General features: G+C 45.6%; 1 protein-coding gene across 1 annotated transcript; it reads right to left on the bottom strand.

The window, feature by feature from the left end:
• Positions 1-38,655: 38,655 nt before the first annotated feature.
• Positions 38,656-142,926, bottom strand: PATL1 (PAT1 homolog 1, processing body mRNA decay factor). Its single transcript, XM_082268306.1, has 19 exons — positions 142,800-142,926; positions 127,909-127,999; positions 122,762-122,955; positions 111,265-111,336; positions 100,659-100,859; positions 95,802-95,861; positions 90,117-90,200; positions 87,185-87,375; positions 86,991-87,098; positions 80,873-81,053; positions 72,383-72,506; positions 71,335-71,432; positions 71,192-71,251; positions 65,569-65,717; positions 61,904-62,063; positions 61,674-61,814; positions 48,206-48,294; positions 46,588-46,737; positions 38,656-39,056 (listed from the first exon to the last, which is right to left on the bottom strand). Exons 1-19 carry the CDS (start codon positions 142,812-142,814, stop codon positions 39,038-39,040), a joined length of 2,187 nt encoding a protein of 728 aa, XP_082124432.1. The 5' UTR covers positions 142,815-142,926; the 3' UTR covers positions 38,656-39,037.
• Between the last annotated feature and the right edge of the window lie 1,253 nt (positions 142,927-144,179).

Here is a 144,179-nt window from a genome sequence, read left to right as displayed (position 1 = left end):
GCACTGATTACTGCATTAATGTCACTGGTAACCCCAAAAGTGTCAAAAATGTCAGTCAAGGGTCCAATCTGTCCGCCGCAATGTCACAGTCCCGTATAAAAAAATCGCAGATTGCCGCCATTACTCGTTAAAAAAAACCACACCAAAAATGACAAAAATCTTTCCCTTTGTTAGTAAACGCAATAACTTTTGCGCAAACCAATCAAAATACGCTTTTTGCGATTTTTTTTACCAAACATATGTAGCATAAAACAAATTGGCCGAAAATGTTAAAAAATTTTGATTTTTAAATTTTTTTTGGGGAATTTCATATAAAAAAATGTGAAAAATATTATTTTTGCAAAATTAACGCTCTTTTTTTGTTTATAGCGCATGATCGAAAAAATCACACAGGTGATCAAATACCACCAAAAGAAAGCTCTGTTTGTGGGAAAAAAAGGACGTCAAATTCGTTTTGGTACAGCGTCGCACGACCGCGCAATTGTCCGTTAAATTCACGCCGAAAAAAATCGAAAAAAAAACCCTGGTCAGGAAGGGGGTAAAATCTTCCGGGACTTAAGTGGTTAATGGAGATGAACAAACCCCCCCCCCCCCCCGAGTAAATACTATGGAGGAGTGAACATAGCCATCAAAGGGACACCGAGTAAGGTATTTGTAGGATTTCTAAGGGGGGGCACACACCAGGACAACATGGAGTTGCATATGTGTGGCAGCTGCTTGTTAAGGCCCATGTACCCTGCTGTTGCATATATGGTGGTAAACTGATTAAACAGATATTGACTGGAAACCTTTGAACTTGGAGAAAACCATGTCCACTAGCCAATTCATAGCAGGGAGAGAATTATGTAGGCTAAAGAAACAGTACCAAGCAAACTGTGCTATAGTGCCTAAATGGACAGAAGGAGCTGTGGCTCGGCTTAAGTGCTTGCTGTGGGGGCACTCGGTGAAGGGAAGGACCAGGAGAGCCAAAGAGGGACCTGAGAGGAGGAGGATCTGGGCTGCTCTGTGCAAAACCACTGCACAGAGCAGGTAAGTATAACATGTTTGTTATTTTTAACTAAAAAAAAAAAAAAAAAAAGGAGACTTTAGTATCACTATAAAGTTGTGCTTGAAAACTTCCCTTTGCTAGAATTTGTGCTCTGAAGTCTGACTAGGAAGCAGGTAGCTTCTGCTAACACCTATAAGTTGTCCCTGACTACAGGTCTTGCTCTGATCAAAGTCTGAATGGTGAAGTAACTCCACTCACAGGCCCCAGAACAATATATTTTATTACCATAGGTCAGGAAATATTAACATAGTCCTCCCTTAAAGCAAAAGACGCTAAAGATTTTTTTTTGCAAACTTGTTTTAAACAAAACATTTGGGGTAGGAGACAGGAATTTGCTACAAGTTTGATAATATTCTGCACAATACATAGGGCACCCAAAGGGAATTGTCAGTAAATGAACCTAGTAAATTGGTCAAATTATCTTATGTAAGTCATACTGACTTAAAAATAGAATGAATATGGAAGAATAACTTTCCTGGTTCAAGCTTGAAGATCCTATAAGATTTTCCATTTTGTACAAAATTCCAAATAATATAAAAAAAAAAGACCAATATACCCTCCCCAAAGAAATAAATGCTTTATTTTAATAAAGTTTTTACTGAAAAATGTAATACCATTTAAAAAAAAAAAAAATAGGCAAAAAATACATCAAAATCCAAATCTGCAATGTCTAAAGTAGCAATTTGTACCAAGGAACCATATATTAAACTTTCTATACAGTTTAGTAGTATATGCTTTAGTCAGATTTGGCATTTTTAAGGCAAACTACCCCAAGCAAAACCATTTTTTTTTTTAAAGCAAACAAAGGGTCTTTGGGATAACAAACGTTCTTTATAAAAAAAAAAAAATTATATGGAACTTCTAAGCAAACAAAAAAAGAACTACTTACACTCTGCCTCTTCTTCTTCGTGTTTTCTGGAATTTGAAACCTTGTATCTTCTTCTTAAGAATTCATAATAATAACTGAAGGTCCCAGGTAAATCCTGTCTGTTATCAGCTAAGTTTGTGAAAAGGTCAAGCGAACAATCTTTGAACTGATTTGACCACATTCTAGTTCTCACAATCTATTCAAAAAACTTGTATAATGTTTTTCTACACTTTTGAAAGGTATTTTATTTTAGCTTTGTGATATTTCTCTTTGTAGGTCACTGTTAATTTTTTATTTTTATTCTATTATGATTTCCTTTATATGATATTTTTGTTCATTTTATGCAGTATTTATTTAGCACCAACAGTTTGCGCAGCGCTTCCAACATGAGTGCAGGCAATACAGTTACATTACAATTCAATAGAGGAGGAATCAGAGGGCTGTGCTTGTTGGAGCTTACAATCTAGAAGAGAGGGTCAAGTGAAAGAAAAGACAATAACTGTGGGGGATAAGCTGATGAACAAAATTTTAGGTGTGGGTTAGACTATAGGGTAAAAGTGCAAGAAAGGTTGAAACGGCGCTACCTTTGTGTAATCAAGTGTTATTTAAAGTGCAATCATATGGGAACAGATCATAAATAAAGGGGTGACACCCATAAAATACCGTAAAATTATAAAATACAATGTATTGTGTAAAATCCGATGGAACCGATTGAATCTCCTGGTGTACGGTAGACTCAACCAGAAAGTGCTGAAGTGCAATAAATTAAACCAACTTACATAGACTAGTGAATTTATTTCAGTGATAAATAATACAGTGCAAAAGGTTAAATAAGTAGTGCAGTTGATAATAAATATAGTATAGTCAATTTTGTGGACACAACATGCCAATAAAAGAAAAGAAAATCCTAGTGGTAAAGTTGTAAAAAAACTGGGAAAGTAATTCCCTCAAAATAAGGTAGAAGCTGCAATCACCTGTGCAGCCACTAGGTGTCGCGCTGTATATACAACCTGTAGCGTGCAATGATCAGGCTGATGTATATTTCCGAGGTCCCCCTCCACGGTCCAACAAGGCACAAGTTGGCGTTTTTACATGGAAAAGAGAGAGGGGAGCCCCATGAAGAAATATGTGAAAGGACTGCTATAAAGCAAGTAGCATACACTCACAGTGAAAGCTGCCTCGGATCAGTAGCGAACGCTGTGAAGCTTCCGCGTTCCACGGCTGTGAAGTCCGAAACCGGAAGTGACGCTATGACGCAATGGACCCGCCCTACGCGTTTCGTCAGAGGACATCTGCTGGAGTGGGTTAGACTAGGCTTCTCTGAAGAGGAGGGTTTTCCAGGGATCATCTAAAAGCTATTAGAGTCGGAGATAATTGGACAGATTGGGGTAGGGAGTTCCATTGGATGGGAGAGGCTCTGGAAAAATCCCGGAGACAAACATGGGAGGAGGTAACGAGGGAGCTAGAGAGCAGGAGGTCTTGAGAGGAACCAAGAGAACGATTAGGTTGGTATTTTGAGACTAAGCTAGTGATGTAGCTGGGGGCTAAGTTGTGGATGGCTTTGTAAGTTGTTAGTATTTCAAATTTTTTTGATTGGGTGAGCAGAAGCCAGTGTAGGGATTGACAGAGAGGAGTAGCAGACACTGAGCGATTGGTTAAGTGGATGAGTCTGGCAGCAGCATTCATGATGGACTGAAGAGGGGATAGCCCATGTAGAGGTAAGCCAATGAGAAGGGAGTTGCAGTAGTCGAGGTGTGAGATGACCAGGGAGTGAATTAAGAGCTTTGTTGTGTCATTGGTTAGAAGGGGGATTTGGAGATGTTGCGGAGGTTGAGGCGGCAAGATTTAGACAGTGATTGGACGTTGGGGCTTAAAGGAGAGTTCAGAGTCCAGGACTACACCCAGGACCCTGGCAATGCGGGGATGGGCTGATAGTTGTGCCAATAATTTTGATAGAGAGATCAGGGGAAAAAGCATGTGGTGGAGGAAATATTATAAGTTTGGTTTTGGATAGATTGAGTTTGAGGAAGTGGTGTGACATCCAGACTAATATATCTGCTAGTAAATTAGTGATATGTGAGGAGACTAATGGAGTGAGGTGAGGGGTAGAGAAATAGATTTGGGTGTCGTCAGCATAGAGATGGTATTGGAAGCCATGGAAGGCTATCAGCTGAACCAGAGAGGAGGTAGATTGAAAATAGGAGTTGTCCAAGAGCAGAACCTTGGGGCTCCCAACAGAAAGGAAGAGGAGAGGAGAAAGTAGAATTGTAAGTAACGCTCAAGGTGCGGTTGGATAAGTAGGAAGAGAACCAGCGAAGAGTAGTCACAGAGACCAAAGGCGTGGAGTTTTTTGAGGAGGAGGGGGCTGGTCAACCGTATCAAAGGCAGCAGAAAGGTCCAGAAAGGTCTTTGTATTTTTTCTATAAGTGTAATTTGCCTTTTTTTTAAGGAATTTTTTTTTCCCCTGTCTTTTAAACATATTTCCAACAGAGTATGACTGAACAATTGTAGCATACTCTTGAATAACTCAACACAGTCGAAGATGAAGACTTGAATAAGACCCCAGCAGTCTGGCCATTTCTTGCCTTGTTAATTCATTGTGAATGTGCAGATATATTTCTGAACTAGTTATCAGAACACAAGGATATACTGAAAGTAATTTTAACAACAGGACATTAATTTTTATAATTATTTTTGAATATCGTAAACCTATTCTTAAGTAGTGGGTGCCAACTTGTAAAAGAAGCTAAATACCATCTCCAATCTCAATAAAGTCAAGCTCTTTGGTGTTACTTCATTTAATTGGCCAGAATAAATTGTCAGAATGTTTATACTGCCCTGATAAACATTGTCTATTTATGCAAATAAGCAAAGATCCGTAAGTAAGGAGATTCTCAACTTATTTCCATAAATCAACAAAAATTTGAGATCGTTTTAGTGGCACTAACCTGAAGATAAGAGGAATACAATTTTGTGCAAAAATATATATATTTATTAAATCAGTGCAGAATAATGTCAAAAGATAACTGGCAACAAACACAAAATGTGGAACAAAATTCAATAATATGTATCACACAGGTAATGTGAGTGAGAAATGAAATCAAAGGATATTATTACAGAATATCAAGGCAATCAAAACCCATAACTTCTGGAATGTGATTAAAAGCTTTCCATGAGCTCACAAAAGATGGAAACAAAATCTAACAGATTTGACACATGACTTCTCTCAGCCAACAGATATCCACAACTCAATGTTTAAAGAAAATGCATGGACAAAAATTGTTACACCATGCACCAAGACTTACTAGAAGTCCAAACAGTTTTTGGTAAAATAAACTTCTATTACATTAATCTATTTTTAAGAATACATCATAACTGCCCCATTTACTATGGCTAAAATTTGCCTAAAATTCCCAAGATAAAAATTAGACCAATCATACTGCAGTAAGAATGATCCAAATTCAAATCTTGATGCTATAAGAACGACAATGGTTCAGTCAAATGTATTTGGCAAATGAGTTGCCTGTAGGAAAAATAAAAATATATATTTTACCTCAGCTTCAAATGTCTCCCATCAGCCTCAGAACCTCATCAGAGCATCTTACTCCCTTCACGGTCTGTTCCATTCTCCCCCATCCCTTACTAAGACTAAACATATATCCTATGGGAATGTGGGCATGGATTTTGTTTTCCATATGAAAAATACCTAAAAAAAGGGGCTTATTCACTAAATGGCTATAACTCTGAAAAATCAATAAGGAGCACTGTTGGCCTGTATAAAAGTTTGGGAGATTGAACTTAATTCAATTATTTTCTCAAAGATAACCTTCTGACCTAAGCCTAGGAAAGAAACCTAAATCTCATGGGGGGATACCTTCATGCCACTATCCCGTCAAGAATAGTGTTTGGCTTGTAGGATCAACTATAACTACTTATATAAACATTCCTTTATAAGTGAAGTCATTTAAGTGGAATAGTACTTAGCTCTTTACACACAAGAACAAATCAATAGTATACAATACATTCCTAGAACTTATTTAATTCAGTAGGCCTATGTATATGCCTCACATAATACAATGACATAATAATATTGTTGCTAATACAATTTCTACAAATAATAATAATGTTTCCTCAAGCATATTTTTAATGAACCCTAAAAAAATATACTGATGTTTTTTTATGGTTAAAAACAGACAGACAAGAATGACATCACCCTCATTAGAACCTGGCTTGGCACCATCATGACTGGATCTTATCTTAGTGGGATGTCAGGGCCTCTTAATTTATGGCTAGAAAAAGTATTTGCTGAGACTTTAAAATTGTCTGCAAGAAATCTTACATTTACCTCATGACAAAATGGCTGCTAGGCTGCCCAATATAACAATATGTATAAAATAATATGTATGGGCCTTATATGATTCCTTTTTAGCCTCCAATAGTTCTGACAAAATATTTTATTCTGGCCATTAAAAGAATTAAGGCTCAAGCACTAAATGTGCTTAGCGTTTAGGTGCATTTAGCAGCTTTAGTAATGCCAAGCATTTTTTTTTTTTGCCCAAACTCTGCTGCTCCTGGACACACTGGCAGTGAGTTTTTTCCTGCCTCTAAATGCTGCTAAAAGCCTACGTAGTCATGGACACTTAGGCTTACATGCAGGGGAGTTTAGAGGCTGGGAAAAAAACACCAGACGCACCTAAGAGCAGCTTTAAAAATGTCCATGGTGATTCAGGTCAAGGGACAGGTCAAGAGACAGTAGGCAGATAACTGATACAGTATATTGCCTTTTGTTTAACCACTTGCCGACCAGTCACGTTGACTGTACTGCGGCAAAGTGTCTCGTTCCCGTCCAGCGACGTAGACCTACGTAGACCCTTGTGGGCAGCACGCGCGTGCCGCCGGAGGCTCGCTCCCGCTGTATTCAGTCACAGCGGGAGTCGGGCCAGGGGAGGAGCAGCGGTGATCACCGCCGCTCTTCCCCGATCGTCGGGGAATCGAGTCTGGAGATCCGCCCGCTTGTGTAAACAAAGCGGGCGGATCTCCTAAGTGACAGACAGGGTCAGATTGCAGGGTTGAGCATAGCTGAACCTGCGATCTGTCCCTGTGTCACTCAGTCACCTCCCCCCCACACACGTTAGTAAGCACCAGGCATACATTAACCCCTCCCTCTCCAATAAAATTAACCCCTTCCCTGCCAGTGTCATTTTTACAGTAACAGTGCATATGTATAGCACTGATTACTGTAGTAATGTCACTGGTACCCCCAAAAGTGTCAAAAATGTCAGTCAAGGGTCCCATCTGTCCGCCGCAATGTCGCAGTCCCGCAAAAAAAATCGCAGATCGCGGCCATTACTCGTTAAAAAAAAAACACCAAAAATGACAGAACTCTTTCCCTTAGTTAGTAAACGCAATAACTTTTGCGCAAACCAATCAAAATATGCTTATTGTGATTTTTTTTTACCAAACATAGGTAGCAGAAAACAAATTGGCCAAAAATGATAAAAAATTTTGATTTATACATTTTTTACAAAAATGTGAAAAATATTGTTATTTTTTCCAAATTTACGCTATTTTTTTGTTTATAGCGCAAAAAGTAAAAATCGCACAGGTGATCAAATACCACCAAAAGAAAGCTCTGTTTGTGGGAAAAAAAGGACATAAATTTAGTTTGGGTACGGCGTTGCATGACCGCACAATTGTCAGGTAATGTCGCACAGTGCCGAATCGCAAAAAGTGGCCTGGATGTAAGACAGCAAAATCCTCCGGTGGTAAAGTGGTTAATCAGAAACTGACTTTATCAGGTGTATACCAAGGGGTATGTTCTAATTCTGCTTTTGCAACATCTGTAGGTATGTGGAAGAGTAACATTTACTGCCATTGTTTAATGATTTGAGGCAGGTGAGTTTTGACTGATCATACATCACTATGATTCTATATCATCATGGACCGTCATGAGTACTGATCTAACCCCTTTGCTACCAGAGGTATCCTTTATTTTTGTGCAATAGGACTATACTACTTTCCCTGCACGTGGGTGTACCTTTCGTGTGGAGCCAACCCATTAATGCCTGGAACCAGTCATGTGAAAAATTTAACATTAGGGCAGTGCTGTCCCATGTCACTTACACACTGTAACATGATGTATGTTGCATTAGGAGGGACATGCTGAGTCCGCACTCTCTCCACCAGTGCAGCGTACCTCTGATATCTCACTCCCAGTAACAGAATGGGGTTCTGCTGTGAACCTAGCGAGGACCTCATGCATGCAGTCATTATTCCTTCCTTCACTTCCCGTACCTCATGACCAGACCATGGATTTCTGTAACACGGGTTCGGTTTTACAGTTGCTACTTGAAACTGACTGATAGGGAGGGAGCCAGAACATCAACCCTCTTGCTGTCACCTTTTCCAGGTACCACACTTAACGACTGGTTGCTTGTGTCTTGACCTAGTGCAGGGGTCCGCAACCTATGGCCTGGCATTGCTAAATATCCGGCCCATCAGTGATGACTTAACGTGCACCCAGCAGACATTTTCGTATCATAGGGCTGGATGAGGGCGGGAACTGCTGAAGTTAACTATTCACAATAAACAGCAGATGATTGGTTGCCGGGCAAGCCTAGCAACCAATCACCAGCCTGTTAATGTGAAAAGTTAACTTCAGGACTCCCCCCCCCCCCCATCAAGCCCTGTGATACCGGCAGATCTCACCCTGCTGTACACCTACCTACCTACACAGTGTGTGTTTGTGTGTGGGGGGTAGGGTGCAGGGGGGCAGAGGACACTGCTTTTGGGCACAGGAAACTGCTATTGGGAAGGGGGGCAGTGGACACTATGGGAGTGACCCTTTTGTGACCCCATCACCCCTGGGGACAGTGACCCCCCTTCTCACCTGGGGACAGGGACCCCATCATCCCTGGGAACAGGGACTGCTCCTCCCCTGGTTACAGGGACCCCTTCTCCCCTGGGAACAGTGAACCCATCTCCCCTGGAGACGGGGGACCCCCATCTCCCCTAAGGGCAGGGACCCCATTTTCCCTAGGGACAGGAACCCTATCACCCTGTCAGGTGTCAGGATGGGGAGGAGGCAGTAAAATCCGAATCCACAGCCACATGCTTCTCAGGGTGACTTTGTATTAGTGAAATACCCTAAAGTGATGTAAACCTGTACTGTTATTATTACTATGTTAGGATTAATATTATCTTCATTTATTAGCAGGTGAATGCGGACCTCCATGCATTCACATACATAGAATTCAGCCCTTAAGTGGAAAAAGGTTGCTGATCTAGTGCTTGATTACCCACAGCATCTAAACTTCTCCTCTTGTTTACTTGCCGAGCAGATTTTTTATGGCAGCTGAGCTTCACACTTCACATGTGCTTTACAGACCCTGGTTCTTTTGATACACCAGAACCAACATGCACCCCTTTAAAAAATGTCAGACTAGGCTCTTAACAGTTGATGCAACTTTACGTAAAATGTATTTTACCATACAAAAGGAGTCCATATCCTAGCCCTAACCACAACTGATTGGCTGCCCAGGCATACCTCTAAAAGCTAGAAGTCCATCTTTGCTTTTCCCACGCTTGCATGTTCTCCAGAATCCCAGTGCCTCCAAAGGACTGCAAGACGCAGCAGTCTCCCCTTCACAGGATGTATGGCTCTGAGTGGGCAAGATTAAGCAACAACGGCCCTTAACCCAGCCTTCTCCCACATTTATGCTACTGGTGAGTAGTCTGGCTCCAAAAAGCCCAGGAACTGAGCTCACACACTTATCTCTTTCCTTCCTCAGCCTAGGCCAGCCACTAACTGGCTAATGTACATGCAGGCAACCTTCCTACACGAACACGTGCTTAAAGTTGCCTTTTGTACCTGAAATCATGCTTAAAACCTCAAAATATATGAAAGCAAAGGACTCATAAAATTAAATAATATTAATTACACTTTTTTATGTCACACAATATTAGCACAATTGTTTTATCAAACTCATATTTTCAGTAAGAAATACCTTCAAATAATTTTGGTGTACACAAACACAATAAAATCTCCATATTTTCTGTAAATATAAGTAAAGTACATAGATACTAAATATAGCAAGACTTTAACTACCTCCCACCCGGCCATAGTACATATACGGCCGGGCGGGAGTCTCGTCCTTCTGAATGGACGTTCCGGAACGTCCTTCAGAAGGAGAGAGATCGCGCCGCCGCGGGCACGCGCAGCGGCGCGATCTCGATGTGCCTGTGTCCCTCGGACACAGAGCGACATCATTCGGCAGGAGGGCCCTGTGATTGGCCCTCCTGATCACATGACGGCTGTGTCCAATCACAGCCGTCATGTAATATAAATAGAGCCGTTGTAACGGCTTCGATCTCTTCTCCTCCTGACAGATCCTGTCAGTGAGGAGAAGATCAGAGGATCGGTGCTGCTGCGGGGGTGATCAGTGAGTATTTCTAATTACTCACTGATCACAGGGGGGGTCTGTGCTGGTAATCAGAACATTGATTACCAGTGCAGCCCTGGGGGGGGAGGGGTGCCACTAAGCCACCAGGGATGCCCACCCATGACCACCAGGGATGCCCACTATGGCCACCAGGGATGGCAAGCAGGGCTCAGAGAGCCCCCCAGTGCCCTCCCTATCAGTGTTGCCCACCAATGGCATCTATCAGTGCTGCCCACCAGTGCCATTATTGCCATCTATCAGTGCCGCCCACCAGTGCCCATTATTGCCCATCAGTGCTGCCTATCAGTGCCCATCAGTGCCCCCCATCAGTGCCGATCAGTGCCACCCATCAGTGCCGATCATTGCCGCCCAACAGTGCCACTATCAGTGCCCATCAGTGCCGCCAATCAGTGCCCATCAGTGCTGCCTATCACTGCCCATCAGCGCTGCCTATCAGTGCCCACCAATGCTGCATATCAGTGCTATCTATCAGTGCCACATATCAGTGCCCATCAGTGCTGCATATCAGTGCTACCTATCAGTGCCCATCAGTGCCACCCCATCAGTGCCACCCCATCAGTGCCACCCCATCAGTGTCTCCTCATCAGTGCCTGTCAGTGCGGCATCATCAGTGCTCATCAGTGCAGGAAAAAACATATCTATTTACAAAATTTTATAACCTAAACAAAAAAACTTTTTTTTTTTTTCAAACTTTTCAGTCTTTTTTTATTTGTGCACCAAAAAAGAAAAAACCTGACGGTGATCAAATACCACCAAAAAAAAGCTCTATTTGTGGGGAAAAAATGACACAAATTTGGTTTAGGTACAGTGTTGCATGACTGCGCAATTGTCATTCAAATTGCAACAGCGCTAAAAGCTGAAAATTGGTCTGGGAAGGAAGGGGGTTTAAGTGCCCTGTATTGAGGTGGTTAAATAAACTAAATACACTGCTCAAAAAAGGCACACTTTGAAAACACATCTCAATGGGGAAAAATCTCATGCTGGATATCTATACTGATATGGACTGGGCAATGTGTTAGGAACAAAAAAATGCCACATCGTTTAACGGAAATAAAACCGATCAACCTACAGAGGGCTGAATTCAAAAACATCCCAAAAATCAAAATTAAAAAATGATGCAGCAGGCTAGTCCATTTTGCTGAAATTTCATTGCAGCAACTCAAAATGGTACTCAGTAGTTTGTATGCCCCCCCCCCCCCCCCCCACCCACGTGCTTAGATGCTTGTCTGACAATGTCGGGGCATGCTCCTAATGAGATGATAGATGGTGTCCAGGGGTATTTCCTCCCAGATCTGGACCAGGGCATCACTGAGCTCCTGAACAGACTGAGGTGCAACCTGGTGGTGTCGCATGGACAGAAACATAATGTCCCAGAGGTGTTCTATTCAAAATGAGGTCAGGCGAGTGTAGGGGCAATTCAATGGTATCAATTCCTTCATCCTCCAGGTACTGGCAGAATACTCTCGCCACATGAGGCCAGGCACTGTCGTCCACCAGGAGGAACCCAGGACCCACTGCACCAGCGTAGAGTCTGACAATTGGTCCAAGGATTTCCTCCCGATACCTTATTGTAATCAGGGTGCCATTGTCTAGCCCGTAGAGGTCTGTGCCTCGGCCCATGGATATGCTTCCCCAGACCATCACTGACCCACCCCCAAACTAGTCATGCTGAACAATGTTGCAGGCAGCATAACATTCTCCACGGCTTCTCCAGACCCTTTCACGCCTGTCACATGTGCTCAGGGTGAACCTGCTCTTATCTGTGAAAAGCACAGGGTGCCAGTGGCGGACCTGCCAATTCTGGTGTTCAATGGCAAATGCCAATCAAGCTCCACAGTCCTGGGAAGTGAGCACAGGGCCCACTAGATGATGTCAGGCCCTCAGGCCACCCTCATGAAGTCTGTTTATAATTGTTTGATCAGAGACATTCACACCAGCGGCCTGCTAAAGCTCAATTTGTAGGGCTCTGGCAGTGCTCATCCTGTTCCTCCTTGCACAAAGGAGCAGATACCGGTCCTGCTGATGGGTTAAGGACCTTCTACGGCCCTGTCCAGCTCTCCCACAGTAACTGCCTGTCTCCTGGAATCTCCTCCATGCTTTTGAGACTGTGCTGGGAGACACAGCAAACCTTCTGGCAATGGCACATATTGATGTGCCATCCTGGAGGAGTTGGATTGCCTGTGCAACCTCTATAGGGTCCAGGTATCGCCTCATGCTACCAGTAGTGACACTGACCCTAGCCAAATGCAAAATTAGATAAAAAATGTCAGAAAAGAGGAGTAGAGGAAAAAAATGTCAGTGGCCTCGAATTGTAAAACCCTTCTGGTTTTGAAGGCCATCTCATTGTTGCCCATCTAGTGCACCTGTTGTTCATTTCATTACCACCAAAGCAGCTGAAACTGATTAATAACCCCCTCTGCTACGTATCTGACCAGATTAATATCCCAAGAGTTTAATTGACTTGATGCTATATTCTGATTAAAAAGTGTTCCTTTTATTTTTTTTTGAGCAGTGTATGACTCTATACTCCTCTCATCAACAACAATAATGTTTGTTACTGGTTGCAGTTTATAAAGTGGCCACAAGATGGCAGTGCTTTGACGTTTAATAGACACAGAAACTAATACAGCCATGCTAAGAATGCTGGAATGTGTATGCTGCAGGCAGGACCCTTTCATTCAGATCACCTGGGGGAAAACTACAAATCCCTTATGAGTAACAGGCGTGGGAGCACATAAAAAGGAAAGCCTGGAAACGAAAGAGGGGGAGAGGGGAAGACTTGAAAGGAGAGAGGACGTGTGGGAGAGTGGAGGCTGATCTACAGTAGGAGACCACAGGACAGGGCACATTGGCCTGGAGAGCGAGGAAGAGGATTGCCAGAATGCTGATCTCACTAAAGAGCAAATTTACCTTTGCCTGTGTAAACGAAAAATCCCTCGGTACTACTATTTCCTTTACAATAAAGTCTCCTCTTATCCAGTGGTGTGAGGGGTGGCTGATTCTCCATCATGACTTCCTTGTATCCTTGGAATGCTGCCACTCCTCCATAGAGAAATACACAGAGACATACTGACACCTTCTAGGAACCTGACACACACAATGATACAGTCACCATCCAGACACGTCCCTTCTCTGTTTCTAGATATAGTCCTAGAATTCCTACCACCACTCTCCTCCCCTGTCAGCGACTCTTTGTGGTGATTTTTGTAATTTTTCCTTTTATTTTTCACTTCTATCAGGGAGGGAGGCGGTGGAAATCTTTAGATGTGAACACAAATAGTAAAATCAAATGACATTCCCAGAATCCTCCTCACCACTCCATTTAGGTCTGAATTCTATTATAGCCCCAGTTCTGGCTGAGGTATAATTTTCCCATACAGGGCACCTCTACTCCGTAGGTTAAGTTTGTCATAGGCATTCCCATGTCATTACATACAAATCAGGACTAATAGTTCTGCTTAGCACATAAGAATGTCAAGGGTCCGCCCACATCCTGAGCGCATCAGAAAAAAAAATCATTAATTTAAAAGGGAACATTTAACGTAGTAGAAAATGGATAAGCAGGGTGCTGAGGTCAGTATCAAATAAACACTTTATCGAAATAAGCAGCACTGTGCTGCTTATTTTAATAAAGTATTTATTTGATACATAGTTACATAGTTAGTCAGGTTGAAAAAAGACACAAGTCCATCGGGTTCAACCAAAAAAAACAAAAAACAGTATTGAAAACCCAACCATACAATCCCATATACACAATCCTATACCGTTGTTGATCCAGAGGAAGGCGAAAATAAACCCCAGCAAAGCATGATCCAATTTGCTAAAGCAGGGGAAAAAAATTCCTTCCTGATCCCCCAAGAGGCAATCGGATATTCCCTGGATCAACTTTACCTAAAAAAATGTTAGTACCCATTTATATTATGTACACCTAGGAAAGAATCCAGACCTTTTTTAAAGCAATCTAGTGAGCTGGCCAGAACCACCTCTGGCGGGAGTCTATTCCACATTTTCACAGCTCTTACGGTGAAGAAACCTTTCCATATTTGGAGACGAAATCTGTTTTGCTCTAGACGTAAAGAGTGTCCCCTTGTCCTCTGTGTTAACCTTAAAGTGAACAACTCAACACCAAGTTCACTATATGGTCCCCTTATGTATTTATACATGTTGATAATATCCCCCCTTAATCTCCTCTTCTCAAGAGAGAATAAATTCAGTTCCTCCATGCCCCTTATCAGTTTGGTTGCCCTTCTCTGCACTTTCTCCAGTTCCCCGATATCCTTTTTAAGAACTGGTGCCCAAATCTGAACTGCATATTCCAGATGAGGTCTTACTAATGATTTGTACAGGGGAAAAATTATATCTCTCTCTCTGGAGTCCATGCCTCTCCTAATACAAGAAAGGACTTTGCTTGCTTTGGAAACAGCAGCTTGGCATTGCATGCTATTATTAAGCTTATGATCTACCAGAACACCCAGATCCTTCTCCACTATGGATTCCCCCATTTCTATTCCACCTAGTATGTATGATGCATGCAAATTCTTAGCCCCCAAGTGCATAACTTTACATTTATCAACATTAAACCTCATTTGCCACATTGTTGCCCAATGAAACAGTGCATTGAGGCCAGCTTGTAAGTTGGAGACATCCTGTAAATAAGTTATTCCACTGAATAGCTTGGTGTCATCTGCAAAGACTGAAATGGTACTTTTAATCCCAGACCCTATATCATTTATAAAGATATTAAAAAGTAAGGGTCTCAACACTAAACCTTGGGGTACACCACTGATAACCTTAGACCATTCAGAGTAAGAATCATTAACCACTACTCTCTGAATTCTATCTTTTAGCCAATTTTCTATCCAATTACAAACCAGTGGCGGATCCAGGGGGGGGGGGTCAATTGCCCCCCCCAAAAAAAAATACCCAACTTCCTTTTTCCCCGAGTCCAGACTCCCCAGGAGCAGGCCAGCAAGCCAGCAGCGGCGACGGAGCTGAAAGCTTCTCTTGTAGTCCCGCCGCCGCGCCGCTGGCTTGTACAGAACAGAAGCCGCTGCCTGCCCGCCCGCCCGCAGTGAGTCAGTGAGTGCACTGGTTGCTATGCCAATCACCGATTGGCATCTAGCAACCAGTGACGTCACCTCACCGGTCCTAAGGAGTGGAGGAGGAGAGCGATGTCCCAGCATCCACAGCGGAGGCTGAGTCTCCTTCCTCGCGCGCCTAGAGCCTGGCTCCATCCACCTCCTCCCTCCAGGCTCCAGCTTCTCTCCAAGTGGAATCCATGCTGAATTGATGTTACTTCAGCAGTTTCTGCCCTTAGCAATTAAAAAACAAAATCACTTTTCTTAATTGGGCCAGTATTGTGTGATGACTCCAACTAAGGCTAAGCCAGGCAGCCAGCAGCACCGACCCAGGGGCCAGGAGAAAAATTCTGAGGCTGAGCAGTCACTCAGTGACAGTGACTGTGACACAGAGAGTGAAAGTGACAAGTACAAAAGTAAGTAAAATTTAATGTATGTATTAAAGAAAAAAAAAAAAGTGCCCTGCCCTTACCTTTGCCATTAATGTTAAAGCGGAGTTCCACCCATTTATTATGAGATGCACTGACTGACTAAATCCCCTTTAAATATGCTTTTACCAATGCAAACTATTTTTTTTTTTTGTAAGGAAATACTGTTTTTATTCTTTATTCATCCGCACTTCTGGGTCCTGCTGCCTATAGGTGATTTTGTCACTCAGCGATTCGCAAGGGCTCCTGGGATAGCGGCGTCATGTATCCCAGCAGCCCTTGCTAATCGCTGAGTGACAAAATCTTGCGTTATTTCCAGACCGGCACCAGCTGTTCTCAGGGATGTATTGCATTCAGTTCGCACTCCGCCCCGCCTCCTCTCAGTGAGCTCTACGGGATGTAATGCTTTCAGTCCGCGCTCACTGAGAGGAGGCGGGACGGAGTGCGGACTGAATGCAATACATCCCTGAGAACAGCTGGTGCCGGTCTGCAAATAACGCAAGATTTTGTCACTCAGCGATTAGCAAGGGCTGCTGGGATACATGACGCCGCTATCCCAGGAGCCCTTGCGAATCGCTGAGTGATGTAATCGCTTATAGGCAGCAGGACCCAGAAGTGCGGATGAATAAAGAATAAAAAAAGGTATTTCCTTACAAAAATTAAAAATGCTTTTACCAATGCAAACTATTTTAAGGGGATTACGTACATCTCAACTTATTAAAATGGGTGGAACTCCGCGTTAACCACTTAAGGAACAGGCCTATTTCTGTCACTTTACAAGTTAAAATCATTTTTTTTGCTAGAAAATTACTTAGAACCCCCAAAACTTTTTTTTTTTTTTTGCAGAGACTAAGGCCCCTTTCACATGGGCGATCCGATCCTTCTTTCAGTTTTTCAGGTGGACCGGATCGGATGCTCCATGCATCCCTATAGGGCAGCAGATGTCAGCAGAGACATCTCCACTGACATCTGCTGCTATTCGATTCGATACTGTCCGTGAAATCCTAACGGATGGAAACTCTATTTTCCATCCGTCTGGCGGATCAGATGAGAATGGACAGGGGGTCCGTTCTCATCTGATCTCCCCATAGAGGACAGCGGGGATCTGACAGCTCCGTCTCCACACACACAGAGTGGAGACGGAGCTGTCATCCGCCTGCTCAGCGGGGATCGGCGGATCGATCCCCCTGCTGAGCAGAACGGACCTCTTTTGACGGTGCGCCATGTAAAAGGACCCTCACACTAAAGAATAAAATGGAGATTGTTGCAATTTTCTGGCAGTGCCCCTCCCGAGACTAGACTCTGGATCCGCCCCTGTTACAAACCGATCTTTCCAAGCCAGTAGACTTTACCTTACACATTAGCCGTGTGTGGGGAACTGTGTCAAACGCTTTTGCAAAATCCAAGTATACCATGTCCACAGCCACCCCGCTGCCCAAGGTTTTACTTACCTCCTCATAAAAAGATATCAGGTTTGTTTAACAAATTCTGTCTTTCATGAATCCATGCTGTCTGTTGCTTAAAATATTTTTTTCCAGCAAGAACTCATCTATGTGGTCTTTTATTAAACTCTCCAATATCTTCCCGACTATAGAAGTTAAACTAACAGGTCTATAGTTACTTGGCAAAGACTTTGATCCCTTTTTAAATATAGGCACCACATTGGCCCTACGCCAATCCAGTGGTACTATTTCAGTCCTTAACGAGTCTCTAAAAATGAGAAACAAAGGCTTAGAAATTACAGCGCTCAATTATTTTAGGATGTGTGGGTGGATGCCATCTGGTCCAGGCGCTTTATCCACCCTTATTCTGTCTAAATATTTCTGGACCATATCACTTTTGAGCCATTGTGGACCATACAGACCTCAGCGCCCTGCTTTTCCTTTTCTTCTACATTGGAGGTGATCCAACTTAGATCTTCTGCGGGAGCTGCAGAGGTTCCAGTCCTGGTCCCTTCTCCTGTTCATTCATCCAGTTGCCTCATCCATTCCTCTACCCTGTTGATGGTCTACAGATGAAAGTTCCAATGGACCAAGGGACTTTGCACTTCACCTATGAGCGCCGTATGTACTGTGTACTTGTACACTTTTTGGATTTATTTATTTTTTTAACCACTTCCAGCCCAAGCTAATTCTGGCATTCCTCTCCTACATGTTAAAATCATAATTATTTTGCTAAAAATTACTCAGAACCCCCAATTTATATATTTTTTTCAGAGATCCTAGGGAATAAAATGGCGGTAAATTTTCAAACGCGATTTGTATTGAAAAAAAAAAGAAGAAATTTTCATGAATAGAAAAACAATAAATAAATAAGAACACAATATTTACCCCAATTCTTCTGTTTAATGTGAAAGATGATGTTACGCTTAGTAAATAAATACCTAACACGTCACACTGTAAAATCCTGGAATAGTGACAAACTTTAAGTACTTAAAAATCTCCATAGGCGACGCTTTAACCTCCCTGGCGGTATGATTGTTCCCGATTTTAGGTGCTGAAAGCGGTACCATTATTTTGCATGTAATTCTTAAGGAAGAGCAGCCCAAACCAACTATTTACATATGATTTTTTTTTACTATGCGTTCTTCTTTATAACATCTCGGGTATGATAAAGTTTGAAACACAAAATCATAAATTATAATATAATAAATAACTATAAATAAGTAAAAGTATATATATATATATATACATACATATATATATGTGTATGTGTATATATATATATATATATATATATATATGTGTGTGTGTGTGTGTGTGTGTGTGTGTGTGTGTGTGTGTGTGTATATATATATATATATATATATATATATATATATAGATATAGATATATATATATAGATATACGTGTATCTATCTATCTATATATATATACATAAGTACAATAAAACTTTTAAATGTATTATATTTTGTAATGTAATCCAATAGGATTACAATATATCAGTGTGTTTGTGTGTTTTACTTTTCAAATTTGCCGCCGGTTCCACCCCCCTGCGAGCGACACTTTGCAGGAGACGGAAGCCGGGGCTCACAGCATCGGGCGGAAGATACGGCCGCCGTATGCTGCAGTGACACATCGCGGGATCCCAGGGACAAGGTAAGTAACCGTGTAACAGGATCCAGCGATGCTCCCTGCCCTGGCGGTACCCCGAGTGTGGCTCGGGGGTTACCGCTAATGGCACTAAAATTGGCACAAAAATTTTACCCCAAGCCACACTCGGGAATACAGCTAAGGAGGTTAAATGATTCACCCTCCTAGGTAGGTGCTAGGAAAACGCATCTATTTGCTCTTTCTGCTTATCAGGGGAGCCTGATCGGTTAGGTTGCCTGTTGCATGTCTCCAGGTGTGATTCACTGGGTCTGAGGGAGTGTCCCCACTGTATCCAATGAGGGAGCTTGTTGGACAGTGGGGGAAACCCAGCCAGTGACACATTGGCTTTTGTGGGAGTCCCAGTGGGAGGGCATTCTTGCAATGCATCCTGGGATTGCTCATAAAAGCCGGGGGGACATGTGACAGGGCATCTTTGGCGGGAAGCAGAGTCCCAGGAGGAGGTGGACGGCTGTCTCTCCTCGTGCAGAGTGTGAGGAAGGTGGTCTTAGGCGGTCGGCCTAGTGAACCAGGTGTGGAGCTGAGCTGCAGAGGATCCGGTGTAACTGACGGTGGAGCTGCTGGCAGAGTCTCTTGAGAAAAACAGTGCCCGTGAGTACTGAGGCCCAGTGGGGGACCACTCCAGTGAAGTCAGGGGATCAAGGAGCTAGCTCACACGGAGAGTGTTAAAGCAAAGGAGGTGCCATTTAGAAAGCCCTGAAGAATAGGAACAAAGGGGGTGCTAGGAAGGGCCCTGAAGAGTGTTCTGTAGTACAGTACAGCTTATCTAAAGTGGTTCATTAATTACTACTTCATCGCTAGTGACAAGGTGAAGCAGCGGCCTTGCCGCACTCAATTGTATCTAAACGTCCCAGCAAATTGTGCATATTTTATATAAGTTGGAGTATCCCACTCATTCCCTTCTCCTATCCAAGTTCTCAATAAAACCACAAAAACCAAAACTCCTAGACTGTTTCTTGACTGAGCCAGGCAATTTGAAGTCGCTGAACTATTGGACTGTTGCTATGGGTAACCCGTCACCAGCAGCTCCCAAGGGAGTAGTGCTACATAAAAATGCTTACTGGTTACCAGTTCAGAGTTATAGAGGAGGTCTTGTGCTAGAATTATTGCTCTCACTCTAACGTTTGCGGTGATCTATGTATGCTTTTCTTCTGCGTGCAAGCACGAGGGGATTTTTTTTTTTAATTGCTTATTTATTCTTGCACTGTCCCTTTTACTTTTTCATTTTTTGATCACTTTTATTCCTATTACAAGGAAAGTAAACATCCCTTGCATTAGGAAAAGGACAGGACAGGTTCTCTTTACAGAGAGATCTGGGGTCTATAAGTCCTCAGATTTCTCCTCTATGCTGGAAATCCTGAGAATAAAGAAAAAAAAAATCGATCTCTGGCTTTCCAGCTAAAAAAAATGGCAGTGTTGACATCTGCCTGCACCTACTCCCTCTTCTGTAGGGCAGCACAACCCTTTGGTAAAGAATATGGATCTGTGTCTGTCAATGAACAGAAGAGAAATTTATTTATACCCCTTGAAATTTTCCACAATTTGTCATGTTACAATTCAAAAAGGTAAATGTATTTTATTGGGATTTTATGTGATAGACCAACAAAAACATAATTGTGAAGTGAAAGGGGAAAGATAAATGGTTTTCAAAATGTTTTACAAATACAGTTTATCACAAAAGTAAGTACACTCCTAACATTTTTGTAAATATTTTATTATATCTTTTCATGTGACAACACTGAAGATATGACACTTTGCTACAATGTAAAGTAGTGAGTGTACAGCTTGTATAACAGTGTACATTTGCTGTCCCCTCAAAATAACTCAACACACGGCCATTAATGTCTAAACTGCTGGCAACAAAGGTGAGTACACCCCTAAGTCAAAATGTCCAAATTGGGCCAAAGTGTCAATATTTTGTGCGGCGGCCATTATTTTCCAGCACTGTCTTAACTCTCTTGGGCATGGAGTTCACCAGAGCTTCACACTGAAGTCCTCTTCCACTCCGAACTTCACAATATCATGGAGCTGGTGGATGTTAGAGACCTTGCGCTCCTCCACCTGCCTTTTTAAGATGCACCACAGATGCTCAATAGGGTTTAGGTCTGGAGAGATGCTTGGCCAGTCTATCACCTTTACTCTCAGCTTCTTTAGCAAGGCAGTGGTCATCTTGGAGGTTTGTTTGGTGTCATCATGTTGGAATACTGCCCTGCGGCCCAGTCTTTGAAGGGAGACTATCATGCTCTGCTTCACTATGTCACAGTACATGTTGGCATTCCTGGTTCCCTCAATGAACTGTAGCTCCCCAGTGGCGGCAGCATTCATAAAGCCCCAGACCATGACACCCCCATCACCATGCTTGACTGTAGGCAAGACACACTTCTCACCTGTACACCTCACCTGGTTGCTGCCACACATGCTTGACACCATCTGAACCAAATAATTTTATCTTGTTGTCATCAGAACACAGGAGATGGTTCCAGTAATCCATGTCCTTAGTCTGCTTGTCTTCAGCAAACTGTTTGCAGGCTTTCTTGTGCATCATCTTTAGAAGAGACTTCCTTCTAGGACGACAGCCATGCAGACTAATTTGATGCAGTGTGCAGCGTATGGTCTGAGCACTGACAGGCTGACCCCCCCACCCCTTCAACCTCTGCAGCAATGCTGGCAGCACTCATACATCTATTTCCCAATGACAACCTCCGGATGGGACACTGAGTATGTGCACTCAACTTTTTTGGTCGACCACGGCGAGGTCTGTTCTGAGTGGAACCTGTCCTGTTAAACCTCTGTATGGTTATGGCCACCGTGCTGCAGTTCAGTTTCAGGGTCTTGGCCATCTTCTTATAGCCTAGGCCATCTTCATGTAGAGCAACAATTCTTTTTTTTTTTTTTAGATCCTCAGAGAGTTCTTTGCCATGAGGTGCAATGTTGCACATCCAGCAACCAGTATGAGTTAGAGCGATAACACCAAATTTAACACACCTGCTCCCCATTCACACCTGAGACCTTGTAAAACTAATGTGTCACATGACACCGGAGAGGGAAAATTGCTAATTGGGCCCAATTTGAACATTTTGACTTAGGGGTGTACTCACTTTTGTTGCCAGTGGTTTAGACATTAATTGCTGTGTGTCGAGTTATTTTGAGGGGACAGCAAATGTACACTGTTATACAAGCTGTACAATCACTACTTTACATTGTAGCAAAGTGTGGCGTGTAGTTGTATTCAGCCTCCCTAAGTCAATACTTTGTAGAACTACCCTTTTCTACAATTACAGCTGCAAGTCTTTTTGGGGATGTTTTCTACCAACTTTGCACCTCTAGAGAGTGAAATTTTTGCCCATTCTTATTTGCAAAATAGCTCAAGCTCTGTTAGTTTGGATGGAGAGTATCGGTGAACAGTAATTTTCAAGTCTTGCCACAGATTCTCAATTGGATTTAGGTCTGGACTTTGACTGGGCTATTCCAACACAGGAATATGCTTTGATCTAAAATAATTCCATTGTAGCTATGGCTGTATGTTTAGGGTTGATGTTCTGCTGAAAGGCGAACCTATGCCACAGTCTCCAGTCTTTTGCAGACTCTAACATGTTTTCTTCAAACAGTTCCCTGTATTTGGCTCTATCCATCTTCCCATCAACTCTGACCAGGCCAGCTTTCCAGTCCCTGCCAAAGAAAAGCATCCCCACAACATTATGTTGCCACCACCATGTTTCAGGGTGGTAATGATATGTTCAGGGTGATGTGCAGTGTTAGTTTTCTGCCAAACAAAGTTTTGCTTATAGGTCAAAAAGTTTGATTTTGGTCTCCTCTGACCAGAGCACCTTCTTCTTTAGACACAGCGGGAGGAGGGCCGCAGCAATTGCCACCGACCTCCCGGGATCGTCAGATAAACTGACAGAAGACTGGCCTGCTTATGTAAACAAAGCAGGCGAGTCTTCTGTCACGCAGGCAGGGAGAGATCATAAGTTTCAAATTGGCCTAAACTGATAAAAAAAAAAAAAAAATGTAATTGGAATGTTTTATAGCAGAAAATAAAAAATATGGTGTTTTTTTTTCATAACTGTCGCTCTTTTTTTGTTTATAGGGCAAAATCTAAAAACCGTAGAGGTGATCAAATACCAACAAAAGAAAGCTCTATTTGTGGGAAAAAAAATGACATCGATTTTATTTGGGTACAGCACCGCACAACCGCACAGTGCCGAATCGGAAAAAATGGTCTGGTCATTAAGGGGGTAAAACCTTCCGGAGCTGAAGTGGTTACACAACTGGAGCACACCTGAAAAACAATACACCCTCAAAGAGGACCAGGTCCTCTAAACAGGAGCTTGCAAAACCTTGCAGCGACAAGAAGCATTCACAGATGCCAACACATCCACATTGTATAAATGTGCACCAATGGCCAGGTGGCCGCCTTGCAAACCTGCGTCACTGACGCAGGACAAAGGAAAGCCCAGGAGGCACTGGGCACCCTAATAGAGTGCGCCTTGACAGGGAAAGGAGGAACCTGACCCTTGATGGAATAGGCCTGAACCACCGTCTGTCTGATCTATCTGGAAATGGTCAGAGTAATGCCTCGTACACACGTACCGATCGTCGGCCGACCGATCGGCCGTCTTTTGTCCAGGGCTGTCGTGTCTGTTGAAAACTGCAAAAGACTGCACACGAATTTAGTCAGCCAACAAGAGCCGACTGCAGAAGTGATGTCATGTGATGGTTAACTTTCCTTGTCTTTTTTCTTTTCTAAGCATGCCCAGTCTTGCGAATCTGTTGTCTGTCGACCGAATTCTGTACTGACTGGCGAACAATCAGCCGTTCTGGTGACGGCCAACAAAAATTTTAAAGCATGCACATCAGATTCTATTCGGCCGAAAGTGCACTGTCGGCTGTCGGAAGCATCATACTAACAAGCCGACAATCGGCCGATCGTTCGGCGGCCGAATATTTACGGCCGACAATCGGTACGTGTGTATGGGGCTTAAGCAGACAACCCTTTTCGAAGATCGTCCGTGAGCACAATAAGAGTCTGACTTCCGAAAAGACTCCGTAGCTGCCAGGTATACCCTAATTGACCAGACCACAACCAAGGCATACAAGGCAATTTCCTTTGGATGTTTAGGCCTGGGTCACAGGGAAGACAACACAATGTCTTCAGGGAAATGAAAGTCAGCGACCACATTAGGAAGGAATGACGAACGGGCGAAGCACCACTTTCTCTTTGAATCACCATAATGCAAACGACAGGATAACGCCGCCAGTTCTGACACCCTGCAGTGTCGCGGGCCAACCTAGAGCGTAGCTGCAGTCTGCATGCGCTCTCTGGCTGGGCTGGGGGGGACCTCTGGATTTAGATTGCCCAGCCCGGCAGTTGATTGTAGATCTCCAAAGAGAAAAAAAAAAAAAAGATGTAAGGAAGGAGAAAAAATTGCTAGGACCAGACATCCCAGTCGGGAGCCTGGGTCCTTAATCTTGGCTAAAAAAATAAAACGGATTACCTAGAGTAGAGTGGGGGGTGTTATATACCAGGCCAAGGACAGCCCATGGGCGTAGCCAGGTGTTTTTTGTTCTACCTAGTCCTAGGAGGAGGCAATATAACCCAGTAATTATGATTTTTGGAGCGCTGTGTTCGTCGTTGAACGAAAGAGAAAGTTAATTTTAGTAATTCAAAAAGTGAAACTCATATTTAATATAGGATTCATTACACACACAGTGATATATTTCAAACAAATATTTTTTTCTTTTCATTTTCTTATAGCTAGTGAAAACCCAAAATTTAGTATCGCCGAAAATTAGATTACATAGGACCCCCCCAAAAATAAAAAAACATTTTTAATACAGAAATGTGGGCTTACTGAATTGTATGTCTATGTACAATATAGTATGCACTTAATACTTGGTCGGGGCTCCTTTTGCACGAATTACTGCATTAATGCGGCGTGGCATGGAGGCAATCAGGCTGTGGCACTTCTGAGGTGTTCTGGAAGCCCAGGTTTCTTTGATAGCTGCCTTCAAAATGATTGTAAAGTCTCATTTATAGAAAAAAAAAAAGTTATACTTACCTCCTCTGTGCAGTTGGTTTTGCACAATGCAGCTCGGATTCTCCTTCTTGGGTCCCTCTTCGGTGCTCCTGGCCCCTCCCTCCTGTCAAGTGCCCCCGCAGGAAGCAGCTTGCCAAGCTACAGCTCTGTGTGGCCATTGAGACACGGAGTTACTGTTTGGCCCCGCCCCCTCTCTCCTGATTGGCTCACTGACTTTGACAGCCACCGGTGCCAATGGCGCCGCGGCTGTGTCTTAGCGAATCAGGAGGGAGAGTCTCGAACAGCCGAGGGACTTGTGGGCATCACTGGAGAGAGATGGGGCTCAGGTAAGTAATAGGGGGTGCTGGGGAGGGCGCTGCACACCGACTTTTTATCTTAACTTCTTCATGCCTGCTGCCTGCGCTATAGGCAACAGATGGCTACAGTGCTGACCTAAAGTGCCGGGAAGGCGTCCATTTACATCCTCCTGTGCATGAACTGCTTACGGGGCGCACACGGCCCCCTCTGTGATCAGCGAGTCCATGGGACTCGCCTAATCACAGATCAGAGTAAGGGGCCGGTCCCGACTCCTTACCACATGATCAGCTGTCAGTCAATGACAGCTGATCACGTGATGAAAACAGCAGCCGGCAATCGCTTTTTTTTTTTTTCTGCTCATGATTATAGCGATCAGCGTAAGGGTAAGGAGAAAAAAAGCTGATCGCTGGCTGCAGAGAGACATCGGTCCCAAAAAAGGAACAGCAACTGTGGAACCCACCAGTGCCACCTATCAGTGCCCTTCAGTGCTACCCAACAGGGCCCATCAGTGCCGCCTATTAGGGCCCATAAATGAAGGAGAAAAAAGACCTGTTTGCAAAATTTTATAACAAACTATAAAAAATTATTTTTTTTGTTTTTTTTTCAAAATTTTCGGCCTTTTTTTTTTGTTTGTTCAGGAAAAAGTAAAACCCCAGTAGTGAATAAATACCACTAAAAAAAAAACTCTATTTGTTTGAAAAAAATGATAAAAATTTCATTTGGGTACAGTGTTGCCTGACTGCGCAATTGTCTTTTAAAGTGCGACATAGGCCTGGGCAGGAGGGGGGGTTTAAGTGCCCAGTACGCAAGTGGTTAACGCATAGAATACATTAAGATTAACCACTTCCCGCCCGCCCTATAGGCAAATGACGGCGGGAATGTGGTTGAGTTATCCTGACCGGACGTCATATGACGGCGGCAGGATAACTCCGCTCTGGGCGCCCCCCGGGGGCGCGCAGAGCGGCGATGGGTGATGCGAGGTGTCAGTCTGACACCCTGCATCTCCGATCTCGGTAAAGAGCCTCTGACGGAGGCTCTTTACCATGTGATCAGCCGTGTCCAATCACGGCTGGTCACATAGTAAATAGGAACAGCCGTTGATCGGCTTTCCTTAGTTCGTGCCTGACAGGCACGAGTAAAGGAGCGCCGATCGGCGGCTCCCCTGACAGGGGGGGGGGGTCGGCACTGGTAATCAGATCATTGATTACCAGTGCAGACCCTCGGGGGGGGGGGGATGCCACTAGATCCACCAGGGATGCCCACTATGACCCCAGGGATGCCCACTATGACCCCAGGGATGCCCACTATGGCCACCAGGGATGGCAATCAGGGCTCAGGGAGCCCCCCATTGCCCACCCCATCAGTGCTGCCCACCAGTGCCCTCCCTATCAGTGCTGCCCACAAGTGCCCATCATTGCCATCCTTAAGTGTCGCCCACCAGTGCCCATTATTGCCCACCAGTGCCGCCTATCAGTGCCCATTAGTGCCCATCAGTGCCGCCCGTCAGTGCAGATCAGTGCCGCCCATCAGTGCCCACCAGTGCCGCCTATCAGTGCCCATTAGTGCCCGTCAGTGCCACCTATCAGTGCCCGTCAGTGCCACCTATCAGTGCCCATCAATGCCGCCTATCAGTGCCCAGCAGTGCCGCCTATCAGTGCCCACCAATGCTGCATATCAGTGCTACCTATCAGTGCCACATATCAGTGCCTATCAGTGCCGCATATCAGTGCCGCCTATCAGTGCCACCCCATCAGTGCCACCCCATCAGTGCCACCCCATCAGTGCCTCCTCATCAGTGCCTGTCAGTGCAGTCTCATCAGTGCTCATCAGTGCAGGAAAAAAATTATTTATTTACAAAATTGTATAACATAAACAACATTTTTTTTTTTTTTTTTTAACTTTTCGGTCTTTTTTTATTTGTTTAGCAAAAAGTAAAAATCGCACAGATGATCAAATACCACCGAAAGAAAGCTCTATTTGTGGGGGGAAAATGACATAAATTTGGTGTAGGTACAGTGTTGCATGACCGCGCAATTGTCATTCAAAATGCAACAGCGCTAAAAGGGGAAAATTGGCCTGGGCGGGAAGGGAGGGAAGTGCCCTGTATTAAAGTGGTTAAAAAAAACCTTCTGACTTTACAACTCCTTTCAGCTCGTCTGCATTGTTGGGTCTGGTGTCTCACATCTTCCTCTTGACGATACCCCACAGATTCTCTATGGGGTTTAGGTCAGGCTAGTTAGCTGGCCAAACAAACACAGTAATACCATGATCATTAAACCAGGTATTGGTACTTTCTGCAGTGTGGGCAGGTGCCAAGTCCTGATGGAAAATAAAATTGGCATCTCCATAAAGCTGACCAGCACAGGGAAGCATAAAAGGAAAAGAGGAAAGATCCCTGGTGCCGCACATCCATGGAGTTCTACGGTGGTATGAGAGAGACAACCTCAGCCTGGACTCCCACCAGGCCACGCACTAACGCATTTCACTTCACCCCCGGAGCTTAGGGCATGTTAAGGGTGTGGACTGACAGGAGCCCAGGCTGAGGTTGTCTCTCCATACCACCATAGGACTCCATGGATGTGCAGCACCAGGGATCTTTCCTCTCTTCCTTCCTGTGACTACAGGAGCTGGGACAAGCTCCATCCCTTACTTGCACTCCTGCAGTGGATGCATTATCACCCACACTACTCCCCATAGTGATGGAGCCTGAGCAGCACACTAAACAAACTGTGGATCACAGAGGGAAGCATGAAGTGCTTTCGAATTTCCTGGGCTGCACTGACTTTGGACTTAATAAAATGCAGTGGACCTACACCAGCAGATGACATGGCTCCCCAAATCATCACTGACTGTGGAAATTCCACACTGGACCTCATGCAACTTATACTGGTATTTTGGTCACAACATATTGGTATCGACCGATATTCTGCACATTCAATCACACATCCAATGCAGCGTAACCAGTGCCCCTATCAATGCAGAGTGACCAGTGCATGGGGATTATAGTGCCGCCTGATTACACAGAGCAAGGTTCTTCTGCTTACCCGGCGCGGTCATACAAAGTCCCGCCTCCTGGACCGGCTCCTATGATAGATGTCACTAGTGTGCTGTCTATCATAGGCAGGAGCTGGTCCAGGAGGCGGGACTTCATATGACAGTGCCCACACGGGGTAAGCAGAAGAACCCTGCTCTGTGTAATCAGGCGGCTCTCTAATCCACACCCCCCCCTCCCCTGAGGAGGCAGCCCTACTTTAAGAATATATCGGCCAAGTTTGTGTCAGATACCGATACTTTCAAAAAAGTGAATATTGGACAAACCGATAATCAGTCAACCCTACTCTGGGACCTTTATTTCCAAATGAAATGCAAAATTTACTTTCATCCGAAAAGAGGACTTTGGACCACTGAGTAACAGTCCAGTCCTTTTTCTCCTTATCCCAGGTAAGCCGCTTCTGACGTTGTCTATGGTTCTAGAGGGGCTTGACACAAGGAATATGTCTGTGTTTGGTGGCTCTTGAAGCACTGACACCAGCTGTAGTCCACTCCATAAGAATCTCCCTCAAATTCTTGAATGGCTTTTGCCTCACAATCCTCTCAAAGCTGCGGTTATCCCTGTTGCTTGTGCACCTTTTTCTACCACACTTTTTCCTTTCACTCAACTTTGCATTAATATGCTTGGATACAGCACTGTGAACAGCCGGCTTCTTTAGAAATGACCTTTTGTGACTTACTCTCCTTGTGGAAGATGTCAATGACTGTCTTCTGGACAACTGTCATGTCAGCAATCTTCCCCATGATTGTGTAACCTACTGAACCAGAGACCATTTAACCACTTCCCGCAAACCAGCTTACCTGTATGTCGGCTTGCCGAAGTAGCTGTACCGGGATGATGCATGCAGCTTTTTAGAGCCTGCGGTGGGCTTTCAGGAGATAGCAGCCGCTTAACCGTTATCCCAGCGGGGGGGGGGGTGTTCCCCTCCCGCAGCTCTGCTTGGGTCTCCTGTCCCACCGGGAGACCAGAGCAACCAGCCAGCACATCCACCGGCTGGTTGGAGTCCCAGTCTCTGATGTAGTGCAAATGTGGTTTTAGATCTCGGTGGAACCCTTTAGTCGTTTTTTGCCACCGTCCCATAGTAAAAATGGTTTGGTTTGTGGGTGCCTCATACCCAAATGTGGGGACTTTATGGGCAAGAGTAAAAAGGAGAGTAGAGTATAAAAAGAAAATATATTAACTAATTACAATATACAAGGTATGAGTTGGGGGAAACCCAATAAACAAGAAAATTGGTGAATGGGTACAGGCCCATTGTGTAGGAGGTGAGAAAGTAGAGAGGGTTTAGTGACAAGTGAGAATCAGGTGACTATTAGGCGGACATTCAACTCTGTTGTTCCGTGGGTAATGGAACTAGGTCCAGAGTGAGAAAGTCCTGGAGGTAGTCCTACGCGTTTCGGGCATATAAGGCCTTTTTCAAGGATTAGTCACCAGTTCTAAGGATAATAATAATATATGTAAGAATCCTTGCATAAGCTCAACAAAGGAAAATATGCAGAAAAAAATAATATATTTGTTCATGTCAATAACATACATATTTTTTGCCCGATCCATGCATGTGTATGCGCATTCCTCAATGTTCAAACTGCATCAGAAACAGAAAGCTGCTTCGTCTGTAATTTTAACCTTCCTGGATGGGGGGGAGAAAATATTTAACCATTAATCCAATATGTTTGAAGCCATATTTGTATAAGGAGGATCTGTGGTAAAAAAATATTTACTTAAGGTTATGGCTATGGTGTTTGACTTTAGTTGAGGGATCCCAATGGGTGCCCTCACGGTTGAGCCTCTCTGGGCTGGATGTCTGCCAAGGGGTTGTTTTTGGTTTTCACTTCAGTCTGATGGCTTTGAAAAGACAGATTGCTCATAGTGATGGAGTATTTTTAGCGTTTCCAAATAATTTTATTTCAGAGAATCTATTTACTTCATGTAAATTTCAGGTACTTACTTAGGAGCAGCTTTGTGGCAGCATTGAAACGATTGGATGGTAAGAAAGCGGCAGCTTCGGTCTTCCAGATCCGGGCTCTCCCTCTTGCGGAGACGGACTGAGGATCTGTGAATGTTCCCCGGCCTTTTATGTGGGTCGCGCATGCGCTGTGTATCGCTGCGCGGCACCACGTGACTTGATCCTTATGTAACCGTTCGAGATGTGCACATGCGCAGAGACTCTGGCGCATCTTGGCGGCCGTTCAGTCGTGTCTCATCGGCCGCCGGCAAGGCTAGAGGGAGTCCTGTATGTCCCGAGATGGGCAGGGATTCTGAAGGTGCAGAGCACCATTCCAAGGCTCCAAATTGTCCCGATTTAAAAATCGGGGCGGGCCGTGCCGGGTGCAGTGTTGACAGGAGGTCGTACATAGCATGTTTGGGCTTGACATTTCAGTTACATATTGGAAATATATGCAATCCTCAAGGGGGAGAAAACAAATAAATTGTAATAAAGGCACAATATATTGGTGTAATATGGGCACGTCATTCATGCAAGTTTATAAGTATTAACAGCAGTTCATGTCTGAGGTAGGAAGGTGCACTATCAGGTGCTTGGTTATATCTGGATTGGTGACCAGGAGGATAACCAACAATGCAGTTGCATATCTATCCAGAAGCAGGTAAGTTTGAAGAAACCACAGGCATTTACAAAGAGGATAGTGAGAGTAACGATGTTCCTTGTTTTATGTATTTGGTTGTTTTTGATTTGGGGGGGGGGGGGGGGGGGGCATGGAGCCACGAGGAGAAGCAGAGAGTATTTACTCATTTTATCCCTCCTTTATGGGGGAATGGATTAGATGGGGAGGAACTGAGGTCAGAAAAGGGTGTCTTTTTTGACTGGACAAAAGTTTCTCTGACTGGATGAGGGGATGGTTTTAATCCGTTTTGCCGGAGGAGAACCCCTCTAGGAAGGGACGAAAGCTTTGGGCTTTGTTTAGACCGGGAGGGTAGGTGGCCTTAAGACAGCTAATCCACCGCATCTCCCTTTGTAGAAGAGTTTTGTTCCAGTCCCCGTCTCTTGCTGGAATGTGGAGGCGGTCCAGAGCCAGGAACTTGACTCTGGGCATCTTGTAGTTGTGGTCGTAGGTCACAATGTCTTCCTAGGGGTACTAAATAATTTCCAATGTGCATAGTATGCATATGCTTGTTTACTCCTTTTCCCAGCTCCTGTCGGGTTTTCCCTACATAAAAGGAGCCGCATTTGCATAGCATCATGTATGACCCCTTTTGTTTTGCAGTTGCAGAAGTGTCTTGGTTTAAACAGTTCTCCATTGGGAAGAGTAATTTCAATGGTGCGACAGATGACAGAGCACTGAGCACAGTTCCCACATGGGAAAGTTCCCTTGGTTTTGCAGGGGTCCTTTCTGGAACAGTCTTTGTGTTCACTGAACTAGCGTTTGTTTCAGAGAGCCCGCCTTACTAAAGGTGATTGGAGGATGTTGTGGGAGTAGGCCTGTGATACTGGGTTCTTCTTTTAGGATTGGCCAGTGTTTGTTCAGGATTATTCTAATTTGTTTGTGCTCATTTGTATACTTTATTATAATCCTTGTGGTAGGTTCTTTTTTGGTTTTGTTCTTGGTGTCTTTGAAGAGAAGTGTTTCTCTTTCTCTTTTATTAGCCCTGTTAAAGGCTTTCCTTAATGTAGTCTTTGTGTAACCTCTTTGTCAGAGTCTGTTGGTAAGAGCATTTGCTTCTAATTGGAAGTCTTCCTGGCTTGTGCAATTCCTTTTCAGCCGTAGGAATTGGCTGTAAGGTATAGAGTTCTTAAGTGGGGTCAGATGGAAGATGGATGCGTGCAAGATTGTGTTGCCAGCCGTCTCTTTCCTATACAAGGTGGTCGAGATTTTTCCAGTAAGGTTTTTATGTATCCAGGTGTCAAGGAATGAGATTTTATTTTTGTCATAGTTCATCGTGAAGAACATATTGTAGTCCTTCTGATTCATTTTTTGTAACAGATCGTGGATCATTTGTTCAGGTCCATTCCAGATAACCAATATGTCATCTATGTACCTTTGCCAAATTAGAATGTTGTTTGAAATTTCATTGTGCTCTTCCTTGGCCAAAAACTCTTGCTCCCACACACACAGGTATAAGTTTGCGTAGGACGGGGCGCAGCTAGTGCCCATGGCTACGCCGCATGTCTGCAGGTAGTAGTTACAGCAGAAGGTGAATACATTATGGTTCAAGATGAAATTGAGCATGTCCACAATGAACTCGTTGAATTTATGATCGTGTTGACTCCCTCTATCAAGTGTTTTCTGTATCGCCTGGAGTCCCTTCGTATGTGGTATATTATTGTATAGTGATTCAATGTCAATTGTGACGAGATATGCGTCCTCAGGTATTGTCAAATCGTTTAGGTGTAAAGTGTCTTTTGTGTAAGAGGGTAGTTCTGTCACATATGGTCTTAAGTGCATATCGATCACTTTGCTCATCGATTCAGTGATGTTGCCGTTCCCTGAAATTATCAGCCTCCCAGGTGGATGTTTTGTGTCCTTATGGATCTTCGGCAGGGCGTAGAGGGTAGGTGTCCTTGGATGCAGTGTTCTTATGAACTCCCAAAGTGTTTGGGAGATTGTACTGTTATTGAGCGCTTTGTCGACTTTGATTGTCGACGTGATTTTCTCGTTTTGTTTCAGCTCTTCCAGAGCTGATTTCTGTTTGGTTAGATTTTGCTCTATATTTTTGCTTTTTAGTTTTTCAATATCTTTTGTCGTTTGTCTGACGAAAAGGGCGATCGCAGAGTTTGAGTTGAGTGATGGAAATTTACTAGATTTCTTTTTAAATTTATGTGGTTGTGGTGTGTCCTCCTCATCCTCACTCAGTTATTATTTCTGCTTCCATTAGTTCATCAAACTCGTCCATATTGTTCTCTTGGAGTAGTAAATTCAGATCTCTTATTGCTCTGAAATCTGCTGCTGTAAGTTTGTAGTGTCTGTTCCGGTTGCGGTGATTTTTGGTATATTGTTTTGAATAGTAAATTTCTTGCGAAGAGGTTTATGTCTTTTATTGTTTCAGATTTATCCATGCCCGTGTTCGGGCAGAATGATAGTCCCGGTGACAGAACCTCCTCTTGTTCTTTGGTGAGGGGGTATGAGGATAAGTTTATGATTGTTCTTCCCTTCTCTCCTCTTGTCTCCTCTCTTGGGAGTCTGTCGATTGAGGGGGTTTTTTGGTTTTGCTTCCCAAAAAACCCGGTTGTGTCTTGGGGTCATCTTCCTTGTTCTTTTTGGATCTAGTGAAGATCTGGTGGTGTTTGATCGGTTGGCTTCGTTCTCCTTCTTGTTGAGATTTAATTTTTGATTGCATGAGATCTCCTCTCTCATTAGGGATGTCTCCTCTTCTGGTTTCGTCGTCTCTTTGTGATCTATGATTGGTTGGTTTTGGTGCTTCTCTTCTGCTGCCTCTTGTCTCTTCTGTACCAGAGGCATGTGAAGAGGAATCTGATGAATAGTATTGTCCTGTTCTGTTGAATGCTCTATTCCCAGGTTGGGTCTTACGTGTTTGTCTTGTGTTGGACCATTTATTTGCTCTTCCTTGCGAAAAGGCGTTTTTATCACGCCAGTACTTGCGCTCCTTTTTTCTGAGGATCTCTTTGCTGTGTTCCTCCAGATGTAGTTTGAGTTTATTCTCTTGCTCGCTATACAGCGCAGCCGTTTTAAGAGGAGATAGTTGGTAGTAAACCGTTTTAATGTCATTATCTAGACTTTTTATTCGTCTAGAATATTCCTCTGAGTAGGAACATCAAGTTTCGCGAGCATTTGTTGAGTATGTTTTCCCAATCTTTCTTCATTTGGACTGTGACGTTGTCCATGGTGGGAAAAAATCTGTATCCGTAGTCCAACCGGATTGATGTTCTCTTTGATATACCGTTGGAACGTTTGAATGTGCCAGTATAGTGCTGACTTACATTCCAGGTGCCTCTTGAGTGTTAAGAAGAGTGCTGCGATGTCAGAGTCTAATTGCTCTTTGTTCTGGAAGCTAGTCTGGATGCCCTGCATCAGGGTTTCCCATTCGTCACCAACCAGGTCTTCCATGTTCCTTCCTTCCTCTTGTGTCATTTTACCTTCTGTCTCCCACAAGGTAAAGAAAAAAGAGAGATTCCCTTCTATTTGATCTGTGGTGAATGGGCCACAGAGAGAGGGATATGCTCTTGTATAGTTCTCTGGTGCTCTGCTGAATAGCAGCCAGAAAAGGGGCAATTTGAAGAGTTTTCAAAATGATTTAGGGGGTCCGGAGATCAATGAGGACATGGATGTGTTTTCCATCCGTTGTGTTTAATGTGCAAATGTGGTTTTACTCAGCTGCTAACGGCAGCGATTTTAAAAAACTGTCAATAAAAAAATGCAGATTTCAGCATTTTGCATAGTTTGAAGTGCAGTGGAGGGATCTGGGGTGTTTAATAGCCCCGGATTCCTCCATAAAGAGTACCTGTCACTGCCTATTGCTGTCACAAGGGATGTTTACATTGCTTGTGACAGCAATAAAAGATCAGATTTATTTATATATTTTTTTAAAAAACCACGCTAAAAATGAAAAAACGTAATAAAATAGGAAAAATAATTTTTTCAAAGCACCCCTGTCACTGTGAGCTCGCACACGAAAGAATACGCATACGTAAGTTGCGCCTGCAAATGAAACCGGTGTTCTAACCACACCTGAGGTATTGCCAGGATCGCCAGAGCGAGAGCAGTAATTCTAGAAAAAGACCTCCTCTGCAACTCTAAATTGGTAACAAATTTTAAAGCATCGCCTATGGAGATTTTTAATTACCGTAGTTTGTTGCCATTCCACGAGTGTGCGCAATTTTAAACCGTAACATTAGGTATCCATTTAATTGGCCTGACATTATCTTTCACAATATACAAAAAAATGGGGGTAACTTTACTGTTTATTTTTTTTTTAAATGCAGTGAAATGTATTTTTTCCCAAAAAATTGCGCTTGAAAGACTGTGCAAATACCACGTAACAAAAAATATTGCAACAACCGCCAAGTCTTTGCGCATATATATATATATATATATATATATAAAAAAATAATGTTTGGTGGTTCTAAGTAATTTTCTAGCAAAAAAAAATACTGATTTTAACTTGTAAACAACATGTCAGAAATAGGCCTGGTCGTTAACCACTTCAGCCCCGGAAGGTTTTACCCCCTTAATGACCAGGCCATTTTTTGCGATTAGGCACTGCGTTACTTTAACAGAAAATTTCACGGTCGTGCGATGCTGTACCCAAATACAATTGATGTTCTTTTTTCCCCACAAATAGAGCTTTCTTTGGTGGTATTTGATCACCTGTGCGGTTTTTAGATTTTGCACTATAAGCAAAAAAAAAAAAAGCGACAATTTAAAAAAAACAAAAAAAAAAAAAACATATTTTTTACTTTCTGCTATAAAACATTCCCAATAAAAAAAAATTTAAAAATGTAATTTTTTTTTATCAGTTTAAGCCAATTTGTATTCTGCTACATCTTTTTTGGTAAAAAAAAAATCTCAAAAAGTGTATTTTAATTGGTTTGCGCAAAAGTTATAGCGTTTACAAACTACGGGATAGATTTTTGGACTTTATTTTTTTTTTTATTGGTAATGGCAGCGATCTGCGATTTTTAGCGGGACTGCGACATTTATGACACTTTTTGGAGACCAGTGACACTAATACAGTAATCAGTGCTAAAAAAATATGCACCGTTACTGTATAAATGACACTGGCAGGGAAAGGGTTAATACTGGGGGTGATCAAAGGGGTTAAATGTATGCCTGTGTGTGTGTGTGTGTGTACTGCTGATCTGTCCCTGCCTGTCTGACAGAAGATCTGCCTGCTTTGTTTACATAAGCAGGTGGGTCTTCTCTCGGTTTCTCAGACGATCGCAGGAGGGCAGCGGCAATCGCCGCCGCTTCTCCTGCGGCCTGCCTCCCGCTGTGTCTAAACACAGCAGGAGCGCGGCTCCCGCTGCACACACGCTCCGCCAAAACTGCAGGCACTCCAGTCACGTAGTACTATGTGACTGGACACAGCCGAGCCGCCCTGCCGCAGTAAAAAGGCAGCGGGCGGTCAGCAAGTGGTTAAAGGCTCAGGAAACCTTTACAGGTGTTTTGAGTTAATTAGCTGATTAGAGCAGTGTTTCTCAACCTTTTTTTTCAGTCACTGCACCCTTTAACATTATGGGCAGTCTTGAGCCACCCCCATTCTAAAATGTAAAAAAAAACTATTCTTATATAGTTTTACATAATGCAGCAACATCCACACATAGGACACCCAACGTTAGAGGTGATTTATTCTTAAAAAGAAAATACACATCTGCACACTGGTACTGACTAGTATTCCAAGGTTTCTCTTCTCCCTCAATTTCTTTCCATCGGTCAGCTAATGTCACCCCAGTGCTGAGGGAAGAGGAGCAGAGACGGGTCAAACAAGGATGCTGTGAAGGCTACAGACATCCTCCTTATTACCTGATGTCATTGGTTGTTAGGATGCCAGTGTCTAGAACTGTGATGGCAAACCCATGGCACGCAGAGCCCTTTCCGTGGGCACGCAAGCTATAGTTTTCTGAGCAGCACCAGGCACAAAAGTTCCACACACTTTACTAGGAGGACAAAGCACCCAGTGTCCACGCACTGTCCCGACACCACCTGCCTCCAGACCACCCATAGCATTTTGACACAATTCTATGGAGAAAACACTGCAAGACTGACTCCCCATGAGTTCGCCATTACAACAGGAAGGGCGGCTGATCACCTCCCTAGGCCAGGGGATGAACAGCCAATCGACTGGGTGGCCAAACACCTACCTCGGCTGGGGAATGAACAACCTATTGACTAGCAAGAAGTGGGTGTTTGTTTGCCGAGTGCAGTGGATTCATTTAATTGGTGAAAAAGCCCAGAGTTGAGGCAAGAATTGCACCACATGACCATGTTCTGTGCTATAGTGATAGGAGAGGTGTGCGTGGGCAGAGGGAGCATGATGGGCTACATGAGTGTCACTGAACCACTGCCACACCACAGCAGAGGGGGGACCAGATGTTTGATGGAGAGGAAAGTGTGCTATGAGCTGTATGGAGGGGTGGGACGCATGGCGTGATGTGGGCCAGACCAGAGAGAGTTGTGAGCTGAAGGGCGATACATAATATGTGTTAGAAGTTTAGTGTGATGGAAATGTGTGATGTGCTTAATGGAGATGGATGTTGGCATTTTGACATAAATAAGTTGGTTTTGTGTCAGAGTTTGGGATCTCGGGCTTGAAAAGGTTCGCCATCACTGGTCTAGAAAGCCGTAATGGTGCACAATGAAAACCTGTGGCTTTGTGTAACTAAAAGGCCGGCTTGATCCACCTGCTGGCTTGTATACAATTTGATAAATTTTTAGACATTTTGCCAAGGCACCCTGGTAGAAAAAGGCTGAATTAGAGTACGACACCATGCGTCTACAATATTTACTTTTTTCACAATATTCTAAATTTTCTGAGATACTACATTTTGGGTTTTCACTAGCTGTAAGCTATAATCATCAAAACTAAGAAAGAAATGTCTGAAATATATGACTGTGTAATGAATCTATAATATCTGAATTTTACTTTTTGAATTGAATTACTAAATTAAATTTTTTGACGATATTCAAATTTTTTGAGATGCACATGTATACCTCATGTTATGACAAAGGCTTTATATCAATACATATGTAATGTGTTTTTTTTTTTTCAATTGGCAAACATAAAATCATTAAAAATGAAAAACTTAAAGCGAACTTCTCTCTATATTAATATTGACTATTTTTAATCCTTATGTGTATATTATGTATAAAAAAAAATATATATATATATATTTTTTTTACATTTCTTCAGCTACTTCCTGGTTTCCATGCCTAGGCAGGAGTCTTCAGTAGGGGAGGATGGGCTTTCTCAACAAAGCACATCCTTTCCTACTTGCATGCTTGCACTAAGAGCAGGTGGATTCCAGGAAGTAAATGCTACATGAATATTCTGCTCTTACTCAAGATGGCATGGTCAGAAATTAGTGTTTTTTTTTTATAGTGCTTTGAAGCAAGGATGAATGGGCGAGTTTACTTTGAATATTTAAAATGAAATTTTTGGTTTGTGGTGCTCAGATGAAGTGTAGTTCCACTTTAACAGAAGTTGAAACCTTTCTCCAACTCTATTGCAAAACTAAACAAATAAAAGTTTAAGCTGGAGATAGGTTGTAAATGGCTTGCTGGAGTTTCCCTTTGATACGAGATGTCCAATCTGTTTTACAGTAAGTCAGCGGAACACCGCAGGTACAAATACACAGTGATTTAGGAGTCCGATTTTATAATACTTTATATTTATTTACACGGAGCTATATATAAAAAGAGAAAAAAATAAACAGAATCCATCTGTGATCCTCGTTGGATGATGTATGCAGTGAGAAATCCCACAGAGTAATTGTTTTAAAATTTCTACACAAGAAAATGACACGGGTGTTCAGATTCACACAGAGCAGTTCTTGCAGCGGCTGTGATGCCCTGTAGGTGGCAATGCAGAGTAAGCTGACCCCTCTTGGGGTTTGCACTCCCCATTAAGACTTCGATGCTTCAAACTCTGCAGATACTTCATAAAATGCCACATAAAATCTTTGAAGCAAAGAGGGGAAGAAACACTCTGATTGTGGCCAAGTCCAGCGCTTCTGTGCATCAGGGACTGGGTGCAGACCTAAATATAAAGAGAAATATATAATACATACTTGACAAGTGGAGGAATTAAAGTGCAATTCCACTTTTGCAGCCAAATTGGGAGAACACCTAGGTTATAGTCGTTATATTCACATAGCAGAACTAAAAAAAAGAGAAAAAAATAAAAAAAATTGCTTACATTTCGCTTGCTCCTTTTTGAAAACTCCAAAAATGAAACTTTCCTCTGTGATGCAAAGGGGACTTAGGGAGTTCATATTTACCATAACTAACCCAGTTTGTACTGTGCTGGCAGATCTAATGATCACTAGATTTGACCACCATTTATACTAACAAAGGGTTAAAGATCTAGAAGCTGGGCTGTATGTTAATGAGGGGTAACCCTGTATGTCCCACTTAGGTCTGTGGGTACAGATTTAGGTAAATGTTTGAATGTATTTACAGAAATCCAAAAAATAGCCAGCAAGTAACACTGACTTGACAAAATTCATTTGTCAACCCTAAAAAAATGGATTTTTGACCGTAAAATATTTTTCTCTGCTGTTCATTGACGGACGCAGCTCCATATTCTTCTTGACCCTTGGGGTTATGCTGCTCTCCATAGAAGTAGGACTAGGCAGAAAAAAAAAGTTTGACTACGCCCCTAGGGCAGTCCTAGGGGGTATACTTCCCACTTCCTGCGCCCCCTAGGGCAGTCCTAGGGGGTATACTTCCCACTTCCTGCTATAGGACTTCAGTTTGTAACAAGCAGTTTCAGAAGAATACATAAGCCAACTCAACAGAGGGGTGGGTGCTGTGTCCATTAATGATCAGAGAAAAGGATTTTACAGTAATACAAGAATCCAGTTCTCTTTCGTTCATTATTGGACACAGCTCCATATCTTCTTTGAGACCTTTGGGATGTCAACATGAGGGGTGGGAAAAACACAGCAATGTACATAATTCCCAAAAAGGGCTAAAACAGCCAACCAGGAACAACTGGAGCTCATCAACCAGAAAGAATACACCCTCAAGAGGCAGGAGCCTCTGCAACAGCAGCCTGCAAAACCTTGCGGCCAAACGCAGCGTTGGCAGATGCGAGTACATCCACCTTGTAAAACCTGGTGAATGCATGCACAGATGACCATGTGGCCCCTTGCACACCTGAAACACTGACGCCTAATGACAGAAGGCCCAGGAGGCACTAAGCGCCCTTTTAGAATTTGCCTTAACAGGGAAAGGAGGAGCCAGACCCTTGAAAAGGACTGCACCACCGTCTGCCTGATCCATCTGGAAATGGTCGCAGCAGATGCGGTCTGCCCCTTACAAGATCCATCTGTAAGGACAAAGAAGGAATCCAATTTTCGAATCGACTCGGTCGCCGCTCAAACCTCATCCAGGGAATGCAAAGCAATTTCTTTAGGATGTTTTGGCTTAGGGCACAAGGAATGCAACACAATGTCTTCATTCAAGTGGAAACCTGAGACGACCTTAGGAAAGAACGACTGACAGAGACATAGCACCAATCTGTGAATCACCAGGTAAGGGGACCGACAGGACAACGCAGCCAGTTCCGACACCCTGCGTGCAGAAGTAATAACCATAAAAAAAAAAAAAAAAAAACGACCTTCTGTGACAGAGTAAGCAGCGGAGGTTCACAAATATTTTCAAAAGGCGGTTTTTGAAGAACCGGAGGTACCAGAGACCTTGCTGGAGGAGCTAAGTGCAAACTCCCTGGACGAAAGTGTGAACCAAAGAATTTACAGCCAACGGCCGTTGGAAGAAAATTGCCAAGGCAGAAATTTGGCTCTTGATGGTGCCCAGAGCCAAACCTTGATCTACACCTTGTTGTAGAAACTCCAGCAGACAGGACACCGAAAAAGAATGGGGAGAAACTCTGAGACTCACACCAATAAATGTATGCCCTCCAAACTCTATGATAGATCTTCCTAGAAGTAGATTTTCTAGCTTTTAACTGTGTAGGAATCACAAAATCCGACAACCCTCTATCCTTCAGTACCTGGCTTTCAATTACCAGGTCGTTAAAGCCAGTGACCGTAAAGCAGGATGTAAGATCGGCCCTTGACACAAAAGACCTTCTCTGAGAGGGAGTCGCCAAGGAACATCAGCTATCATCCTTACAACAAGGCCTTGCGTACCAAGACCGGCAAGTCGAGTCTGGAGCCACCAGAATGACTGGAATCGCTTCTGCCTCGATTCTGAGCAGAAGCTTCAGCAGAGAAAAAGCATAAATCAGGCGTTCCTACCCCAAGGGGCCATCAGAGCATCGGTTGCATCGGCCAAAGGATCCCGAGGATCTTGCCACAAACCTCTGAACCTTCCGGTTAAGACAAAAAAAAAACAAAGATCCACATCGGGGGTCCCCCACCGGGGAGACAGTTGTTGAAACCCTTCCGGGTGAAGAGATTATTCGCCTGCATTTAGGGCCTGCCGACTACCTCAGTGACAGTAGACCCTGTTAGGGGAGCCGACACCGCCACTAGAGGCCCAACGCTGCACTCACTACTCCACAGGCTACAAGAAAATGGGCGCCATATTGATTTCAATGGGAAACTCCGAAAACATGGCCGGCGGAGCTGTAGAACAGCCATTCACAGCAAAATGGCAGGGTGGCACCCAGGGCCCCCCCAACAGCCCTCCAGGTACTTGTAGGCCGCCAGGTGTCCCTAACAGGGACTCCTGCCATAGAAAAGTTATTTGTAAGCTGCCGGCGGTGCGCTCCCTCCCCCCTCCAGCCCATTTCCGCATGATAGCCACACCTGAGAATAGCCTGGCCACCCTGGGGAGAGGGGACTAAGGGGGTAGATGAGAGAAACTGTGCAGGGGGACCCCGCTAGGGGGGGCTACCCAAGGAAAAGGCCCGCATCCACGTAATATGGATGTTAAAGGATCTGGCGCCAAAATCAATGGCTATGAATTGTTAATAATACTATAATGTGTAGTTGCTGCTAATTGACTGCAGGAGTGTGCAGCATGAAATGGATCAACAAACTATAAAGTCAGTGCAAATTTACCCTTTAGTATTATCTCCAGCAAGTGCAATAATCTTAATTATAATTATCAAAAATTTCTAATGATCAGTGAAAAAATTATAAAAAAAGTGAAAAAATAATCCTATATAAAAAAAAATTAATATCAGTGAAAAAGTCCAGTGAAATAAATAAGTGTTAAAAAATCAAAAAATTCATAAACAATGTCCATTTATTGATATTATTGAAAGTCCCAAAAGGAATCCAACAAAGTGCAGAAAAGTGCATAAATTCTGTGCAACAAATCTTCTGTGAATAAATGCGTGCCATTTATACTTCTTTCACCAATCACCCCAAACTGACTCACCAGATGGAGTGGCTGGTAAAGTTATAAACCAGCTAATGCGCCTTTTCTATATGTATAATAACATCCAGCATACAGGTCCACAATCCACTCTATGTTGCCCCCGTCATGCAGACACTCATGGGAGCAGGTAGGGATGTACCATATTTTGGGAGGAAAGATGAATCCACAATAGGCGCGATTCCATAAAACAATTTGTTTATTAAAAAGGAATAAAACTCACATTTGACAAATGTCTTCCCGACACTAAGGGTTCCAGCATGTGTATTACAATGTGCTCTTTGCCTCTGGCTGTCACAGAGCCGCGAGCACGAATCAAGCATGCTGGGTAGTGTCCAGCGTCCTAGTCCCGCCCTACTAGTTTCGTCATTCAACGGCCTCAGTAATTGGAGATAATATGATAGAATACGGATTTGCGCTGATTTTATAGCTTTTTGATTCATTTTCCCAGAGGAACCGAGTGGGCACCACTTCAGACAGTCCACCACACCATCTTGGAATGGGGGTGCTGCAGCCAGAGGTACACTGTGACAAGCGTCATAACCAGGGCTATGCATCCTCGCTAGGTGCTTCACTCGCCAGCTAGCCCCCGTCCAGCGGGGCTAAGTCACGACCAACCTCCCGTGAAGCAAACGTTGGGTCGCACTCACTGGCCAGATTGTTAAGACCTTAAGGATCTAGGACACATCCACTGCATCGCCCAAGTCCAGCAGATGATTATTTTCTGTTCCTGTGAGAACTACAAAAGGAAGAAAAAATGTAATTTATAAAGGAAAAAAATGCCAGGACCAGAGATGCCAGCAAGGAACTAGGTCCTTACTCCTGACTAGGCAGAAAAAGTCCAGGAAGTGGGAAGTATACCCCCCTGGGACAGGCCTAGGGACGTAATTAAATTAGTTTCTGCCTAGTCCTACTCCAATGGAGAGCAGCATATCCCAAGGGTCAAAGACAATATGGTGCTGTGTCCGTAAATGAACATGGGGGGAGGGGGGGGGGAGACTTTGTACAACTGCCATGCTTAGGTTTCAAATTCTATATTTGATTTCAGGACATGCACATGTGTAATACAATAGGTATTTTTCCTAAACAAAAACCACATTCAGTTAGAATTCATTTCCACCCTCCTTCGATTTTCCTTATCACGGAAAATGGGATTCCTACAATTCCTATTCATACAATCCACTGTGTTCCATTAAATGATGTGCTCCAGTGTGTGTGTTTTATCAAGTTGCAGCTTTATACCTTATACTTTATTTCATAGAACTGCTCGGCGCCCATGTGACTGCCCGCTGCTCTCCTCTCCCGATCTGATAACTACAACGGGAGGGGTGAGAATCCCCCCTCTGACGTCATATAAAGATGCATATTTTTTTTTAAAAAGCACATACACTGGGGCACATCATTTATTGTAACACAGTGGGTTGTAGGAATTAGACAGTTATTTTAGCAGCGGGAGGGGACAGAAGGCAAATCGGCACTGTCACTAGCTGACAGGCAAGGAGGGAAGGGGAGAGAGGGAGCAAGGAGAGACAGCCGGATAACAGAGGCACGTAAACTGACCGAGGTATCATGGATCAGCAGCCATGATAAACGTGGTCAGTTTACAAATGGGAGGACAGCACCAGGCAGGATCAACCAGGTATTTTAGATTATAAAAAAGGGCCAAATTGTACAGCACAAGCACTATGCTGGTATTCATGCTTTAAAGGAAAAGGATCATTTTTATTTTTTTAAGGTTAAAACTGCTTTTATTTGACTTCCATTAATTACTGAAAAAATGAACGGTTCAGGCGTTGCCTATAACATTGTGCATACCCTTGGAGGGGTCTTCAGAGTCTGGGATAACCAGAACAGACCAGGCCCTGGACCTGTGTAGCTCCTACCAGCTAACTACATGGGTTGCATAGATCCAGATAAAGCCAACCTCCGTCTCATCATGTTTAGAACAGGCTAGGGGGTATGGTAACAGAGACCACAAAAGAGATCTTCAGAGCGTTTTTTAGCTAGTATTCTTAGGTCATGGATGTGCCTCCCTAAGTCTGAGGCTTAGATGAACCTGGGAGGGGTTATGCCTGCTTCTTTGGCCAGTGTTCATTCACCTGAAGGTGGCAGCATAACTCTAGTTACTACGAATATTAACTCTAATGTCCTGTGATGTATGATTAGGAAAGATTGTTTCCACTTAGAAATACCTATTTGAGGAAATCAATCACATTATCGAGCTTCTTGTGACTTCATCTAGTTAGCCTTCCATCCATTCCTAGGACTGTACATACACTATATTACCAAAAGTATTGGGACGCCTGCCTTTACATGCACTTTAATGGCATCCTGGTCTTAGTCTGTAGGGTTCAATATTGAGTTGGCCCATCCTTTGCAGCCATAACAGCTGCAACTCTTCTGGGAAGGCTGTCCACAAGGTTTAGGAGTGTGTCTATGGGAATGTTTGACCATTCTTCCAGAAGCGCATTTGTGAGGTCAGGCACTGATGTGGGCGAGAAGGCCTGGCTCACAGTCTCCGCTCTAATTCATGCCAAACCTGTTCTATCAGGGATGGAGGCCCCTTGCCTACAGGCTTGTGCTTCATTTAAAGTCCCACCGTGCGATTTTCGTGCGTTTTTGGTGGATGCATCCAATTTGACCCCAGTTTTTTCATATACAGGGATGGAAACCATAGCATGACCTGCTTGTCTCATGTAAAGTCCCAAATATTTTATGAAATTAGGGATGGAGGCACTGTGCTATACAGGCAAATTGCCTCATATAAAGTCCCAATATGTGTTTTACACTGCATCCACCAAGGGGTTGGAGGTGTATGCTTCTCAGCTGGTCGTTTTCAGTTTGTACCATCTTAAGAACATTGCCATTAGAGTTTTGAGATACTAGACCAGTCATGGATGGAGGTGGGTTGGGGGAGGTTTGGGCTGCTCCCTCTCACCTGCCTCCTATCCATCCATTAGCATCCATGTGCTCCCAGAGTGGAGACACTCAAATTTAAAAGCGTTAGGACATCAGACTGGGGGATGGCTGGCTTCCATGCACCTTAATCCTTTTCAATTCGTATTCGATTATCTCTTCTGCAGTTTTTTTTTTTTTTTTTTGAAAAGACAATTTTTGAACCAAAAAAACAAAAACAAATTTCTTCATCAATTTAGGCCAAATTGTATTCTGCTACATTGAGCTTCTTCTGCAGCATTAGCCAAATACTTTACTTATAGAGATTCAGTCCATCAACACCGCTATTTAAGTGAAATGTAGTTTAAAGCGGAACACTTCACTCTCTTAATGAACATTGTTTGCAATCTTCATGCTGATAGCATTATTAAATAGATAGCAAAGTATATCATATTTACTTGTTTTAGGACTCTTTCACACGGACGTTCCATATGTCCGTATATCACCCCATTATTATTATTTATTATACAGGATTTATAAAGCGCCAAAAGTTTGCGCAGCGCTTTACGGACATAATGCATGTCAATGGGATTGCGGATGTCAGTGGATGACCATCCGCTGACATCCCATTTGCGTCCTTTCAGTTCTGTTCCGTTTTTTGGAACGGAACAGAACCCTATTTTTCTTCCGTTTAAAATACGGAAAGGACGCAAAATCGGATGTCAGCGGTGTCATCCGCAATCCCATAGACATACATTATGTCCGTATATCATCCTATCATCCACAAATGGATGGGATGATATGCGGACATACGGACCGGATGACACAAGTGTCATCCGTGTCCGTGAAAGAAAAAAAAAGTGCCGGAGCTGATCGCAATACGGTCCACTCCGTGTGAAAGAGGCCTTAAACTTTTTTTTTTTTTTGCATTTAAGTTACTTCCTGGTTTCCATGCCTAGGCAAATGAGGGCATACATCTGGGGTTTGCTGAGCTAAGCACACCCTCCTGCCTGTATGCCTGAGCTAAGGGGAGATGGATTCCAGGATGTCAATACTACAGGAATCATCTGCCCTTACTCAAGATGGCCGCAGCTAGAAATGCTAGGGGGTGTTTTTCAAAGTGATTTCTCAGCAAAGTAAAGCATGGAGACATAGATGGATGAGTTTGCTTTGAATACAGAAAATTAATTAAATAGTGTTCTTTATTTGTGGTGCTCAGATGCAGTGTAGTTCCATTTTAAGGTTGGTTAAATCTTGCCTTGGTTTCCAATATCTCTAAGAGGCTTCAGTAGTTATATCTTCTCACTGGTTTAGTTGGCTCTCACCTAAGCTTTGACTGCAGCTGTTCGAAAGACGGATCGTCAAGGTATCGTGAGAAGTGAAGCAGAGCAGTGACTGGAGAGCAGAGAGGCTGAGCCAGAGAGGTGGTTTGGATCTGCAGCAGGAAGTGAGCGACTTGTGCAACCAAAGGCGTCCTGAAAGACATGAACAGCAGGTGTGAAAACTGTGCTAAAATAACATTGCATAGGCTGGAAATCCGTTATTAACAAGTTTAGAGTGTGCAAAAGCCTAAAATCAACTAATTAAAAAGCATGTACTGCTATTGGGGAACTGCTGTAACTATACAGAACACAAACACGAATTAGATATGTTTTAAACCACATACAACTTGCAGGACATGAATTAAACCTTCTTTCTTTGGAGCCACTTCACTTATGTCCGATGCAGCGGCAGTGCGAATTTACAGCGAATTTGAGGAGAGACCTGTGCGTTGAGCACTGCGGTGCAGATGCGAATACCAGGCTATTGCCTTCTATGGGATTGCATCTGAATCACACATTGGATCAGTTTTGAACACAAATCCCATCTGAATATGAAAGCAAAGCAGGAGTCCCCTCCCCAGTCCATACCAGGACCTTTCGGGTCTAGTAAAAAATAAATAAAAAAAAAAAAAAAAAGCAGGCCAGGAAAGGAGGGGAGCTCTGCCCCAAAGCACCTTGTTCCTATGTTCATGGGGACAAGATCCTCTTCCCCACAACTCTGGGGCCCCCAGATCCTGCCACCCTCATGTGACCTACCATGCACCAGTCTGTGATGTCCCAGGGGGCAGTGCCACAACGTGACATGGCTAGGTGGCCCTACCCCTTACCTGTTTAAGAATGGTCACATGGCAGAGCAGGCAAATGGCTGCAGCTTTCGTCCCGTGCAGAGCCTTTTTTTTTTTCCCTCCGATGGCGGCGGGCGTGACGATTGACTATGGATCCACACCAGGGGACATGGTTTTTTTTTTTATTTTTAATAAAGGCAGTCAAAAACTGCGTTTGTGTTATTTATGACAATTTTTTGGTGAAGGAGTAGATGTACAATGTACCCCATACTCATTTTTATTGGGGGGGGGGGGCCTTGTCCTCTTTAAGGGGGTGTTTGCTAGTCTCCCCCCTTTCTTAGCCTGCCAGGCTGCATGCCCAGATAAGGGTCTGGTATGGATTTTGAGAGGGACCCCAAGCCATTTTTTTTGGTGTCAGGGTTCCCCTCAAAATCCGTACCAGACCCGAAAAAGAATGGTAAGGATTGGTGGGGGGGGGGGGGGGAGCCACGCTTTTTTTTCTTTATTCAGCCGACGAGTCATCCACTGTTACACGGTGGCAAAAAGAGGGCTGAAATCCCCCTATCAAGACCGGACAACACATATGTGAACCCGGTCTTAAATTGCAGTGACATCTATGGGCACTATGATAAAATACAATTGGCGTTTTAAAATAAAAGGCAGATTATTATTATTTTTTTTTTTATAGCCGACTTCAGCCTTCCTAGTACTTTAGCAGCAGAATGGGGATCCCACCTTCTTACGCAAATAAAACTCAAAATGTAGGTTTTCTGTTTGGAAATCCCAGATTGTCCCAACCCAAATCCAGTGCTCACACCATGGCTTTAAAAACATACCAGAGTGACTGACTCAGTGTCGTGGAATTTTCAGAACTCATCAGCTCTTCAGCTCTTCCCAGAATCTGGCACACCAGCGTCAGTCCAAACTACAGCATAAAGGAAACAATCAGTTATATGTAAAATTGGGGTGAACAATTTTCACTTGGATATTCAAACAAGTCGTACACTCAGTCATTAGAACTACATTTTTTTTTAACTACTTGAAGACCAAACCTTTTCTGGCACTTTGTTTACATGTAACAATTGGTGTTTTTTGCTAGAAAACATATTGGAACCCCAAAATATATACACACACTATATATATACACACACACACACACACACATACATACATATACACACACACACAATTATTTATTTTTTTTTTTAAAGCCCTAGAGAATAGATTGGTGGGTTTGCAATTTTTTATGTCAGATACCAAATATGTCACGATTTAAAACTGCATGCCCATGCAACCACAACAAATTAAGCAAATATTACTATCTATAGGTGATGATTAAAAAGTTGCCCATGATCTGACACTTGCAGTGAAACCTCACATGAGTGGGGCTATTGCTGTTTGCATGAGGGACCAACGCGTGCATTCACCTTTGCATGCAAGCAGGGGGGAAATTAGGCACTTTACCCACTTGCCGACTGCAATCCTACTGCGGCAGTGCGGCTCCTCTGGGTCCAGCGATGTAGACCTATGTCGCTGGACTACTAGTGGTTTCGGCGGCGGCTCGCGCGCCGGCAGAGGCTCTCTCCCGCTGTGTTTAGACACAGGGAGTCGGGCCGGAGGAGGAGAGGTGGCGATCGCCGCCTTTCTTCCCAGATCATCGGGTAAAGTGTGAGAAGACCTACCCGCTTATGTAAAAAAAGCAGGCAGATCTTCTCAGTGACAGACAGGGACAGATCCCTTAAAGTAACGCAGTGCCGAATGGCAAAATAGGGCCTGGTCAGGAAGGGGGTCAAATCGTCCGGTCTTAAAGGGGTTAAAGTATTTTTTATCTTATTTTTTTTCACACGTTTTATTTTATTTATGTAGTGTTATCACATGTACCCAGAGACCATCATCTTAATCTCCCTTCAATTAGTCTACAAATGGACATCCTTTCCACAGGGTCAACTTACTTAGTCAACTGGACACTAGAAAAGCTTTGAGGACAAGTTCCCTGGGCTTTCCCCCTTAAACACTACCAGTCCTCAGTTTTGTAGAAAGCAATGCAGAACAGAACCAAGAGGAGGATGTACTGCACTGTAAGATATAACATTTACAGATAAGTCAAAATTACTTTCTCTTACGTCCTCCGACAGTCGCTGCCACTTCATAATCTTCACTAATGGGGTAATTGACCTTTGCTCCGCAGGAGTAGCTAGGCAACCAGATTTGTTAATATCAAAGCTTTTAGCATATCACACCCCTAGGGGGTGGTCCCCTCAGTCAATACCTCCCTGCTTCCAGCATTCTCAACTCAGTTTTCAATTGCCTAGCTTAGGAGTAGCTGGCTGTTCCTGTGCTGGGGCTTTCAGTCTCAGCCTTCTATCCTCTTTTGGATTTTATTTCAAGTATTTTTCTCTTTTACTTAGCTGTTTTTTTCTCAGCATTAGTTTAGTTTTTCTTCGGATGAAGATGATCATGCGGAGCTGGGTCTCGGTCTGGCCACCCTGGATCCCAGGGCTGTGTGCCAGGGGTTTTCCCAGCCTGCCATCGAGCGTTCAGCTCAGGTTTCCCTGGCATATTGAACGACCCATCCCTGTTCGCTGCCCCCGAGGGGGCTGATCTGGCTGCTGTTGTAGCAAACTTGGCTTCTCAGGTGCAGATGCTAATGGCTGATCGATCCGCAAAACGGCCCAGGTTATCCATTTCCTCTGATTCAGAGGGCGATGGGGCTGCTATGGCTGGAGTGCCCTTCTCAGGGTCTCGCTCGCTCATCTCTGGACCTTGTGGGGTCTGAGGGGGAGGCTGAGGTAGAAGGAGTTGATACTTCTCCCCCTGGCTCGCCTGAAGAGCTTGCACTCATGGATGAGTTGATTACTTCTATCAAGGAAACACTGCATCTGCAGGATGAACCGTGTCTGGCTATGGTAGATCAAATTCATCATCAGGGTGTCATGTATTTGTGCGATGGATTTAGTCCCTTTGGCTGCACGTCTCTCCAGTGTAGCGGTGTTGAACCGTCGCCTGATATGGCTGAAATGTTGGTCGGTTGACCAATCCTCTCGCAAGACTCTAGCTAATCTTCCCTACGCGGAATCTCGCCTTTTTGGCGAGTCTTTGGATACTCTGATAAAGTGAATTTCCGGGGGTAAGAGTACTCTCTTGCCCCAAACTTACAAGAATAAGTTTGTTCGCGGTAAGAAGAATACCTCGTTTAGGCCCTCTCAGGGGTCCTTTCGGTCGCAATACAAGGGCAAGCCCTTCAAGGGCCAAGGCTCCCAGAAGAAGCCGTGGGCTGGTAAGCAGAAGTCCGGCCAGTCCGGGTCCGCTGCCCATACCAATTCGGCCCAAAGGGGCGCCCTCACCCGGTTCTGGGGTGGGGGGACGTTTGCTCGGTTTTCTTCAACCCTGGCTGGCCCGCATTCGGGACAGGTGGGTTCAGGAAATCGTTCGATCTGGATACAAGATCGAGTTTCTCTCTCGGGCCGGCGAGCAGATTTTTTCCCTCAAATCTTCAGCTGTCTCCGGAGCGTTTGCAGGATCTGCACCTGGCGGTGCGGGACCTGCGGGCCCAGGGAGTGGTGGTTCCGGTGCCTCATCGGGACAGATTTCCGGGGTTCTACTCCAATCTGTTCACTGTGCCCAGAAAGGAGGGCAAGGTACGTCCGATTCTGGACTTGAAAGCTCTGAACCGCTTTGTGCGGGTTCGCAAGTTCCGCATGGAATCCCTACGCTCAGTGGTGGCTGCCCTGAGTCCGGGGGAACTCATGGCCTCCATTGACCTGAAGGATGCGTACCTTCACGTCCCCATTTTCGAGGGTCACCAGAGGTACCTTCGATTCGCTATTGCGGAGGATCATTACCCATTCGTGGCGTTACCCTTCGGTCTTGCTTCGGCTCCGCGGGTTTTCACCAAGGTGCTTGCGTGGTCCTGGCTTTATTGAGAACCCAGGGCGTCTCTGTCTTGGGATATCTGGACGATATCTTGCTTCGGTCTGCCACCAGTCAGGGCCTGGTGAACGACCTGTCCACCACGATGCAGACTCTGCAGGAGTTGGGTTGGACGATAAATTTTCCAAAATCAACGTTGTGTCCGTTGGTTCGTCTTCACTACCTGGGGATGATCCTGGACTCTGCTCAAGCGAAGGTCTTCCTGCCGGAAGACAAGCTCCGGACACTTCAGGACGAGGTCAGGTCCCTCAGGGACACTCAGTGCTCGTCCCTCCGGACATGTATGAGATGTCTAGGTCTAATGGTCTCGGGTTTCGAGGCGATTCCCTTCGCCCAGTTTCACACGTGGGGTCTTCAGGCGGAGATCTTGGCCAAGTGGGACGGGCGTCCGCAATCTCTGGATCTGCGGATCTCGTTGAGCCGCCACACTCGAAGGGGTCTTTTGTGGTGGCTCCAGTCCCCGGCGGTGTCGGGGGGCAAGTCCTTTCGTCCCTTGTCATGGACGGTGCTCACCACGGATGCCAGCCTGTCGGGCTGGGGTGGTGTTCTGGGCGTTCTGTCCGCCCAGGGAACTTGGTCGGAGGAGGAGTCGTCTCTTCCGATAAACATTCTGGAATTGCGAGCGATAAAACTTTGCCTTCTGCATTGGTCAGAACGGCTTCAGGGCCGTCCGGTTCGGGTTCAGACGGACAATGCCACAGCGGTGGCCTACATCAACCATCAAGGGGGCACCAGGAGTGCCCGTGCTGCTCGGGAAGTAAACGACATTCTGTCGTGGGCCGAGACGCACGTCCCAGCGATAACGGCTGTGCACATTCCGGGGGTGGAGAACTGGCAGGCGGACTATCTGAGTCGCCAGACCCTGGACCAGGGAGAATGGTCCCTTCACCCGGATGTCTTCCAGATGTTGTGTGCGAAGTGGGGTCTTCCGGATGTGGACCTGTTCGCGTCTCGTCTGAACAACAAGGTGAAAAGGTTCGTGGCAAGGACGCGCGATCCTCGGGCAGACACCTCAGACGCGTTAGTGGCGCCCTGGCATCAGTATCGTCTGATGTATGCCTTTCCACCGATTCAGCTGCTGTCCAGGCTGCTTCGCAGGTTGGCCTCAGAACTGCACGCGGTGATTCTGGTGGCACCGGACTGGCCTCGCCGGTCTTGGTACGCAGACCTCGTAAATCTGGCAGTCGACGCTCCGTGGCGCCTGCCGCTTCGGGAAGACCTTCTGTCTCAAGGGCCGATATTCCATCCTGCTTTACAGTCGCTGGCTTTAACGGCCTGGCTGTTGAAAGCCAGGTCCTGAAGGATAGGGGTCTCTCCCCTGAGGTCATTCCCACTTTGATCAAGGCTAGAAAAGCCTCTTCGGGAAAAATTTACTACCGCACTTGGAAAGCGTACTTTGCCTGGTGTGAGTCCAGGGGGGTATTCCCCTCGCTCATACTCTGTGTCGAGAGTGTTGGCTTTCCTCCAAACTGGAGTGGATCAGCGTTTGGCGCTGGCCACAATTAAGGGTCAGATTTCTGCGCTGGTCGTTCTTTTTCAACGCCCTGCGGCGTCTAATTCATTGGTTAGCACCTTTGTTCAGGGGGTGCGACATTTGGCCCCTCCTAGGAGGGAACCTTTGCCTCCATGGGACTTGAACTTGGTTCTGTCCATGTTACAACAGGCTCCCTTTGAAAAGATCAGGGAGATCTCGTTGTCTCTGTTTTCCAAGAAGGTTGCCTTTTTGGTGGCGATCACTTCGGCTCGCAGGGTGTCGGAGCTGGCAGCTTTGTCCTGCAGCTCTCCCTACTTGGTGATTCACTTGGATAAGGTGGTCTTGCGACTTAACCCTTCCTTTCTTCCAAAGAGGATCTCGGAATTTCACCTGAATGAGGACATTGTCTTGCCTTCGCTTTGCGCGAAGCCTAAGCATCCGAAGGAGGTGGCTTTGCATGCCTTGGATGTTGTTCGGGCGATCAGGGTTTACCTGTCATCGACTAAGTCCTTTCGCAAGTCGGATTCCCTATTCGTCCTTCCAGAGGGACCTCGGAAGGGCATGGCGGCGTCGGCTGCTACCATCGCGAAATGGATCAGACAGACGATTGTGCAAGCCTATGCTTTGAGGGGGAAGGTTCCTCCTTTCCCTGTGAAGGCGCACTCTACCAGATCTCCGAGTACGTCTTGGGCCTATCGTCATCAGGCTTCTGTGGCCCAGGTGTGTAAGGCGGCGACTTGGTCGTCCGTTCACACCTTCTCAAAATTTTACAAGTGGATGTTCAGGCATCGGCAGATGCTTCCTTTGGCCGTAAAGTTCTTAGTGCGGCAGTGCCTTAGGGTCCCTTGTTTGGGCCCTTGGCTGTTGGGGTGTTTTTACCCCTGGGTTACTTGTTCTTCCTGCAAAATACAGACAAGAAATGGAACAAGTGGCGCAAGCTGTTAGCACTACATAAAAACGATAGTCCATATAGTAGCACATCAAGGCTATGATAAAGTCTTAAGGTGAGATGAGGAAATAGTCTGGATGCTCAGGGCCAGCCTGTTGGGGAGCAGAAGCGATCTCCAAACATGCAACAAACAAAAGAGAAAACAGGCGCCTCTGAGTTAAGACTGCGATTTAATATGGCAAACAAGTAATAAAAACTTACATCAAGGTAAGTATAAGCAGACAAGATGGGTCCTTCCGGTGTCCATGTGGAGGCTGGGGCTTGGAGTCATCACTGTGGGTCTGTAATCCTCTCCTCTCTTCCTCTTCCTGTCCAGCAGGAAGTGGAGGGTGTCACAGCAGTGAGATGGAGGCTTGGACAGCAGGGTGAAACCGCAGTGAGATGGAGGCTTGGGCCGCACGGTGGCCGTGATGCTTGTCCACAGGATCTTCCGGCGTAATGACTGACGCGTTTCCGAGCATGCGCACTGTGGGGGGAAAAACAGCGTGCGCTCCTTTTTCAAAGTCGGATGACTTTGAAAAAGTAGCGCACGCTGTTTTTCCCCCCACAGTGCGCATGCTCGGAAACGCGTCAGTCATTACGCCGGAAGATCCTGTGGACAAGCATCACGGCCACCGTGCGGCCCAAGCCTCCATCTCACTGCGGTTTCACCCTGCTGTCCAAGCCTCCATCTCACTGCTGTGACACCCTCCACTTCCTGCTGGACAGGAAGAGGAAGAGAGGAGAGGATTACAGACCCACAGTGATGACTCCAAGCCCCAGCCTCCACATGGACACCGGAAGGACCCATCTTGTCTGCTTATACTTACTTTGATGTAAGTTTTTATTACTTGTTTGCCATATTAAATCGCAGTCTTAACTCAGAGGCGCCTGTTTTCTCTTTTGTTTGTTACTTGTTCTTCCTGGGTTGTTGCTCCTGTTGAGCACTTTTTCCTGTTGCCAGGTTGGTTCTCTTACTTTGGTAAGGTTCCTTTCTCTGATGTGGGTACTGCGTTGCTTTAGGCGCGGCTGCGTTTTTTTCCCACCCCTCATGTCTACACTGCTCTGGGACATCCCCATTAGTGAAGATTATGAAGTGGTGGCGACTGTCGGAGGACGCAAGAGAAAACGGAATTTTTGTAAAATCTTACCGTAAAATTCCTTTCTCCGAGTCCTCCGACAGTCGCCGCCCCCGCCCCTCTTTTGGGGTTTATGTACTCTACTGCTATGCTACTGAAACTGAGTTGAGAATGCTGGAAGCAGGGAGGTATTGACTGAGGGGACCACCCCCTAGGGGTGTGATATGCTAAAAGCTTTGATATTAACAAATCTTGTTGCCTAGCTACTCCTGCGGAGCAAAGGTCAATTACCCCATTAGTGAAGATTATGAAGTGGCGGCGACTGTCGGGAGGACTCAGAGAAAGGAATTTTACGGTAAGATTTTACAAAAATTCAGTTTTTATCTTAATCGTACAGTACAGGACAAAGGCTTGATATTCATTTACCCTTGGATGTCCCCAAGGAATAAATAAGAAGCGTAGGCAATGACAAGACCAACAGAAATGTGCCAAAAGGGCCAACAATAAAAGCATCATCAGAGTGCTACTGCAAGAGCCTTGAGGCCAAAAACGGCATCTTCAGAAGATTGGAGGGCCACCCGGTAGAATTTTAAAACGTCTAAATAGAAGACCAGGTGGCAGCCTTACAAAACTGGGCAACAGAGGCTCGATTTTAGGAGTGCCCATGAAACTCATCCAATCTGCGTATTAGTGCAGGAGGTGCTTTGTCCTTTAGCGTGTAAGCATTTGAAAATGAGTTGTTACATCCACCTAGCGATGGTAGATCTTGAAGCAGGATGCCCCTTGCGAGGTCCTGAGAGTAGAACGATAAGGGAGTTAGTCTGCCTGATAGAAGCTGTAGCTTTGAGGTAGATTCTGATGGCTGTGACTAAACAGTGAAAAGCAATTCCCTTTGGGGAGACCAGAGCTCAGAGGGAAGGATTATGTCTGTATTGAGGTGCCTGCCTCAGTAAGAAAGGAGCAAGAAGATTTGGGGGGGGGGGGGGGGGAGTTTGGCGCTTTTGAGCTCTAGACAGCGATGACTGTATTAAGACTGTTGATCAGAGAAATTGTGATATATAGTTGCAGAAAAGTTTGCCTGCCTGAGATGGAGCCAGAACTATGTAGAGACCAGTGACTAGTTTCCACCACTGACCCACTACAATATGGGTGGAAGTGAAAAATCTGAATATATCTGATGGGTTTAAATAGAGGTTTTTGATGCACTGAGAGGACCTGTTCAGATCCCCATGGTCAAAGTGGTAAAAAATAAGGGGAGCCGCCCAGAACAAAAGCTTTAATTCAAGGGATGAGAAGCCAGTGGTCTCGGTTACAAAATAAGAAGAGCAGAGACCTGACCCTTGCTAGTGCTAAAAGCCAAATGCTGGTAAAGACCAGCTGCAAGAAAGTGAGTATTCGTCCCATTAAGAAATGCCTAGACTGGAAGTCTTGAGGCTCACACCAAGTGAAATATGCCTTTCATGTTTGAGGACAGACCTTAGCTTAAGTAAACTTCCTAACTTTAAGCATTGTGGGAATAATCTATTGAAAGATGCCCACCTTTCAGAACCTGGGCTACAACAGCCATGCTGTCAAAGCCAATAAGCATGAAACAGAATAGTAAATTGAGCCTTGAGACAGAGGATCAGGACATCTGAAGAGCTCACAGAGTGTCCTTAAAAGGTCAGAGTACCAGATTGGCTTGGACCAATCCAAAGCAATAAGGATTACTGGAATGCCTTTCATGTCGATCCTCTGAGTAAGACTGTTCAGGGAAGGAAAGGCATAAATTCAGTGTACTGATCCCACTGGGCCAAAAATGCATCCACTGCTTGCAGTAGAGGATCCCTGTACCAGGAATCAAACCTGTTCAGTTTGTAGATGAGCCAGGAGGCCAGCAGGTCCACTTTCAGAGTCCCCCATCTGTGACACAGATCTTGGTACACCGCTGGGTGAAGTTGCACTACTGAGGCCTGATGGCGAAAAGCCCAAGAGGCACTCCGCGCCCTAGTAGAATGCACCTTCACAGGGAAAGGAGGAACCTGACCCTTCAGCGAATAAGCCTGAACAACCGTCTGCCTGATCCATCTGGATATGGTCGCAGCCAAACCTTTGCGAAGTCCTTCGGTAACAACAAAGAGTCAGATTTCCAAAAAAGACTCCGTTACCGTCGGATAAACCCTTATCGCCCAAACCACATCCAAAGGCAATTTCTTTGGGTGGCTTAGGACATAGGGAAGGCAACACAATGTCTTCATTGAGATGAAAATCCAACACCAACTTAGGAAGAAAAGACGGACTAAGTCAGAGTATCACTTTATCTCTGTGGACCACCAAATAAGGCGAACGACAGGACAGCGCCACCAACTCAGACACTCTGCGAGCAGAAGTATTTGCCACCAGAAAAGCAACCTTCTGTGACAAAAAGCTGAGAAATCTCCCTAATGTTCTCAAAAGGAGGCTTTTGAAGAACAGACAAAGCTAGACTGAGATTCCACGGAGGCAACGGAGATCTCCTCGGAGGAGCCAGAAAGACGCACCCCCTGAATAAAAGTGTGAATCAGGGCATTGGAAGTAAATGGCCAAGGCCGACACTTGGCCCTTGATAGTACCCAAAGCCAACCGCTGCTCAACCCCTTTTTGTAAAAAGGCCAAAACCCTAGCTATAGAAAACAAGCGAGGGTGCAGCTGCAGCGACTCACACCAGGAAATGTACAATTTCCACATAGGATGATAGATCTTCCAGGCCTTCAAAAGTGTAGGAATCCCCAAGTCAGAAAGACCTCTACCCCTCAACACCTCGCTTTCAACAGCCATGCCGTTAAAGCAAGCTACCGTAAAGTAGGATGGAATATCAGTCCCTGGGACAGCGGATCGACGACCATTTTTACAAGGTCTGCGTACCAAGACTGAAAAGGCCAGTCTGGTGCCAGCAGAATGACTGGAATTCCTTCCACTGCTACCCTGCGAAGAAACCGCGGCAGGAATTTGAGCAGAGGAAAGACATAAATCAGCCGATGCTGGCTACAAGGAGCTACCAAAGCATCTGCGGCATCGGCCAGAGGATCCCGAGACCTGGCCATAAACCTCTGGACTTTTCTGTTGAGGCGAGACGCAAAACAGATCCACCTCCAGAGTCCCCACCAGGCACACAGGAGATGAAACGCCTCCGGATGAAGGGACCATTCCCCTTGATCCAGTACCTGACGACTCCGGTAATACACTTGCCAATTCTCCACACCCGGAATGTGGACTGTGGAAAGAGCCGGAACATTGTCTTCTGCCCAAACTTTGGTGCCCCCTTGAGGATTGATGAAAGCCACAGCTGTGGCATTGTCCGATTGTATCCGAACCGGAGAAATGTGTAGTCGACTCGTCCAGTGTAAACGGCAAAGCTTGATTTCTCTGAGCTCCAGAATATCGATCAGCAAAGAAGACTCCTCTGTCGACCAAGTCCCCTGGGCACAGAGCTTCCCCAGCACTCCACCCCAGCCCGACAGGCTGGCGTCCGTGGTGACCACCCTCCAGAATAGCAGCAGGAAAGCTTTGCCCTGACACAAGGCTTGCGAATGAATCCACCAGGATAGAGCCGAACTTGTAAGATGGTTCAAACGTACCTTCTGTTCCAACGACCGAGGGTCCCTGTTCCATTTTGCAAGAATCTTTTTGCAGAGGCCTCGAGTGAGATTGAGCAAACGGAACCGCCACGAAAGTCGATACCATCAGACCCAGAGCTCTCATGCAAATCCGTAGGGAAGACCTCTCGGTTTCCAACAGTAACCTGATTGCCCCTTGCAACTTCTGAAGTTTTTCCAATGGAAGAAGGACCTTCGCCAGGGCAGAGTCTAAACTCAGCCCCAGATAAGTCACCCGTACGGAGGGCGTCAGAGCAGATTTTTTAAAATTGCTCGTCCACCTGAATTCCTGAAGGGTCTGAACTGTAATTGAGAGGTTGCCCACCAGATCCGAGTGAGAGCCTGCTCGTTAACAGGAGATTGTTTAGATGTCCCAATATCGCAATCCCTCTCTGATCGTAGCAAGGCCAACACTGGGGCTAGGACCTTGGTAAAAACTGTGGGAGCGGAGGCGAGACCAAAGGTGAACGCCACAAATTAAAAATTCTCCTCTGCCACCACAAAGAGGAGGAATCGCTGGTGCCCCTCAAAGATGGGGACGTGCAAATACGCATCTTTGATATCTTTGAGGCCAGAAAATCCCCCTGATTCAAAGATGCCACCACCGACCGAATGGACTCCATTTGAAACTTCTGCACCCGCAGAAAGCGGTTCAGAGCCTTGAGATCCAGGAATGGATGCACCTTGCCCTCTTTTCTGGGCACAGTGAACAGGTTTGAATAGAAACCTTGAAAGCATTCCTGCGGAGGAACCGGCACAATCACTCCTTGAGCAAGGAGATCCTTCAAACGAACCGGAGACAGGCGAAGATTTGACTAAAAAAACCTGTCCCCCGGCCGGGACCAAAAATTTGATCTTGCACCCGGAACGAATCAGTTTACGAACCCATTTGTCATGAACGAATGAAATCCAGGGTTCCTGAAAGAAGTGCAGACGTACCCCCACCCCAGAAACGGGTGAGGGCGCCCCTTCATGCAGAAGAGGACTTGTCTGCAGAACCGGACTGACTGGTCTTTGGCTTGCCCTAGGCCTTCTTAGTTCCTCCAGAAGCTCTGAACGGTTTACCTTTCTCGTGCCCCCCGGAGGCACAAAAAAAATAAACGTCTATGAGCGGTGAAGGAAGGTCCCTGCTTATTACAGGGTGCTTTACCTTTGGAGGATTGAGGAAGAAGAGTACTCTTCCCACCAGTCAGACCCGTCAACAACTCATCCAGCGAGTCGCCAAATAACCGCTCTCCCAGAAATGGAAGATCTGTTAAGGCCTTCTTGGAAGCCTGGTCAGCCGACCAGCTCTTCGGCCAAACCATGCGTCTCAAGGCAATCCCCACAGCCGACACTCTGGCCACCAGGGGAGCCGCATCCAAGGACACATCACACAGGAACACCAGGGCCTGGGCCATCTATTAGCTCCGGGGGGAAACTATGTCAAGATCCAAGTTCCCTTTTAGAACCTTCACCTATTCCGTAACCGTCTGCGACACCAAAAAAGACGCAAAAACCGGTTTCAGGATAGAACCCGCCAACACGCCCCATGGAGGGGAAAGGAATTCCACCCGCCTGTCTACCGGATCCGTTAAAACCGGGAATCTTCCCACTCCTTCACTAGGCAGAAACAAATTGTTTTGCTGGAGCAGGGTGTGTGGGGTTATGCCTATAGGGACAGCCCCATGGGCGTGGTTAATTGCTTTTTTCCTGCCTAGTACTACTCCTGCAGGAGGCAGCATAACCCAGTGGATAAGTATGAGAGCTGCGTCTGTCAATGGACGATTGAGAAAGCAAGATTCCTCCAACGTCCCTGTAAACAAAAAAAAAAAAAAGATGTCCAAGACTTTTAATGAGCTTGATATCCTTATGACAGATGTTAGCCTCTTCTGAAAGATGGGAAGGACTTCCGAATCAAGAGCTGGATTCCTAAGTCAGGATCTGTGAATACGGGGAGGTGGGACTGCCTCAAAAAGGAGGCTACCACCAGACCCAGGACTCTCACGCAGGAGAGTCAGGTGACTCCTGAAATGAATAAAGTCTGGAATAAGAGAATGAAGCTTTTATTTGGAAAGAGCTGTGGCCTGAGTTGTGTCCAGGTCTAGACTGAGAAAATCAAAGTGATGAGTCAGTTCCAATATTGATTTTACTATCTATATGAATCCTTGTAGTGTTTGGTCAAGATTATGTTGCTCCCTCAATATTGGTTATTCTAAGTATCTCAACAATGGTAATGCTTTTATAGCACAGCAGGGTTCAGAGCTGAAAGTGAAGGGAACCAAAAGCAAAAAAGCAAAGTGAAGGGAATGGATGACAGACCTAGTATGTTACATGCAATTTGTTTGAGCTTCAACTAAGACATTCAGTGTATTAGAGATCCAAGATGAGGAAAATGCCCCCTTTTGGGTCTGGCAACTGAACAGGTTGCAGTAAAACCCCTGTAAGCTTTCTGCCACAGAAACCAATGACACCTTAATCCAGAAGATCAGTTAGGGCTGCCTTAGGATCTGCTAATCTGTGCTGTGACACAGGAGGGTTGGAGGTGATGAACCGAGGAGGCGGGTGGGAGTAAAACCTTAGTGTGTAGCCCCTCAAAACCAACTGCTGAACCCATGTATCTGGGATGAAAGCTGTCAAAGTGTCTGCAAAGGCTACCAGATTATCCCCCCACTTTGGAATGTGGGAGCACACCTTCATGCAGGGGATGATTTATCTAAGGAATTTGCAGACTTGGGAGTTCTAGGCCTTGTTGGTGGGCTAGGAGCCAATCTTGGATTTGGACTTGACAGATGCAAGGAGAGAGTTGCAAGGAGAGAGTAAGTGAAAGGACTCTCCTTCACTTCCATTGAAGGATAAGCCATGCCAGATCCTGTGATTTTCCTTGCTTCCTCTACCATAGCCCATTCATGGATCACCTTGTACCACGTAACTTAAAGAAAAGGCATTTAGTGAACAAGCTGAGAAAAAGGGTGGGTAAACATCAGCTTCACTTCACTGTCACCGCTGGAAGTTTGCCACTGACAGTAGTATCTGGCAAACCAATGAATGGATTATAGAGCAAACAGAGACCCTGTCAACTTCTTTTATCCCATCACAAGAGGTACATTTTTGTTCTAAGAATTTAGATGAATCTCTGTAGCTGAAGTTTTGGCTTTAAGACTTCTGGTGTTCAATATCCAAAAAAAACAAAATTAGCAAACAGTTGCGAGGGGGTGGGTGGCAGGAAATCATGCTTTTTTTAGCCCTTAGATGGACTTTAAAATTGCCTACACTGTACCCACAAGTTCAGGCACTCACCTTGTTCTGTAAGACAGGCGACAACTGTTGCGAGGGAGAAGAGATTCCAGAACCACAGACACTCTGTAACAGGGAAGTGAGAGCAGCAGCAGACAGTTGGTTAATCACATGCGCACAGGGTTTGACCAGGCAGGGAAGGATCTGCAGGGACAAAAAGTTTAGTCAGTATACCCCGCAGGGAGAGAAAATAAGCAGATTCAGATTTTTCCTAAGTGTAGTGCATCTATTACTTGGTCTTGATAATCCTTCTTGATAAGGAAAGGCAAACTCTGCGCGGTGGTGGACAGTAAAGCTACACTTAGCTGAAGTGGCAAAAAGCGGATGATCCGAGCCACCAGACGCTTCCCCTTCCTAATGCACATGATCTGGACAAACTGCTCCTCGGCTGCTCTGTGGGCAAAAGGAAACCAACGGTCAGTCAGCTTGAAGGACTTGACAGTTTTTAAAACCTCCATGACAAATACTTAAATGCTTTCTTACCAAGAAAACAAATCCCCTTCATGGCAACCATATACATTAGAAAGATTTTGGCAACATCGTTAACTACCTCTGGCAAAGTTCCTATCAAAATGCTAAGTCCAGTGCCTGCACAATCCATTAAGAGGCCCTAGGGATTGCTACATGGGAAGCAAGGTTTATGGGGGGGGGGGGGGTGCATATGTGATTCCATGTTCAGAAAATCATTATCTTCACAAAAGGTCCAAAAAGTTTCTGACATGTAATAGCTATGTGCTTGTATGTGAAGGATTTACAATAAATCCAGGGCAACAAAACAAATGTGCAGGGGAAGACATTAAGGGTCTAATAGATCTCTTCATAAAAAAAAGTACCTGTCACCTGCCCAATGCCATCTCATAGGGGACTACTAAGCATCTTGTGATAGCAATAAAGTTAAAGTTGTGATGAAAAAAAAATGAATGCACATTTTTGCAGGTAAAAATGCTAATTGTTTTTTTTCTTGGGAGACTGTAAAACATTGCACCCAGGATCAGCAAATCATGAATGCAGAATGTAAATGTAGCTGTCTACCCGCACCTCATACGGACAGGCACAGTTACTAAATGACAGGAAGCTCAATGAACTTTGAGCACACTCACCAGGGCCCTAGCAGTTCACTGAGAACTACAAGCCGCCAGCCGCAAAGGCCAATAAAATGTGTAGGCATTCATTCACAGAACTCTGAATGAAAATCGTGGCCGTGGCTGTCTGCTCGCATGGCCGCGATCTTTTCAAATTGTGACAACAGGTGCGGGGGAGAGGATCCCTGGGGGGGGGGGGGGGTAGCTGCAGAAGCAAAAACAGTTAAAACATGTAACATGTTTCCAAAGGTGAAATTATCCTTTAAAGTATACTTAAAGGCAAAATTTTGTTTTGTTTTGGATACATTAGAGTGTATTAATTTTTATAACCCAAGACCTAATATCACGGTACAGTGCCATACAATATTTTCTAGAAACAACTCTGGTTATAAAATGATTCCATATACAATACTCCAGACTCTAATAGCCCATTCACATTAGCTGACAAGTCGCGGTCCATTGAGTAGTACAGGAGCCGTTCTAATAGGAGCCACACAAAAGTCGCTCCGACTTAGAAAAAGGGTCCTGCACTACTTTGGGGCGACCTCGGAGCGACTTGCATAGACTTCCATTATGTGAAGTCTCTGCAAGTTGCGCCGAAGTCGCGGTGCACGCGACTTCACAGGTCGCCCCCCGAAGTCGCCTTGCCTCAATGTGAATGGGCTCTAAAGGCTTTGTACTAGAGGTAACACACTTTATATAAATAAAAGCAAAATGTTATTACATTATCAATCAGTAAAAAAGTTGTCTACATAATCATCACAAATCTACCCAATTATCTGGAAGACTATATCTAAAGGAAAATACACAAGCCTCCAGTGTTTTCACATAGTCCTATGTTTTTATGGTCTACTGTATACACTTCTGTTGATGGTGATGACAAACTTTTTACTGAGCCGTGGCCAAAATAATTTTGAGAAGGACACAAATTTTAATTTTCACAAAGTCTGCTTCTTCAGTGTTTTTAGATCTTTTTGTCAGATGTTACCATGCTACACTAAGTATAATTACAAGCATTTCATAAGTGTCAGAGCCGGTTCACATACAGGCGACCCGACTTGCCGGGGCGACCTGTGAAGTCGTGGTGCACAGAGCGCACCGCGACCTCGGAGAGACATGCGCGGACTTTATATCATTGAAGTCAATGCAGGTCGCCCCAAAGTAGTACAGGACCCTTTTTCTAAGTCGGAGCGACTTGTGTCGCTCCTATTAGAACGGGTCCTGTGCTAATCTATGGCAGGCGACCCACGGCGACTTGTCAGGCGACCAGGTCGTCTGACAAGTCGCCCCAGTGTGAACCGGCTCTCAAAGGCTTTTATTGACAATTAGGTTTATGCAAAGAGTCAATATTTGCCGTGTTGACCCTTCTTTTTTCAAGGCCTCTGCAATACACCCTGGCATGCTGTCAATCAACTTCTGGGCCACATCTTGACTGATGGCAACCAAATCTTTCATAGTCAATGCATGGAGTTTGTCAGAATTTGTGTTTTTTTGCTCACTTGCCCCTTGAGTATTGACCATAAGTTCCTAATGGGAATAGGGTCTGGGGAGTTTCCTTACCATGGACCAAAAATTTCGATGTTTTGTCCCCCCAAGCCACTTCGTTATCACTTTTGCCTTATGACTATAGGTGCTCCATCATGCTGGAAAAGGCATTATCAATCACCAAACTGTTCTTGGATGGTTGGGAGAAGTTTCTTTCGGAGAATGTTTTTGTACCATTCTTAATTCATGGCTGTGTTCTTGGGTAAAAACCGATGGTAGCGCTCACCTTTTCTCCGGACAAGGTTTTTTCCGGATGCCACAAACAATCGGAAAGGGGATTCATCAGAGAAAATGACTTTACCCCCAGTCCTCAGCAGTCCAATCCTTGTACCTTTTGCAGAATATCAGTCTGTCCCTGATATTCTTCCTGGAGGGAAGTGGCTTCTTTGCTGCCCTTCTTAACCTTAAGCCATCCTCCAAAAGTCTTTGCCTCAGTGTGTGTGCAGATGCACTCACACCTGTCTGCTGCCATTCCCAAGCAAGCTCTGCACTGGTGGTGCCCTGATCCCGCAGCGGAATCAACTGTAGGAGACAGTCCTGGTGCCTGCCAGACTTTGAGAACCCTGAAGCCTTCATCACAAATGCAGTGGAAATTTTTATCGAATTAAGTTCATTTTCATGGCAAAGAGGGACCTTGCATTTCATTTTAATTTATCTGATCACTCTTCATAACATTCTGGAGTAAATGCAAACTGCCATCATAAAAATGAAGGCAGCTGACTTTTGTGTCATTCTCAAAACTCTTAGCCACGGCTGTAAAGTGTCTTGTTACCTCTAGTATGAAGCCTTAAAAGTCCTGAGTACTTTATATGGAATTATTTTAATCCGAAAGAGTCATGGATACAGGAGAGATGAATTGGAACAGTTGTCAGGGTTGTATAGCTGTCTGCAACCTCTGAGAGAGTAACCCATCCTATCTGTCATGTTTACCTTTATTGAAAGTGAAACAGTAAAAAAGGGGAAATCTTACAATGGAGACACTAGTTATGTTGCCCTAAGTGACAAGGAATTTGCTCTCACTCCGTGTTTTCGCGAAGGGACTTTTTCTTCACAGCGAAACTGGGATTAAATTGTTTGAGTGCACAAAAATTCATTTCAGTGTTTCTTCCTTATGAAAACATGCATTTGATAAACCATTGAAAAAATATTGTGCAACATAAAAAAAAATTTCAACTACCAATTTTTCTACAGGATCCATGTGTTCAGAAAATATACATATACACATACAAATGTTTGATTTTTGTTACTAATAAATTCTTGGCTGGTCTCACCGCTCAATGCCTTCCTTTCCCCTCAAGATGTCACAGAGCTGCTGCAGCTTGTTCCTGCGTTCCTCGGTCAGTGCCTCTCTCTCCTCATCTTCACAGCATAGTGAAAACCGCCGCTCAAAGTCTTCCAATGCCAACAAGACAGAGAAAGCCTGCAACATACACACAAATTATCTAAACCATTACATCATGGATAGTCAGACATTTGTAACATCCCTTGCTGATGTAATCTAATCCTGTAGCTTCACTTAAAAAATAAAAAAAATTAAAAAAAAAAAAACAGGATTTTTGTAAAATCTTACAGTAAAATTCCTTTCTCTGAGTCCTCCGACAGTCGCCGCCACCTCTAAGTCATCACTATTGGGTATTGACTTCCGCTCCGCAGGAGTAGCTAGGCATAAGACTTAGTCAAAAGAACAAAGCATTTAGCATAGACACACCCATGGGGGCTGTCCCACTGGTCAATACTCCCCTGCATTGATCCCTCCCAACTCAGTTTGGTAGAATAGCAGGTGTACAAGAAAAAACCCCAAAAGAGGGGCGGGGACGGCGACTGTCTGAGTACTCAGAAAGGAATTTTACGGTAAGATTTTACAAAAATTCAGTTTTCTCTTACGTCCTCCGACAGTCGCCGCCACCTCTAATTCATCACTATTGGGATGTCCCAAAGCAATGTAGACATGAGGGGTGGGAGACGCAACCGCAGACAAGGCAACGCAGTACCCACATCAGAGAAAGGAACCTTACACGCACAGTAAGAGAACCTTCTGGGCAACAGAAAAGGCTCAACAGGAGCAATAGCCCAGGAAAGCAAATAACCCAGGGTATAAACAACCCCAACAGCCAGGGACCCACAAAAAAAACAAGGGTCCCCTATGGCACTGCCGCATTGAGAACTTTGCGGCCAAAGGAGGCATCAGCTGATGCCAGAACATCCACCTTATAGAATTTGGAAAAGGTGTGCACCGACGACCAAGTCGCAGCCTTGCACACCTGGGCCACCGAGGCCTGATGCCAGTAGGCCCAGGACGTACTCCTAGATATGGTAGAGTGCGCCCTAACAGGGAAGGGTGGAACCCGTTCCTTCAAAGCATAGGCCTGTACAATGGTCTGTCTGATCCATTTGGCAATGGTCGCTGCAGACGCGGCCATGCGCTTCCGATGTCCCTCAGGAAGGACAAAAAGGGAATCCGATTTCCGAAAGGATTCAGTGGACGACAGGTACACCCTGATCGCCCTGACAACATCCAAGGAAGGCAATGCAACCTCCTTAGGATGCTTAGGCTTCCCACAGAGCGAAGGCAAAACAATGTCCTCATTAAGGTGAAAATCAGAGACCACCTTAGGGAGAAAAGACGAATGAGGTCGCAAGACCACCTTATCCTTGTGAATCACCAAGTAAGGAGAGCGGCAAGACAACGCCGCCAATTCGGACACCCTGCGAGCCGAAGTGATTGCCACTAGAAAGGCAACCTTCTTAGACAGCAGAGGCAACAATATCTCCCGGATGTTTTCAAAGGGAGAACGCTGTAATACGGACAGAACCAAGATTAAGTCCCATGGAGGCAAAGGCTCCCTCCGGGGAGGAGCCAAATGTCGCACACCTTGGATAAAGGTGCGAATTAAGGAATGAGACGCCCCAGGGCGTTGAAAAAGAACAGCCAGTGCAGAAACCTGGCCCTTAATCGTGGCCAGCGCCAAGCGCTGGTCCACACCAGTCTGAAGGAAAGCCAAGATTCTCTTCACCGAGTATGAGCGAGGGGAGAACCCCCTGGACTCACACCAGGCGAAATAAGCTTTCCAGGTACGGAAATAGATTTTACCAGATGAGGCTTTCCTAGCCTTGATAAGAGTAGGAATGACCTCTGAGGAGAGACCCCTGTCTCTCAGGACCTGGCTTTCAACAGCCAGGCCGTTAAAGCCAGCAACTGTAAAGCAGGATGGAAGATCGGTCCCTGAGACAGTAGATCTTCCCGCATTGGCAGCCGCCAAGGAGGCTCGACTGCCAGGTGAACAACGTCAGCGTACCAGGACCAACGTGGCCAGTCCGGCGCCACTAGAATCACCAAGTTCGGTTCCGAGGCTAACCTGCGAAGTAACCTGGACAACAACTGAATCGGAGGAAAGGCATACATCAGACGATACTGATGCCAAGGGGCCACCAACGCATCCGAGGCGTCCGCCCACGGATCGCGCGTTCTTCCCACGGATCTTTCCACCTTGTGATTTAGCCGAGACGCGAACAGATCCACGTCCGGGGATCCCCACTTCGCACACAGCATCTGGAAGACCTCCGGGTGCAGGGACCATTCCCCCTGATCCAGGGTCTGGCGGCTCAGATAGTCGGCCTGCCAATTCTCCACACCCGGAATATGAACTGCTGAAATTGCCGGGACATGAGTCTGGGCCCAAGACAGAATGTCGGTCACCTCCCGGGCCGCCCAGGCACTCCTGGTGCCCCCTTGGTGGTCGATGTAAGCCACCGCGGTAGCATTGTTCGTCTGTACCCGAACAGGACGGCCTCAAAGGCGATCCGACCACTGGAAGAGGCAGAGTTTGATCGCTCTCAGTTCCAATAGGTTGATCGGAAGGGAGGATTCCTCCTCCGACCAAGTACCCTGGGCAGACAGGTTGCCCAGGACTCCACCCCACCCCGACAGGCTGGCATCCGTGGTAATCACCGTCCACAGCAACGTACGGAAGGATTTTCCTTCTGACACAGCCGGGGACTGGAGCCACCACATTAGATCCATTCTGGTCTGGCGACTCAAGGAGACAGATCCAGGGACTGAGGTAGTCTGTCCCACCTGGCCAGGATCTCCGCTTAAAGAGACTGTGTGAAACTGAGCAAAGGGTATCGCCTCGAAGGCCAATACCATCAACCCTAGGGACCGCATGCAGGTCCTGAGTGACGAGGATGGCTTGTCCCTGAGGGACCTGATCTCGTCCTGTAAGGTCTGGAGCTTGTCCTCCGGCAAGAACACCTTTGCTTGAGCAGAGTCCAGAACCATTCCCAGATAGGGAAGACGAACCGAAGGAGACAAGGTCGACTTCTGTATGTTGATGGTCCATCCGAACTCCTGGAGCGTCTGTACCGTAGTGGACAGATCGCGCAGCAGGTCCTGGCTGGCACTCTATCTTAACAGGAGATCGTCCAGATATCCCAAGACCGCAATGCCTTGTGCCCGCAACAGGGCCAGAACAGGCACCAACACTTTGGTAAAGACCCTTGGAGCCGAAGCGAGACCGAAAGGTAACGCCACAAACTGATAGTGATCCTCCACTAATAAACCCCGCTTGCCACGAAAGGACTTGTTCTTCGGGTTCTGGGGCAGCATGGTGCTCTTGCCCCCCGTGACGACTTTTACCAAGGTATCCAACGCCTCGCCAAACAGGCGAGAATCGGCATAGGGAAAATCAGCAACGGTTTTCCGTCATGTCTGATCAGCCGACCAGCTCTTCAGCCAGATCAGTCGACGGTTAAGCTAGATAGGCGTGCTACCAAAGGGGCCTCATTTAAGGCCGCATCGCACAAATGCATGACTCCTTGGTGAATTTGATCCACCATAGCCAGTGTGGTAGGTGGGGCAGAATCAGACGTGAGGTTGCGTCTAAGCACCTTAGTCCAATCAGCCACTGCCTGAGCCACCAAAACGGACGCGAAAACAGATTTGAGCAAGGGACCCGCCACCGTGTAGGAATGGCGGGCAAGAGACTCCAACCTCCTGTCCGTGGGATCCCGAAAAACCAGGGTCTCCTCAGTAGGAATCAAGGTGGCCTTGTTTAACACGGCCACGATGTGATCCACCTGTGGAGGCACACACCATCGCGATTCCGTAGCCGGGGTAAAGGGATAAAGCAACTTAAACCGACTAGGTACCGTGAATGGACGTTTTAAAGTGCGCCACAGTTCATTCACAGTGTAATGAAACTCAGCAGGGCAGGGAAAAACCTGCAGCGACTTGCGGGTCCTGTGTGTCCCAAAAGAGGACACAATGCCCGGAGGACTGGGCTCATCCTCCAAGTGTAGGGTTTCTTTTACAGAAGAGATTAACTCATCCATAGTCGCGCATTCTTCAGGCGACCCCGGGGGAGAATCATCAACCCCCTCCACCTCCGCCTGAAAAAGGACATGCTTGCCCATACTTAAAATGGCGGACCCGGCGGTTTTTACCCGCTGCGGCCACCGCACACACAGTCTGCACCCCCAAAAACACCGCAGTGACACAAGGGAAGGGGCCCCCAAACACACACAGCACCGCGTGTAAACGGAGACCCCCGCAAGGATCGCATCAGGGAGCCCCACACAGGCACAGACATGGGGAACACACAGCAACACAGGACTGCCATCCCAGACAGAGGCCCCACACAGAAAGTACTTACCTGTACCGGATGGCGTGGGGTGCCTCTATGAACGGAAAGCCGCTGTCCTCATCTGACAGGGAATGCCGTTAGCCAAGGACAGGACACTGCAGCACCGCAGATGTGTCCAGTGAGGTAGCCACCTCACAGGCTGCATCCCTGCTGCGAGCAGGGATGGGTCGTTCATAATGCCAGGGCGAACCATAGCTGAACGTTCGATGGCGGGCTGGGGGTCCCTCTGACCCTCTGCCCTGGAGAACCAGGGCGGTCAGTCCGAATTCCCAGCTCTGCAAGAATCCATCTTCATCCGAAGATCCGACTAAAACTAAAGCTGACAAAATAAACAGCTAGTAAATCAAAGAAAAAAACTGACATTTTCAAAGAAAATCAAAAAGAAAAAAAGAAGATTAGAAAGGCTGAGATTGTAGCCCCAGCACAGGGAAGCCCAACTACTCCTGACGCTAGGCAGAAACAAACTGAGTTGGGAGGGATCAATGCAGGGGGGTATTGACCAGTGGGACAGCCCCCATGGGTGTGTCTATGCTAAATGCTTTTGTTCTTTTGACTAAGTCTTATGCCTAGCTACTCCTGCGGAGCTGAAGTCAATACCCAATAGTGATGACTTAGAGGTGGCGGACGTAAGAGAAATTTAGATTCGCTAAACCCTTTTTATTTAGGAGGAGGTACTCTAGTCTGTCAAATGAGAACGAATGTTTCTTCTGGCTTACAAAAGGCACATGGCTTCAGTTTTGTTACTGTAGAGACAACACACATTTTCCAAATGCCCAAAAGTGACATTAAGAAAAAAATCTATTGGAATCAGATTTTTAGATCTATAAAAAATATAAATCCTAGAACATGTTAGACTGCAACATTTGAGGTCCCTATCCAATACTGGCCGTTGCCATTGATCAACTCAAAAACAGAGTGATGTGAACTAATGTTTACCACCATTGGCAAAGAATCCAACAGCCACTACCACCCTAAATCTTCCCTTAAAGAATGTCCTGCTTTGCCCATGCATGACAAAGCTAGGCTCACACCTTACTTATGAAAGGCTTGTTCCATTAGTTTTATTTAAATGCATCTGATATTTTGGCTTGCGTCAGATGTCATTCCTATTTCTGACAGCTGATCTAGCAAATGCCTGGACACACACGGTCATACAGGTTTCAAATGTACAGTGCGTAGCCATACAGCTGGACACATTAGAATTTAGGACAAATTGGTCAGTATTAATGATGAATTTAAAAAAAAAATGTACCTTCTCAATTACCACTAGCGTCTGCCGTCTCTTGTCTCTCACTTGTTTCTCTCGGGTTTCCTGTAAAGCGAGCAGAAGAAGTTTCAGAAGCCAAGATACAGACCTGTTAAGCCACACTGTCTGGGCCAGGTTGGTGTGATTACCTCTTCATCAGAACGATGTGTAGCCACGGCATCAATCATCTTCCGAGGGTTGTTCACACTAGAGACAGTTAGCTTTCCAAGGGATCCTTCAAACTGTACTGTGAGTGAAAAGGCCCGATAAAAGTGGTCATACACCAACAAAAGAAGCCAGTAGGAACTAATGGTACCCAAAGATGGCTAGAAAGAAACAATTGTATTTTCCTCTAATCTAAATATTGTTGCAGGTTACAGAGGCAGTAAGAATCCCACACCAATACCAGACGTGGGAATTCATTTTACCACCTGGTAGATAATCAAAATTAAGAGTCGGTTCACACTGGGGCGACACGACTCTACTACTTCGGGGACGACTTGTGCATTCCCATGCACCACGACTTCGGAGCGACTTGCATGGACTTCACATAATGGAAGTCTATGCAAGTCGCTCAGAGGTCGCCCCGAAGTAGTACAGGACCCTTTTTCTAAGTTGGAGCGACTTGTGTCGCTCCTATTAGAACGAGTCCTGTAGCGGTCAATGGACCGTGAGGGAGCGCGAGCGGACAAGTCGCGCTAGTGTGGACCGAGTCTAAGGTATTTGTATCCCTTTTTTGTATATATGTTGAGTGTATAACTTTCCACTAGGAAGCTACCACTCAGCTTGACACATGTAAACAGACACCTGCCTGCTATAGTACAGAAGTGCCTGTGTTCTCACAATTTCCTACTAAAAAAATTCTGAATCACAAGCATGGAAAAAAAAAAAAAAAGTACCTCCCTATACTGTCTACAATCCAAAAACTGGTCTAACCCAGACATTTCTCTTCATTATCATATGGAAGCAGGTAAATATATAAACCTGGTTTAGGTAATTTCTAAGATGCCGACGCTACTGTTCAGCTAAATTAATAGCCCTTGGCTAGAAAAAGGGGAACGGCCTGCAGAGATGCATTTCCATAAATGTAGATCAACTAGCGCCCTATGTAGTGGAGGCCCAGGCTGCAAGCTCCAGCACTCTCAAACACTGCAGTAAATTAGTACCAGTGGAAGGGACAGAATTAAGCGTTCTTACCTGGCTTGTAGGTGTGCTCCAGTTTAGCCACTTGTGGCGTGATCAGCTTCGTCCTCTCTTTTTTGGGGCCCTCATTCAGATTGTCTTGGCTGGCGGAGAGCTTATCCAACTTCTCAAAGTAATTCTGGAGTTTGTGACAAAATGAACAGCTGGTTAATATTACACCAAAAACCCCAGGGAAAATCCTCCTATGGATTAGGCTGTAACCTATATAACAAAGAGGTACATTTCCTTATGCCACTTGTATACAAAGAGGACCAGTCATTAATATTCCCTATAAACTCCTTGCAGGTGATCCTTTCACCATTACTGACTTACTATCTATTGCTTTACACTGTGTAAAGACCGCCATTCTGGTAGAAGCTATGTCACAACTTTTCCCCTATTGAATGGTGATCTGGTGGGGTAGTGATCATGAAGAAGCAGGCTAGGTGCGAGATGTACAGATCCACTGCATGGATAAAGCAGAACCTGGAAGATCCTTGTACTGCAGCTGCTCTGGTAAAGCTTCCTCTCCAGCAAACAGAACATTGGGTAGCATAGTAGCGACATCACCAAATTACACTCCACATCTGGTGAGACTAGGGAGTCATCGCTACAGATATAGAGCTATGAAAGTCTTAAGGCATAGAAAGTGCACTGCTATTTTCAAGAAAGGACACAAAAAGGTAAATTTTTACAGCAGGGTTGGGGAACGTACAGCCCGCAAAATCATTTGGTCATGGCACTGCAGGCAACAACACTAATTATGTGGAGGACGACCGTGAAGGCGCATAGTATCACATGTTCCGCCTTCACCGCACATCCCAAGTCTCCCACGAGGTGTGGGAGTCTCCCGCATGCGGCCTGCGGCTCTGATACCCACAAGCGCTGCTCGATATCCCGGCTGTCAGCTGTCAGAAAACAGCCGATGATTCCTGTATAGATCCGGCTCCGTCCTGACAGTCTGAGTCACAGATGGAGTGAAATCAAATGCACTCCACCTGTGAGGAGACTGAAGCCCCGTACACACGAGTAGAAATTCGGCCGGGAAATTTCGTCCGACGACCGATCTGCCGATTTTTGGCTTGTTAGTATGGTGCTTCGGACAACCGACTCCGACTTTACGGCCGAAAAAATCCTGGTGTGCAGGATATATAATTTTTGTTGACCGTCAAAAAACGTCCGATTTTCGTCTCATTAGTACAGATTTTGATGGGGAAAAATCTTATGAGCAAGACTAGGCATGCTCAGAGATGAAAGAACACAAAGAAAGTAATCCAACACATGACATCACTTCTGAAGTAGAATTCTGTCGTGCGGGAAAATTCGTGTGCAGTCTAGAGCACATTCCAACCAACAAACACCACTGGACAAAAGACGGGCGACCGGTCGGCGGAAATTCGTTGCGTGTGTACGAGGCTTGAGTCTCCTCACAGGCGGAGTGCATTTGATATCACTCCGCCTGTGACTCAGACTGTCAGGACTAACCGAGAGAGGAAGCATCGGCTCTGCGGCAGGCTTCATTCAGCACGGTGCTGCCCCTCACACTCTCGCTCCATTGAGGTCATCATGTCTCTCGAGCCAGAAGTACCCACCAGCAGACTGACCGACACAAACCTGGAAAACCAGTGGCAATTAGCAACATCATCAATACCAGCTAACATAACACACCTCACCAAACAGAAGCAGTTCCAGCCATCACATTAAATGTTTGACCAAATAGAACAGGCTAAGTTTTTAGTTGATCATTTTGTATGTTATAAATATCCAAATGGCCCTTGGCAGAAAAAGGGTTACCCAACCCAGATTTACAGGGCACTGCTTGAGTAAAATTACCATTTTAGATGTTTTCTAAAAGATTGTAAATTTGAACTTTGAGTTCAGGTCATAGTTCTAGTCAGGTTGGAAAAAAAAGACAAGTTAATCTAGTTCCACCAATAAAAAAAAAAAAAAAAAGTTTAACCAGAGGAAGGCAAAAAAAGATGTTCCCTGGATCAACTTTACCTACAATTGTTATTCCCCATTTAAAATATGTACATTGAAGAAAGAATCCAGGCCTTTTTTAAAAGCAATCTACAGAGCTGGCAAGAACCAGCTGTTTTCTGAGTGTTTATTCCCCATTTTCACAGTTCTTACTGTGAAGAAACCTTCCGGGATTTGAAGATGAAATCTCTTTTCCTCTAGACGTAAAGAGTGCCCCCTTGTCCTCTGTGATGACCTTAAAGTGAATAACTCAACACCAATGGACCCCTTATGTATTTATACATGACCCCTTATGTATGTATTAATCTCCTCCATGCCTCCTCAGTTTGGATGCCCTTCTCTGCACTTTCTCCAGTTCCCCGATATCCTTTTTCAGAACTGCATATTTCAGATGAGGTCTTACTAATGATTTGTAGAGGGACAAATATTGTATATCTTTCGCTCTGGAGTCCATGCCTCTCTTAATACAAGACAGGATTTTGCTTGCTTTGCATCCCCCAGCTTGGGATTGCATGCTGTTAAGCCTATGATCTACCAAAACCCCCGGATTCTTCTTCACCATTGATACCCCCAGTTATACTCCCCCTAGTATGTACTGTATGATGCATGCTTATTCTTAGCCCCCAAGTGCATAACTTTTTCAACATTAAATTATACATTGATCAACATTAAACCTCATCTACCACATAGTTGCCCAATGAAACAGTGCATTGAGGTCAGTTTGTAAGCTGGAGACATCCTGAAAAAGAAGTTATTCCACTGCAAAGTTTGGTGTCATCTGCAAAGACTGAAATGGTACTTTTAATCCCAGGCCCTATATCATTTATAGAGATATTAAAAAGTAAGGGTCCCAACACTGAACCTTGGGGTACACCACTGATAACCTTAGACCATTCAGAGTAAGAATCATTAACCGCTACTCTCTGAATTCTATCTTTTAGCCAATTTTCTATCCATTTACAAACTGATCTTTCCAAGCCTCAAAACAATTTGGCCCCCGGGACTTTATATGAGGTGAACACGTGACCAATAATGAAAGATGGATGAAAATATATTCAACATTTATTCCAGTTTGTTAGAGTACAAAAATGATCATCAGGAATCATAAAACACATATAAAAATGCCAAAACGATTGGGTAGTATTGCAATACAAGGTAATAAAAATGGATTTTTGTAAAATCTTACCGTAAAATCCTTTTCTCTTAGCTCATTGACAGACGTAGTCCTCGGTGATACAGCACCTTCGGGTTATGTTGCCTCCACAGGAGTAGGACTAGACAGGAAATAAAATGCTCTGGCCACACCCTAGGGGCAGTCCCAGAGGGTATATCCTCTCTCTCTCTGCCTCAGCAAATCAGTTATGTCATAAAAGCAGTCTTTAGAGAATTTAACCCAACCCAACTCAAAAAAACAGAGGGGCGGGTACTACGTCTGTCAATGAGCTAAGAGAAAAGGATTTTACGGTAAGATTTTACAAAAATCCATTTTTCTCTATCGCTCATTGACAGACGTAGTCCTCGGTGATACAGCACCTTCGGGAAGTCCCAGAGCAGTATCACAACTGAGGGGTGGGAAAATGGAAATCAAATCCAAATCTAGAAGGCCCAACCGGTGCCAACTAGAAGTTTACAATGCTCATCCTTAATGATGAGACTCAACAAAAAAATTTTCAAACAGAAAAAAACCCTCGAGGTAGACCACCGGTCTCCTCAAATTGCGGCCTGCAAAACCTTGCGGCCAAATGAGGCATCCGCCGATGCCATCACATCAATTTTATAAAATTTTGTAAAGGTATGTACCGACGACCAGGTGGCCGCTTTACATACCTGGACCACTGACGCCTGATGGCGAAAGGCCCAGGAAGTACTGAGCGCTCGAGTGAAGTGCGCCCTAACAGGGAACGGAGGATTCCGACCCTTAATAGAATAAGCCTGTACCACCGTCTGACTGATCCATGTAGATATGGTCGCGGCAGACACAGGCAACCCCCTTCAAGGGCTATCCGTGATCACAAAAAGTGAGTCCGTCTTACGAAAACCACTTTAGGAAGGAAGGATGGATTCGGAAGAAGAACCACCTTATCCCTATGAACCACCAGATCTGGGGAACGACAGGATAATGCAGCCAGTTCTGACACCCTGCGTAGAGAAGTAATGGCCACCAAGAAGGCCACCTTCTGGGAATGTAAGCAAGGGAATCTCCCGAATATCTTCAAAGAGAAGTTTCTGAAGAACCGACCACACTAAATTAAGATACCAGGCGGTAAGGGTGCGCGCACTGGCGGAGCCAGATGTCGCACCCCCTGGATGAAATTCCGCACCAAGGAATGATTAGCCAAAGGTTTCTTGAAAGAAGATTGCTAACGCCGAAAACCTGACCCTTGATCGTGCTCAAGGATAGTTTCTGCTCAACCCCTTGTTGCAGATAGACCAAAATTCGGGTCACCGAATAGGTATGTGGGGAAAATCCAATAGATTCACACCATGCAATATAAGACTTCCATGTGCTGGAAGTCGCTTTCCTTGCTTTAACTGGAGGTAGGAATAACTGAAGCTGACACTCCCTTGTCCTTCAGTACCTGGGTCTCAATGGCCAGGCCATTAAGCCAGCGACTGTAAAGCAAGATGGAAGATCGGTCCCTGAGACCGCAAATCCTCCCTGAGAGGAAGTCTCCAAGGAGCATCCGCGACTAGCCTCGCCAAGTCGGCGTACCAGGCTTGACGAGGTCAATCCAGAATTTCCAGAATAACTGGAATTCCCTCCACCTCTATCCTGCGAAGAAGTTCCCGCAGCAACTTGAGAGGATGGAAGGCATGCCGTAGCTGATACTGCCCCCACGGGGCGATCAGCGTTTCTGCTGCGTCCGCTAGAGGATCGTGGCGCGAGCTACAAACCTCCGCACCTTCCTGTTAGGCCAAGGTGCCAACAGATCCACATCCGGGATGTCCCAATGAAGGGACAGCTAGGGAAAAAACCTCTGGATGAAGAGGCCATATGCGATTGGATCCGAATCGGGCTGCTCTAGAGCTGCTCGATCCAGTAAATCAGACAAAATCTGATCGCTCTCAATTCCGATACCCTTATTGGTAATCTGGATACTATCGGAAGAAATGACTTCCCCTGGTTGAGCATCGGAGACTTCCTGGTCCGCTCGCTCAACCGGATCCGATTGTCCAGGGAATCGGAATTCTGATTCCATTAAAAAAGAATCTCCTTCAGGAGAATTCGGGTATGAGACTGGGTATACGGTACTGCCTCTAAGAAGGCCACCATCAGTCCCAGCCAATTGACGGACAGCAACATCCGAATCGTTGACTGAACCTTCTGGAGTTTCCCAGCAAGGAGAAACTCTCTTGCCCAGGATGTATCCAACCTTAGGCCCAGATAGTTCAGTCTCCTGGTGGGAACCAGGGATGATGTTTGGGAAAGCGAAAAAACGCTGATGTCCTGCGATGATGGGGATATAAAGATAGGCATCCTATATGTCTATGGACGCCAGGAAATCTCTTTTATGCAGGGAGGCCACCACTGTACGGATGGACTCTATTTCTTCCCAAGTCCAGATTTGGACACACCTTGCCCTCTTTCCTGGGCATTGTGAATAGGTTCGAATAGAACCCCTGAAACCGTTCAATGTTAGAAGGGCAGAATCGCACCGGTGGAAGTGATCGAAACTCGATCCTGTGTCCTCCAGAAACCGGTGAAGACATCCCCCCCCCCACCCCAGAGATGGGTAGGGGCGCATCAGGCTATATTCTTCAGGCTTGGCTGAGCCGGACTCTTTGTTTACCCGACCAGCGCCCTTTGAAACCCCTCTAAAGGGGCTTTGGAGGGTTTCGCCTTATCGCCCGCCCTCGCGGAACGAACAACTCTATATGAGCAGAAAAGGAAGGTCCTCGTTAGTTACGAGGTCTTTTTATCCTAACAGTCTGTGGCAAGACAGCAGGTGGTACCGTCTATCCTATAAAGAGGAATTCCTCAAACGGATAGCACCTAGCCATGCGTTTGGAAATAACAGGGGTTCGTTTCAAAACGACCCCATTTGGGTAAAGGAAAATCCTTCGCCCTTTTGGTAGGCTAACAAGTACCAAAAAGGAATCTCAGTCTCAGCTACCTCTGCCGGAGTAACCTCAAGACTAAAGGTTTCCCGGACGGACACAAGTAGTGCATCCACCACTCTTGTGCTATGGCGGAGGCAGAAACGTGCTCCTCACTGCTGAGGAGATATTACCTGAGACAACAGCCCCCTAAGAGGGACCTGCAACTGCATTGACCAGTTCCGAATCCGTATCTGAAGTATCTGATAAACAATAGGGGTAGGCGGGGGTCGCTACTTGACCCCCGTCCCTGACAGGCCACCTCCACCCGGGATACCAAAGACTCCAAAATTGCCGATAATGCATTAAAAACAAGTGGGGTACTGGAGGGTCCTGCGGCCACCTTGAGGGGATCAGGTGGGGATACCTATGCGGCAGGGTCAATGATTATACAAGACACTTGCCAGCGACAAAAAATGACAAAGTAAAAAAAAAAAAAAAAAAAAAAAGTTTTTTGTGTCCCCCAGTCGAAACAGCGCCCCTCAGTGTTACCTGCCTTTTTGGACCCCACAGAGAGAGAGAGAGACAGACCCCAAGGCTCATCCCTGATGCACAGAAGTTTTCATCAGCTTGCTCAGTGCTTGTCTTGTTACAGACAGGAAGTCTTTGGCCCTATTTCCTGGGTAAAAGAGGTGGCTCCGCCCCTTAACACGCCTGCCGGCTCCTCCCCCTGGCTCCATGAGGTGTTTGAGTCACCTCAAACATGGCCGCCCCCATGCTGGAGACACGAGGCTACACCAAAATGGCGGCCTCGTGCGATCTATCAGACAATGGCGGCGGCCTGCACAGAATAGCGGCATGTCTGCAGAAGGATCTCGGCCTCACAACCCTTCACCCTCATGGTGGTCAGCGTGGTCGGAGGTACCGGACCCTAGCGGGCCGTATGCGGACCGCTGCTTAGCTGGAGGAATGATCTGGAATGCAGTATACATGTATAGACATCGCCCTGTGGCTACTGACAGGTAGGATACCTTATACTATCACAGTAAAGTTCTAGTACTGCCACTGACTACAATCATTTACACATCTATACAATTAGATTGTCAGCTCCCAAACCAAGCCTCCTGGCTTCTTGTACACAAAAATCACACTCAATTAGGGGGATCTGTGACATGTTATAGGATAGAGGGGAACCCATCCTTACCATTACAGAGAGGGGCCCGCGTTCACCACAAGACCCGTCAGGGGGAAAGGGGGAACATACTACTCACCATACCGGAACCAGGCGGGCGCCAACTCCTGACAGTACCCCTCTCCACCGGGGTGGGAGGGCTGTCGACCAATACGGGCGCCGTGACTCATGGTCTTTGGCGTTTCAGCGAGACGTTTAACTCGCAGGGTCAGTCCCCGTCCAGTGGGACTATGTCGCGGCCGACCCAGCGCGGAGCTAGGGCCTGCACGCGCTCGTAGGCTGAACTGGGGTGACCACTGGATCTCAACATCCAGCCCGTCGCCCAGTTCAGCTTTCTTGCTTGAAGATCTCACAGGAACACTGGAGAAAAAAAGCGGTCTTAAAAAATTATTTTCTAAGAAAAAAATCCTGCCAGGACCGAAGATCCCAGCAAGGTATCTAGGTCCTTACTCCTGACTAGACAGAAAAAAAACTGATTTGCTGAGGCAGAGAGAGAGAGGATATACCCTCTGGGACTGCCCCTAGGGTGTGGCCAGAGCATTTTATTTCCTGTCTAGTCCTACTCCTGTGGAGGCAACATAACCCGAAGGTGCTGTATCACCGAGGACTACGTCTGTCAATGAGCGATAGAGAACATAGGTTACAATAGTGAATACATAATAGTACAATGCATCTTTGGTCTTGAAGCGTTTCGCGAGCTGTCGCTCACTTCTTCAAGAGTGGATACATAAAGAGCATATCTAAAGAGTAAATCATCAATTTAGAATGCGCACCAAAAATAATGGATATTTTTCAAATATTCAATAGGGAACTCCATACTTACAAATCGGCTGGGCTGGAATCCAGAGATGGGTTTCTATCTGGTGGAGGTAGGATAGGTCTGAACCAGGAGCTGAAGGGGCCGAGTGAACAAGGACCCACATAGCGGCACATGGGGGGGGGGGGGGGGTTGGACATCATTAATCCCTACTCTCTGAATTATGTCTTTTAGCCAGTTATCTATCCATTTAGAATTGAATCTTTCCAAGCCGTTGTCCCACTGTCACAAGCTTTTGTATTCCCCTATTGCCCTCCAATCATCAGACCATTCCATCTTGCCAGATTGTCTAGCTTCTGACTGGACTGGAGGAGGACAGCGGCTAACAGCATTTGAAGGCTTAGCAAAAACAAAGAATCTAGGCTTCATCTTCAAGAAAAGCACAAACTCTCAATGTTTTCAACCAGCTAAAACTTTTGCAGAGTACACCTTTAAAAATTTGAAACTATCTCTGACCACCCCCCTTTCCCTCAGTCACCTGGTAGTAGAAGTCATCATGGTAGGGGTCTGTACTCTGCAGTTGGAGAAGCTGGATACGACACACCCACTCCTTTTCTCGCTGAAGCATCAAACCAGCATAAGGGTCCCGCCGATGAAGTTCTATATGTTGGAGGCGGGAAGAGCGGTCCCCTCCAGTGCCATTCAATCCTCGATGCTGACTGAAAACAAATCAGTAATGTGAATTACACTACTAATCTATTAAAAAAAAGTTGCGTCAGCAGTGGGTTACTATGTTGTCATATTGGCTTTTTCCTGACACGTTTTGGGTGTGCAAATAATCAGTTTAAAATTTATCAACAAATAAAATTCTAGCCACAAAAAAAAAAAAAAAAAAAAAAAAAAGTATTTAAAGTAATCAAATTGTATTCCGAGGTTTGTTTTTTCCATGATATAATAAACCAAGTGTAAATATCATACCTTAAAAGTGTATATAAACTAAACCCGGGACCCTGCATTCACTATCTGGTCTCCCACAGTACACAGAACATGAAAATTCAACTATTTTTGTAAATCTTAAAGCGGGGTTCCACCTAAAAGTGGAACTTCTGCTTTACATACTGCTGATCGCCTGACATGCCACATTTGGCATGTCATTTTTTTTTTTTTTGGGGGGGCTCGAGCGGAAGTTCTCCTCTCTCCCTCCCTGCAATCTTCTGGGACACATCACAGGTCCCAGAAGATTGCCCGGTCCTGCGCAGTTCACTCCCGGCTCTGAAACCGCAAGCTGTCACAGCCGGATGCCCACAGTAGAGATGCTGGCGCCGCCGAGAGGAGAGGGAGAGGAGCGAGGCATCAGGCGGACGCATCGCTGGATCGTGGGACAGGTGAGTTTGTGTTTATTAAAAGTTAGCAGCTACACTTTTTGGTAATTAACAATACATTCTGCTTCTTTGAACAGCTTCGCTCCATTTATAAGCTTCCTAGTTCTGAAGCAGACAATTACAATATTATAAAGAATTTTTGTTTCACAAGGCTCCTTGAATCTCTGTCGACCACACACTCCATTTGAGGTAATTTGTTAATCCTCCCCTAGGGGTAGGGGGGTCTGATCTCAATTATGTACCATCATTTTAAGGAGTCTCCCCTTCCTGAGAAGCATAAATATACGCTGAGCTGGGAGCAGGACCTAGAATGTACCATTTCCCTTCTAGACTGGCAAGGAATGCTGCATAACCTCCGTAAATGCACTCGCTCTACTACCAGTAGAGAGTCCCCTCTTAAGCTTTTTATAAGATGGTACATGCCCCCCACTTTAATTCACTCTTTCTACCCCTCTACATCACCTTCATGCTTTAGGGGTTGCTCTGAGGAGGGTTCTCTTTTGCATGTATTTTGGAGCTGTAGGCACTTGGAGGGAATGTGGGAACAAACCAAGACTAAACATTTGCAGTTATCAGATAGAGATATCCCCATCTGCCCCAGGATCTGTCTTTTCGCACATATCCCGGGTGTCCCGGTTCCTTTACCCAGAATGCTTCACACCCTGTTCGGCGATATCCAATGGATGATTGCTCTGAACTGGAGATCCCCCACTGTTTAATGGTATCAGGTATTATCCAGGATGGAAGTTCTTAGACTTTCTGAATTAGTCTTTCATTCCTTGCATAATTCTGTACATGTGTTCCACGATAAGTGGGAATATTTGGGATAACTGTCCATCAGTTGTACCATAGGCCTTATAAAAGTTATTATGCTCTCACCGATGATGTTAGCATGTTATTTACATTATCTGCTTGTCATGTTATATATCTTTATATCAAAGATTTATTGATGTTGTATATATCATTTTTTGATCGACTCTGAATCAGATATGTAATGTTTGGTCTTTTGACTTTCCAATAAAAGCTTTTGTAAACAAAAAATAAAAATCTGGGCTTAAACAGCTTGGCCGTTAGAGCCGGTTCACATTAGCGCGACACGACTCCTTCGGGGGCGACTTGTGCATTACAGTGCACCACGACTTCGGAGCGACTTGCAGGGACTTCACATAATGGAAGTCTATGCAAGGCACTCCGAGGTCGCCGCAAAATAGTACAGGACCCTTTTTCTAAGTCGGAGCGACTTGTGTCGCTCCTATTAGAACGGGTCCTGTAGAGGTCAATGGACCGCGACTTGTCAGGCTGACAAGTCGCCTGACATGTCGCGCTAGTGTGAATGGGCTCTTAAAGCCAACAACGAATCAGGATTGTAAATCAGTTATTGAGACAGAAGATTCTGAATGACATGGAAGGGCCAGGAGGTTGACATCTGGCATTTCCCATCTACAACAGTTTCTCTGGGTGTAGGTACCACTCTGCCAGGTCCAGACATTTCCAGCTAAGGAATTCTGTTTGCCAACTGCCCAGGCTTGGGATGTACATAGCAATCCAATTTGTGGCATATAGATCAAATGGGCTGTCGATTACATATAGATTTTTCCTATAGAAAGATCAACTGGAAAAGAAAATCAATAATTTATTAAAGCCTATTATGGCACTTTTCCACTGCAAGTACCGGCTCGGCTCTACTCGGCCCTGCTTGGCCCGGTTTGCTTTTCCACTGCGGTACCGCATGGTATAGGGTCTGAACGGTTCGGTACGGTACGGTATAGGTTTGCATTTCCACTAAAGTAGTACTAAAGTTAAGTGGGTGGGATAACAAGGGGGTGGGTGTGATTCTCTGACCAATCAGTGGCTAGTAGTGACTGCATGCAAAGGATTGTGGGATATGGTACCAGTTTGGTACCTGTTGGAACCACAATCGAGTAGGTACTGTTTTTTCAGAGCCGTACCGTACCGTTCGGTTCCATGCAGTGGAAAAGCAAACCTATACCGTACCGTACCGAACCGTTCCGACCCTATACCATGCGGTACCGCAGTGGAAAAGCACAAAAGCGTGCCGAACCGGTACGGTTCCATGCAGTGGAAAAGCGCCATTAGATGCAGGCTCTGCAGACCAACACTTTAGCCAAAGAGGACACCGCATGTCTATTGACAGGAGAACAATGTGGGATATGTGATGGGAAGCTTTCAGCAGACCTTCACAACTGAAGCTTAAAGCTACAGCTATTTGTTTCAAACATACTACTACTGCAGCGGTAAGATGTTAGAATCCCTAAAGACAGGTGCATCCTCTACTGGAATGCCAGTTGCTTTGTTGAGGCAGGACATTTCTGGATCCACTGTGGGGGCAGACCACTTCTTTACAAAGTCCTCCCCAAACAGTACAAGGCTATTAAGCGCTTTGGGAGAAAACACATCTCATCAGGATGTTTCCCATCTCTTTTATAGGAAGACTTGAACAGCGTGTGGGAAAATCTTTGCTCACTTATGGCGCTTTTCCACTGCATGGAACTGAACGGTTCGACTCGCTTTTGTGCTTTTCCACTGCTGGTACCACATGGCACGATGTAGGAACTGTTTGGTACGGTACGGCGGCGCTTTTCCACTACATGGAACCGAACGGTACGGCTCGCTTAAACAGTACCACCTCAGTTGTGGTTCCAACAGGGCCGTACCAGTACCATATCCCACAATCCTTTGCATGCAGCCTTGACTGTTTGTCACTACTAGCCACTGATTGGTCAGAGAATCATTGTTATCCCACCCACTTACTTTAGTACTACTTTAGTGGAAAAGCAAACCATACCAAACCGTACCGAACCGTTCCAACATCATGCCATGTGGTACAATGCAGTGGAAAACCAAAGCAGAGCCGAGTAGAGCCGAGCCGGTACTTGCAGTGGAAAAGTGCCATTAGGGACTCTAAAAACCCACAACTGGAAACAGCACCAGTAGAAGCAACATGCTAATGCCCGAGTTTCAGAGTGGTAAGCACCACAGCGATAAGTAGCCGAAACTGTGTCTCAATTTTTTCATTAATAGAAGACTTTGGCTCCTCCAGGATAAGCTTGTTAGGCAAAAACTGGTGTGACTCAGAATCGGACAAAGCCTTTGCAGCCAATGGCTCAGAAGCCACCAAAGCCATTGGTAATTCAGATACAGAATCTGCAGGGGAATGCACTGAGGGCACACTTGATGCCAATACACGGGAATGTGCTGACAGCATGTTTGATGCCTGCAGTCAAAAGTCAGTAAATAAATGGATCATTTGAGTCAAAATCTTGCTGGACTACAGGAAAAACCTCAACTGAATGGGCAGAGGAAACAGTCAAACCTAATGGAACAGAAGACGAGTCTGAAGACAGAATAGAATCTAGGGGCATTAGGCAACAGGATTCCAGGCTGCAGACAGTGGCTGTATCAGTAGGTGTGCTGCAAGCAGCCCCAGGACCACTAGTGTGTTAGTTGGGGGTGCCTTTTACAGCTGGACTTACTAACACAGCAGATGAGGAAAGAGGAGGGTTTGTGTCAAGAACAGAAGATGAGCAGTAATTCTATTACAAAGTAACCAGGACTTTTGTAGGTACAGCAAACTCCATAGAGGAATACAAATGGTGCCACAGGTTTTTCTTGAGATTACATTTTAACCGGTTGCCGACTGCGCACAGTATATTTACTGCGGCAGTCAGCCCCGGCCAGGCAGAGTGACGTAGATCTACGTCACTCGCCTGTCACTGCTATTAGAGCCAATAGCGGGCAAGCGCGCGCCCGCTAAGGCGCGCGCCCGCCTTGGCTCGTTCAGGGAGGAGTGCGGGCGTGCGACCGGCGGACCCGATGTCCGCCGGTCACACTACGATCGCCGGTACAGCGGGAGAAAGACAGAGCGGCTTATGTAAACAAGCCGCCTGTCATTCTCCCTGTGTAAAAATGAAGATCAGACGGTTCTACTATGTAGAACCGTTGATCTTTGTTTTTACACCAATAGCCATGTCCCACTACAGTTAGAATCACGCCCCTAGGACACACTTAACCCCTCCCTGTCCAATACAGTTAACCCCTTCCCTGCCAGTGTCATTTTTGCAGTAACAGTGTATATGTATAGCACTGATTACTGCAGTAATGTCACTGGTACCCCCAAAAAGTGTCAAAAATGTCAGTCAAGGGTTTGATCTGTCCGTCGCAGTACCGCAAAAAAAAAAAAACGCAGATCGCCGCCATTACTCGTTAAAAAAAAAAAAGACAAAAAATTTTCTACCCATAAACATAGGTAGTAGTGTATGGGTAAAGGCCCATAGTGTGAAGTCAGAGCAAGTATGGAAAAAAATCGTGACTTTTAGTAACAGTTCTCTACATTCCATACTTTTCAATTTTTTCCAGATTTTTTAGTTACTAAAAGTCACGATTTTTTCCATACTTTCTCTGACTTCACACTATGGGCCTTTACCCATACACTACTACCTATGTTTATGGGTTTATCCCATTATAACGTGTATTTTGTTATTACTGAATAAATTGTTTTATTTCAAAAATACCACTTGACTCACTCTTGCCCATAAAGCCCCCACCCTCTGGGTCTGAGGCACCCATATCCACCCAACATTAGAATTTTTCTGGGACGGTGGCAAAAACCTACTGAAGGGCTCCACCTGAGACAAACCCCCCCCCCCCCCCTCCAAAGGTTGCATACAGTTTCCACAGTGCAAACAGCTGCTGCATCTGTTAGCAAAATAAATAGTTTGTTTGAACCACATGGACAATATGAAATATTTAACCATTACTAAAAACAGAAATCTACTTCAAATTCCAGCCAGGCCTTTTCAGGTTGTTTGGGGGAGCATAAGAACAGGTTAGAATTGCTATCTAGTTTTTATTGCGGTGTCCTAAAATGTCTTAAAATTAGAAGATTTACCCTTACTTCCTGTCCTGGTGAAAGAGGGTCAGCAGGACAGGAAGCGATGACAAATTTCCTCAATTGGGGCAGAGTGCATAACAAAAAATTTTCTACTACAGTTGGAAAAGTTTAGATCTGTGAAGTTTATTTTGCCATTGGTGATTTCCTGTCCTGTGACCCCTAGATCTCTTATTTCACAAATTCTTGGGGTCACAGGGTGTTACTGTAGCCAACAATGTGAGGAAATATTTCCAATGGAATCCCATTAAAAAGTTTCCAGAAGTAACCCTTCTCACTCTACCCAAAAAGGTATTGGCTATACATATAATGTTTTAAAAAGAAACCATTCATGTAACTACATGACAACCAGGCCAAGGACTCACTTGCGGTTCTGCTGGCGCTGAAAAAGTAGGCGCCTGTGCTGCGGATGAAGGTGAGTAGTGTCTGGGAGGAATGGAAGAGGCTGCCTTTGCTGTTGTTGCTGCGAAGACCTGTAAGGAAAGAATGCCAACATGACATCACAATTTTTCAGTGCGTCTACAAGCGGTTTCCTCCCACCTTTCCTGACATTTCTCACCCCAAGGTTTTGAGATGAGCTCCCGGTGCAGCTGTAGGGGGGACACCAAAGAAAGGCCGAAACCCTCCAGCTCCTGGGGTTACCATAGGCCCCACATGACCCTGTAGAAGCTTAGGGGTAGCACCAGCTATAGGTCCATGGAGGCCAGCAGTACGGGCAAACTGGCTAGGTGACATCCGGCCTGCGGCTGCCTAAAGGATGACAAAACAAGGTCATGGGAAATTTCAAAATGCCAAGATGTACAATGTACAAAGAAGCAGAGTAAAGCAGATCATGGATTTAAAAAAAAAAAAGTTCAGGTAAGTTATTTAGGGGGGGGGGGGGGGGGGGTTGGGGTGCCAAGTTGCGTGCAGAATTTTTTTTTATCGATAATAAAAATCGTTGTCAACGATTGTCATAATCGATTAGTTGCTTCGTCAATTAGTTGGTCTGCGTACAGAACTTTTCTCCCTGCCTGTCAGTGCCGTCCCCTCTGTACAAGCTGCTGTGTGAATACACTCACTGTGCCCCCACGTGCAGCACGTGCCCACCCCCTCTCCTCCTTTCCTCTCTGCCTCCTTGTTGACGTCAGTGAGGGATTCTTAGCCGTGCAGCCAATCAGATCGAGGGAGGAGAGCAAGCAGAGAAGCAGCAGCTGATCACGCGAGTCCCTAGCTGCACTAGGACTATACAGTATTAAATAAAGAGTGCCAAAAGCCTAAAAAAATGTGTTTATCCCGATAAAATAGTAAATATTCCTTATAAGGTGCAATATTATAATAATAAAATAAGTGAAAACATTCGCCAGAGATATGCAAAGGATGTGAAAAATTATAATAGTGCAATTCCACTAATAAAATGGGACTTCACTCCATAATAGGGAGCATAGAAAGACCCACTATATGTGCTATAAGGACATTTTATTCACTTATTTTCTATTATTGCACCTTATAAGGAATATTATAATAGAAAAATAAGTGAATAAAACCATCCTTCTAGCACATGTAGTGGGTCTTTCTATGCTCCCTATTAAAATGGAGTGAAGTCTCATTTTATTAGTGAAATTGCACTATTATAATTTTTCACATCCTTTATTACTCTGGCTGACGTTTTCATTCACTTATTTTTCTATTATAATATTGCACCTTATAAGGAATATTAACTATTTTATCCGGATAAGCACATATTTCTTAGGCTTTTGGCTCTGCATTGTTTCTTTGTTTAATTTTGGTTTGTGGTTAGTGAAAGGCACTTTTTGTAAACTGCCATTAGGATTTATTGTTATATTATACAGTATATAGCAGCAAAATAAAAAAAAGTTAAGTTAAGGCCCCTTTCACACTTGCGGACCGTTCAGATCCGCCTGTCCATTTTTCAGGCGTATCTGAATGGATGCCCCGTGCATCTCTATGGGGCATCGGATGTCAGCGGAGACATGTCCCCTGACATCCGATCCTGTCCGTCAAATCCGGACGGATGGAAACCCTATTTTCCATCTGTCTGGCAGATCGGATGGGATCGGGTGAGAACGGACAGGCAGTCCGTTCTCATCCGATTCCCCCATAGAGGTCCCCCAACAGCGGGGACCTGACAGCTGTGTCTCCGCACACAGCGGGGAGACAGAGCTGCCATCCGCCTGCTCAGCCGGGGATCATCGGATCGTCGGATCGATCCCCCGCTGAGAAAAACTGAGTCCGCCGACGGAGCGGCAAGTGTGAAAGGGGCCTAAGGTATCAAAGTTCTGGGAGCATTAAGTGCCCTGCAAATGTTACTTTTTAATGATTTTATTCCCAAACTTGCTCAAGGATCATTCCAAAGCCTATGGAAATGGGGATTAGGGTGGCTGTACGTATAATAGCTAAGACGTGTTTGCAAGAGTCAGCAAAGAAAAAAAAAAAAAATTTCAGCATTTGGAATAACAGAAGTGAATTATGGTGCCCCGTCACTGGTGTTGCCGGGAGGAATGGTGCCCCGTCATTGGTGTTCCCGGGAGGAATGGTGCCCCGTCATTGGTGTTCCCGGGAGGAATGGTGCCCCGTGTCATTGGTGTTCCCGGGAGGAATGGTGCCCCGTGTCATTGGTGTTCCCGGGAGGAATGGTGCCCCGTGTCATTGGTGTTCCCGAGAGGAATGGTGCCCCGTGTCATTGGTGTTCCCGAGAGGAATGGTGCCCCGTGTCATTGGTGTTCCCGGGAGGAATGGTGCCCCGTCACTGGTGTTCCCGGGAGGAATGGTGCCCCGTCACTGGTGTTCCCGGGAGGAATGGTGCCCCGTCACTGGTGTTCCCGGGAGGAATGGTGCCCCGTGTCATTGGTGTTCCCGGGAGGAATGGTGCCCCATCACTGGTGTTTCTGGGAGGAGCCACTAGGGGAGTATATCCATACCTGGCATTCTTTAGGTCAGCTCTGAGCTGACTGAAAACATACTCTGTAGGACATCCATACACTGTTCATTTTTTTTTTTTTTCTGATTAGTCAGCAAGTTGAATATAACAGATTTCTTTCACTAGCAGTGAGACCAGCACTGTCAGAATGAGTAGTGGCGGTAGCTCAACAGAACTGGGATGGTCCAACACCATTGTTTGGGATTTCAATGCAGCAGAGGCAGTGTTATCAGCCCACTACAGGGGAGTAGAGAGTTGTATGGTGCATGCTTTTTTATTTTTTTAACGTTGCTTACATTTCAAAAAGAAACCTGACATAGGAGAAGTATGTGGGTTGACATCCCTTTCTGAATATTCAGGATGCCTGTTATACCCATTTATTTTATGGATCACTGACTGAAAACAAGTCATTGGAGGCAGAACCCTTGCTAAACATTCTAGATTTACTCAATCAGAAGTGAGCAAGGCTGCTAAGAACCAGGAGAAGCATTTTTAGGAGAGTTCTACAATAGCAACCTACACACTTCTAATTGGAGGATCCATTTAAACACTAAAGCAAGATGAAGTTTACCTGTGCTCCACCCAGGAGCTGTGCCCGTTGAAGTGGGGAGAGGGCGGAAGGGAACGGGTGTCTCAAAAGCGCTGCCGGGTTATTCTGCAGAGACAGAAAACTTAAATCAGGGTCTAACAAGCATCTAAATGCCAGGAGAAACAATCTCAATAAAAACAAGAGACACGTGCAACTTTAAAGCATGTAAAAGCAAAAAAACTTGTTTCATTTATAAAAAGTGTGAAGAATGGTTATAGCCCCTCTGTCAAGGTTATTAGTCACATGTATGTCCTTGGGGAGATTTCTCTTCATGTTCTGTAGACACAGCTGGAAGAAATCTATGGAAGGTGAGGAAACAGCCCTCTTAGTTGTCACCAGAACCAAACTGGAAGATTTTCGCTCTATTCCTGCTCTGGAGTAATCTACATTTTTTTGATTATCGTACACTTTCAGTCCCACTGACAACAAAGCGTGAATTTCCCCAACAGGGGCAAAAACTGCAATAAAAAACATTTGGGGGCACTAACCTCACCTCTCTAATGAAAAAAAAAAAAAAAATGTTGGCTTTAGGTACACTTTAATACATTAAAAACTGGCAACTTAAACAACTTAAATAACTTAAACATCTATATTTATTGCATTTCTAGGTAATTTTCTAACACTGAAGGTTCGGAATTTACATAAAATTCAAAGTTATTTTTTGTTTAGGGCACAACACATGCAGTTTTGCAACGATTGTAAAGAGTGCTTATTGATCACAACATGCCGGTAATCAGCATCCCAGCTTCCTGATCACCTGCATACTTGAGGTCAGTTAAGGGACACAGCAAGTCTTAGGCTCCTTTCACACACTCCGTCCGTTGGACGGAGTCCGTTTTTCTCAGCGGGGGATGGAGCCGCCGATCCCCCGCTGAGCGGCAGGAGGACAGCTGTGTCTCCGCGCTGTGTGCGGAGACACAGCTGACAGTTCCCCATGCATCTCTATGGGGGAAATCGGATGTCAATGGACCGTCAGTCCGTTCTCACCCGATCTCATCCGATCCGATGGAAGGATGGAAAATAGGGTTTCCATCCGTCCAGATTTGACGGATCGGATGTCAGCGGACATGTCTCCGCTGACATCCGATGCCCCATAGGAATGCATGGGGGGACCGTTCAGATCCGCCAAAAAAACGAACAGGCGGATCTGAACGGTCCGCCTGTGTGAAAGGGGCCTTAAACTTTGTGTTTTACTGCTACCTACAAGAGGATTGGACACTGGCAAAAAAAAAAAAAAAACTGTAGGAGAGCCCAGAAAACCACCACCAGCATGCCCCAGTTTTGTAGCAAAGCCATACAAAAAGCATGATCATAAACACAGAGCGGAGGGTCCTAGGACCCTCAATGAGTTCCAGGAAAAAGGATTTTAGGTTAAAGTGTTACTTAACACACAACAGTAAAATCAGTCTCTGTACGCAGTAAAGCATTTTCGTTATACTCACCGTGGAACCTAAGGGGTTAATCCTCTGCATTGTGTAAAAAGGCTGTTTGACCCCTGTATGCACAGATTCTCCCCTTCTTGCATGGTCTCCAAAACATGTCCGGATAAGTCAGTGTTTCTGGAGTCAGGCCGCACATGCACAGTTTGGTGTGTATTTCTAAAGTTTTTTCTCTTGGGAGAGGGCATGTGATCAGCACAGGGTCGAACAGCACTGTCCAGACAGAGGGTCAGGGGTCCTGTAGCCTCATAGGACAGCCAGTGCAGTATCAAAATTCCTCCTACAAGCTTTAACCAGCACCGATAGAAGTCACAAGACTGCTATATACTGCTGAGGAGAAAAGGCATTTAGCAGTTTATATTTACTAAAATGATTGCATGTTCACGTTCTGTGGTTGACCAGATATAGAGAATGCAGGGTTCTGTGTTTAGTAACACCAAGTACAAAAATATGATTTTCTCTCTCGCCCACTGAAAGATAAAGAAAGAACTGAAGGGTGGGAAACACCACAAATAAACACCAACAGGCCCAAGAAAACAACAGAACCAGAAAGTGCTTTCAGCTCACCAAGCTGCCTGGACCTTACGCCATCAAGTGAAACTGAAGCGTCCACCTGACAAAACGTGCGAATAGACAACCAAATTGCCCCTGCAAATCTGGGAAATAGTTGTGCAATGCCATCAAGTGAAAGAGGAACTCGAGACTATAAGCTTGGAAAATAGTCTGCCAAAGCCACCTAGAAATAGTAAAAATCGGGAAGCCAGAGTACAGGGGCCGAGATATATCCCAGGTAACTATAGGCCGGTCAGCCTAACAGTAGTCTGCAAGATTTTGGAGGGGATGTTAAGGGACCACATACAAGACTTTAGTAATGAAAATATTATTAGTAGTAATCAGCATGGTTTCATGAAAAATCGTTCTTGCTAAACCCATCTATTAACCTTCTATGATGAAGTGAGCTGCCACCTACATAAAGGAAAGCCTGTGGATGTGGTGTATCTGGACTTTGCAAAGGCCTTTGACACCGTTCCCCACAAACGCTTACTGTACAAACTAAGGTATGTAGGTATGGATCATAGGGTGAGTACCTGGATAGAGAACTGGCTCCAGGGGAGGTTGCAAAGGGTGGTGATTAATGGGGAGTACTCAGATTGGGGGACCCCGCTTTCCACACCCACCCAAGGTTCTGTCCCGGGGCCAATCCTGTTTAATTTATTCATAAATGATCTAGGAGGAGGGGATATCGAGTAAAATCTCAGTATTTGCGGCGGATGATACTAAACTAAGTATGCCAATATCTTCTATGCAGGACGTGGAAACCTTACAAGCGGACCTGAACAAAATAACGGGGTGGGCAACTACATGGCAGATGAGGTTTAATGTTGAAAAATGTAAAGTAATGCACCTGGGTGCCAGAAACCAGAAAGCAAGCTACTCACTAGGGGGGGGGAACCTCTGGGTGAGTCTAGGATGGAAAAGGACCTGGGGGTACTGGCAGACAACAGGCTTGGCAGTGGCATGCAATGCCAAGCCGCTGCAAGCAAAGTCAACAGAATACTGGGATGTATAAAAAAGGGGATTCACTCCAGAAATAAAGAGATTATTCTCCCACTCTACAAGACTCTGGTCCGGCCACATCTGGAGTATGCTGTCCAGTTCTGGGCACCGGTCCTCAGGAAGGATGTGCTGGAACTGGAGAAAGTCCAGAGAAGGGCAACAAAAATAATTAGGGGAATGGAGGGCATCAGCTTTGAGGAAAGACTACAAGCACTGAACTTATTCTCTCTGGAGAAGAGATGCTTGAGGGGGAATATGATATGAATGTACAAATACTGTACTGGCCACCCTAGTATAAGGAACAAACTATTCAGAGAAAGGGAATACAATAAGAAACGTGGCCACTCACTAAAACTAGAGGAAAGGCGGTTTAACCTTAAAATACATAGGGGGTTCTTCACTGTCAGAGCAGTAAGGATGTGGAATTCTCTTCCACAAGCAGTGGTATCAGCAGGGAGCATCGATAGTTTCAAAAAACTATTAGATGGGCACCTTAAAGACCACAACATACAGGGGTATACAATGTACGGTTAACAACAAACACACGCACATAGGGCTGCAACTAACGATTATTTTCATAATCGATTAGTTGCCGATTATTTTTTCGATTAATCGGATAAAAGCATAAAAAAAAAACTCAATATGCCTTTTTCGTTCATTTATTGCCCCCCGGCAACACCAGTGATGGGGCACTGTTTACAGTGCCCCATCATGTTGCAGCCATGTCAGAAATCATACCCTTGCTAACTCTACTTCCTGGCACCTGTATTTTGTTATACTTTTTTAAAATTGCTGAATGGTAATTTTACATTGCGAGACCATGCTGCAACTAAGAGTCAAGTGTTTGGCTTGCAGTTGCAGATCAGCCCCTTTTAACTGAAAAGGGGGCGGGGGGTAAGGCTGGGTTCACACTGATGCGAATTGGACGTGGGTTTTTCTGTATCCAATTCGTATGTCAGGAGAGTGTGACTGGCTCTTAATGGAGCCAGTTCACAAAGCTCTGGGGCGGCTGCAGAGCGGTTTGCAGGAAAGTCCTGTGCGTTTTCTCACGCATTTTAAAAATGTACTGCAAAAATCGCACAGTGATTGTGGTGCCATTCATTTTCAATGGCACTCTAAAAAAAAGTTAGCAGACCCACGTTTTGTCATGTGGCAAACTTGCAAAGCCGCATACCTGAAAATGTTTTAGCCCTTCTATGGTGTGTTTGTCAAAAGGTAGGGCAGCCCCATTCAAGTGATTGGTCTGCCCTATGTGTAAAAAAACAAGCTTAAAAAAAAAAAAATAAAAATAATTATATATATATATATATATATATATATATATATATATATACATACATACACGTGTGTGTGTGTGTGTGTGTGTGATCAGTAACATACATTCCTGCTCTGTTTAGTGTGAATGGGACCTCAGGGGTGGCTTATAGAAATGGCCTGGTGGAGATGTGCATCAGCTGGAATTCTGAGCTTTATTTACCTTTACACCCCCCTCTCCACTCACTCGTTTTCAGCAGAAGCACTACAACATTCAAACTCTGCAGCCACTGAAGGTTACAGTGCACACAGAGCATGGTGAGGTCAGGAGAGCAGAGCTCGGGATTCAGGGAGGAGGAGGGGCAGGCAAAAAACTTCTTACCTTATCTTTCCTCTCTGCATTCTGCAAGAGAACACTGCTGATCACAAGGGGAGGGGAGGGGGAGTTTCAGGACCCAGAAGTGTTGTGTTGACTCCCTCACTGACGTCACAAAAAGGCAGAGAGGAAAGGAGGAGGGAGGGGGAGGTCACGGAAGTGCCGAGCTGTGAGAGTCTGAGACAGTGAATGCAGCCGACGGCTTCACACTCAAGAGGAGAAAGGCAGGGAAAGTCCAGAATGCAGCGCAACTAATCGGAGGCTCAACTAATCGATCATGACAATCGTTGCCAACGATTGTAGTTATCGATTATTATCGATTTTATCGATTAGTTGTTTCAGCCCTACACGCACACATCATAGGTTGAACTGGATGGACTGATGTCTTTTTTCAACCTCACAAACTATGTAACTATGCAAGATCAACAGATGAAAACAAGGGAAAGAAAGCCTAAAACGAAAAAGTAATGCAGCCAGCACATCTAAAAATTGGTACAACATGCTATGAGAGGACTGCCTAAGGCAGGAGCCAGTGCCCGAAATGATTTCCAGGCTGGCCCTTCATTTTCCATTACTGTATTTTGTCAGGGTCTGGGTACATTTCCATTGATAGGCTTGGGGTACCAATCTGGAAGCTGCGTAAGTAGCCCGTAGGGCCAGCATGTAGTCAAGTTAGAGCCCCACAAAAAAAAAAAAAAAAAAAAAAAAAGGAGCATCCACCTCCTAAGGGCACTAGCAAGAAACCAGGGATACCTTGATAATGGAAGGGATTACGTGAGGGTCCTTACAGTTCTGTTTGGCAGTTTCCACGCACCTAAATGTAGCAACGTAACTCAGTTGTCGAAGACTATGCATGCCTGTGTCCTGTATGGTTTGACCAAGAAAGATATATGACTAGCTGATCTTTTACATTTAACAAATGCTTAAAATCCACTGAAATGATACATTCCTTTTGATTTGTGCAACATTTCCATTTCTACTTTTCCTTCCTTTTTCCAGCCTACTAAAGCTACAAAGCAGAGGTATTTTACTGTTACATACCGGATGGCTGTTGAATGGGGATGAGGCAGCTCGGATGTGGATAGGATTTGGGCACAAAACCTGTAAAAATTGGAAAAAAAAAAAAATGACTACCTTTCAAATAAAGAAAACTATTTTGGATTTTATTTTCCAAATTTTTTTCTCAATAGTTTATTGAATTTTAAAAGGCAAATACAAAGACGGCCACCTGCAAGTACAAAGGTAGAATCAGACATAAAATGGTTAGGCAATGACAAGCTGCACCCAGTAGAAGTCAGTAATGTAAGAGTAAAGCCCCGTACACACGATCAGATTATCGAACGATCTGTCGTCCGTTTTTGTGGCATGCTAGTCTGATGTGGAAAGTGAAGAGGTTATTTTCATAGGAATTTTCCCGTACAACAGAGTTCGACTTCAGAAGTGATGTCATGTGCTGGATTGTTTTGTATGTGTTCTTTCGTCTCTGAGGTCTCTGAGCATGCCTAGTCTTGCTCTTAAGATTTTTTTCTGTCGAAATCTGTATTAATGAGACGAAAATCGGACGTTGTTTTGACGGACAACAAAAATTATATAGCCTGCACATCAGGATTTTGTCAGCCGAAAAGTCGGAGTCGGCTGTCGGAAGCACCATACTAACAATCCGAAAATCAACAGATCGGTCGGACGAATTTTCCCTACAGATTTTCTTATCGTGTGTACGGGCCTTTAGATTGACTTAAGAAAACAAAGCATTAGGGTACAGGTACAATAATCATCATCTGTTATTCCAAGTAGACCAAGGTTCCCAAACTTTAATCAAAAGGCAGTCAACTTTTTAATTTCCACAATGCTAGTGTACATAGTTCATATTAAAAAATGCAGATTAACTAATGTGATAGCTTCTGACAGATTGTGTGCTATTTGCGATTTCCAATTTCTGGTTATCAGTGTGTCAGAAAGTAGTTGTGTGTAACAACTGTACATAGTGGACTAGGCACCGTCTCGATAGCCAGTTTCAGGTTAGCCAGAGCTGGGATAGGTGTCAGGACGCCCGTTATCTCAGAAATCATCAGAAATATTTTTCGCCAGAAGCTAACACACTCCTGAAAGACCATAGGATGTGCATTAGATTCCCTGTTTGGCCACAACATCACTAGCAGAGAGGTAAGTGAGAGGGGGAGGGGAGATTTGGGCTACTTACCACTGAAGAGAAATTTTTTGTGCCAAATCCCAGTGTTTTACATAGTTCGTAACACTAAAGATTGATTTGAGGGCCTCTCTCCACTGTGAGGTAGTATATTTGGTGAAGAGATAATCCCTTCAGGTAAGGAAGGGCTTAGATTTGACAAGTACTATTGTCTCTTGTAGAGTAATATAAAAATAAATATATATTATATATATATATATATATATATATATATATATATATATATATATATATATATATATATATACATACATACATACATACACACACACACACACACACACATATATATATATATATACACATATACATACATACACACACACACACACACACACACACACACACACACACACACACACACACACACACACACACACATATATATATTATATATACACACACACACATATACACAATACTATAAATGTTATGTGTTTGTATTTTATGCAACGTTCGAATTTCCCTCCCTAGTTCCACTCCCATGCAGCATTGCTGCTGCAGGGAACGGAACCAGGAAGTCACCATACCGACGGAGGACGGACGAGCGGCGGGGATCTCGGCTGGCGATCACAGCAATGGGAGATCATCGCTGGATCGCCAGGAGAAGGTAAGATACACCGCTGCGCGCTCTGCACATCTACCCCGAGCGTGACTCGGGGATACTGATAACAGCATGGAAAATCCACCCCGAGTCACGCTCAGGGATACCGTTAGGCAGGTTAAGTGACGGCCCGAATTCCTCCTTCAGTGCCTCAATGCTTTTGAGTCAGCCATCATGTAATATGTAATTTAGCGCAAAAATACTGTGATCAGTCCAGGGTTTGAGAGATGTATTCTGAATGAGGGAGAGGAACATGGAGAGAATTCCTAATCTGGTGTCAAAGGTGTGAATTAGAGGAAGAGTGGAGAGCTCAACCAGGATAACTCAAATTTAGCAAAAGAAGTGAATTCTTGAGAATCTTATTTTTATTGAGGGCATTAAAGTTAACATCTGCTAATTGGGCTGTTTTGGGTGTAAGGGTGATGCTTAGATAAGGGACACCTTGACAGTTCCAAGAAAAAAAGAAGTTTATTGCTGTAAAGAATGTTTAAACGTTATGGGGATACTGAGATCCAGAATTTGTGACTTAGAGAATTTTACTTTATAGTAGAATATACCACTGAATTTAGAGAATTTTACTTTATAGTAGAATATACCACTGAATTTGGATAAGAGTTGGTGGGAAAGGGGCAGAGAGGTAGATGTGTTCCTAAGTAAAATAATGTTGTCTGCGAATAAGTTGATCTTGTAATAGTATGCCTATCATGGAAACCGGTAATCTGGGGGTAGAAAATGAATTTAGCTAGCAGTTCCATTATCAAGTTAAATATGGAGGGACAGTGGGCATCCCTGGTCAGTGCCATTTGTGATCACAAAGGTTCTAGACCACAGGTGTCAAACTCAAAGACCGTAGGCCGAATGCGACCCCCCAGGACATTCCATGTGGCCCTCGCACCTCTCCTGCAGCTGCGGCACCCCCCTTGTCTCTGCTCCCACCCTGTCTCCGTAGTCGGCAGCAGAGAGGACAGAACTCCCTTGCCAGATCCTGCATTCCTCTGTGCAGCTGCAGAAAAGCTCGTCTTTGATCACCCACCCCACTTCTCAGCAGTCCGCAGCAGAGAGGAGGGCATTACTCCTAAAGATATTGCAGCTCTCTGTGCAGCCGCAACACCACCTTGTCTCTGCCTCCCCTGGTCTCAGCATTCAGCTGACTCCAGCCCTCATCTGGTTCTCCACCAGACCCTGCACTTCCTAGATCCATCCTCATCTTCTTCCTGGCAGCAGCACAAGGTAAGGGGGTGCATTGTGATGTAAGGAAGGGTGGGTGACTCTTGACTTCTGATGATGGTGGGGCTCTTGACCCATCATCAGGGCCGTCTTTAACACAGGGCAAAAGGGGCAGCTGCCCCGGGCACAGCCATTGTTGTGGGGCCCAAAACAGCTGCCCCTTGAGCCCACACTGCCCACAAATGGATAAGTGCATTTGGTAGGGCCCAAGAAAATATTTGCCCAGGGTCCAATAAATACTAAAGACGGCCCTGCCTATCATGTAGGGGTGTAAGGGGGGCATGGGGTGCTCTGGACATCTAATCTTACAGATATAACCGGCCCTTTGAGGGCAACTATAATGCTGATGCGGCCCACGATTAAATCGAGTTTGACACCCCTGTTCTAGACGGTATAAACTTGAGCAGAGGGACAGGAGTAAAGTGCCGAGATGGATGAGAGGATAGGCCCTTTGTACCCAAATTTTGCTAAATCCCGTAACAAATACCCCCAATGAATTCTATCGACCGCCTCTGCCTCTAGAGACAAAAGCGGAGAAGGCGTTCAGTGGGTTGCAGCACAATGAAGAAAGTAATTATTCTTTTAGTGGCATCAGAGGCCTTTCTCCCTTTGGTGAATCCCATTTGATCTGATTTAGACAGGTACGGCAAGATTTCAAACAGGTGTCCTGCAATAAGTCTGGCATGACATTGGTGTTGACCCCTTTTTGCTGTGTAGGTTGTATAAAAACATTAAAAATAAGTATCAATTTTGTTTAAAATTTAGTAGGTCCTTCTCTCACCCTGTTCTGCACCACATCAGTTGTCTTCTATTCTTGGCACTCTACTGAAAATTAGAGCAATGAGGCAGTCACTAGAGGCTGAACTGCCTCAGCATAAGGATAGGAACGCTGAGGGGGAGAAGAAAACAACCCCTTTGTGGGAGGGACTCCCCCATCCACCTCAAAGTGTGGATGGCGGAATGGATTAATTTGCTTTAATTTAACCCGCTGGTTGAATGCCAGAAAATAAATTATGTATGGCCTTGCCCTATCTCCCCAATTCTCCTTCCTTTCTCCAAGATGTGTGGAGTGATAGAGTCTACGTTTTTAGTATTTGCATCTTGGCTGTTAGAAGGCTATTTTGTATATTTTACTTGCGACTGAATTAGGAGAAGCTATACGAATTTGGCTGCACACCACAGACATTGTGCTTCCTTAGGAAGCACCATGTGTGAAACGCGTCAACTTGTATTTATTGCCTGCTTCCTGGTGACAGTCGTGTTGACGCATTTCACACATCGGGCTTCCTAAGGAAGCCCAATGTCTGTTGTTGGACTAGCGGTGGTATGCAGCCGGATTCTTATTGTCTCTCCTAATTCAGACATATAAAATATACAAAGCTGCCTACTGACAGCCTAGATGCAAAGATTCATAACCTAGACTCCATCTATCACTCCACACATCTGGGAAGTAACCAGATGTTACTTTTTTTTAGAATTCCTATTCCTCGTTAATATAGCTTTTGCTGGAAGTATCACCAAGGACACCTGCTTAGATATCCACCTTTCTGTCACAGTCCCCCCTTGTAAAGCCGCCACATTGGTTGGCTTATGCAGGGTGCCAGGGTGTATGTCTACAAGCCAAAGGAGTGGGCTTCAGTCTCAATGTGAGCCAGTACAAAGCCTGAAATAAGCAGATTTGGAAATGCATTAAAGACCTGTGTTCTTGACCACCACATTACCAGCAAATACACCTTCACATGGGTGAAAACAAAAAGCCTCCAGCAGAAAGACTTCATGTGCGTGCGCATTTCAATGCATATTTTATCATTACCACTGAAGTGTGGCCATCAAAGCAAAGATGAGCTTTAAGCAATGTTACCTGCTGCTGAGAGAATATAGGGCCAACATGTTTTGGTGGAGTACCAATAGGAACAGCTCGCACAGGGGGACTTCCAATAACTGGAGAAGTGGAGCGACGGGGCAGAGCTCTTTCTGATGCGTCTTGTTCCGAGTCATCACGGCCAGGTGGAGGCATGGGACCTAGACCATACTCATGTAGCATTGACAGTGGACCCATATCCTTTAATGCAAACAAAAACATTTCATTGTGATTGATGTTGATATCCACAGACACAGAGGGGCTGATTTACTAAAACTGGAGTGTTCAAAATCTGGTGCAGCTCTGCATAGAAACCATTATAGGCATGTGACGGTATCAGATTTTCATGCTGCGATTATTTGATTAAGGTTTTGCAATGGTATATGGTATTCTCACGGTCGTAAGGGGGCAAATCCTTGCGGTCCAGAAGTGGTTAAACCTGCAGGAGGACCAGTGTTTTATTTATAAATTAATTACTTTCCTATTGCTTTAGGCCTGGTTCACATGTATGCGGTTGGCGGCCCACATTTGCACAGGCATAGCAGCCGACTGATTTGAATGGGCTGCTATGCCCTCGTTTTCCGCAGAAAAAAGGTGCATGCAGCATTTAAAAAAGCAGTGGCCTTGAAATTCATCCTGCTTTTGCACCATGAAACTTACCTGCAGTTCCTGCACTGGCAAGTTTTCTGCATTTTTATATACGTGGGCCCAGCAAAAACACATTTTGCGTGTGCAGGAACTGCAGTTAAGTCGCACAGTGCAAAAGCAGGATGGATTTCATGGCCACTGCATTTTTTTAAAATTCTGCATGCACCTTTTTTCAGCCGAAAACGCAGGCATAGCAGCCCATTCGAATCAATGGGCTGCTATGCCTGTGCAAATATGGGTCGCCAACCCGCATACATGTGAATAAGGCCTAAAATAAGCCATCAAGCAGTGTCTGGCCTACCTGGTGACTGGTCCTGGCGCTCAGCTCCGATCCGATGGACTGGTCATTAAAGGGGCATCATGCCATGACTCCTTCATGCCTTGTCTCCTTCATGTCATGCCTCCTCCTTCATGCCTTGTCTCATTCATGCCATGCTGCATGGCATGAAGAAGGAGGCCATGGCATAAAGGAGACAAGGCATGATGAAGAAGGAGGCATGGCATGAACAGGAGGTGGCTTGGCTACCTAGGTAGAGATGTTGAAGGGTAAAGGGTAACCCATCTTAGGTGACCTGTGTGTTCTTCACATGCTGGTCCCATCCATCCCCACCTCTCATCAGCACGTTGAAGGATTGATTCCAGGCAGGGGACTCCGACAGACAGGATAGCTGCAGGTATCAGAGTGCAGTGGCGCACTGTTCAGCCAATAGCGTCATCATGGCTCCTCCTGTCATAGGCGGAGTGCAATATTACTAACTTCGCCTGTGACAGGAGGAGCCGAACTTTACCGGATGGAAGCAGCGGCGCCGCTCAGTTCTTGGCTGACGAGTTCACTGACCGTTGACAAGTGCAGCCGGGATATCGGGCTGCGCTTGCGGGTGTCAGTGAGCGGCAAGCATAATGCGGGAGGCCACTTGAGGACCCACTGAAATGCAGCTCACATTTGGGATCTCCTGGTTTAGATACTTTTGATGAAAAACAAACGGTATTTTAAAAACTGTCCACGATAATACCGTGCTTATGCATTACCGCAATTTATCGCATTACCGAAAACTGGCACATCTCTAGAAACCAATCAGCTTCCAGTTTTTTTTGTCAAAGCCTAATTAAACAAGCCGAATTTGAAAGCAGATTGGCTACCATGCACAGCGGAACCAGATTTTGCACTCTCCAGTTTTAGTAAATCAACCTCAGAGTATATTTAAAAAGAACCAAACAAGCATGGGTATTTGTAATATCGTGAATCACCCCTTGTAAACCGTTATGAATGCAGTCCTTTCCTTTAGCATGTCCTGTTAGCAAGTATTCCTTCCACCCCAAAGCAACAAAGTGTAATTGAATTTGTAAGTTGGAACAGGCACATTTTAGGTATAACACCAGCCACAAAAAAAATATTTAAGTTTTGTGGATAGCATTGAGAAGGTTTAACACTAAATTTTGTTTGGTTGCCTGAAAATGTGGAATTAGACTCCCTCCCGAGGTGGTTCTGGCCAGCTCACTAAATTGCTTTAAAAAAGGCCGGGATTCTTACCTGGGTGTACATAATATAAGTGGGTACTAAAAATTATAGGTAAAGTTGATCCAGGGAATATCCGACTGCCTCTCAGGGGATCAGGAAGGAATTTTTCCCCCGCTGTAGCAAATTGGATCATGCTTTGCTGGGGTTTTTTCGCCTTACTCTGGATCAACCACGGGTATAGGATTGTGTATATGGGATTGTATGGTTGTTTATTCTGTATGGTTTTTTATTTTTTATTGGTGGAGCTAGATGGATTTCACCTCCCTTTCTGTCCCTGTGACAACTGGATTTTGAAATTTTTGGGTTATCCTTGAAACAAGGATTAGTGATAAAGGTTCAGATTAGAGACACTTTTCCCATGATAGTTCTTACACAGGCAAAATTCTCCATCTTTGGGGTAGATTTTATCTTACTTCCTGTGGTCTCCCACCATTTAAAAGTAGGAGTCATTTGTACATCCATGTAGAACGCGGGGACTGCCTTTATTGGTCTACCAATCTTAGTGCTGCTTGGGGAGATTACAAAAGGCGGATACAAGGAATGACTCTGGTCCTTAAACTACTGCATTTAAAACAACATCAAACATTATTTATTAGTTTTTTTTTCTCTATGTGCCGGAACTTAACATTTTAAGAGCATACGCATTAAGGGCACAATAAGAGTGCCTAACCCCACCCCACTAATTCCCTTTCGATGTGCAGCCCTGAAAATCCGTAGTAGCATGTGACCACCTGCAAAGATACAGTAATGAAGCCCGAGGTGTCAATCGCAAGGCTCAACTTCCGGCGCCGTATGACGGGGTAGCTACCGCTCTGAACTGCCCTGAAATCTGCGTATAAAGCCTCCCCAGCCGCCTACATCGGTCCCGGAAGCCACCTGTCACTCTCCAGACCATCATGGAGCATTTTCTTGAGAAAGGCAGCGCAAGGTCGCTCCCGCCCAACTAATTGAGTACGGGGATGCGGCAGCACAGTCTACTATGGAGGTGAGTGGTGATTTTTCTCCCGCTCCCTCCACACAAGGGGACTCCAACAATCAGCAGATTGCCCAGGCAGTGGCTGCCATTTGACCCCCACTATAACTGCCAGTATGGAGAGAGCCCTTACAGCAGCATTACAAGTACTAAAGCAGGAGCTTGGGGAGCACACCACCCATCTGAATGGAGAACAGGGTTGCTAGTATTGAAGAGGAAGTATACCAGGCCCAAGCCACTGAACAGAAGCAGGACAGAACCAATCAATATATTTTACAAAAGCTTGAGGACCTGGAAAATAGATCAGTAATCTGCGATTTATTGGTGTCCTGGAAACATTACAGTCTCAGGATATTCTGCAATTTTGTTCTACTCATATACCCAAGGCCCTGGGCATTGCTAGCCCTTGCACGGTTCAGCGCGATCACTGGTTAGGCGCCCCATCCTCTGAACGCACCACGCCAAGACCCATTATTGCCAAGTTTCTCAACTATGCAGACAAAAATTGGATTTTTTGTAAGAACTTACCGTAAAATCCTTTTCTCTTAAGCTCATTGACAGACGCAGTCCTCTTTGATTAATATCAGTAGGGTTATACTGCCCCCTACAGGAGTAGGACACTAGGCAGGAAAAACGTTCTGGCCACACCTTAGGGGCAGTCCCAGAGGGTATATCCTCTCTCTCCCTGCTACAGGATGTCAGTTATGTCACAAAGCAGTGTCAGAGAATTTAACCCAACCCAACTCAAAATAGAGGGGCGGGTACTACGTCTGTCAATGAGCTTAAGAGAAAAGGATTTTACGGTAAGTTCTTACAAAAAATCCTCTGTCGCTCATTGACAGACGCAGTCCTCTTTGATTAATATCAGTAGGGACGTCCCAAAGCAGTGCCACAAATGAGGGGTGGGATAACGGAAATCAAAATCCAATCCAGAAGGCCCAACCGGTGCCAACTAGAAGTCTTAAAGGCTCATCAGACAAAAGGATGAGACTCAACTGAAAACCCAACAGAAAAAAACCCTTGAGGTAGACCACCGGTCTCCTCAAACAGCGGCCTGCAGAACCTTGCGGCCAAAAGAGGCATCCGCCGATGCCAGCACATCAACTTTGTAAAATTTTGTAAAGGTATGAACCGACGACCAGGTAGCCGCCTTGCAAACCTGAACCACTGACGCCTGATGGCGGAAGGCCCAGGAAGCACTAAGCGCCAGAGTGGAGTGAGCCTTAACAGGGAACGGAGGAACCCGACCCTTAATAGAATTAGCCTGTACCACCGTCTGCCTGATCCATCTGGAGATAGTCGCGGCAGACGCAGGCAACCCTTTTCTAGGGCAATCCGTGATCACAAAAAGTGAATCCGTCTTACGGAAAGATTCCGTAGTAGTCAAGTACACCCTGATCGCCCGAACTACATCCAAGGAGTGTAACGCAAACTCCCGAGGATGACTGGGCTTAGGACACAGGGAAGGTAACACAATATCTTCATTTAGATGGAAATCTGAAACCACCTTAGGAAGGAAGGATGGATTCGGACGAAGAACCACCTTATCCCTATGAACCACCAGATATGGGGAACGACAGGACAATGCGGCCAGTTCCGACACCCTGCGTGCAGAAGTGATAGCCACCAGAAAGGCCACCTTCTGGGATAAAGTAAGCAAGGAAATCTCCCTAATATTTTCAAAGGGAGGTTTCTGAAGAACCGACAACACCAAATTAAGATCCCAGGGCGGCAAGGGCGCACGCACCGGCGGAGCCAGGTGCCGCACCCCCTGGATGAAACTCCGCACCAAGGAATGAGTAGCCCGAGGCTTCTGAAATAAGATTGCTAACGCTGAAACCTGACCCTTGATAGTGCTCAAGGACAGTTTCTGCTCAACCCCCTTTTGCAGAAAGGCCAATATACGGGCCACCGAGTAGGAACGTGGAGGAAACCCAAGGGATTCACACCACGTGATATAAGACTTCCATGTGCGATGGTAGACCTTTCTGGAAGTCGCTTTCCTTGCTTTAATTAGAGTAGGAATAACTGAAGCTGACAATCCCTTGTCCTTCAGCACCTGGGTCTCAACAGCCAGGCCGTTAAAGCCAGCGATCGTAAAGCAGGATGGAAGATCGGTCCCTGAGACAGCAGATCCTCCCTGAGAGGGAGTCGCCAAGGAACATCTGCGACCAGCCTGACCAGGTCGGCGTACCAGACCCGATGAGGCCAGTCCGGGGCTACCAGGATAACTGGAATTCCCTCCACCTCTATCCTGCGAAGAAGTTTTGGCAGCAATTTGAGAGGAGGAAAGGCATACAGTAGCTGGTACTGCCCCCACGGGGGGACCAGCGCGTCTGCGGCGTCCGCTAGAGGATCGCGGGTGCGAGCTACAAACCTCCGCACCTTCCTGTTGAGCCGAGATGACAACAGATCCACATCCAGGGTGCCCCAACGAAGGCACAGTTGGTGAAATACCTCTGGATGAAGAGACCATTCCCCTTGATCCAGAATCTGGCGGCTTGAGGAAATCTGCCTGCCAATTCTCCACCCCCGAAATGAATACCGCGGAGAGGGCTGGAACAAATCGTTCCGCCCAACCAAATATGCTGGCCACTTCCATGGCCGCCAGGACACTCTTGGTGCCCCCCTGGTGATTGACGTAAGCCACTGTCGTGGTATTGTCCGACTGGATCCGCACCGGGCTCCCCCGGAGCTGCTCGGTCCAGTGAATCAGACAAAGTCTGATCGCTCTCAGTTCCAATACATTTATCGGTAACCTGGATTCTTCCAGGGACTAGAGCCCCTGAGCAGATCGTCTGCCGAGAACCCCACCCCACCCGGATAGACTGGCATCCGTGGTGACAATCGTCCAATAGATTGGAAGAAATGACTTACCCTGACTGAGCATTGGTGATCAAAGCCACCAAACCAGAGATTCTCTGGTCCGTTCGCTCAGCCGGATCCGATTGTCCAGGGAGTCGGGATTCTGGTTCCATTTGAGAAGAATCTTCTTTTGGAGAATCCGAGTCTGAGACTGGGCAAACGGTACTGCCTCGAAGGAGGCCACCATCAGTCCCAGAACCCTCATGCAAGTCCGCAGAGAAGGCCAGTTGACGGTCAATAATGATTGAGTCGCCAACTGAATCTTCCGGAGTTTCTCCGCCGGGAGAAAACACCTTTGCCAAGGATGTATCCAAAGTTAGACCCAGATAATTCAGTCTCCTGGTGGGGACTAGGGATGATCTTTGCTGGTTCACTAACCACCCGAACTCTTCCAAAGAGATCATGGTGATTTCCAAGTTTAGCAACAGAGCCAGCGGAGACTCCGCACGAAGTAAAAGGTCGTCTAGGTAGCCTAGAACGGAAAAGCTTTGCTGTCGCAACAGCGCCAAAACTGGGGCCAAAATCTTTGTGAAGACCCAGGGAGCAGAGGCGAGACCAAAGGGTAACGCCGCAAACAGATAATGGTTCTTTCCCACGGAAAAGCGAAGAAAACGCTGATGTCCTGCGTAAATGGGAATGTGAAGATAGGCATCCTTGATGTCTATGGACGCCAGAAAATGCCCCTGATGCAGGGAGGCCACTACTGTGCGAATGGACTCCATCTTGAATTTTTGCACCTGGACAAGATGATTGAGTGCTCTCAAGTCCAGAATTGGACGCACCTTGCCCTCTTTTCTGGGTATTGTGAATAGGTTCAAATAGAACCCCTGAAAACGTTCTGTCCAAGGAACGTGGACCACCACTCCTTGTTGTATTAAATCCGTCACTGCCCCCCCGCAAAGCTTCTAAGCGGTCCAGGGATAGTCGGATCTTGGAAGGGAAGAACCGCACCGGTGAAAGTAATCGAGACTCGATCTTGTATCCCGACCGTATGACCTCTTGAACCCATTTGTCTGGAATCCTTGAGGTCCATGGGTCCGGAAATCGGTGAAGACGTCCCCCCACCCCAGATATGGGTGGGGGCGCACCTTCAGGCTGTATTGGTCTTATCTTCAGGTCGGGCAGGGCCAGACCTTTGTTTACTCGACCAGCGCCCTTTGAAACCCCCTGGGGGGGCTTTGGAGGACTTTGCCTTATCGCCCGCCCCAGAGGAGAGAAAAAAACTTCTTGTGAGTGGAAAAGGAAGGTCCCCGTCTGCGACGAGGTCCTTTCCCCTTAGTAGTCTGTGGTAAAAAGGTGCTCTTGCCACCAGTGATACCTTTGATGATCTCATCCAAGGTGGCACCAAACAGGCGATCCCCTTGAAAGGGAAGATAAGTCAAAGTTTTCTTGGAAGTTCGATCCGCCGACCAGCACTTTAACCACAGCATACGCCGAAGGACGACCGTCGAGATCGATACGCGCCCCATTAATGGAGCGGCGTCCAGGGCGGTGTCACAGACAAACTGTAGTGCTTGTACCATCTGCTCCAGCAAGTCCGATACTGCCGGAGGGAGACTTCTCCCCTCTAGATCTCGGCGTAATAACTTGGTCCATTCCGTCAATGTCTGTGCAACCAGAGCAATGGTGAACACTGGCCTTAAGGCTGACCCTATCAGGGTAAATATAGAGCGGGATATAGATTCCGCTTTACGGTCCACTGGATCCCGAAAAGACAGAGCATCCTCCAACGGGATCACAGTAGCTTTATTCAGTCTGGTGGAACCGTCCATTTCTTAAGGAGAGATTCTTCAAACGGATAGCGTCTAACAATCCGTTTGGAAATACCAGGGGCTCGTTTTGGACGGACCCACTCTTCCTTAATTATATCTTGAAAACATTTGGGCAAAGGAAACACCTTTGCCATCTTGGTAGGTTTGCGAGTACCAAAAGGCAATTTCAGTATCAACTGCTTCCGTAGGTACAAGTTCAAGTCTTAAAGTTTCCCGCACAGACACAATCAGTGCATCTACCAGCGCTTCATCTTGCGCTATAGCGGAGGGAGAGATGTCCTCCTCACTATCCGAGTAGACGGGATATGAGACACTAGCCCCAGAAGAGGGGCCTGCAGCTGCTGCGACAGGCTCAGAATCTGTATCTGAAGTATCAGATGAAATAGGGGTAGGCGGGGGTCGCTTCTTTGCGCCCCGTCCCTGACAGGCCACCTCCACCCGGGATACAAAAGACTCCAAAACTGCTGACAATGCATCAATAGTAAGTGGGGAACTGGAGGGTCCTGCGGCCACCTCGAGGGAATCAGGTGGGGATACATGTGTGGCAGGGTCCATGACTAATCCAAGAACACTTTCCAGCAAACAGGATTTGCCAAAGAAAAAAAAACCTTTTTTTTTTTTTTTTTTTTTGTAATCCCCCAGCGCAATAGCGCCCCTCAGTGTTACCTGCTTCGGACCCCCACAGTAGAGAGAGAGACCCCAAGGGCTCACCACCTGATGCACAGAAGTTTCTATCCAACTGCTCCCAGCGCTGTCCTTACAGAACAGGAAGTCTTGTGGATCGATTTTCCCGGGTAAAGGAGGCGGCTCCTGTCTCCATCCCTGACTGACTTCAGTCATAGTCTCCTTCCTTTTACAGTGCAGGCTCTTTACAGTGACTCAAGTAGATAGTCAGCTCCCAAACCAAGCCTCCTGGAGTGGTATACCTTATTCACCAACTCACACTAGCAAGAGGAAGGTCTGTGAAGTGTGCCATAGGATAGAGGGGAACCCAGGTCATGAGGGTCCGACCATCCACATAGGGGCCCGTACCCATTCCCAAAACCCGACGAAGGGGAACATTCTACTCACCATACCGGAACAGGCGGGCACCCAATCCAAACAGAACCCCTCTCCACCGAGGTGGGGGGGGCTGTTGACCAATACGGACGCCGTGACTCAGTTTTTGACTGGTCGTAGGCGACCTGGCGAGACGTTTAACTCGCAGGGCCAGTCCCAGTCCAGTGGGACTATGTCGCGGCCGACCCAGCGTGGTGCTAGGGCCTGCACGCGCTCGTAGGCTGGCTGGGGTGACCACTGGATCTCAACATCCAGCCCGTCGCCCAGCTCCAGCATAATTGCTTGAAGATCTCACAGGAACAAAAACTGGAGAGAAAAAGCGAACTAAAAAAGATCTAAAAAAGCTTGCCAGGACCAGAGATCCCAGCAAGGAACTTAGGTCCTTACTCCTGACTAGGCAGAAAAAAACTGACATCCTGTAGCAGGGAGAGAGAGGATATACCCTCTGGGACTGCCCCTAAGGTGTGGCCAGAACGTTTTTCCTGCCTAGTGTCCTACTCCTGTAGGGGGCAGTATAACCCTACTGATATTAATCAAAGAGGACTGCGTCTGTCAATGAGCAACAGAGAAACACTTATTCTTCAGAAATTTAGGCAATCTACCTCCCTTGTGGTGGGACGGCGTAAAAATGTTAATCTTTGCAGACTATTCCAGTGACGTCTCTAAAAAACGCAAGGCCTTCCAACACATCTGCTCCAAACTCTTCCACCGTTGCATCAAGTTTACCCTGGCGTTTCCCCGCTATTCTTCGCTCTAAGGCTCCTAGCGGTGAACAACTTACCTTCCAGGATCCCTCTGCCGCAGAAACCTATCTGCGATCCAATGCACCCGATACTTCTGGCAATTTGTCCTCCCGAGCTTCACCACTTGCACGACCCCTAGATCAACGCAGCACGCGCAAGGACTCTGCCAAACGCCTGAGGTTTTCAGGCCCCACTTCCTGCCACACCCAGCGTTTAAGCTCTATGCATTGTAGTTACTGCTTTGTCTCCTTTTTCAGGTTCTTGACAGCCACCTTTGCTCACAAACTCCGCAACTTTCCCACAACCCGGCGAAGTCAACCCACTTGCCATGTTGTTACCGTCTTCGATGCACAGGTCTGTTACGATTATTAATATTATGTATTCTTCTAGTTGTTCTTTGACATCATCAGGCTGTCAGGCCGGGCCGCCACCCCATGCTGACTGTAACAGTTACCCATCCTGGGGTTACTTACACTCAGTTAGGGCTCGCGGCTGCTTTGGGGCTGGTTTGTGGTGTCTGTCATGAGGAAAAAAGTGAAGTTCACTAAATACTGCGTTTTTGCTGAGATTTATTGTTTTATTCCCCTTTCCCCTTCACCCCTACTTGCTATACCCACCTACCCTCGCTTACATTCGCACACCCGGTGCATTTCCCGCTACATTTCCTCCTCCCCTATGTCAGGCTCACCACCTCTTTCGCCACGCTTGTCAATCGCAAGGCTCAAACACAGTCACATATGGACTTCAAAGCCATCATCCCTGTGTAAGATCTGACTCCATTCTGTCTCTACATGTCAACAAGTACCTTCCTTTTATTTATTTTTTTTGGGCAGGTTGGAATATTAAATATGAGTGGATTCTGGGATGCGCAAAAAGCGCTTTTGGTGTTTTCATATACAAAAACATTCTGTAAAAATCACATTTCATACCTTGCTCTTGTTAACCTTTTAAAATATGGGAGGAACCTAATAAACTTAAGGTTGTATAACATTTACCAGTTTCTAGCTAGAATTTTTTTTCTACTTACCTCTGTGAGCATAGGCCCTCTGATGGGCCTCAAATCAGGATCCCATATACTGGAGTTTATCCCAGAAGAAAGCTAAGAAAAAGAATAAAAAAGAAAAAAAAAGATAAGAATCAATGTACACAAACCTACACAGACTTAAGTGGCACTGCAGACACATTTTGTTGCTTACAGTGGTAAAGGGGTGTTAAAACTTTTGCCTTTTTCCTATGTACCCGTTGAGTTCCAGAGATGCAAGAGGTACATTAGCAAATCCCATGTTTGACTGGTATCCTTATTCAAGATCACCCTCTGCTTCAGTTCTGGTGACAACACCTGGATAGGAAATAAGGGGGCGGGGAATCTTCTACAAGCCATGGGCAGCGCTAAAACCTGACTGAGGTTCTACTCCTTCCTCATGCAATACAAAATTAAAAACTACAATTATGACTGAAGTTCTATTTTAAACACTTCACTACCACTGTACATTTTCAAACACTAAGTAGTGAACCTGCACAGGCACTATGCACAAAGCCGTTCAGAGTGGATCGGCACCTTTTGAGGACCAATCACAGCAAAGCACAAAGCAAACACTAGTGTTTGCATTGGACATCCCTCCCCTTCCTTACAGGGGAGAAAGGGGAGAAACGGGAGTTTAACCACTTTACCGCTATGTACCGGAGTACTACTGCGGCAAAGTGGCACGATCCCGTCTGATGACGTAGACCTACGTCGCCAGACTCCTCCCCCTGTAGGCGGCGCTCGCGCGCCGCCGGAGGCGCGCTCCCGCTGTTTTCATTCACAGCGGGAGTCGGGCCAGGGGAGGAGCAGCGGCGATCGGGGAATCCTGTGTAAACAGAGCGGGCGGATCTCCTAAGTGACAGGGAGTGACAGATCGGAGTGTTCAGCATAGCTGGACATCCGATCTGTCCCTGTCTCACTCAGTCACCTCCCCCCCCCACATGTCAGTAAGCACCAGGCATACATTAACCCCTCCCTCTCCAATAAAATTAACCCCTTCCCTGCCAGTGTCATTTTTACAGTAACAGTGCATATTTATAGAACTGATTACTGTAGTAATGTCACTGGTACCCCCAAAAGTGTCAAAAATGTCAGTCAAGGGTCCGATCCGTCCGCCGCAATGTCGCAGTCCCGCAAAAAAATCGCAGATCGCCGCCATTACTCGTTAAAAAAAAAAAAAAAACACCAAAAATGACATAAATCTTTCCCTTTGTTAGTAAACGCAATAACTTTTGCGCAAACCAATCAAAATACGCTTATTGCAATTTTTTTTACCACACATGGGTAGCAGAAAACAAATTGGCCAAAAATTTAAAAAAAAAAAATGGTTTTTACATCTTTTTTGGGGGGAATTTCATATAAAAAAAATGTTAAAAATATGGTTATTTTTTCAAAATAAACGCTCTTTTTTTGTTTATAGCGCAAAAAGTAAAAGTTGCACAGGTGATCAAATACCACCAAAAGAAAGCTCCGTTTGTGGGAAAAAAAGGACGTAAATTTCGTTTGGGTACGGCGTCGCATGACCGCGCAATTGTCAGTTAAAGTCGCACAGTGCCGAATCGCAAAAAGTGGCCCAGACGTAAGACAGCAAAATGCTCCGGTGGTAAAGTGGTTAATCAACAAAACTTGATCAGTGGGGCACAGAGAGCAACAGATTCACTATGATGGGTTTTGTTTGTGAATTTTTTTATAACCTTTTCAACTCCTCCCCCCCCCCCCCCCCCCCCATACACCTCATGCTCTGTGTCCTTTATCCCCTTTTCTTGTACGTTAACACTCATCCCCCCCCCTACAACTGTATGTGACCTTTACATTAACTCCTTCAACTCTTCCTCCTATGTATGGCCCACACATTAATATTGTGCTGCATTTAGTACACCATTATCAAGCTCCATGTTTTAACAAGTTTAACACCAGCACAGTTCTTCATTTAAAAAAAGTTGCATCACCTTGGGGTGTACACTTTTCAAATAGGGGTCATTTTGAGGGGGTGTGTTTTGTCCTTGCATTAAAAGAAGAAAAAGGGAAAAAGGTTTTTTTCTCAATAACTTTTTTCTTTTCTAAAAGAGAAGGAAAATTAGCTATTGTCTTAATGTCTTTGGGCATGTCTAGTTTGTTCAGAGCTTAACCAGTTAAAGCCCGGCCCATGTAGCTTTACTGCTACAGGGCGGTGGCTCTGCACAGAATCACACACTAAATAATATATATATATATATATATATATATATATATATATATATATATATATATATATATATATATATATATATATATATATATATACACACACATATACGATCCGTGCTCCCCGTGTGTTCCTGGGCCACGTTCCTTCCGCATTTATTTTTCTGCCCGCCTTGCTTTCAAACAGTATCTCCCCAGCAAGCATGCCAAATATGGGGTCAAAATGTTTAACCACTTCCAATAGCGGGCACTTTCACCCCCTTCCTGCCCAGGCCAATTTTCCCCTTTTAGTGCTGTTGCATTTTGAATGACAATTGCGCAGTCATGCAACACTGTACCTAAACCAAATTTATGTCATTTTCCCCCCACAAATAGAGCTTTCTTTGGGTGGTATTTGATCACCTCTGGGTTTTTTCCTTTTTGCTAAACAAATAAAAAAAGACCGAAAAGTTTGAAAAAAAAAAAAAAAAAGTTTTGTTTATGTTATACAATTTTGTAAATAAATAAGTTTTTTCCTGCACTGATGAGACTGCACTGACAGGCACTGATGAGGAGGCACTGATGGGCGGCACTGGCGGGCACTGATAGGCAGCACTGGTGGGCAATAATGGGCACTGGTGGGCGACACTGATAGATGGCAATGATGGGCAATGTTGGTTAGACCGGTCAGTCTGGGTAGAATATGGGCTAAGCATAGTCTAATGAAAAAAAAAACAAAGCGGACAATTTAAACAAAGTATTTTTTATTAAAACCGTTTTTTTTTTTCTCCACTTATTTTTGTAATGTTCATCTTCCACCTCAGCTTCGGTAGGTTTTACTCCCTTCATGACAAGGGCATTTTCTGCTATTTAGCACTGCACTACTTTAACTGACAATTGTGCAGTCATGCAACACTAAAACTACATTTTTCTTTGCTCCTTTACACAAAAAAATTGAGCTTTCTTTTGGTTGTATTTAAATCATCACTGGGTTTTTCTTATTTTTTGAGATATAAACCAAAAAAAAAAAAAAAGACTAAAAACTAAAAAACTATTTTCTACTGTTATAAAAACATCCATAAAACCAGATTTCTTCCTAAATTTAGGACAAAATGTATTCTGCTACATGTCTTTGGTTAAAAAAAAAAAAAAACACAAGAATAAAATTTAGGTAAATTGCTTTGTGTCAGTTCTGATGTACTGATGTCCTCATTTCTTGAGGCCCTTAAAATGCCAGGACAGTACAAATTTCCCACAAATGACCCCTTTTTGGAACATAGCCTGAGGCATTTGGCAAGGCTCCATTCACACCTGAGCAGATCATTTTCAGGCATTTTTTGCAGGCCTTTGGGGGTAGGCATTGACATCTAACCAAAAATGCTTGTAATCTGCCAAAAAAAAAAAGAAGGAGAAGCTCATGTACTTTGAGCTTCAGACCACAAAACGCTCATATGTTAACAGGGGCCATTGAAATGAATAGGATTTTGATTGTTGGGGGTTTTGGAACTTCAGGAGATTCGTTTTACGAGCTGGAAAACACCCAGGTGTGAACAGGGCCTAAGAGGCACTGCAAGTTTCCGGAAATTATACAATTTTGTCACAATTTTTTGGAAAATGAAGAAATTAAATTTTTTTTTTTTTAGATATACATTACTGTTACCAGTGCAGTACAGCATCATCACATGACTTGTATGGTGGTGATCAGGGACACTGACTGGTGCCTGTGTGTTAAATATATTCATATTTAAACAATTTGGTATTACATTTTTTAAACTTTAAATATATTGCATTTTTTTATTTTTTATTTTTTTACATACTTTGTGATACTGCAATACTCTAAGGGGGTCATTAGGGTTTATTTTTATTCCACACTTTGCTGTTACAATGATGATCATTGTAACAGCAAAGTTTTTCATGATAGCCGTGTATACTAGTGATCTGTGATTGGATCACAGAACCCTATACTATGTGAGTACAGCTACTCACATAGTATAGGGTTCTGTGATTGGCCCAGGTACCATGTGATAGCTGTGGGACAATTTCAGCAAAGGAAACAGCTGTTACGAATTATTTTATAACCGCTTTGTTTACATTGTGACCATGTGTTCGCATAGCAATCACCTAGCCACAGGCACCGGGATCCGCAATCCAATGTGTCCGGTGGACACAGCAGTCGCAGGAACGGCGCGCTACGCACCTATAACCCGCAGCAGGATGGACCACGTACATGATTCAGCCTGCCTGTGTCGGCTGCTTGCAGTAATAGTACTTATATTTGACAATCCAATATTTTACTAAAAAAGAAAAAAAAAATATATCTCCTTTTATGTTGCTAGTGCTGCCCGTCTGCTGGCCATCTCTTTCCACAATTTCCTGGATTGCAGTGCAGCTTTTTCTCTGTTTCATTTTCTAATGAATACATAACACATGGTACCTTGCCGCCTGCAAGCAGTGATTCCTGTACTGATTCCGCCTCCTGAAACCCTTGCTCTTAGCACTTCTGTAGTTCAGGAAGGCAGGCACTGTAAATTCTGAGATACAACAATGCCTATCAACAGGGTATAGTGAATACATGTCACAGATTTCCAGGAGATAAATGTTTGGGGATCTTCGCAAAGTAGGTTCACAAACATTAGAAGTAGGCTAGAAATAAAACTGTAGAAATAATGGCATATTTGACTTACCGTAAAATCCATTTCCCTGATATTCATTGACGGACACAGCTCTTGACCTTCTTAACCATTGGGTAATACTGCCCCCTAAAGGAGTAGGACACTAGGCAGAAAAAAAGTCTGGCTATGCCTATGGGCAGTCCTTGGGGGTATATTCTCTTTCTTTGCCATCGGTACTCAGTTTTGTTACAAGCAGTGTCAGAAGAATTACAACTCCACAGAGGGGTTAGGGTGCTGTGTCCGTCAATGAACATCAGAGAAATGGATTTTACGTTAAGTCAAAAATCCTATTTTCTCTTTCGTTCATCGACAGACCTGATCTTCTGAATCATTGGGACGTCCCAAAGCAGTGTTAAAACATGAGGGGTGGGAATAGCGAAAAATAAGTTCCCAAGGCTAAACTATAGCCAACCAGGTAACATGGAGCTCAACCAAAACTGGAGCTCAAATGAAAAAAAATACACCCTCAAAGAGGACCATGTCCTCTAAACCGCAGCCTGCAAAACCTTGCGGCCAAATGAAGCATCTACTTTATAGAGCTTTGTGAAAGTGTGCACCGACGTCAAGGTGGCCGCCTTGCAAACCTGCGTCACCGAGCACCAGATGATGGAAGGCACTGAGCGCCCAAGTACAGTGTGCCTTGACAGGGAAAGGAGGAACCGGACCATTGATAGAATAGGCCTGAATCACCATCTGTCTGATCCATCTGGAAATGGTCACAGAGGAAGCAGACAACCCTTTCTGAGGTCCATCGGAAAGGTCCGAGTACAAATTGTGAGTCTGACTTCCTAAAAGACTCCGTAGCCGTCAGGTACACCCTGATTCCCTGAACCACATCCAGGGAATGCAAGCCAATTTCCTTAGGATGTTTACGCCTGGGACTTGGAAAGGCAACACAATGTCTTCATTCAAATGGAAATCAGAGACGAACTTTGGAAGAAACGACGCGGACAGGGACAAAGAACCACCTTATCCCTGTAAACCACAAGACAACCCCACCAGCTCCGACACCCTGAGGGCAGCAGTAATAGCCACCAAAAAAGGCCACCTTCTGGGACAATGTAAGCAGGGGAACCTCCCTAACACTTTCGAAGGGAGGTTTCTGAAGAACCAAATTGAGGTCCCACAGTGGCAATGGAGACCGCACTGGAGGAGCCAAGTGTCTAACCCCCTCAACAAAAAAAGGTACATACCAAGTAATGTGTGGCCAATGGGCGCTGAAAGAAAACCCCCAAAAGCCAAAACCTGGCCCTAATGGTAACCAAGGCCAGGCGCTGCTCAACCCCTCATTGGAGGAAAAGGGGAAACCCCAAAAGACTCACACCACACAATGTACGTCTTCCAAGTACGATGGTAGATCTTCCTAGGAGTTAGATTTTCTAGGCTTCAAATAGGAATCACAGATTCAGACAAAACCTCTATCCTTCAGCACCTGGCTTTCAACAGCCAAACCGTTAAAGCCAGCAACTTTAACCACTTGCCCACCGCTCACATGGAGCGTACTGCGGCAAAGTGGCACGATCCCGTCCAGCGACGTAGACCTCCCCCTGTAGGCGCGCTCCCGCTGTTTTCATTCTCTGCCCCGATCGTCGGGGAATCGAGTGAGGAGATCCTCCCGCCTGTGTAAACAGAGCGGGCGGATCTCCATAGTGACAGGGAGTGACAGATCGGAGTGTTCAGCATAGCTGGACATCCGATCTGTCCTTGTCTCACAAAGTCACCTCCCCCCCACACGTCAGTAAGCACCAGGCATGCATTAACCCCTCCCTCTCCAATAAAATTAACCCCTTCACTGCCAGTGTCATTTTTACAGTAACAGTGCATATATATAGCACTGATTACTGCAGTAATGTCACTGGTAACCCCAAAAGTGTCAAAAATGTCAGTCAAGGGTCCGATCTGTCCGCCGCAATGTCGCAGGCCCGCAAAAAAAAAATAAAAAATAAAAAATCGCAGATTGCTGCCATTACTCGTTAAAAAAAAAAAAAAAAACACCAAAAATGACAGAAATCTTTCCCTTCGTTAGTAAACGCAATAAATTTTGCGCAAACCAATCAAAATACGCTTATTGCGATTTTTTTTACCAAAAATATGTAGCAGAAAACAAATTGGCCAAAAATTATAAAAAATTTGGATTTTTACATTTTTTTGGGGGGGATTTCATATAAAAAAAAATGTTAAAAATATTGTTATTTTTTCAAAATAAACACGCTTTTTTTGTTTATAGCGCAAAAAGTAAAAATCGCACAGGTGATCAAGTACCACCAAAAGAAAGCTCTGTTTGTGGGAAAAAAAGGACGAAAATTTCGTTTGGGTACGGCATCGCACGACCGCGCAATTGTCAGTTAAAGTCGCACAGCGCCGAATCGCAAAAAGTGGCCTGGATGGAAGACAGCAAAATCCTCCGGTGGTAAAGTGGTTAAAGGATGGAAGATTGGCCCTTGGGACAGCAGACCTTCCCTGAGAGGAAGTCTCCAAGGAGCATTGGCGACCAGCCATACCAGATCGGGGTACCAAGACCTGGGAGGCCAGTCTGAAGCCACTAGAATGTGTCTGTGGCGTCTGCCAGAGGATCCGGAAACCGCGCCACAAACTTCTGTACCTTCCTTGAAATGTGTACAGCAGAGAGGGCTGCAACGATCGGTCTGCACACCTTAGAATGCTGGCTACTTCATGTGCCCCCTTGGTGATTGACATATGGTGATTGACATAGACCACGGCTGTGGCATTGTCAGAATGAATTCCTACCGGACACCCCTGAAGACAAATTGTCCAATGATCCAGACAAAGTCTGATCGCTCAGAGTTCCAGTACATTAAATCAGCAGTCTGGACTCTTCCAGAGTCCAGACCTCCGGAGCACAATCTGTTCTGAGGACGCCTCCCTGGCATCGGTGGTGATAACCGTAAAGTACAGGGGGAGAAAGTATTTTCAAACAAATGGTTACTGCCCACACCTGTAACTGGTCTCTGCAGCAAGGAGCATTGGAAAGGCAATGCATATAACAAAGACACAAAGATTACTAGCTCTCCTTAACGACCAGTCTGCGGCCAACCAAATTGACCTGTCCAACAGCATGTGTTAAAAAACAAGGGTTTAGTTGCACACATTTGCAAATACATGCGTAAGTCAGAGACCCCCGACAAGGCACCCCATTATCTCTGGTCCTAACTCTAAATTCTGCGAGTCTCCAAAAATGGAAACACATGCATTTAAATGTATAGGTGTAGGGCAGATATACCTCTAAGGAGCCCACACCTTCTTTAAAAAGGCACAGGGGCACACTGAACACCCAGCCTATAGCACCATGGCCGCAAAGGATTTTCCCTGTCGAAGTGCTGGAGAAGTAAGCCACCTCTAGCGATCATGAATTCTTGTCCCATTGCACCAGAATCTTTTTCCACAGATCTTGGGTGGAACTGTGCAAACAGAACTGCCTCGAAGGTAGACACCATTAGGCCCAGCAGCCGCATGCAAGCCCGTAGGGATGACCGTGTGCTGGACAACAGAAGCAGAATTGCCTCCTGCAATGTCTAGAATTTTTCCAGACGTAGAAACTCTGGCTGAGTCCAGAGTAAGACCCAGATAGCCCAGATTTGTGGAAAGAACCAGAGCAGACTTCTGAAGGCTCAGAATACAACCAAACTCTATCAGAGTTTGCAGAGTAATCTCCAAGTTGTCAATCAGTGCAGTCAGAGGCTCCACTCGAAGAAGATGATCATCCAGGTACCGCGATCCCCCACTGACACAACAATGCTAGCACCGAGGCCAACACTTGTGAAGACCTGAGGAGCGGAGGCGAGACCAAAGGGTAACACCACAAACTGATAGATCTCCTCACCCTGCCAAAGCAGAGGAAGCGCTAATGACCGGCACATATTGGAATGTGAAGGTAGGCGTCCTTTATGTCAATAGAAGTGAGAAAATGCCCCTGATGTAGGGACGCCAATACCGTGCGAATGGACTCCATTCGGAACTTCTGTACCCGTACAAAGCAGTATAGCGCCTTGAGGTCCAGAATTGGATGTACCCTGCCTTCCTTCCTGGGAACTGTAAAGAGGTTTGAGTAAAACCCCTGAAAACTTATCCGAAGTCGGAACCATCACCCCTTGAACTAACAAGTCTTGCACTGCCCCAAAGAGACCCCATAAGCGATCTGGGGACAAGTGCAGGTTGAATGGGAAGAACCTTTCCGGAGGATAAGACCAAAACTTGATCTTGTAGTCGGACCGAATGATTTTGTGGACCCACTTGTCCTGTAATAGGGAGGTCCACAGATCCGGAAACCAGCGAAGACGTTCCTCCACCCCAGATACAGGTGAGGGCGTGCCTCTTCATGCAGAGGAAGCCTTGTCCGCAGGTTTGGAAGAGCCCGCTCGTGGCTTGCCAGACCAGGTCCTCTTGGAACCTCCGGTGGAGGCCCTGCAGGGCTTTGATTCCTTGTCTTGAGACCCTGAGGGACGAAAAGGCTTCTTAGGAGCCGAGAAGAATGGCCCACAACTACGACGGGGCTCCTTGCCCTTGGTAGACTGCGGAATAAGAGTACTCTTTCCCCCTGTGAGACCCTTAATGATGCCATCCGAGGAAGCTCCAAACCGGCAAACCCATACAAGGGGGAGATCAGATAAGGCCTTCTTAGAAGTCTGGTCCGCAGATCATCATTTCAGCCAGATAATACACCGAAGGACCATTGCTGAGCCTAGAATCAAAGGAGCCGCATCCAAAGAGGCATTACAGATAAACTGTAGCCCCTGGACCAACTGATCCACCAGCTCCGCAAAGGCAGGGAGAAGTAGTTTCCCCTCCAGGTCCCAGGGTAAACGTTTAGCCCACTCGGTCAGAATTTGCGACACCAGGGCAATAGTAAATACCGGCCTAAGTGCCGAACCACCCACAGTGAACATTTGGTGGGCCAGAGCCTCTGTCCTCCTATCAGTCGGATCTTTAAAGGCTGGGGACTCCTCAACCGGAATCAATCGCATCCCCCATTTTAAAAGTTTCACACTGACAATTAGTGGATCCACCAGCGCCTTTGTATGCGTGCTAGAGGAGCAGAGGAATCCTCCTCACTATCTGAGCACTCATGGTGCGTGGACATAGAGTGACTCACGTCCGTGGCGGTCGAAACAGTTTCAGGATCTGATGAGACAGATGAGGCAGGGGAGGGCAGGGGGGCACTATATACTAAGCTCACCCGGAAAACAATCAGGGAGGGGCGCCGTTTGCGATCCCGAAAAGGGGACACCAACCAAGGGCACACGAATGGGCCACCTACTGGACCCCGCAAAAAAACAAAGCGGGGGGGGGGGGTCGCACTCAGAGCCCCTCCATAGAGGCCCGCATAATAGGACCACATAAGGGGGCCACCCGCTGTGACGCAGACGCGAAGGCAGGGTACCCCGATTGTCCCGCAGTCTGCAGGTGCCCTACTCAATAATGGTGGCATGGCTGCCATCAAAAAATAAAAAACGCCACCACAGCGCCACCTCTTCCAAGGCCGCATGGCCTAGTAGGCCGCGGACTAAATTTGTGTGGACCGCCAGCCTCTTGGGCGCGAGCCCCAGCGGAAACCGGCCACCCAGGGGAGGGCGGATGCCCAAAACGGAGGGTAGTGGCTTCTGCCACCCTCACTGGAGCTGCCCCACATAGCTCCTGACCAGTAGGACGCAAAGCTGCGGCCTAAATATGGGGCTGAACTCGGCCGCCTGAGGCGCGGATGCCAAACCATCCATTTACTCAGCCCAACAACTGCAGCAGGGATCCCAGAGGAGATCCCTGCCCTAGTCACCAACCCCCAGGGTAGCAGGGAAACCTGCTCAACCCCCCATTGTGCACCAGGAAAAACCCGGTCAGCAGCAACTCCAACAAGCCCCCCTTAAGAGCATGTGGCAAAAGCCAGCTCAAACTCCCCCAGGGAGAGGGGGGGGGGGCCTGAAGACCCATACTTACCACCAAATTTACTTAGGGGCTGGGGAGAGAAACTCGTGGGTCCCACTGTCCCAGGGAGGGGCCCATGTCTAAACCCAAAAACCCTCCAGGGGTGGGGGAGGGACAGCTACTTACCATACCAGGAACATCGTGGGCACCGCTCTTGACAGACCACTGCTCCATCGGGTGGCTGTCAGCCAGGAGGAACATTGTGACTCAGGACGAGGCCAGGCTGTATGCACCCTCACAAGACGTTTAACTAGCAGGCCAGCCCCCTTCCAGTGGGGCTATGTTGCGGCTGACCTGGCGCAGAGCTGAGGCCTGCTGGCCAGACTGGAGGGACCTTCTGGATCTAGATTATCCAGTCCGTCCCCCAGTCCGGCAGTTGATAGCAGATTCTCACAGGAACAAAATAAAAAGAGAAAAAAATCAATTTGAAAAGACAAAATTGCCAGGACCAGAGATCCCAGCAAGGAACTAGGTCCTTACTCCTGACTAGGCAGAAAAAAACAGTACCTATAGCTGAGAGTGGGGGTATACCCCCTGGGACTTCCCCATAAGCGTAGTAAAGCTTTATACTGCCTAGTGTCCTACTCCTGTAGGGGGCAGTATAACCCAATGGTCAAGAAGATAAGGAGCTGTGTCAGTCAATGAACGAAAGAGAAAACACCTTTAAAACAACTTTATGTCTGTTAATGATTAGGGGGAATTACATAGGCTCTTTATCACCCACTTACCTGAGTGCGTGACCCCCTTGGAAAGGCTGGCTCTTCAATCTCCCTCACCAGCTGGCTCAGGCTGTGCTCCAGTTCCTCCTGCTGCTCCCCCAGTGGATCAGAGATGTGGGGGGAGCTTCTGGCCAAAAGGTGAGAGTCTGTGTGCTTCTCCTCCATCTCTGCCAGAAGATCATGTTGCTCCCGCCAATCATCATCTGCAGAGAAGAGAGGACGTTGCTCAATGTTAGAAGTTATCACAACCTTCTGCAATTCTACAGGAAAGCTGAACCAGCTGCTACAAACAAAAAAAGTGGACACCAATACAGAAATATTTATCACTTTGCAGTTACAAAACAGCATTAACAGAGGCTGAAATTGTGTAGAACCGTATAATATGCAACTGCTTGTTTGCAACACAGTGATGATAGGCCATATTATCTGTAATGATCGCCAACAAAGGGAAGCCAAAGTGTTTCTGCATAAAAAAAAAAAAACTGATACTCAACAGGAGCACTTTTTCAGGTGACCCTTACGTTAATATTTAGCTGCACGGCCAATTTATTTTTGCTTAAGGGGCATATTTATATTGCAATGAATGTGACAATTTCCAAACACTGACTGTAGTTGAATCAAATACTGTCATTTAAAACATATGCACCAGAAAGATTCACCTGCAGTGAAGGTTTAAAGTGGTTCTAAAGGCTGAAGATTTTTGTACCTTCATACATCCTATGCATGAAGGTAAAATATCTTCAGTATGCAGATCACCCCGCAGCCCCTCCAAAAACGCACTTGAGCCTGATCCAGCAATGTGCACGAGAGAGGCTGCTCTCCCAGGTCTCTGCCTCCTCATTGGCTTGGAAAGAGCCAGTAATGACACAAATAGCAGGGCTCAGAAGCTAGCATGCACAAGTGCCACCATAGCAAGTGGCTTCTTACGGGCCACTCAGGGAAGAGGAGGATCTGGGCTGCTCTGTGCAAAACAATTGCACAGAGCAGGTAAGTGTGTGTGTATATTTTTTTTTTTTTTTTTAAATAAAAGATTCACCTTTGATATTTTAAAAGATGTCACATTCAATGCTTTAATATACAAGGTGTTGGAATTGTGTGGAAAGTTATTTGGCTTACTTACCGGAGCTCGATTTAGAAAAGTTCATTAGAAAATTAATTTTGCACAATTTTGATAGGCTTGCTGTTCGTAATCACAGAGAATAATATAAAACATTGGATAAAAGGAGGAAGATGTAGAAGGACTATCTATATAAATAAGGCTGCCAAGCTGCAGCTGACGATGTTAGGATTTTTGGATACCTGTACAATTTTTGGACTGCAACATATGACCCAAGGCTTTTTCATATTCATGACTACTTTAGTTATACTAACACCTTCAGGTAAATAGACACTGTGCCGGAAAAAAAAAAAAATATCAATAGATTTCTCAGTCCAGGCATACCCCCTTTCAGCATACCAAGCCTCAGTTTTGGAGTAAGCAATGAGGAACACAAATAAAAAGGAGAGAGATCCCTGCGTCCTGTGATGTGTGATGTAGTCTCAGAAAAAGATTTACTGGGTAAACCAAAAATCATAATTTCTCAATTGTACATCACAGAACCTCTTCATATTTACTACTTGAGATGCCCCAAAGTACTGAACATGAGGAGTGGCAACACAGCAACAAGGCCAACAAAAACCAAAACAAAGGGTGAACCCCACTACAATGCTGCCTGTAATCCGGACTGTCCGGGAGTCGCACAGAGTGGGTCTAAAGGGTGATTGCACAGTTTGGGACTCCATATTACAAAAAACGGAGTACTGTTGCTTTAAGAGCGCCGATCACATTATCCACACCACCGATCGCAGCGATCTGCAGGGAACCCCTTTAAACTAAACTGAACTGCAGAAAGTGCAGGAATATGCCCGCAGGGACCCCAAGTACTCTACTACGTCAGACAAACCGTCCTCCCAATTCTTCCAGCAGCATGGAGGGAAAGACAGGAAGTGACCTTGGCCAGCAGCAGGAAACAAATGGACAGGAAGGGAGGTCACACTGCTCAGCATAGCACAAGGGCTACATAAAGATGGATGCCCATACATATCAATAGGAAGCTACAGGGAAAATGGCTGCCCCACACAAGTCTATGGGGAAAAATTCACATTGCCCACACTTAAGATGGCGGCGCCCACGGCTAAACCATGCAGCTAGGGACCGACACATGAAAGCATCAGGAACCACAACAGGAACCAGCAAGCCCAAGGTGCCAGGCGCTCCAGACACACAGCCATCACAGGGACAGGGAAGGGGTGAGGGTAGGACACAGGCCGGGAAGGCCAGGGGGATCTTTTGGGAGTCACAATACCCATTATCCCCAGGAGAGGGCCCACATCCCCCCAAGGCCAGCAGGGACAAGGGGGGCACATTTAGTCACCATACCATGGACAGGGTGGGCTCCGCTCCGGGCAGACTGCCTCCCAACTGTAGTGGGGGTCCTGCCAGCCGAGGGGTACGCTGCAAGGCATCCGCTAGCAGGCTCGCCCCCATCCGGAAAAGGGACACCGTCATGGCTAGGCCTAGGTCGGAACTATAACCTACTCAAGCTCGTAGGCCAGACTGGGGAGACCATAAGGATCTAGATTATCCAGTGCGAAGCCCCAGCCGGCATCGTTGCTTGTAGATTACCAGGAAAATTCTTTCCTGAACACTAGCTAGCAAGTGAGTAAAGGGAAATAAAAAGAAAACATTCTGAAAAGAATAAAAAAAACTGAGACCGGAGTCCCAGCAGGAAACCCAAGTCCTACTCCTTCTCTAGGCAGAAACAAACTGATGTGCTGGGCTGTGGCAGTGGGGGTTATGCCTGGAGGGACAGCCCCGTGGGCGTGAACATTTTAAAAGTTTTGTACCAACGTACTGCCTAGACTACTCCTGCAGGCGACAGCATAACTCCACTCAGCTCATGGAGAGGAGGCTGCATCTGTCGATGGACGATAGAGACATTTACATTTTTGGTTCAATGAATCCAAGCTCTGCAAGCTAAGATAACATGCACTGCATTGATGCATTCACACAATTTCACAGTAACCATGAGATAAAACAGTTAAGGAATATTCCTTTATCCCATTGTTCTGCAATTTATGTACACCACAAACTGTATGATTGAATCAGTTCTGATATTGCTGTTTTACTAACCTGACAGCTTATTCTAAATAGGAAACCTTAATTTTGTTCGCAAATTAAAGATTCAAACTACCAGCAAGAATAAGTTCTTACAGTTAAAGAGCACCTGTCATTTCAAATCCATAATGGCAGTGCCTGTTAGCAGGAATCCACTTGCCGCCACGTCCCTCACCTTGTTGTATCACTGCCGTATCAAAGGCAGTCCCATTAAAGTGAATGGGACTGTCGGTGAGACAACAGTGGTTCAAAAGGAAGAGCCGCTGCGGGACAGAGATGACAGCTACTCTTTAGAAATGATGATCTAAATCAAGTCGATTTAAATCAAGTGTCAACCCTGATAGACCAGACATACCCATTTGGCTTGGAAACTGAAAACATGTTGGAATAGAAGCAGAGATATCTCTCCTCCTCCATAAAGAGCATGATGGCTCCTTGGGAGAGCAGTCTTTCCAGGGCTGGAAAATTGCTTGTTCGTGGATCCAAAAATATCTTCGAGCACAAAGCATGGAGGGGGAAAAGCAGCAAATCTTCAGCTTGCAGCCTCTGGACATCTAGCTGCAGATCTAGTCGTCTAAATTCCTGACTTCAAGAGGTCACAAAGCCCAAAAGACATCCCCTAGGAGTGGAGACACCCCTTCACCGGTTCTCTCAGAAAGTTCACTTACCCCTTGAAAGGGCCAGCTTAGTGCGGGTCAGAAGATGGCAAAATACTCTTTCTGAAATGCTCATTGTATGATGCAAATCTATGTAATATTGTTAAAGCGCTCAAATATTTTTCTGTCTTGAAAAATTGAATAATAACCACTGAAAACAGAAAGGCCAGCTTACACAAACTAGATATTTGGCTTTGTGTAAATACTCTGAGGTACCGTGAAAATGCTGGACTGTTCAATTCTACACAATATAAAATAAACGTGTGAAAAAAAAAAAAACAGAATGGAGAGTGAAAACCCTTTAAAATGGGGCACAACAAGTGTGTAGGTCTGGTAACTCCACTCAGATATCTCACTAAAAGAGTCCTTGAGAGATGTAGGAAAGGAAACCATCAGGTGGTTTAAAGTGGTAGTATACTCCGCTTTTTACCTACAGGTAAGCCTATAACAAGGCTTACCTGTAGGTAAAATTATTATCTCCTAAACCTGCACGGTTTAGGAGATATTCACCCTGCATGCAGCCGCTGACAGCAGCGGCGCATGCGCTCTGAAGGTCCGGCATATCTTACTGGATCTCTGCCGGAAAAGTGAACTCCAGCACGCATGCACGGGAGCGACGTCATCGCGGCTCCGGCCACTCATAGCGCAGGACCCGAAATCGGAAGAGACGCAGAGATAACATGTCTTCTCCCTCAGCGGTGTCCGGGCGACCGTGTCGGGGCTTCGTTCTAAGGCAAGTATTTCATAAAGTGCTAGTATGCGATGCATACTAGCACATTATGCCATCGTCCTGCAGGGTATTTTTTTTGTTGGGGGGGGGGGGGAATACAACCACTTTAACATTCCAGTATCCACTGGAAAATGAAATATCACTGCTTAGCCTTCAGTTGAGTGTTAAAGGCCCGTACACACGCACAGATTGTTGGCCGTAAATTTTCAGCCAACGTCCGATCGGTCGATTGTTGGCTTGTTAGTATGATGCTTCCGACAACCGACTGAGACTTTTCGGCCGAACAAAATCTGGTGTGCAGGCTATAAAATTTTTGTTGGCCAACAACAGAACAGCCGATTGTTCGTCAGTCAGTACAGATTTCGGCCGACAAAAACACGAAAAATAGACCAGAACATGACATCACTTCTGAAGTTGGTTGTTGTTGGCCGACAAAATTCGTGTGCAGTCTAGAGCACATTTCAACCAACACAACAACACTGGACAAAAGACGGCGGATCGGTCGGCCAACAATCGGTGCGTGTGTACGGGGCTTTATTAGTAATTTAGATCAAATAACAGTCCGTCTAGGACCCTGCACACATTCCTTCTACAGATGTGCTTGGTCACTCACCAATCGCTCCTGCTCCAAACGTATCATCATTGAACTGGTCGATTTCCTCATCTTCCTCGAGGTCCGGGAAGCCATCCCCATCCTCAAGAGACTGAAAAATATCAATGAATGAAATCAGCAATTTAGCAGCAAGACAGTAGGATCAATGTAGGGAGACCTAATATTGTATTATCTGATCAGCCTCAGCTACACAATACAATCAGCAAGTCTCATGTGTAATGAAAAAACATCTGTTCTGCAAGACAGCAACCGCTGAGATTTAAAAGTGATAATTTGTGGGTATTAATATGGTTTTAAGATTCAGTCTCTGGTATTATCGTACAATATGGGGCTCAATCCAAATGTTTATCATAAAGGAGTAAGAAAGTTCAAAACTAAAAAAACCCAAGAAGACTTGGAGAACGCAGCTGGATCATAGGATGATACAAAACAATAAGGATATAAAACCATGACGGTACTCACTGTCACTGGGAAAGAGATATTTAATGCTTTGGATTGCTTCAAATGGGGTCTGCGTTTACACTTATGCTAATGTGTATTGAACTTCAATGTCAGACAGGCTCTCTCCTTATTGTTTGTGCAATGAGGTGGGATGTGTATTCTGTCTAGATAATTAGTTCAGGTTAATTCTCTTTCTGTATACAATTCATCTGCATAGGATAATGTAATCAGGCAACCCCTGACCTGATGGGGTCATTTGATCAGGAGGGGGATGTGCTCATGTGTGTATAAATGGAGTGTGAAACTGTTCAATAAAAGGGAGAGATTGCAGTACTCAGAATCTCGCGGTTGGGAAAATCTGGTATATATGTTCCATGACTGGGAGGAAGCCATATACTGACAGAAGTCCACAATTACAGTGTGGGTTGAGGCTTCGTTACATAAACAATAAGGGAAGTAAACAAAAAATAGCCTGGTTAATGGCTCCCGCTGCTGCCTCGATCCCAGTAAGGAAAGACGCTGCTCTTAGGCACAGTGCTGGATCGAGATTGGGCTCAGTTAAGTATAAAAGGGAGCTGTACACAGGTTTTTTGCCTTAATGCATAAATGCATTAAGGTAATAAACCCAACTTTAAACTATTTAAAAAATCCTTCATAGATAAGCATACAGAATTAAAATGATTTAAATGTAAAGCTGAACTATGGGATAAGTAAATATTGTCTAAATAAAAGAGATGTGTACTCTTGTATCTTGGTGTGCTTTGTGTATTTTTCCCAGATCTGTGCAGTAATCCAGTGCGAATCCTTTTCATTGTACAAGGAGTTTCCTGCAATCAATGCTGCTCTCTCATTGAGCAGGGTGACCAGTCTTGTATCTGCCCCACTCCTGTAGTTTTCTGCAAGCATTCTGTTGTAGTGGGTGGACCTGCTAGGTCCCTTCCCATAGCGCTCACGCTATGTGCAGCACAGTGATGATGCCACTGAAAGCATTTTGCTAGATCTGTTCAAAAAAATGCATAATATTAACTGCTGATCCTGCCAGAAACGAAGCGAGATTCTGACTTCCTAAAGTGAGCTGACAATGCTGCAATAAATTCTCAAACATGGCGATCAGCCCTGTCAGAGGTCTCTCTGTGGAATTTAGAATGGCCACCCCCTACATGTTATGCAAAAGAAGAGAAGGGGGAGACATCTATAGTCCTAACAGAAACTCTTCTAGGGTGAAAATGCTCATCTTTCCATAAAAAGTGTTGTCATGCCAAGACGGGAAGTGTGTTACCTGCAGGATGTCCAGGTGAGAAAGGGAAAAACAAGCCTAAAGAAAATGCATATAATCACCACGTCATCTACAAGGCCCAAGGGAGCTTGATTTTCTTATGGAGTTGAGATTCTTCACTAAAAGAAGCACATTCAAAACTCGTCTGGCTCTACAACTCCTATGGATCACAGGAGTGCAGTTTATTTTGACAGCAGGCTAAAGTCTGCTGACATCACAGAGCCGATCCAGGCTCTGGCGAGATCGCGAAAATGGAGTGTGGATCCAACCATAACACTGGATCAGCACCCAGCTCAGCCTCTCCAGCCACTTCTGATGACGCCCAGTGGGAGGGACGAAACGCGTCAAGCTTGATACCAGCGTCTGACGTCATATCCGCCCGGTGGAACGCATGCTGTTCCTTGCTAACCACCGGTCTGAATAAAGGAACAGCCTGTACTTTTTATGCAAGTGGATATCGCTTATTGGAAGATTTAAAACGTTTTTACACCATGGAGTGTCTATCGATTTCATGTTCTGCGACGGTGGAGAGTTCTTGGAGGCATTCACTTTGATCAATTAACTTCTGTGGATGATTTGCCAGTGCGGGGGGGATCCATCATATAATCATCCACAATACCCATCATTGCTCTGGTGAGTGGGGACACATAAGGGGAGCAGGGCTTGATCACCTACTGCACATGTATTGGTTCATCACTGAAGTCAAGCAACAGCACTTTATGGACTCTTAATGGAGCGATATATGGACTCTTAAATTTGCACATATTTTGTCACTATATTGCACGTAACACTTTGGCACAGTTGATGTATTTTTAATGATTTTGATTATATCTATAGAGATTTTCTGCACAGTTTATTGAATGAGGTTTATAATAGGAGCAGTGAGGGGTGGGAAACAGCAAAAATATTCCCAAGGCTAAACATTAGGCAACCAGGCAACAGGGGCTCAAACAACTGGAGCCCACCTGAAAAAAAAAAAAAACAAATACACCCTCAAAGAGAATCAGGTCCTACTAAACAGCAGCCTGCAAAACCTTGCGGCCAAAAGAAGCATCCGCAGATGCCAAACACATCCACTTTATAAAACTCTATAAAGAAATGTGCACCGACGACCATGTGGCCATCTTGCAAACCTGCGTCATTGACACCTGATGATAGGCCCAGGAGGCACTAAGCGCCCTAGAAGAGTGCGCCTGGACAGGGAAAGGAGGAACCTGGCCCCTGATGGAATAGGCTTGAACCACTGTCTCTCTGAGCCATCTAAATATGGTCGCAGAGGAAGCAAACAAACCTTTACAAGGCCATCCGTGAGCAAAAAGAGTCTGACTTCCTGAAAGGCTTTGTAGCTGCCAGGTCCACGCTAATTGGCCGGACCACATCCAAAGCATGCAATGCTATTTCCTTCAGATGTTTAGGAATGTCTTCATTCAAATGGAAAATCAGACAGGAACATAGCCGCACTGGAGAAACCAAATGTCGGACACCCTGAAGAAAGGTACGCACCAGGGAGTGTGTGGCCAAAGCCAACACCTGACCCTTGATGGTACTCCAGGCCAATTTCTGTTCAACCCCCCCCCCCCCCATTGAAAGGTCAAGATCTGAGCCCCTGAGAAGGAGCGAGGAAGAACCCCATGAGACTCACACCGCGCAATGCACGTCGTCTTCCACGTACGATGGTAGATCTGTCCTAGAGGTAGATTTCCTATCTTTTAACAGTGTAGAAATCACCGACTCAGATAAACCCCTATGCTTCAGCACCTGGCATTCAACAGCTAAGACGTCAAAGACAGCGACTGTAAAGCAGAATAGAAGATCGGTCCTCTTCGGGAATACCCCACCTGAGACACCGCTGATGAAACCCCTTCGGATGAAGGGACCACTTTCAGTGTTCCGACGTCTGCCGACTGAGGTAATCCGCCTGACAATTTTCCGCAGCAGAGAGGGCTGGAACAAACCGGTCTGCCCGCCTTAGAATGCCAGCTATCTCCAGAGCCACCAGGAAACTTCTTCTGCCCCCTTGGTGATGGAATAAGCCATGGCCGTGGCATTGTCGGATTGAATGCGCACTGGACAACCCTGAAGACAATCAGTCCAATGATCCAGACACAGTCTGATCGCTGGAAGTTCCAAAGACTTTGATCGGGAGTCGGGACTCTTCCAGTGTCCAGATCCCCTGAGCAGAATGCTTGTCGAGGACGCCTGCCCAGCCGGACAGGCTGGAATCCGTGATGACCACTGTCCAAGGGGAGGAAGGATTTTTCCAGCCGAAGCGCAGGAGAACGAAGCCACAATATCAGGGACTCCTTCGATCCCCGACTCAGCCGGATCTGACCGTCCAGAGACTGCAGAGTCTTGTCCCATTTGTCAGAATTTCCCTTTGCAGGGACCTCATATGGAACTCTGTAAACGGAACCGCCTCGGAGGTAGACACCATCAGACCCAGCACCCACATGCAAGTCTGGAGGGATTACCATTTGTTAGACAGCAGCAATCAGGAAGTAAAATGATCTAGGAGTCAGCACCAGGGGATGAGGAGGGGCACCCACCGCTGAAAATCCCCGCCCACAGGGCTCCACTGTCATGGCCGCCTGCTATTTCCAATGGCAAACCACAAAAAAATGGCCGCCTGACTACACAAACATGGCTGCTGTGTATAGAAACAGAAGAGAAGGAGGGGAACCTTAGGGGCAGACCATCCCAGGAGGGGCCCAAAACCCTTCAGGGGGAGGGGGGGGGGGACCGCTACTCACCATAGCAGGAACCAGATGGGCACCGCTCCAGACAGAACCCCTCTCTGCATAGAAATGGGGGTTGTCGGCCTAGGAGGAACGCTGCAACCCGGCCCGAGACCCGGTCGTATGCGACCACGCGAGGTGTTTAACTTGCAGGCAAGCCCCTCCAGTTGGGCTATGTCGCAGCTGACCTAGCATGGAGCTGAGGTCTGCACAAGCTCACTGGCCTGACCACTGGATCTAGATTATCCAGCCTATCACCCAGTCCAGCAGTTGATTGTAGATCTCACAGGAAAAAATCCAGGAGATAAAAAAAAAAAAAAATTATCTAAAAAATGTTGCCAGGACCAAAGATCTCAGCAAAAAACTAGGTCCTGACTAGGTAGAAAAAAAAAACTGAGTGGCTATAGCAGAGAGAGGGAGTATACCCCCTAGGACTGCCCATGGGTGTAGCCAGAATTCTTTTCTGCCTAGTGTCCTACTTCTGTAGGGGGCAGTATAACCCAATGGTTATGAACATCAGGAGCTGTGTTCATCAATGAACGAAAGAGAAAAAGTAATTTTATTTTTGCATTAAATACACACAAATATGGCAGGGGGACATGTTTACTGTCTTGGGAAGTCTGCCTGATGGAGGAAGAAGGAAGTCAATCTTCATTCTTCCCTCTCAGTTCTCTCCCCGAATTACCACTTCTGGGCTGGTGAATCTGGGAGTGTGAATTCTGGCACAGATCGCAGCTTCATAAACTGGCTGTTTCTGTGTCAGTCAATGACAGATTCTCCGTGTGTGGACATGATCAGCGGAGAACATGTTCTCCCCCGATCATCTCTATTTAATAAGCCAGTAATAATCCGAGATGAGCTGCGATCAACAGGATCGCTGCTCATGTCGGTTTCATATACGAACACCTTACTGAAAGCAGACCTTCACTTAAATTTACAACCTTTACCTTAAGTATTCTCACACCTCCCCCTCTCTGCAAAGAGCAATAAATCATTTTTATTTTTTTCTAGTGGGGATACATCGGTTTTAGAGGCAGCACAGTCTGCACCCCACCTTCCTCACCTAGATGAAAGGGATGTCCCTCAGCCTCCTGGGATGCCAATGTCACGCATCCATGAAAACTTCAGAGCTATGTATAACAAACATGCTCAGGAGTGCAGTCTAAGTCTCGATTCACACTAGAGCGACTTGTCAGGCAACTTGTCAGCCTGACAAGTCATGCTCCCTCGCAGTCCATTGACTGATACAGGACCCGTTCTAATAGGAGCGACACAAGTCGCTCCAACTTAGAAAAAGGGTCCTGTACTACTTCGGGGCGACCTCGGAGCGACTTGCATAGACTTCCATTATGTGAAGTCCCTGCAAGTCGCTCCGAAGTCGTGGTGCATGGGAATGCTCAAGTCGCCTCCGAAGTAGTACAGAGTCGTGTCGCCCCAGTGTGAACCGACTAAGGCCTCTTGCACACAATACTCCTGTTTGAGCATCTACTTTTTCCAGACCTTTTTTTTTTTGTATGTATTCGCAAGTATTCGCGTGCATTGAGGCTTAAATTACTGACCAAAAATGCAAATTTTTCTATTTTGTTCTTACTGAAGAATGCACAGCGCTTGTTTACGCGCCTGTGTGCATAGGCACATTACAATTAATGGGCTGTATTTTAGCTCAAAAAAAGCTGTACTGAGCTTTTTCAAGCCGCTAAATGCTCAAACAGGAGTATTGTGTGCAAGAGGCCTAATGCTGATCATACACTATACGAAAAATCGTCCGAAATTCGGTCATTTGGACAGTTCTTTCTTTTTTCGGCCAGTTAATGGGCACGAATCGATAATCGGTTGTGACATTTTTGAGCCGAAAAAATGTAGGACAAGTTTGGAAAGTTTCTAACGAACAATAAATTGAAAGGTAATGTGTTTCTCGTTCAAAATGTTTGCACTAGGTATATGTGAAAAAACGAACAAATACTGATTCAGTTATGTCCATTAAGAGCCGGTTCACACTGAGGCGATCCGACTTCGAGGGGCGACCTGTGAAGTCGCGGTGCACGCGGCGCGACTTGCAGGGACTTCACATAATGGAAGTCAATGCAAGTCGCTCCCAGGTCGCCCCAAAGTAGTACAGGACCCTTTTTCCAAGTCGCAGCGACTTGTGTCGCTCCTATTAGAACGGGTCCTGTGCTAATCAATGGCGAGCGACCGAGCGCGACTTGTCAGGCTGACAAGTCACCTGACAAGTCATGCTAGTCTGAATGGGGTCTAAACGATTTAACGGTCATTACCTGATGGCACGATCGTTTGCTCTCACGGCCGAGTCATGGTTTTTCGAAAAGGAGTTTGAACGATTTTTCGTATAGTGCAAGACCAGCATAAGGCAGCCAGGTCCTGATGGCATCAGAAAAGAAATGTAGGACCCAATGTGCAATGGCTTTCAGGTGGCTTAACGCAAGACAACACTGGATTTTCTGGTCAGGCGAGTATATATATTATGAAGATAAACCCAGAACCAGAGGAACACAAACTTTGGGAAGGAGGAAGTCTGAACTTCCTCTTAGGAGCTGTTCACACTGCCTGCAGCCCAAAATGCTGCTGCCCACAAACTAAACTGGCGTGCGGGCATCAACATTTTTAGCTGCAGAGCTGTGTGGAAGGGGGCTATGTAACGTGTGTTTTATCACATCACACATCTCCCTGTTTTTGTGACTGAACCTTAGGTGAAGTGTATAAATTGTCACTTCATTCAGGTCATTGCACAGCAGCATGCTGAACATGCTGTGTGGTGACATGCAGGGCCATACAGAACGGTGCGAAATTATGCAAAAATGCTGCATAATATTGCACATCTCTGGAACACTGCGCTCTGCTGTGAACATGACTATGGTTGTGTCATTGCAGTCACCTGCATTTTTCCATACTGTGAATAAACCCTTAAATTGCATTAAGACTGTAGTGCCCAGCACCACCCCTTCCATCAATGCCATTTGAGACACCCCGCTCAGCTTACACCCGACTTTAACTAAAAACCAGACTTGGGGGGGGGGGGGTACAAGTACTAAAGGGCTTTTTTTAGGTGGGCTGCATGCACATAAGCTGGCAAGAAACATGCTGGCAGACAGCAGAGTGAGCTAAGGCTGGCCATACATGGATCGAAATTCGAAATAATTTTCTTTCGAAAATCTTATCTAAGAATTTTCTTTCGAATTTTGCACCATTAGTGGGCTGCAGCAACGGCCGCTTTTCGTGCAGCCATTGAATTTGAGTGATCAGGCATGTTGGAAATTTTTTGAAAAAACAAAAGATTTTATAATAATGATAGAAACGTGTGAGAGAAATAAAATGGAAAAAGAGATGCAAGTAAAGAAAAATTCCTGGAAAGAAAAGATTCTCGGCCACTAAAATTCCTTTCTGTAGCAACATGGGGTGAAATTGAAGGCCATCGGATCACTAAACGCACAAAATTTCCAATTTTATAAAGAAAATTAGTTCAGAAATTGACCCATGTATGACCAGCCTAATGCCTCGTAAACAGGATCAGATAACCGGACGAAAAAAAAATCTATTTCTAATTGTTCGCACGATAATCTGATCGTTAATACACAGGTTTGGAAAGCCGATCACGACATTTCGTCTAACAAAATTAGGGACAAACACAAACTTTTGTCTTATGATAGCCTAGCGAACGGCAAACGTTTAATCAGTACAGTATGCATCCGCAAAAAAAAAAAAAAAAAAACGATAGACAAAGACAGCGCATGATCAGAGACACGAAATTAACCCGGAAAAAGCCTGGCCGCCATTGTTTTTGTTTTGCACTATCCCATACAAAGCTACACAACCAGGAAGCTTTTCCAGAATCGTATGAAAATTTTTTTTAAAAAATGTGTGACAATTGTGTAAATCTCAGGACTGGATAAACAAAAACACGAAGTTTTTTGCAGGTAAATCAGCACCTATAAAGATTATGTAGCCAGCGGCTTGTCTGGAAGATCAGCTTTAAAGGCATAGTACACCTTTACCAAACTGTCTATGCAGACAAGGGGCGTATAGATAAAGATAAAAGAAAAAAAAAAAAAAAAAAAAAAACACCAACTGTGAAACTTTGACTAATGTAGAATAATGCCCATGCTATAGGTGTAGGAAAAAAAGCCCGTCCGGAATACTCCCGACTGCTACTGTTCATCTTCATCATCATCATCACAGGAGTGAGCTCCTTTTCTCTTATTCAAACCCCCTCACACACACCTGTCTATACAAGGCTACACAGTTAACAGTGCATGTCAGAGCACAAACCAAGCCATGAAGTCCAAGGAATTGTCTGTAGACCTTCGAGACAGGATTGTATGGAGGCACCGATCTGGGCAAGGGTACAGAAACATTTCTGCAGAATTGAAGGTTCCAATGAGCACAGTGACCTTCAACATCTGTAAATGGAAGAGGTTTGGAACCACCAGGTGCCACGGTTACGCATGCCCATAACGACAAGCTCACCGGGACTTGGTTCCATGACTGGAGGGGGGAACTTACTGAGCAATAAGACTAACTGGCTTCACAGCTCGCACTACCTCTGGCCACCACTAGAGGGAGACCCTACTCCAATCCAGCTGGCTGACCACACACAGGCAGGTACGAATCTTTCATACAATCTGGTCCCCTCTAAGAGCCGGTTCACACTACCGCGACCAGACCCATGAAGGAGAGACGACTTGTGAGAGACGACTTGTGAGAGACGACTTGTGAGAGACGACTTGTGAGAGACGACTTGTGAGAGACGACTTGTGAGAGACGACTTGTGAGAGACGACTTGTGAGAGACGACTTGTGAGAGACGACTTGTGAGAGACGACTTGTGAGAGACGACTTGTGAGAGACGACTTGTGAGAGACGACTTGTGAGAGACGACTTGTGAGAGACGACTTGTGAGAGACGACTTGTGAGAGACGACTTGTGAGAGACGACTTGTGAGAGACGACTTTGTCTGTGGGGAATGCCTGGGTAATCTTTTTCTTCTTCCTGGAAAGTCTGATCACAGTCGCTTGAAAATAGATAAAGATCCGACTTAGAGGCGACTCCCATTGAAGTCTATGTGCACAAGTCGGATAGAGGTCGCCTTGAAGTAGTACAGGAACCTTTTCTGAAGTCGGAGCAACTTCAGTAGTGCATATTAAGACGGCTCTCATTCATTTACATTGAATTTGTAATGACAAGAGACTTGGGGCGACATGAGGGCACACAAGTCGCGTCCCAAGTCGGAGTAGTGTGAACCGGCTCTAATGGTTGGGGAGCAGTCTAGCAATTAGCACACACGTCTAGGATTCCTCCAGCTATCCTACAAGATAGAACCCCGGTGTTAATCACTCTTTCCACTGTCCACACACCAGACACGCAACAAACGATAGCCTGCCACCACCCAACAGTTTGTCCGCAGACTGGTCTGGTAGGCCACCACACAGATCTCACTCTGGCAGATCGACTAGTTTACCATCTGCATGTACTCTGCCAACACAGTGCAATTGCATACCGATTGGTGCGCAAGGCACTAAAATGCAACAATCTCTCCAGAGATATGCACCCTAGTTGAGTACACAGAAGTAATTTACTATTTTAAAATGTAACATACCAAAAGAAGAGCGAGCATAAGAACTATATACAAAAAAAAACAAATTTGCTATGAAAATAAAAAGGGATGAAAACAGAAATTAACTTTACCAAAGTTAATCCTTTGGTAGAAGTGTACCAGAAACCGTGTGGGGGTTCCCCAGTTTTAACATCCATATCTCAGGTTCCCCAATTTATTGAAATATTGGACTCTTCCTAGAGCGGGCTGCCTGGGCAAACTGAGGGATAGGGGGAGGGAGAAGGACCTTGGGATGGTACCCACCGTCACTGGGAGTGAAAGAAAGATACTTAATGGTTTGAATTGCTTCAAGTGGGACAGTAATATTTGTCAGCCATGTATCTCGAGAAATATGTGAGGACTATTCCTGTTTGATTCTGAACATGTTCATTGAAAGAGCTATCGCATTGGGCTTCTGTTCCATGTCCTTCAAAGTCAGACAGGCTTTCCCTATTGAGATGTGTATTCCATGTACTTCAATGTAGGAGATGGCCAGACTGTCATTGGCAGTCTTATCCTATTGTCTATATATTTGAGGTGGGATGTGGATTGTGTTAAGTCTCCCTGTCCCATTGTTAAATGTTAATGACCTCACATTGTTCTGTCCAGATAGCTAGATAATTAGTTCAGGATAATTCTGTTTCTGTATACAATTTCATCTGCATATGATAATGTAATCAGGCAGAGGGGAGGGATTGTGTACACTGTATGGGAGGAACGGAGCGCAAAACTTTTTTTTGGATTGTGAATTTCATGTCCGGTTCCCTACAAGGTCCACATGGGCGGTAACCTTGTGGGGGAAAACTGTATAAAAGAGCAGCTGTACCATTAAAGTTTGGGTTCTATTTCAACCTCCAATCTAGAGTCCTGTCTCTTATTGGGCGAATCTGCTACAAGGGATTGTGGTGCTCTTCATACTCCCTTGAATAATCACTAAGCTCTTGTAAGAGCTTGTTCCTGCTCCACTCTCTGGGGAAAGAGAGGTTCACCCACTGGAACCTTGTCGTAGGTCCAGGATATGTAGGAGACAGCAAGACCCCAACTAAGCTGTGGCGGTTCGTGGGGGTCTGCAGTGGTTATGGTGTCTGGTGGAGTGCTTACAGCCCTTGGGAAGAACTAGGAGCATCCGTCAACAGAGGTAACCAGTCGGGGTGCCAGTTGATCCATTAAAGGCCTTAGTCGGGGAGGTGACCAAGAACCCGATGGTCACTCTGACAGAGCTCCAGCATTTCTCTGTGGAGAGAGAAGAACCTTCCAAAAGAACCACCATCTCTGCAGCACTCCACTTATCAGGCCTGTATGGTAGAGTGGCCAGTCGGAAGACACTCCTCAGTAAAAGGCACATGACAGCCCGCCTGGAATTTGCCTAAAGGCACCTTAAGGACTCAGACCATAAGAAACAAAATTCTCTGGTCTGATGAAAAAAAATTGAACTCTTTGGCCTGAATGGCATGCGTCATGTCTAGAGGAAACCAGGCACCGCTCATCACCTGGCCAATACCATCCCTACAGTAAAGCATGGTGGTGGCAGCGTCATGCTGTGGGGATGTTTTTCAGCAGCAGGAACTGGGAGACTAGTCAGGATCGAAGGAAAGATAAATGCAGCAATATACAGAGACGTCCTTGATGAAAACCTGCTCCAGAGTGCCCTGGATCTCAGACTGGGGCGAAGGTTCATCTTCCAACAGGACAACCACCCTAAGTACACAGCCAAGATAATAAAAGAGTTGCTACGGGACAACTGTGAATGTCCTTGAGTGGCCCAGCCAAAGCCCTTTAACCCGATTGAATACCTATGCAGAGATCTGAAAACGGCTGTGCACTGATGCTTCCCATCCAACCTGATGGAGCTTGAGAGGTCCTACAAAGAAGGATGGGAAAAACTGCCCAAAATTAGGTGTGTCAAGCTTGTAGCATCATACTCCAAAAGACTTGAGGCTGTACTTGGTGCCAAAGGTGCTTCAACAACAAAGTATTGAGCAAAGGCGGTGAATACTTCCGTACATGGAATTCTTTTTATTAAATTTGCAAAGATTTCAAACAAACTTCTTTCACATTGTCATTATTGGGTATTTGTAGAATTTTGAAGAAAATAATGAATTTAATACATTTTGGAATAAGGCTGCAACAAAATGTGGAAAAAGTGAAGCACTGCGAATACTTTCCGGATGCACTGTACGTAAATGGTCTACACCTATAGCAATAATTCTCAAGCTTTTTTTCAGTGGTGGCGCCCTTTAAAATTCTGTAAAATCTTGAGACACCCCATTCTAAATGCAAAAAAAAAAAAAAAAGGTTAAAGTTGGAAACCTGAGCCTGGAAAGATATGTACAACCAACACCTTGATGAAATGGACTTCACATCAGAGCACCCCCCCCCACCCTTCACATAAGAATCCACCCTTTGCTTCAGAGGTCCCCCTACTTGTCAGAATTCCATCATAACAAATGACCGTCTATATATCCGAGCCCCCCCCTTCTCCCCAATCACCAGAATGCCCTCATCACAACAGAGTCAGAGCCCCCCCCCCCCTATTACAGCATGGGAGCCCCCCAATCACATCAGAATACCTCTATTAATAAAGAGTGCCCCCCCCCCCCGAAATCAGACTCCTCTCATCCATCTTTGATACAGGATAAACTGGGTGTCAAGCTTGAGACCCCCCCAGGAGAACGGAAAGGGTACCCTGGTTAAGAAACATTGACCTATAGCAAGAGCATTATTCAACACTGGTCAGAGCTACATGGTTTGTCATCATCTACAGACATCCCTTATCTGCATAGGTGGCAGCCTTTTGTTAAAGTTGAACTATGCCCTTTAGTAAAACACATATCACACTTTCATTGGCTAATAAGGATATCTAGCTTTCCCAGAGGTCTTGCTTAAAAATGGTTTCCAATATTTAAAAATGCTTGTTATACTTCTACCCAGGGTTCGACAAACCCCAGGCGCCAGGTCACCATGGCAACCAGAAAACGCATCCTAAAGCCTGGGCTTTTGCCAGCCCACTCACCACTGGCAGGGATGTGCAATTCCTACCACCCGACTCCCGGGACATGCAGTTCCAGGTGCTGAGCAGATGCCTTTTTTAGATTACATTTAGCAGCAGGGGTTTTTTTTTTGCCAAGGTAGATGGGTGAGGTGAGGAGAGACAAAGGGAAAGGGGCAGTGTCTCATGGACTTTTCATTGTGCTTGCAAGATCTGTGGAGGGGATTTGGCACGAGCTTGCTGCAATGAAAGTGAGCTGTGTGTATCAGGACCGCATCATGCCTGCTGCGGAAGTGCCGCTTTCTGACCCAGGTAATGTCCTATGAACTGCGCTCTGCAAAGATCACTGTGACTATGCCAGGCGCCTCAGGGGATAAAGCCACACGTGTTGGTATATGGCGCTACCTGCTCAAGGGAATTAGGGGAATGGTGCCAAAATGTGGACTAAATTATTAATCCAACATGGGTGGTAACATCAATCAACAATCATAATATACCATAAGATAAAAAATAAAATTATGAAAGTGCACCGTGCCAGGTGAGACGCTTGCTGGGCATGTACCAATACCCTTACTAAGTGTAATACCCTTACATCTAATAACGGAATAAGATAATAGTGCTCAAATGTGTGATATTTGAAAACTTTATTGGCTGATCAATGTGCTCACTGTGCTGTAGATATGTATTAAATCTACCACCGGTGTATTCAGTGAAGCCCCCTCCCTGGGGGGGGTAACAGTGTTGAAGGTGCTAATCGAATAATATTCTCATAAGGTGTTGAAATTAAAAGTAATAGCAAAAAGGAAATGAAATAATAGGAAGATCACTCGGATCTCACTGTTTGATACACAGCACTGGGAGTGATCTCCCTATTATTTCATTTCCTTTTTGCTATTACTTTTAATTTCAACACCTTATGAGAATATTATTCGATTAGCACCTTCAACACTGCTACCACATCCCCAGGGAGGGGGCTTCACTGAATACATGTGTTCCCAAGGTGGGCTATGTACATCTATAGACACACACAGCACAGCCGTCTAAGATGTTGGTTAATGGGGCACACAAGCAGATGTGTTCCCGAGGTGGGCTATGTGCATCCATAGACACACACAGCACAGCTCGGCCCAGCCGTCTAAAATGTTTGTTATGGGGGCACACAAGCAATGTGTTCCCAAGGCGGGCTATGTGCATCCATAGACACACACAGCTTGAACCAGCCTTCTAAGGGGCACACAAGCAATGTGTTCCTGAGGCGGGCTATGTGCATCCATAGACACACACAGCAGGAACCAACCTCCTAAGGGGCACACAAGCAATGTGTTCCTGAGGCGGGCTATGTGCATCCATAGACACACACAGCACAGCAGGAACCAACCTCCTAAGGGGCACACAAGCGATGTGTTCCTGAGGCGGGCTATGTGCATCCATAGACACACACAGCACAGGATTTGACTGACAGCCAATGGCTCCCTGTGTCCAGGAAGAGGGGAGAGAAGAAGCCGGGGACAATGCTGGCTCATGAGGAGTCAGTGAAGTGTTCAGAGATGGGATAGGGAGCAATCCATGGGGAGTTGTTTACATTGAGGAAATAAACTGATAGCCTTTATCAGCACTTTTAGTGTCCAGTCTCTGCTCTGTATGTAGTCACGTGTGTCCTGTACTCTCAGACTCCAACCAGGAGGAGGAAGTGAGCAGCTCTGGTGTATCCATGGTAAACAAAGTAATGGTATCGCCCCCCTGGAGCCACAGCTATGACCCCTCCACAGCTAACCTGCCCACTGGGAGCACACCAAAGCCGAACCCGGCCATAACACCCCCCCATACCTGAGCTCTGACTCACCTGACACCGCAGCATCGCTCCCTCTCTTGGCCTCTCCGCACCCCCCTGCCCTTACTACGGTGCGCGCACCCGCGCTCCCTCCTCTTGCCCTTCTCCTTTCTCGATTGGCGAAACTTCAAGCGCGCTCCGACGCCCAAGCAAGGCCATTGGCTAGCGGGTCTGGCCGTGTGCGTGCTCGCCCCCCGCCCTGCTTCTTCCGAAGCTCGTGACGAACGGGCGCGCTCCGGGGTCACCCAGATGACCGTGCGCGGTGATGTAAAGGCAGAGGGACCGCGCCTTGGCTGTGAGAAAAAAAAAAATCAGTGTAAAACTTTATTGATAACAGAATAAATTGACATAACAGAGAAGGAATTAATGGAGTGTAAATGTATAGTTACAGCCTTGTTTATGGTATGTTAAGCACCGCCCCCCCAGTAGATATTTACTTGTAAAGTATTAAAAAAATATATAACCGCTTCAAGACCAAGCCTATTTCTGACAGTTGTTGTGTGCAAGATAAAATCAGTATTTTTTGGCTAGAAAATTACTTAGAACCCCAAATATTTTCTGTATATATATATATATATATTTATACATATTTATTTACGAATGCCATTTTATTCTCCAGAGTCTTTACTAAAATAAATAAATAAATATATATATTAGTATATATATATATATATATATTAGTAAAGACTCTGGAGAATAAAATGGCGGTCGTTACAATAGTTTATGTCACACGGTATTTGCGCAGCGGTCTTTCAAACGCTATTTGTTTGGTAAAATTACACTTCACTGAATTTAACCACTTGCCTACCGGCAGTGCTGTATCTTGGTTTAGGCCAACAAGGCCCAGGCCTAGGGCGGCACTTTGCAGGGGGGGGGCAGCAAAAAGCTGCATCCTGCACGAAAAAAAAAACAGCCTCCTCCCGGCACGAAAAGGGTCCCGCCGGCTTGTGCTACACTTTTTGTATAGTGCCAGTCTTATGTGGTGAATTGGGCAGGAGGGCATGGTCCAGGAGGCAAATCAGTCTGGTACCCCCATAAAGCGGTCACACTGCTACCTACCAGTATGATTATACCGACCGGTCAGGACATTTGGATAGACCGCAGGCCACCGACCACACTTAATACAACTGGCCCGACGGCTGCCAATGCTAATAAGTGTTGCACTGCAGCCAAATGCTCCGCCTACTCTCCTCTGCCCCCAGGCACTGATGGGCACTCATATGCTGCACTGATGGGCGCTAATAGGCTGTACTGATGGGCACTAATATGCTGCTTTGATGGCCCCTGATGAGGCGGCAGTGGTGGGTACTGATAAACTGCACTGATGGGCACTAATGAGGCTGCACTGATAAGGCAGCACTAATATGCTGCACTGAGGAGGCTGCACTGATG

This window comes from Pelophylax lessonae, assembly GCF_965119305.1.
Source record: "Pelophylax lessonae genome assembly, chromosome: 9".
Classification (NCBI taxonomy): Eukaryota; Metazoa; Chordata; class Amphibia; order Anura; family Ranidae; genus Pelophylax; species Pelophylax lessonae.
This window is presented reverse-complemented; position numbering and strand designations above follow the sequence as displayed.

What these genes read in the sequence shown, in the direction of transcription:
- PATL1 (XM_082268306.1), bottom strand. An exon ending in GCTCATCTCAAAACCTTGGG is followed by an intron (nt 87,099 to 87,184) that starts GTGAGAAATGTC and finishes CTTTCCTTACAG; the next exon opens with GTCTTCGCAGCAACAACAGC. An exon ending in AGAAGGATTATCAAGACCAA is followed by an intron (nt 61,815 to 61,903) that starts GTAATAGATGCA and finishes TTGTCCCTGCAG; the next exon opens with ATCCTTCCCTGCCTGGTCAA.